We start from the raw sequence: 144,179 nt of genomic DNA on the forward strand, positions 1-144,179 counted from the left end.
TGGATTTGATTCCAGTTTTGCATACATCCGTGATATTTAATTTCTGTGATATCTACATTTTCACTTTTGTAAGAAAGCATGCTAGTCGCTTACTTTCCTTATAAAGGGTATGGATGCATAACTTTTGGTAATATTCATAACTTGTGGGGTTTTTGGTGTAATTAATTAAAGTAATTATTTTTTATCTTAGGGACCATTTTGTAATTTATTTTGGAAGATATTTTAAAAAAAAGGATCTTTTTGCAATATCCGAAAAATGTGACAAGTGTCACACTCTCATGGTACCATTTGTTGATCTTGTGGTGGAACCACTTGGAGGCTTAATCTCTTGACACATGGAGGGTGGGGATTCACCCATTTGTTGGCCTCAGATTGGACCACTTGTTGCCTTAGATGAATGACAAATGTAGGTTTAAGATTAAGCCTAGGAAGGAGCCTTAGATGAATGACAAGTGTAGGACTCACAATTAGTCTTGCAAGTGTGTATGTGAGAGGTAGTGCAAGAGCACCTAGTAAGTGGAGAATCCCAACACATTTAGTTTAGGGTTTGTGTCTTTAATTCATTTTAACACTTTTCGTTCAAGCCCTAACCTAGCCACCCTAACCTAGCCACCATTGAAGCAAAGCTTAGTTTAGAACTTTAAGCTTCATTTTCGCCTTCTTCCACACACCCTAGACCTTTGAGCTTGGAATACTTTTGATTCCTCTCACTCTCCTCTACAAAACCCTTGTTTGGTTTTCCATTTTTAAGCTTGGTTACTTTGGATTATAGAGATTCAATTCTCTATTGAGGTAGGGATGGTTGTATGTTTATTCTCTTTGGGTTTTATATATATTGGAGCTCGATATATATTAATTACATGCCTTTTAAATTCTTGTACTTGCATGTAAATAGAGATTTTATATGATTGACTTAGGATTTGTGGATTAAAGTATATATATAACTATTAAATTGTATAGGTAGGTTATTATTTGATGATTTGCCTAATACTTGTGATTTCATTGAGGGTTTACTATGAATATCTTGAAATTGCACTAATATTATTAAGGAATGGAGATTTCATTAAAAATTTAGTATGAAAATCTTGTATGTAGCACTTGTAATTACTTGTATGTAAATTACTATATTGCATGGTTAGTAATTGTGGCCTACATTAATATTAAATTCATATAGCATAATGTGTAGTATCATTAACTTGCCACTTTAGACATGTAACCTTAGAGCATGGTTTGTGTGGTTTCACCCTACTTGTGCTTGGTAGGTAGTTTCATGCATTGAGATTATGTAAATGTCATGGACTTGTTGATTTTCGGAAGCTTGTAAGGATATGAAATGTTTGATGGCTAGAGTTTGGCTCTAGTACGGAGGATAAGAATTCTCCTAAGTCGTAGTGCACACTAGGTAGTACCTTGTGGGTCGTAATTACTCGAAATAACTTGTATGGTCTCGTGGCCACATATCCTAGTCTTTCCATTACTTGATTTCGCATTATATTCCAAGTTGTAAATCATGGATTTCTTGTACCTAGTGATTTGGTGATTTAGTTTCAATGTGGTTAGTATACTTATTCATGTATACTTGGATGCTATGTGGTTATCAGTTCAAATATTTGTATAGCTTGAGATGATCCCTTAGAGTGCCTTGAGAATATAGACGTTAAATGGAATGTACCCTTGTGATGGTCTATGTTTGGTTCATATTATACTTGAAACTATAGGGTATGCGCATGCACCACATCCTACGAGTAACTTGATTACTCACCCTAGTTGTTTTGGTTATTTTACAGGTAAAGAAACTTTGTTTTGGGATGCATCACATCCCCAAGTTGCTTTGATGCCATGAAGTATTTTGTTGTATTTTGGAAAACATACAAGTGTTAGCATGTAGTATCATTTTGGTGTAAAATGCTATTTTTTGCCTTGAATCATATAATGTGTACCTAAGTACACCTTTTGTTGCTTAATTTATATGTATGACATGTGACCAAGGGCCAATCTACATTTGGATTCACCTTTATGCATTATTCATGGAAAATTGCTTTTAAAGGGGGAAAATTGTAAAACCTAAGGCTTTTAAGTATCATTTTTACATCAGGAGGTATTTTGAGGTTATGAGTTTTCTTTTGAGGTCTATTTACTTTATTCGAGGTGTGGTCAAGGGCCAAAACACCTTTCCAAATTTTGCATATGCTCTTAGTCTCCATATTTTATGTTTTTAGACAAATTCTTATGAAATGGAGCTTAGGTGGGTCACTTTTTGCATTGAGTGTTTTTGGAGGTCGTGAACCATTTTCGCATGTCTAAATAGATATAATACGTTTGCGTGCATGCTCACTTGGGCACAATTCACACCATTTCATGGAATGAACTTCCTTTGGACACTTTTTGACATATTATTCACAAATCTAATGCAAGGGCATTTTGGGGATTGTAATTTGACAAATAAATTCCATTCTTGACAAGGTAACATAGAAAATGTGATTTTAGGGGGGGTCTCTTCACGGACTTTTTCAAGAAAACATCGTATTGGCCACGGATATCCCATTTCAAACTCATTTTCTGCACTTTTTACTGTTTATGCTATTTTCTGCAATCTGGGTGGGTTGAACCGGTTCAGGGTGGGCTGAACTGGTTCAAGATGAAGCTTTGGGTCTAGCATGGGCATACTATCCATGTTGAAGTGGTTCAAGAATGCTGAACCGGTTCAAGTCTTCCAGATTTTGTTTGCGGGTTCAACTTTGGTCTTCCAACTTTGAGCTTTCATAACTTCTTCGTTACAACTCCGAATTGGTCCATTATTGAGTCTAAATTGACCGCGTCAAAATAAGCTTTCTAATGGTACCAATTAGAGCTTTAGGTACCATTTGTAACTCAAGTTATTTAATTTTTAGTGAGGTAGTGTTAAGATTTGGTTTGAACCGGAAGGGGGTTTTCTTTCCTTGACTTCAAGACTTGATATCTTCTTCGTCCAGACTCCGAATCAAGTCATTCTTGAGTCCATCTTTATTGATTTTTCATTTTCTTTGCAATGGTGTGCACGGTGGCATCCATTTCAGTCTTAAATGACCATTTTGCCCCTAGGTTCATTCTTATCCGTTTTTGAGGCGTTGTTTCCACAATTATTTTCTTTGGGTTTTGTGACTTCATTGAGGATCACATTGGTGTCTAATAGATGTGTAGTATCTCTAGAGACCATTGTTTTACCTTTTGCTTTCACATTCTGGATTCATTATTGAATCTATGTTCGGTCTATTATAGGACGCAATGGCCTAAAAACCAAGGTCGTCACAGTGTGTGTGTGTGTGTGTGTGTGTGTGTGTGTGTGTGTGTATTGACTATATAGATGTTGCATGAGTTGGCTAGGGATGTATCGCTTATCAATTCTCTAAATGGGTCATTGTGGAAAGAACTTGTTCGTAGGTTTTGACCCACTTTCGTTATATTTTTCTGGTGCTTTTCAGTTCCGGTCTTAGAGGTTATACAAGCTGATTAGAGAGCATAATCTTCACTCTTCTGGAGTTGTTCACGTAGGATATCATCTTTGTTTAGTGGTTTTAGTTTGCTTATTTATTATTCAGTAGACTTGGATGTTATTTCAGTTATGGGTTTTATTAGGGGTCCATGATATTCGGATTCCCGAATTGTACTTTAAAAATAATTGGTATCAGAGATTTATTATTTATCATTTAGTTTTCTTTTCAGTGTTATTATTAATTTTATTTATCTATTATTTTCAAAATCCTCGAGTTTTCAGATGTGGGCCTGGCCAACCTACACGTGGAAATTAGAAGGTATCACTACTAACATGCAATCTCATCATATCATATATGATATGCAACTCAGGAAAAAACCCTAATCACAAAACCCTAATTACAATCCTAAGTAATTGTAACAGTTCATGTATACCAGAGCGGGACCCAAAATTGCCACGAATTTTGTCTTTTCCACCATGTTGTATACATTCGCAATTCAATCACTAAGGTTACAAAAGTAATTAATCGCATTAAATATAACGTGTAACTTAGGAAAATGCATCTGAGCCCAAAAAATGTAACATGCAAGTTAGGTTAGAGATTAATGATAGGTTACATAGTAGACACAACCCTAAACCACCAAAATGATGAAAACCACAATTGATGAAAACCCCAAATTATGAAAACCCTTTAAGATACAACATGAATGGTTACTTATAGATTGATGACAATCGGTAAACAAACACAACGCAAACATAACAGTCCTCTAAAACCATGAGATCTAATCATATTAAACTGTTCCCTTAGTTTGAGTTTCTTCATTAAAACTTGAGATTCAGGATGAGATACAGCATGAATCATGTAAATCGATTAAGAAAACACTTACAAAAGTTAAGGAGATGAAAGGTTAGAAAAGCTAAGGTTTGATATGAGCAAGGTTACGGAAGTTAAAGCGATCAACGCTCTCCATTTGCAAAGATTATGGTTTTATATATATTACAGATCCTTTAGAGGGAGAGATGAAAGGGTTAGAGAGAGGTAGAAAGTCTTGTGTTGCAAACTCAGTGAGAGAGATGAAAGGCCTTAGAGAATTCTACAGAGAACGAAGTGATAAGTTGGGTGGGTAGGTGGGACGGATGTCTTAATCTAGCGCAAAATGAAATATGTGGTTAATAATGCACCAAAGGGTAGTTTCATCATTTAAATGAGTCTATATTTGTGATACCTCTCGATTCCAGAACACAGGTTGATCAAGTCCGCGCACAAAATCGAGGAAAATATCAAACAATTAATATTTAAATTGAACACATAATACAAAATGAATAAATAATAAATAAGTAATATCGCTGAATAGAAAACTAATAAATAATCTCCATTAAATAAAATCCATTAATCCTCAAAGATGGATAAAAATCTCCATAGAATAAATCTCAATAAGAAATACAACTCGGGAATCCTCAAACATGGACCCTTAAACAAATCCCATAACTGAAAATAATAAATGTCTAAAAACTAAAATAACTAATCAGAAGATAAAACCCTACGTTGATGACACCAGAAGAGTGATGATGCCAAGTCTCTGATCTGCACGAACAATTGTTAATCCTGCTACTAGCGAGGATCTGAAAAATATAACAATGGTGGGTCAAAATTCAAAATAAGTCATTTTTATAACAATCCGAATAAAGACCGGAGAAAACTACACATCTATAGCTAACTCATGTAATAGCTACATAATCGATAAGTATATAAGTATATACACTAAAGACTCTCACTAAATTAAGGCAGACTCAACCGTGTAGTGGGTATCTTATGAAAATTGCACACAAAGATGGTCACGAGTCCTCCTTCTACCAGGGCACGCACATCCCTAATTCAGCTACCCATCTCACTCGGCAATATACGCCTCATTCCTAACCACTGATCCCAAGACCTCAAGCTTGTATCATGATACACATAATATCATTATAGATATAATTAATCATATCCTGACAATGGTTAACAAATAATAACCACGCCCATATCCTGACAACAGGCTGGAAGTTATAAAACAATAATAGCCATATCCCAACAATGGCATGTTATCCATATCCTGACAATGGCCTAACATAAAATGAGTCTAAACTTATTAGCCAACTCATCCACATAATGCCCCCATATCCTGACAATGGTGCATACATAGAACCAAATCCCAACATTGGTCTTCAAACAAATCCAAACACATATATATCAAGTTTCAAAATTATAAACTACAGATATACAATTGAATATAATTATATCAAATCATAACAGCATATAACATAATATCATGTTATCAAATTATAGGAATAACTTATAATTTATGTAAGCTTCCTACATCATGTATCTCACATAAACTGAATCTTAAACATGTTGATATTTTATTTTACAGCCAAGTAAGCATTCTCCAAATATATCTCATGCTAAACATTTAATCTCAATTGTTAAAACAAATTAAAATATTAAATCCATCTTTTCTTTAAGTAATTCAAAATGGCATACATTGTTGTGTTCAAACCTATTTAAAATTCACTTAAAATCACCCATAGTCCCTATTTAGTGTTTGGGACCTTAATTAATCAATTTGGGGCAATTTAACCATTTTTATTAAAACTCTCCGGAGGGCGCTCGTGCACTATTTTCTCCCGAGGGTGCTCGAGCACTGTTTCATGAAACAACCCGAGAAACTTAGTTTAAAGCCCTGATCTTCATTGGTAAGAGTCCTAATGCATGTTACCAAGTCCCATCAACATATAAGCACGAAAATACATCGTTATAGTACGTAGAAAATCCATCAAAAATCATATTTAAGCCATGAATTTATTTATTCATACAATAAAAACAACCATGAACATAAACTCATACAACTTATGTTTTAGATCAATTTAAATATGGATTCCAATTTTAATAATCATTTAAACATCCCTAAAGTTATACTAGAGACATATAGATCACAGATCTAAGGGAGAAGTGTAGAACAAAGAACTTGCCTTAAATTTTCGGATCGAAAGCTAAACTCCTTCTTTCTTGTTCTTCTTCTCTAATGGTACTTCTTCTTCTTCTTTCTCTCTCTAGCTTTTTTTTTTTTCTCTTTCTAAATCTATTCTCCATGTTTATTTATAAATAAAATATACTACCTATATACTAAACCGAACATACGTCTGACAATTCACAAACTAGGTAACTAATTTAATAAAATATTATTTTTTAATAAGAGTAATATAGATATATATATATATACACCTTATTATATGTATAAATATAATTATTAATCCCCATGGGTCACAATCTAACCCATTTAGGATCCCACTCAAATAATCCAAGACCCATCCAGTTGATCCATAAGTTATACCCCAAATCCTTAAAATAAAGATAAAATAAAATAAAAATCATTTAACTAACATAATTAAACATTTAAAATAATTCAATCACACAAACACATCACATGAAAGTAATTAAGGGCCCGTTTGATACATGTTGTGTTCCCGAGCTTTTTGTTTTAGCCTCAAACAGAACAAGTGTTTTGTTATGGGGTATTCTGAGTTGAAAACAAAAACATGTTTGGCGACGAAAATTTGCAGGGAGAATTTTGCAACACAAAAAAAGGTAGAACATATTTGGCAAGGTATTTTGTTTCAAGAAATATGAAGACAAAACATATTTGGCAGAGTGAAACTGTAGCCAAAATTACTAAAACAAAAACATGAAATATGTTTGGTAAAATTTTATTATTTAGTAATTTTATTATACAATTGATATAACTTTTAATATTTTTATTTTTATAGTTTATTTTAGTTTACAATATTTTTTAACTAATCTATAAAAACCAATAAAATATATTATAAATTGTAAAACCTATGAATGCTGGATATTGTTTTGACAATTCTAGAAGACATTGTTTCAATATCGAACTGAAATAAACTTTTAAGATATTACACATTACATGAGTTTTAAGATATTATAAACATGAGTTTCATAAATATTACATCATTTGTCAATAGCCACAATAAAAGTATCTAAGTAAAATTGAACTAATATGTTACATCATTTGTCAACAGCCACAATAACCAACAACAACAACATGAGCAATGACATAAATAATATAATTATAGTAAGACAACAACAACCACCATAGATAATGTAGTTTTGCCTATTTTGTTCAGCTTGCATAACAGCAACTATATCCTCCAACTCTTGATCCACATGACCACCCACTTGCAGACGTTGGTGCATGTCATCCAACCATATAAATGAACGAGTATGTGACTAAAACATCAAACACTTCTACATTATTATAATGTCGCTGTGACAATAACATGTAATGTATAAAAAATTATTAATGCAAAGGATTGTATACCCCCCAAGCTGGACATCTATAGAATGAACGTCCATAATTCTTTGAAGTTCCAGCCGTATAAAGATTCATTCCCTTCCACATGCACAAGCTGACCCGTTACCCTGTAATACATGACTGCATATACAAGTAGTAAAATGTGTAATGTATACTTGGCACAAGTTATTACAGTTATCTAAATCCTAAAAGATAGTTAAAATAAAGTTATTATTACAATTATCCAAATCCTAAAAAAGAGTTAAAATGAAGTAGTTATTACAGTTATCTAAGCATATTAAACATCTAAATGCAATATCAAGGGTGCGGAATTGTATTCCATATAGTATTAGTAATATGATCAAGTAAATTATCCTTTGGTCACGACTGAGACTGCGGCATATTAACCTAAACATCATCATCCTCATTTTTAAATATTTCATCTATTAGCGCCTTCATAGTTTCATCATCAAATATTTCATCTATTTACGCCTCCATTCTTATAAAGTTGTAAAGTGAACAGCAGGCTAAAACAATAACAACCTGAGTTTCAAACTTATATGGGGGCATTTGTTTCAAGATAGAGAATTTCATCTTAAGCATCCCAAAACAACGTTCAATGACATTTTTCAAAGACAAGTGCCTATGATTGTATATTTCCTCTCTACCTCAGGGTGGCCTAAAAAACCTATGGTACTCTTGTAAGTGGTACTATTGACCCCTATAGGGAGCCAAGAAACCCGGTTGATTGGCATACCCGGAGTCCACCAAATAATATTTTCCTACCATTTTACAAACTATAAACAATTATATCATTATATTTAAAATAAATTAAAAAAATTGTAGCTAGTATGACATTTACCTTTTGAAGGGTATGGGAATTGTATATCCTCATTATTAATACACTCATTCAATATCTTAGAATCATTAGCAGACCCCTCCCATCCTACTAAAACTTATGTGAACATCATATCAAATGAACAAACATCCATTACATTTTTGTGTGATATCCCCTTTCCTACCATAAAATGGTATTTGTTGCTCCACAGGCACGTTTACATGGATATGAGTTCCATCAATTGCCCCAACGTAATTCTTAAAAAAATGGTAAAACTTTTTTAACTTTCTTATATGGTTAGGAATTCTGGTTAAATCTGGGGGGACAATAATATTTTCCCTAAATCGCACACTTTTTGTAAAACCGAATGGAAGTGTTTGGAAATTGTTTAGGTAGAGTGTTGAAATCTTTCTGCTACCACACGATATCTTTCATTGTGAGCTAAAGTAAGTAAGAATATGCTAACTTGTTCAAAAACACTTACATCTTTAGAGTCTTTCAACCCTAATGACCTAAGTTCACCACACAATTTCAAAAAAACAGGGGTGGATATCCTAAAGTTTTCAGAACATCTACTTGCATGCCCATTCAAGATCTCCAATATATATGCTTCCCCTTTTAAAAATGAATCCTTACAAGGCTGTTTATGGTAATGTTTCATATAGTAATCCAACATACATGAAATCATGATGACAGATTCATTCTCGTCGTCGTCATCATCATACAATTCTATAATTGTCCTAATATCCATCTGTATAATACAAAATGTAAGAAACGACATAAATTACAATCATCCTAAGCCTAATACTAAATAAGAAATAAAAACAACACATCAAATAAAATATAATTAATAGTACTGATATTGTAATAACAATCTTCCCAAGCCAAATACTAGTATACTTAATATTACAATCATCCAAAGTCATAACAAAACCAAATAAGAAATAAAAGCAACACACCAAATAAAGTATAGTTAATAGTACAGTCATCCAAAGTCATAAAAAAACAGATAACACATTAAAACAACACATGAAAGCAACATGAAATCAAAGATTCATGATCCAACCAACCTTCTAATCATCAGGAAGGTCATTCAGAAAGAAATCCCTCCAAATTTCATCAATACGTAACATCTGGGTGACCTTAGCATATTTTTTCATATTAATGCCCTCCAACTTATTCAAAATATTACAATATAACCGTAATGACCGGGTCAATTTCCTCCTTTCTTTTTTCGACACTTTTCATTTTTTCATCTTTTTCTGGTTTCCATTTTCGTTGCATAACCTCACTTTTTGTGCTTGGATTTGGTTCCGGCTTTGCATACATCCATGATAATTAATTTTCATGATATGTATATTTTTACTTTTGTAGAAAAGCATGCTCAATGTTTACTTTTCTTGTGAAGGGGATAGATGCATAGTTTCTTCAAAAATATTCTTGACTTTTGGGGTTTTAGTGTAATTAAGTAAAGTAATTATTTTTCATCTTGAGGACCATTTTACAATTTAATTTGGAAGATATTTTGGAAATGGACCTTTTTACAATTTTTGAAAAATGTAATAAGTGTCACACTCCCATGGAACCACTTGTTGACATTGTGGTGGAACCACTTGAGGCTTAGTATGATGACACATAGAGGGTGGAGATTCACCCACTTGTTGGTCTAGGATAGGTGCACTTGTTGGCTTGGATAGTTGACAAGTGTAGGCTTAGGATTAAGCCTAAGAGGGAGCCATGGATTAGTGACAAATGTAGACTCCAAATTTGGTCTTACATTTAGTGTATGTGAAGACCATGGTGTAAGAACACATAGTGAGTGGAGGAATACTAAATCCTCAACTCACCTCATTTTATTTTATCTTCCTCACTTCCTTTACTCTCAAACCCTAACCTAGCCACCATTAAAGCAAAGCTTGGCTTAGAGCTTTAAGCTTCATTTTAGTTTCCTTCCACTCACCTTAGACCCTTAACCTTGGGAAGTAAAAGTTTCCTGTCACTCTCCTCTACAAAACCCTAGATTAGTTTTCCATTTTAAGCCTGGTTGTTTTGGATTATAGAGATTCAATTCTCTATTGAGGTAAGGGTGGTTGTATGTGTATCCTCTTTGGGTTTTATATATATTGGAGCTTGATACATATTGATTAGATGCCTTTCAGATTCTTGCATTTGCATATAAATAGAGATTTGATATGCTTAACTTAGGATTTGTGAAATAAAGCATGTATATGACTATTAAATTGAATAGGTATATTATTGATTAATGATTTTCCTAATACTTGTGATTTCATTTAGGGTTTATGATGAATATCTTGTAATTACACTCATGTTGTTAAGTAATAGAGGTTTCATTAAAAGTTTAGTATGAAAATCTTGCATTTGGCACTTGTATTTACTTGTAAGTAAATTACTATGTTGCATGATTAGTAATTGTGGCCTACATTGATAGTAAATTGATATAGCATAATGTGTAGTATCATTAACTTGCCACTTTAGACATGTAACCATAGGGGCATGGTTTGTGTGGTCTCACCTTACTTGTGCTTGGTAGATAGCTTCATGCATTGTGAATATATAAACGTCGTGGACTTGTTGATTTTTGGAAGCTTGTAAGGATATAAAAAGGGTGATGACTAGGGTTTGGCTCTAGTACGGAGACAAGAGTTTTCTAAGTCATAAGTGCACACTAGGTAGTACCTTGCGGGGTCGTAATTGCCCGGAATAACTTGTACAGTCTCGGGGCAACATATCCTAGTCATTCCATTATTTGATTTCACATTAAATTCCAAATTGTAAATCATTGATTTCTTGACATTGTGAATTTGTGCTTAAGTTTTTAAATGGTTAGTGTACTTGCGTATACACACTTGGATGCCATGCGTTTATCATTTTAAACATTCGTATAGCTTGAGATGATCCCTTAGATACCTTGAAAATATAGACGTTAGGTGGAATGTGCCCTTGTGATGATCTATGTTCAGTTTGCATTTTAATTGAACCTATAGGGTATGCGCATGCACTACATCCTACGAGTAACTTGATTACTCACCCTAATTGTTTGGGTTGTTTTTCAGGTAAAGACGTACTTTTCTTGGATGGTTGATACACTTACTTTATTTTGCATGATTTGTTATGGACACACTCTTTTTGGTTTTTCATGCAAAGTGTTTAGTATGTGTTTTGTAGCATTTTGTATCTAAGGGCTTATAAATTATGTTTTTGGACAATTGATATGTAATGAGGCTTCAAGCCATTATAACATGATTCAATATGATATTTATGTTTGTTGATGTGTTCACATGTTCATTCATCCTTAGAAATTAGATTTTGACTCATGTATGAGGGTAAAATGAATTATATAGGTTCCATAGTAAATTTTTCTTGTTTAACAGAGTTTCAGCAGGTTTTCGAGGCATTTCGGTCGAATGGTGCCTTTTTGAATTTTAATTGAACAATAAAGTCCAATTTCAGTAGCCAAATTCACTATTTGAGGCACAACCGATTGACTAGTTCTCCACTTCAGCTAACCGAAGCAACTTCTAATTTTCTTAAGTCAGGGTCCATTTCTGCCGACCGAAACACCACAGTCACAAATACCTGGTAGCTTGTTTAACAGCTTGTTTCTCTAACTTCAAATGTGTTTATCTCCTTCATCCCTAATCCAAATGGGGTAATTCTTGAGTCTAAACTCAAGGATTTTGTGTCAGCTTCACAATGGTACCAATGCCATTCTCAGATTTTAACCATAGTGAAAGTTATTCTTGTTTTAGTGAGACAGTGCTAGATTCTACTTGAATCGGGGATGGGGGTCTTGTGGGATTCTTGGCCAATCGTTTTAGAACCCCTTATAACATTGTCATTCAATTAGATTAGGTTGAGCAAACCTTATTTGAGTTACTTAGATTCAAATCTCTTTTTTTTTCAATTATGACTTGACCATATTACCCTTGATTTAAGGATTTGTCCATTTGATCCTTGTTTTCTTCCTTTGTTCTGCTTGAGTTCCGTGACTTCATAGGAGGTCACTTGGGTATCTTAAGGATGATGTACATCCCTAGAGACATTGGTTTTATCTTTTGCTTCTGCATTTTAGATCCGTTATCGGGTCAGCTTTTGGGTTATCACTAGCGCACTGGTTTGTAAAAACTAGTGTCGTCGCAATAACTTAAAATCACCTTTTATCTTGTCTTGTTTTGACGTAGTCGTTACTTCAACCTCACATTTGTCATGGGATGGTTTCATATTAGACGATGAAGGTGCTTTTATGGCCTTTTCAATTCGTTCATGTAATGACCCGGTCATTTTCCTTCCTTCCTTTTTTTCAGTAATTTCTTTTTTTGTCTTTTTCCCTATTTTGTCTTTTTCTTGTTCATTATTTTTCCTTGCATAACCTCACTTTTGTGCTTGGATTTGATTACAGCCTTTCATGCATCCATGATATTTAATTTCCATGATATCTACATTTTTATTTTTGTAGAAAAGCATGCTAGATGTTTACTTTTCTTGTAAAGGGCATGGATGCATAACTTCTTGAAAATATTCTTGACTTTTAGGGTTTTAGTATAATTATGTAAAGTAATTATTTTTTATCTTAGGGACCAATTTGTAATTTAATTTGGAAGATATTTTGGAAATGGACCTTTTTGTAATTTTCGAAAAAGTGTGACAAATGTCACACTCCTATGGTGCCACTTGTTGGCATTGGGGTGGAAAGACATGGAAGCATAATCTTGTAACACATGAAGGGTATAGATTCACCTATTTATTGGCCTAAGATAGGAGCACTTGTTGGCATGGATGGTTGACAAGTGTAGGCTTAATATCAAGCCTTGGATGATTACTTAGGATGGTGACAAGTGTAGGTACCATATTTTGTCTTGCACTTGTGTGCGTGTGAGAAGTAGTACAAAAGCACATAGTGAGTGGATAATCCCACCACATTTAGTTTAGGGTTTTTGTTTTTATTTCATTTTATCTCTTTCCTCTCAAACCATTGAAGCAAAGCTTAGTTTAGAGCTTTAAGCTTCATTTTGGCCTCCTTCCACTCACCCTAGAACCTAAAGCTTGGAGTACTTTAGCTTCCTCTCACTGTCCTCTACAAAACCCTAGATTGGTTTACCAATTCTCTATTGAGGTAGGGGTGGTTGTATGTTTATCCTCTTTGGGTTTTATATATATTGAAGCTTAATATATATTGATTACATGCCTTTTAAATTCTTGTACTTGCATGTAAATAGAGATTTTATATGCTTGACTTAGGATTTGTGGATTAAAGCATGTATATGACTATTAAATTGTATAAGTAGGTTATTGTTTATTAATTTGCCTAATACTTATGATTTCATTGAGGGTTTATTATGAATATCTTGAAATTGCACTTATGTGTTAAGTAATGGAAATTTCATTGAAAGTCTAGTATGAAAATCTTGTATGTAGCACTTGTAATTACTTGTAGGTAAATTACTATATTGCATGGTTAGTAATTGTAGCCTACATTAATATTAAATTCATATAGCATAATGTGTAATATCATTAGCTTGCCACTTTAGACATGCAACCTTAGGGCATGGTTTGTGTGGTTTCACCCTACTTGTGCTTGGTAGGTAGTTTCATGTATTGAGATTATATAAATGTCATGGACTTGTTGATTTTTGGAAGCTTGTAAGGATATGAAATATTTGATGGCTATGTTTTGGCTCAAATACGGAGGGTAAGAATTCTCCTGAGTCATAGTGCACACTAGGTTGTACCTTGTAGGTCATAATTACCCGAAATAACTTGTATGGTCTCGTGGCCACATATCCTAGTCTTTCCATTATTTGATTTCGCATTACTTTCTAAGTTGTAAATCATGGATTTCTTGTAGCTTGTGATTTAGTAATCTTAGTTTAAATATGGTTAGTGTACTTGTTTATGTATACTTGGATGCTATGTGTTTATCATTTCAAACATTTGTATAGCTTGAGATGATCTTTTAGAGTACCATGGAAACATAGACGTTAGGTGGAATACACCCTTGTAATGGTCTATGTTTGGTTTACATTATACTTGAAACTATAAGGTATGCGCATGCACCACATCCTACGAGTAACTTGATTACTCACCCTATTTGTTTGGGTTATTTTGCAGGTAAAGAAACTTTGTTTTGGGATGCATCACATCCCTAAGTTACCTTGATACCTTGAAGTATTTTGATGTATTTTGGAAAACATGCAAATGTTAGCATGTAGCATCTTTTAGTTGTAAAATGTTATTTTTGCCTAGAAATATGTAATGTGTACCTAAGTACACTTTTTGGATGCTTATTTGGTATGTATGACATGAGGCCAAGGGCCATTAATTCTAAAGTTTATAAATATGTTTTAAAACTTGAGATTTTAGTACTTAGTACTATTTATAGGATTTCAGTGTTGGATTTGAGGACCTATGGAGAGGTAGTACAGAAAGCTATGTTGGTTGAGGTAGAGGACCGAGATCAGCTCAGGATCAAGGATTCATATAAGCAGCCTCATGGAGAGGCTTCATCAGTATCTGTTGGGGACTAGTGGAAGAAGGCTAAGGCCGGGGTTTACGTACTCAAGGACAGTCACAGCAGGCTCAATCTATACATATAGTTCCAGTTTCATTGGGGTCAGCCCGGGGTATGATTTGTCACCACTGTCAGTAGCCGGGGCATATCAAGCCTTGCTGTCCACAGCTTCAGCCACAGGCCAATCAGTCTCAGGCTAGCAAGCCTACAACTTTGACGAAGGGGGTTCATGGAGCATGTCATTATTGCAAGTAACCAGGTCACTTCAGGAGAAAGCGTCCGAAATTACAAGGCGGGACATAGAGTGGCATAGGTTCACAGGCCACACTTGCACAGTCAGTAGTTGTGCAGTCAGGTTTCAGGGTGCCTTAGGCACCGCAGTCAGCGGCGCCGCCAATTGGTTTATATCCGGTCAAAGTCTCTACGCCTGCTGCTTCCGAACATCAGTCAGGTCACCAAGGCAGTTCTCAGTAGTCGGGGGCTCAGGGATCAACCTACGCATTGCCACAGGATGATACCTCTGCAGGGACTTCTACGGTTCAAGGTATTTTTCTAGTTTTTAGTTCTTGGGCTAAAGTTCTTGTTGACGCAGGTGTGTCGCATTTATTCATTTCTGCATCATTTGCACATTCCTTGGGGCTGGAAGTCACACAACGGGATGGTTCCTCTATATTGACACACCAATAGGGGTCCAGTGTCTTTGGACCGTGTTTGTTGGGGTTGTGCTATTGAGATAGCTGGGTGGACCTTAGAGTTTGATTTTGTTGTTTTTAACATGATGGGCTTTGACGTCATTCTCAGGATTGATTGGTTATCCTTCTTTTGTGCTATGATCAATTGCTTCCATAGAGGGTGACTGTCTACACTCCTGAGGGAGATTGTTTTCACTTCGTGGGAGATCGGAGCGATTCCCACCCAGTGATTATTTTTAGTATTAGTGACTGGAGTTGCCACAGGTCTTACTTGGCTAGCCTACTGGCTGAGGAGGATAGCAGCTTGGGCTATATTTTTTCGACAGTTGTAGACGAGTTTCAGGATGTCTTTCCAGAGGAGTTGACGGAGCTTCCTCCTCTTCAGGAAGTTATCTTTGCTATTGATGTCATTCCTAGTACTGCACCTATCTCTATAGCACTGTACCTTATGGCACTGATAGAGCTTAATGAGCTGAAAGCTTAATTGGATGATTTGAAAGCTAAGGGCTTTATTCATCCTAGTGTTTTGCCCTAGGGAACACCAGTTCTTTTTGCGAAGAAGAAGGATGGGTCTTTAAGACTTTGCATCGATTATCGCAAGCTGAACCACGCTACAATCAAGAACAAGTATCTTTTGCCTAGGATTGACAACTTGTTTGATCAATTGAAGGGAGCCACTTATTTTTTAAAGATTGATTTGAGATCGGGTTACTATCAGTTGAGGGTTAAGGATGAGGATATATCCAAAACCGTTTTCCGTACACGGTATGGCCATTACGAGTTTCTAGTAATGCCATTTGGTTTAACCAATGCTCCAGCAGCTTTCATGGACTAGATGAACCACGTATTTAGTGACCATCTTGATCAGTTAGTTGTGGTTTTTGTTGATGACATTCTCGTATACTCAGCTTCGATGGAGGAATATGAGTTTCATTTAAGGACAATATTGCAAATCCTTAGGGATAATCAGTTGTACGCCAAGTTCAAGAAATGCGAATTTTGGCTACCAGAAGTAAAGTTCCTTGGACATGTTGTGTCAAGGGGCAATGTTGCAGTGAATCCATCAAAGATTGAGTCAGTGATTGATTGGGAGCGTGTGAAAAAAGTGTTTGAGATTCGGAGTTTCCTTGGCCTAGTCGGCTACTACCGGAGATTTGTTCGGGATTTCTCTCGTCTAGCGGCACCTATGACTCGACTTACCCACAAGTTCGTATGGAACGAGGCATGTGAGTTTTTTTTTCAGGAGTTAAAGGTCAAGTTGACATTGGCTCCAATTTTGATCATTCCTTAACGTGGTTTAGGTTATGTGATTTTTTGTGATGCTTCGCGGGAAAGTTTGGGTTGCGTCTTGATGAAGACAGAGTAGGTGGTTGCTTATGGGTCTTGACAGTTGAAGACTCACGAGTTGAACTATCCGACGCATTATTTAGAGTTAGCAGCAATTATCTTTGCCCTAAAGAGGTGGAGACACTATTTGTACGGGGAGAAGTTTAAGGTTTTCTCTGATCACAAGAGTCTCAAGTATCTCTTCTCTCAGAAGGATTTGGACTTGAGACAGCGCAGATGGGTCAAGTTCATAGAAGACTATGACTTTGAGTTATAGTACCATCTGGGTAAGGCCAACGTAGTGGCCGATGCATTGAGTAGGAAGTCACGGGGAACTCTTGCTAGCGTTTCCGTTCACAGATGGAAGATACTAGAATAGCTTGCAGATCTTTGTTTACAGTCTTATGAGGATGTTTCACCGGCTATTTTATTTAGCCTTGTGGCTCAACTGGCTCTTGTTAGCAGATTTATTGAGGCACAATTGCAGGATGGGGAGATGAAGGCCATCCATGTTTGAATTTCTGGCGGCGAGAATGTAGAAGGTTGGACCTTACACAAGTATAAGGGGATGACATTCGTTCCTTTATCTTGTCGTGAAGACGTTCTTTGGGATTTTCACCACTCTCGACTCGCAATTCATCCTAGTGGTACAAAGATGTATCACAATCGGCGGCGACAGTTTTAGTGGCAGGGCATGAAACGGGATGTTTCATAATTTGTGGCTCGGTGTCTTACTTGTTAGTAAGTGAAGGCAGAGCATTAGAGACCGGCAGGATTATTACAACCATTACCAGTAGCTGAGTGGAAATGGGAGCATATCACTATGGATTTCATAACGGGACTTCAGAGGTCTCAGGCAGGGAATGATGTCATTTGGGTCATAGTTAACAGGTTAACTAAGATGGCACACTTCTTGCCCATGGTAGTGACAGATAGTGCAGAGAGACTGAGTGGATTGTATGTGAGGCAGATTGTCAGGCTTCATAGAGTTCCTGTATCCATTGTTTCAGATAAGGATCCGCAGTTCACGTCTCACTTTTGGCAGAGTTTTCAGGAGGCTCTTGATGCGGGGCTTCATTTTAGCACGTCATTCTATCCTCAGAGTGATGGTTAATCAGAACGTACCATTCAGATATTGGAGGATATGTTACGGGCATGCATCTTGGATTTCAGGGGTAGTTGGGAGGACTACTTGCCTTTGGTTGAGTTTGCCTATAACAATAGTTACCAGACCAGTATTGGCATGGCACCATTTGAGGCGTTGTATGGCAGACCTTGTAGATCTCCAGTTTGTTGGACCGACGTCGGTGATACCATTGCCCTGGGTCCTGACATTGTCATTGAGACTACAGAGAAAATTAAGTTGATTCGGTAACGGGTTGCTACTGCACAGAGCTGACAGAAGAGTTACGCTGATAGGAGAAGACGATCATTATCTTTTAAGGTAGGGGACCATGTCTTTCTTAAGATTTCTCCGCATAAGGGGCTTCTGATATTTCGACAAACTGGCAAGTTGTATCCTAGGTTCATTGGACCATTTAAGATTTTGGAGCGCGTCGGTGAGGTTGCTTATCGTTTGGCGTTACCACCAGACTTGGATAGGGTTCACGACGTCTTTCATGTCTCTATGCTAAGGAAGTACGAGCCAGATCCATCACATGCTTTACGGTGGACTGATGTGATTGTTGATGAAAACATGACCTACGAGGAAGATCCGGTCCAGATTCTTGATTCATGGGAGCAGGTCTTGAGGACCAAGACCATCCCATTGCTCAAGGTCTTATAGAGACACCACGGCATTGAGGAGGCTACCTGGGAGCTTGAACAGGAGGTTCGCTCTCGGTATCCCCATTTGTTCTCTCTTTCAGATACGACTCGATTTCGGGGACGAAATCCTTTTAAAGAGGGTAGGTTGTAATGACCCAGTCATTTTCCTTCCTTCCATTTTTTCAGTAATTTCTTTTTTTGTCTTTTTCCCTATTTCATCTTTTTCTCATTTATTGTTTTTCCTTACATAACCTCACTTTTTTTGCTCAAATTTGATTACGGCGTTGCTTGCATCCATGATATTTAATTTACATGATATCTACATTTTTACTTTTGTAGAAAATCATACTATATGTTTACTTTTCTTGTAAAGGGCATGGATGCATAACTTCTTCAAAATATTCTTGACTTTTGTGGTTTTAGTGTAGTTATGTAAAGTAATTATTTTTCGTCTTAGGGACCAATTTTTAATTTAATTTGGAAGATATTTTGGAAAAGGACCTTTTTGTAATTTTTGGAAAGTGTGACAAGTGTCACACTCCTATGGTGCCACTTGTTGGCATTGGGGTGGAAAGATTTGGAAGCATAATCTTGTAACACATGGAGGGTGGAGATTCACCCATTTGTTGGCCTAGGATAGGAGCACTTGTTGGCATGGATGGTTAACAAGTGTAGGCTTAATATCAAGCCTTGGATGATTACTTAGGATGGTAACAAGTGTAGGCACCATATTTTGTCTTGCATTTGTGTGTGTGTGTGAGGTAGTACAAGAGCACATAGTGAGTAGAGGATCCCACCACATTTAGTTTAGGGTTTGTATTTTTATTTCATTTTATCTATTTCCTCTCAAACCCTAACCTAGCCACCATTGAAGCAAAGCTTAGTTTAGAGCTTTAAGCTTCATTTTGGCCTCTTTCCACTCACCTTAGAACCTAAAGCTTGGAGTACTTTAGCTTCCTCTCACTCTCCTCTACAAAACCCTAGATTGGTTTACCATTTTAGCTTGGTTGCTTTGGATTATTGAGATTCAATTCTCTATTGAGGTAAGGGTGGTTGTATGCCTATCCTCTTTGGGTATTATATATATTGGAGCTTAATATATATTGATTACATGCCTTTTAAATTCTTGTGCTTGCATGTAAATAGAGATTTTATATGCTTGACTAAGGATTTGTGGATTAAAGCATGTATATGACTATTAAATTATATAGGTAGGTTATTGTTTAATGATTTGCCTAATACTTGTGATTTCATTAAGGGTTTATTATGAATATCTTGAAATTGCACTTATATGTTAAGTAATGGAAATTTCATTGAAAGTCTAGGATGAAAATCTTGTATGTAGCACTTATAATTACTTGTAGGTAAATTATTATATTGCATGGTTAGTAATTGTGGCCTACATTAATATTAAATTCATATAGCATAATATATAGTATCATTAGCTTGCCACTTTAGACATGCAACCTTGAGGCATGGTTTGTGTGGTTTCACCCTACTTGTGCTTGGTAGGTAGTTTCATGTATTGAGATTATATAAATGCCATGGACTTGTTGATTTTTGGAAACTTGTAAGGATATGAAATGTTTTATGGCTAGGTTTTGGCTTTGGTACGAAGGGTAAGAATTCTCCTAAGTCATAGTGCGCACTAGGTTGTACCTTATGGGCCATAATTACCTGAAATAACTTGTATGGTCTCATGGCCACATATCCTAGTCTTTCCATTATTTGATTTCGCATTACTTTCCAAGTTGTAAATCATGGATTTCTTGTAGCTTGTGATTTGGTAATCTTAGTTTAAATGCGGTTAGTGTACTTGTTTATGTATACTTGGATGCTATGTGTTTATCATTTCAAACATTTGTATAGCTTGATATGATCTTTTAGAGTACCATGGAAACATAGACGTTAGGTGGAATGCACCCTTTGTGATGGTCTATGTTTGGTTCACATTATACTTAAAACTATAGGGTATGCGCATGCACCACATCCTATGAGTAACTTGATTACTCACCCTAGTTGTTTGGGTTATTTTGTAGGTAAAGAAACTTTGTTTTGGGATGCATCACATCCCTAAGTTACCTTGATACCTTGAAGTATTTTGATGTATTTTGGAAAACATACAAGTGTTAGCATATAGCATCTTTTAATTATAAAATGTTATTTTTGCCTAGAAATATGTAATGTGTACCTAAGTACACTTTTTGAACGCTTATTTGGTATGTATGACATGAGGCCAAGGGCCATTAATTCTAAAGTTTATAAATATGTTTTAAAACTTGAGTTTTAGTACTTAGTACTATTCATCGACTTTTAAAAAAAAAATGTGTCGACCGATCCAAAACTTTCGGGGGTCTTATGGATGTATTTTAGGATTATATTTTCAATTTAGACAATTTAAAAACCTCCCGAAGCCCTATTTCCTTTCCTTTGGCAGCAGCTCGGAAGGATTTTTATACTCTTGACCTGATTTTCTTGGGGGCATTCTGGGCATTTCACAATGCATTTTTTTTTTGTTTCTTTCTATGTTGCTGGGTAGAAAACTTGATTTTAGGGGGGGTTTCTTCTTTGAGTTTTTCCAAAAAAAAGTCCGTTTAGATGCCCGTTTTTACTCTCAGTTGCAGCAGCAGTGGGTCGGCAGCACTGTAGCTGTCATGACTCTCGTCGGGCTGCCACAACATTGTTTTTGTTTTTGACCTTTCTCCCACGTCCGGACTCCAAATAGAGTAAAAAAAATTTTGAACTTGACTAATTTTTTGTCGACTATTCAACGGTGTGCTCGGTTACACCCAGATATTTCTGAATAATTACTAGTTTACCATTTTTGCTTAATATGTCTGTTTTTCTTTGTTTTGTCGTTTCTCCTTCGTCCGGACTCCAAATCCTACGATTCTTGAGTCCATCATGAGTAGTTTTTCATTGTCTTTCCAGCGGTGTGCTCGGTAGCACCCGAATTTATATTTTTACAAAATAACTATTTTGCCCTTGGGGCTTATTTGTCATATTTTCGATCTTTGGCTTCCGTGTCAGTTCTCATTGAGTTCCACGACCTCATGGAAGGTTATCAAAGTGTCTTAGAGGCATGTTGTGCCTTGGGAAACCATTGTTTTATTTGTTGTTTCCGCATCTAGATCCGTTATCGGGTCAATCTTCGGTTCATCACAGGATGCATTAGCTTGAAAAACCAAGGCCGTCACAGCTCAGCTTTCATATTAGCATTGTTAGTCATAATTGCCATGACAACGTTCATTGTGGAGGCAAAACTCTCTTTCTTTGGTTTCTTACCACGAGGTTCAAGAGAAAGACTGATCTCATGACTATCTAACTCAGCTAAATCATTAATTTCAAATGAGCTATGTATGGCTACATGGTGTGAGGGGGCTTGGTTGATAATGGGTGGTCTAGTTGAAGGATAGACATGTGCACCTATAGCGTGTGTGCCTCCAAATATGGTGGTGAGCTTGTCAAAATGCTTGCATCCCTTCTTTCAAAACTTATTTGCACCTTTATTCATCTTCAAATTATTAAAGCACTATTAATATTAAATTAAGTCTACATTTGTAAAATCAACATACATTAATTTGAATAACTAACCTTTATCAACCTATCCCATCTTTCCTTTTCAACTATAACCATGCCTATCTCTATGCTAACAAACTCTTAAAGTCTTTGTAATGTGTCCTTAAGTGGTTAAATTTGCTTCTAAGTTGGTTCTTTATATACTTCTTCCCTGTATAGACCCTCATGCCTTCTACTAAATTATTCCAACCAATTGTGTTAAAAGTTCCAGAAGTTCGATTACCAAGCCTCACTTCTTCCTCCATACGGATGATGAAAATTTCGATATGAGAATCATCCCATACTAGTTTTGCATCATCGGTAATGTCTATAAGGTCCTCTATTTCTGCTCCCACCACATTGTCACAATTCATATCCGTCTAATTACATTATTTTAATATGAAGTTAGATTTCTCTATAACCTTCACTCATGATCCAGAATCTAGAAATTATATAACGATTCAGAATTTTAGATATCTTAAGCTTCACATATGTGCACAGGTAAACTAGTGTTTTCAACTTTTCATTGAAAAACTAATAGTTAAGCTCTTCCTTGCGCATAAAAAAATGTGCGCAGTCTTAAGCAAACTGGAAGAGAATGAGAAAAACAAAAAACATTTAATTTAACATACAAATACTTATAAGTCTTAATTTATAAAGATATGCCTTTATACAGAGCTATGATACTTGTAGGCTCTTTGACTTTTTTTATATGTTCTCCAGTAGATGTACCACACACACAAATACATCTATCTTTATATGTTTGCTAGCAGAAATAGCAATAATTTCTTAAATGAATATTTCAAAAAAATCCAGAAAGTGCTACATCTACATCATTAACAAGTAATAGATCATAGGATAACCAAGTTACATCATCACCATAAAGCTTTGATCCCATAACTTAGCATCACGAAGAAAATATATTTTGCAATGAATTAAATATTCAGACCGGTTAAATCTTATTGACAAAGCAATTTTGATGTTTGTGTATGTATTCTGTATTAAGTTATAATCAAATTTCAGTTTTGTTGTCTCATTTTTTCAACAAATTTAAGAAAAAAAATTGGATTTCAACAATAATTTGATTCAGTTTCCAAAATAACCTTAAATCGAACACATCAGAACACTATTCAGGTCGTTGTTTTAAAAAAAAAAAAATCAAATAAATTAGGATTTGCTTTTCAAACTCGTTTAACTTTCAAAATGAAGCTCAAATCGAATAATATAACCGTTCATCAGAGAACTTTTATGATAGTTCTTCTAATATAATCAAACTAGAAATTAGGGTTTAGAGGAAAAAGTCATTTAAGTTTAAAAATACTATTAAATCGAACAAAAGAAGCCTTTGTATGGATTTTGAACCACAAAACTGAAAGTAATAAGTTAAAAACAGAGATAGGGTTCAAAATTTTCGCATAAATGAAAAGCAAATGGCTCAAACCTCGGTTGTTCTTTAAAGAGAAGAGGAAATCATCTTAGATCGATGTCATTTATGGTCGTAGAATGACTGTATCGCACAATATTGCCCTTTGAAATTGAATCGCCCTGAAATCGCCAGACGAGGAACCGCTGCCTTCAACCTTAAAATGTTACAAGTTTTCCTTGTATACATGGAGTGAAAAGTTACAATAAGTGTGGTGTGTGCCGTACCGATGCCCTAAAAGTTTGCAAAATGATATGAACTAAGAGTGTGAGTGTGCATGTGACGGCCCCGGTTTTTCAAACCAGTGCGTCCTGTGATGAACCGTAGTTTGACCCGATAACAGATCCGAAATGCGGAAGCAAAAACGGAAAACAAAACTCTAAGAAGTCAAAGTGACCTTCCATGAGATCGTGGAACTCAATGAGAACTGATGCGGAAGCAAAAGATCAAAAATATGACAAATAAGCCCTCAGGGGCAAAATAGTCATTTCTGAAAATTGTAGACTCGGGTGCCACCGAGCACACCACTGGAAGGACAACGAAAAACTAATCAAGATGGACTCAAGAATCGCATGATTCGGAGTCCGGACGAAGGAGAAACGACATGATGAAGAAAAACGAGCAATAAAGGCTAAAAGGGTAAACTGGTAATTATTCAGGAAGATCCGGGTGTAACCGAGCACACCGTTAGAAAGACAGTGAAAAATTAATCAAGTTCAAAAAAAAGTTCACTCGATTTGGAGTCTGGACAAGGGAGAAACGAGTGTTTGAAGTTTTGACATCGCGGCCGCCCGACGAAGGCCATGACATACCCAATGCCCGCCCGGCGCCCATGCCAGCGCTCATGTCGGCGTCCAATGGCACGCACATGTTGACAGAAAAAAAAAAAAAAAAAAAAAAAAAAAAAAAAAAAAAAAAAAAAAAAATGAGTGTCCAGAACTGAGGGTTGAAACAGAAGTCAAGCCGAGATTTTCTGGAAAAACACGAAGAAGAAACCCCCCCTAAAATTGAGTTTTCTGCGTGACTCACTAGAGAATTCAAAAAAAACTCACTGTAAAATGCCCAAAATGCCCCTAGATCAGAACTAGTCAAGAGAGGCAAAAAGCTGCTAAAATGCAAACTGGAAGCTGAAACTTCACGAGGGATTTCTGGTACCAAGACGACATTTTCTAGAAAAACACGAAGAAGAAACCCCCCTAAAATCACATTTTATATTCGACTATGTTGAAAGAAGAAATTAAAACTAATGTGAAAGGTCTAGAATGCTCCTAGATTAGATTATGCAACAAAATTTCAAAATGAGTCCATAAGAGGCTCATTTCACCAAAGAAGAAGGTTTGCCCGGAAACGACCATGCACACAAACGTAACTTACCTATTTGGACGGGCTACAATGGTCCACGGCTTAAAAATACCACCGCTACAAAATCCGACCCCCCCAACGGGCAAAAAGGCAAAAATAAACAAGAAAAGGGAAATTTCAAAACCAAAATTATCAAATGATTTCAATTTACCATTTGGCCCTTGGCCACACTTCAAACATGATTTATAAGACCCTATGAAAGAATAAAAATGGAATTCCCACACCCGATGCAAAAGTTATGAAGCAATGACGTAGCATTTTTTCAATATTTTCATAATATTTCATGAAGTTAAAGTTGTATAGAATACAAGATACATGTCATTGGCCTATAGCCTCATCTCATACATGTTAAATACATTATAAAGAGTGTACTTATGTACACATTACAAAAATAGAATCAAATTTACACATTTTGACATATAAAGCTATAAATGGCATTTCAAGCCAACATTTACATGAAATGAGAACTTCAAGTCTACAAATCATCCAAGCATGATGTGAATCCCAAATCTTGATCCCGGTACCTGAAAATTGTCCCCACTACGTGGGTGAGTAACATAAAGCTACTCGTAGGAGATGAGCATCCACCGACCTAGCATTTTACAATTCTATTACCTTAAGGTGAAACATGTCAAAGGGGCTCATGCCACCTAACGTCTATGTCAAGTGAGACTCAGGGATCATCCTAAGCTACTCATGCAATTTAAAGTGAACAACGGCACACAAGGATACATGCTCAAGTATACTAAACATTGTTAAAATATGCTACACAACATACAAGCATACATTTCCAAGTATACTAAACCATATTAAGACAAGTCATGCAATGTCTAAGCATGTGTACACAAGTATACATTTTATATGGAAATCTCGTAAATCAAGTATACGAACACAAGTATACTAAGCTAAAAGAGAGACGCCTAAAACAAGTATACACGGTACAAGTATACTAAATGAAATTTAAACTCACGGAGCAAGTATACAAGTTCAAGTATACTATGTGAGATCTAAATGCAGAAAACAAGTATACATTTTCAAGTATACTAAATAAGATTCAAATATCCAAAACAAGTATTAATTCTCAAGACTAGGATCCCTGGCTGCAGACCAATCGAGTTATTCCGGGTTACTAGCCCGCAAGGTACTACGTAGTGCACACGTGTATAATTTATTCCGGGTAATTACGACCCACAAGGTACTACCTATTGCGCACTTCATATGACTTAGGAGACTCACGAATCCGTACTAGGGCCAAACCCTAGCCATCACATGAGTATGATCCTTACAAGCCTTCAAAAACAATAAGTTCAAAACTTATGCAAAATCAATAACTTAAACCAAAATTGAAGAAAAACGACCAGAAGGAAATTCCAAGAATTTACGAGTCGACGAAAAGTGAAAATGAATCCTGTACGAGGATCCAGGCTCCAGACGAAGTATTTTACAATAACTTTCATTAATTACAAAATGGCCCCTCCAAAAAGGGTTAATTGCACTAATGCCCCAGAATGAAAATATCTTCCAAAAATATTTTCTTAAAAACCCCTGAAATAAAATATCTTCAAAAGATATTTATGAAAAATACCCCAAGAAAAGAAAAAGATTCTGAAAAACTATGCATCCATGCCCCTATGGACACCGAGAGCAACCAAAGTACTTTTCTACAAAAGTAAAGATACGTATTTCATGGAAACCACTTAGAATGTAAATACGTGAAGTCAAAAACCAACTCCAAACACAAGGAGTGAGGTTTTGCCAACAAAGTGACAAACTGGGAAAAGACAAAATAGGAAAAGGACGAAAAGTGAATAATGTAAAAAAAAAAATGAAAAATGTGGAAATGACTCGGTCTTCAAAGGAAGTTGTCAATCCAAAGGAAAGAGTCTCAGAAACTATTTCTGAGCACTGGAGATGACACTAAATGACGAGAAACTGAACTCAGAAAAGAAATTTCAACGAAAAAATTCATCCGTAAAATTCTGAGGAAAAAGGAAATGAAGGAAATGAACGGGTCATTACAACCTACCCTCCTTAAAGAGATTTCTTCCCCGAAATTAGGAACATTCCCAGAAGAACCGAAGAAGGACCGTACACAAGGTCACACCAAGGAATAGATCATAAAATACCCAAGGACAACTCCAAAGGACTCGAGATCAACGAAGAGATACGAAACCGTGTATAATAAGACACCTCTCCAACGAATTGACATACTAACCCAATGTCAACCACCCAAAGGAGAGCAAGGAAACTACACATCGAAACAAGGAACACAATCGGAAGCAACATGGCAGCACGAATACTGACTAAAACCTGCCCACAACGTACCCAAGGTGTGGTAGCATCCACAGTGTCAAGTGCCCGCCCACACTCACATTACTAGCTAAGTAATGCAAGGTAGCATCGACGGCAACTAGTACTTCCCCACACACAACTTAAACGGTAGTATGACAGTATAAAGCCCTAATTCGTCACCTGCCCCCAACAAGCTCACCAGTAAAACCTATCGATACAAATGGCATCAATGTCAAACAATCATTACCAAAAGCACCACGGAAACCAGGTATTCTGTGAGAGTTGCGATATGGTCCAAAATGTCAGGCCGGACCATTCTGGCCAATCCAAAACTCTAACAACAATGTTATAGGCACCGCTACGCTTAAGGCCTTAAATCCTCAATACTGAAAAAACTGACAACCCCAAGTCTCAAAACACTGTTGTCAACAACATTAGTCACGAATTCAAAGCATGACAAGTCTATGTCTTCAAGCCAATGGATTGGACTTTACAAATCAAACAACATCATCATCGCCCTAGTCACAACGACTCCCAACAAAACAATGCACCCAAAATCTTCCATGTCATCCTAAAGCTGACCTACTATAAGGCTACGCCTAGGAATCAAGACATCAGATCAAGCTCACACACACAATCCCGACAACCAAGGTTATACAACCCCAAGTACGATACTGGAATAATAAAATAAATGAACTAATTAGGCAATTAGTCTTGAAACATATATATATCTATACAAGTATACATTCACAAGTATACTAAGAAATATCAAAATAGAAATACAATATATGTATATGCACAAGTATACACTCTACAAGTATACTAAGAAGTACTAAATCCATGGTAGACACGTACACGGGCTCAAGTATACTAAACTAAAACGAAATGAAATAAGCAATGTACAAGCATACTAGGTACAAGTATACTAAACGTAATGAAAATCCATGCACCAAACAACTAAACATATAGTGTACAAGGGCAATTAAGTATGCTACCTATCACATAGGGGTCAAGCTTCAGAGACACACTACACATCACCTATGACGCTAGCATGACAAGCGGATATAGTAAATGAAAACACATCACCTATATCATCACATAACTACCAAATAGTCACATCCCCTAACATATTTCTAAGGCATGCACAAAACAACAAGGCATATAAATATGTAGGAATGACTATGCAAATAACAATCCCGCAAAATCACAAGCAATGAGGGATGAAATGCCTCTCTGAAGAACAAACTCACTAAAGTGAATCCCAAAACCCGGATGAGTCCAATCCCTCACAGCAAGGAAGTTAATCATCTCCTAGAATGAACACTAAGGTTCCCGAAATAAAGTGTCTACAAGTCTTTCCCAAGACTGGCTCAAATACAAGGTGGAATCCTAAAGCCACACAAGATATAACCACCACTCTAAGAAGAAAGGGCACGGGAACCTCGCCGTTAAGGCCTACGAAGACAAAACTTCCAATCCCCAAGGAAGGACTCGAGTCAATCCGACTCGTCGTCCCATGACGTTAGAAGCATGACCCCAATGACGTCACCACATCAAGGTTACCACGAAACCCCAAGAGATGATGCCCTAGCATCAATCTCAACCAACCAAGCTGGAACAACTCACAATGCCTAAACAAGACATAAAAGTAAGCAGTTGACACGTAACATAGCAATAGACTACATACTCACAGAAGTAGTAAGGTCATATAAGGCATGTCAATGTATGCATCTTACTATCATACTAAGAATAACAAGTACATGCAATACGCTAAAGTAGACAAGCATAACCAACATGCTAAGCAGACAAGCGTATGTCAATATGCTAAAACAAACAAGCATATACAATGTACTGAAGCCGACAAACATATACCGTATGCTAAGGCAGACAAGCACATACAACATGCTGAGATCTACAAGTATATACAATGTACTAAGGTAAACAAGCATATGTATCATGCTGTGACAGTTAAGGTAAACTTCTAAACATACATCCACATAAGCACGTAAATAAGTTATCAAGAAGCAACTAAACACATAGAGCATAGCAACACAAGCATAGAGCATGGCAACACAAGCATCATATGCACCCAAAACTCGTCGTCCTAAGGTTTTCGAACCTAGGAGCTCTGATACCACCTGTGACAACCCTGGTTTTTCAAGCCAATGCGTCCTGTGATGAACCGTAGTTTGACCCTATAACAGATCCAAAATGTGGAAGCAAAAATGGAAAACAAGACTCTAAGAAGTCAAAGTGACCTTCCATGAGATCGTGGAACTCAATAAGAACTGATGCGGAAGCAAAAGATCAAAAATATGACAAATAAGCCCTCAGGGGCAAAATAGTCATTTCTAAAAATTGTGGACTCGAGTGCCACCAAGTACATTGCTGGAAGGACAATGAAAAACTAATCAAGATGGACTCAAGAATCGCATGATTCGGAGTCCGGACGAAGGAGAAACGGCATAACGAATAAAAACGAGCACTTAAGGCTAAAAGGGTAAACTGGTAATTATCCAGGAAGATCCGGGTGTAACCGAGCACACCGTTGGAAATACAGTGAAAATTTAATCAAGTTCAAAAAAAATTTCACTCGATTTGGAGTCCGGACGAGGGAGAAACGAGTGTTTGAAGTTTTGACGTCGCGGCGGCCCGACGAAGGCCATTACATGCCCCATGCGCACCCGGCGCCCATGCCGGCGCCCATGTCGGCGTCCAATGGCATGCACATGTCGACAGAAAGAAAAAAAAAAAAAAAAAAAAAAAAAAAAAAAAAAAAAAAATTGAGTGTCCAGAACTGAGGCTTGAAACAGAAGTCAAGACGAATTTTTCTGGAAAAACACGAAGAAGAAACCCCCCCTAAAATCGAGTTTTCTACATGACTCGTAAGACAATTCAAAAAAAACTCACTGTAAAATGCCCAAAATGCCCCTAGATCAGAACTGGTCAAGAGAGGCAAAAAGCGGCTAAAATGCAAACTGGGAGCTGAAACTTCACGAGGGATTTCTGATACCAAGACGACATTTTCTGGAAAAACATGAAGAAAAAACCCCCCCAAAAATCACATTTTCTATTCGACCATGTCAAAAGAAGAAATTAAAACTAATGTGAAAGGTCTAGAATGCCCCTAGATTAGATTATGCAACAAAATTTCAAAATGAGTCCATAGGAGGCTCATTTCACCAAAGAAGAAGGTTTGCCCAGAAATGACAATGCATGCAAACGTAACTTACCTATTTGGACGTGCTACAATGGTCCACGGCTTAAAAATACCACCGCTACAAAATCCGACCCCCCCAACGGGCAAAAAGGCAAAAATAAACAAGAAGAGGGAAATTTCAAAACCAAAATTATCAAATGATTTCAATTTACCGTTTGGCCCTTGGCCACACTTCAAACATGATTTATAAGACCCTATGAAAGAATAAAAATGGAATTCCCACACCCGATGCAAAAGTTATGAAGCAATGACGTAGCTTTTTTTCAATATTTTCATAATATTTCATGAAGTTAAAGTTGCATAGAATACAAGATACATGTCATTGGCCTATGGCCTCATCTCATACATGTCAAATACATTGTAAAGAGTGTACTTATGTACACATTACAAAAATATAATCAAATTTACACATTTTGACATATAAAGTTATAAATGGCATTTCAAGCCAACATTTACATGAAATGAGAACTTCAAGTCTACAAATCATCCAAGCATGATGTGAATCCCAAATCTTGATCCCGGTACCTGAAAAATGTCCCCACTATGTGGATGAGTAACATAAAGCTACTCGTAGGAGATGAGCATGCATCGACCTAGCCTTTTACAATTCTATCACCTTAAGGTAAAACATGTCAAAGGGGCTCATGCCACCTAACGTCTATGTCAAGTGAGACTCAGGGATCATCCTAAGCTACTCATGCAATTTAAAGTGAACAACGGCACATAAGGATACATGCTTAAGTATACTAAACATTGTTAAAACATGTTACACAACATACAAGCAAACATTTCCAAGTATACTAAACCATATTAAGACAAGTCATGCAATGTCTAAACATGTGTACACAAGTATACATTTTATATGGAAATCTCGTAAATCAAATATACGAACACAAGTATACTAAGCTAAAAGAGATACGCCTAAAATAAGTATACACGGCACAAGCATACTAAATGAAATTTAAACTCACGGAGCAAGTATACAAGTTCAAGTATACTATATGAGATCTAAATGCACAAAACAAGTATACAGTTTCAAATATACTAAATAAGATTCTAATATCCAAAGCAAGAATTAATTCTCAAGTTACAAGTAATCCATGATTAACAACTTCAAATTAAATGCGAAATCAAATAGTGGAAAGACTAGGATCCTTGGCTGCAGACCAATCGAGTTATTCCGGGTTACTAGCCCGCAAGGTACTACCTAGTGCGCACGTGTATAATTTATTCCGAGTAATTACGACCCACAAGGTACTACCTATTGCGCACTTCATATGACTTAGGAGACTCACGAATCTGTACTAGGGCCAAACCCTAGCCATCACATGGGTATGATCCTTACAAGCCTCCAAAAATAATAAGTTCAAAACTTATGCGAAATCAATAACTTAAACCAAACTTATACATCTCAAATAATGTCTAGGAATCAATTTACATGCACAAGTAAGGTTGAATTCACACAAACCATGTCCTAGAGTTCAAGTCTAAATAGCATATGACATGTCATGTTCTCAATATGCAATTTACATACGAAGCAAGAATATTTTACCACAATTGAGTCACATTACTATCCTAAGCCACAAGTACTAAATAAGTTTCAATTTAGTAACAAGCTTTCAAGGTAAACAATTGTAGTATTCTAACAAGCTATATACCTACACAAGGTATATTTAAACAAGCTTTACAAGTCAATGATATTCTATATCATGCTAAGTCCAATTACCATTTTTAGAGGCCCCAAGTATTAATTCTACATCCAATTAGTAATATGCTCACAAGGTAATTAATTTCACTACATTAAAAGGGATTTTCAACCTAACATGAAAAGTCTTTAGATTTCATATTAATCCGAAATAAACTCAAATTAATATATGTTAAGGGACATAGCATAGTCTTCATATATATTATACCCAAAATTAATTTAAGTGACTACAACACTTAAAATAAAATTAATTAAGCTAATTAATTAATTTTCTCTAGATTTTCAAACATATCTAAATATCCTCAATTTAATATATGTTAAAGAACTCACCACGGCCTACTTTAATATCACATTACAAGTTGATTCCATGCTTCATACAACTAGGTGAATTAAACTTTCACAAAAGATAAATATTAAATAAAATTTGCAATTCTTATTCAAATAACCCCAATTTAATATATATCAACCACCATACCAAGGCCTAAATTTCTAACATGCCACAATTTAATTCTGAGTTGCCTAGCATCATGAGAATTAAATCTTAAACAAAGAAAATAATTAAATTAAATTCTATAACTTGATCAAGGCATGCTCAGAAGTTGTATATGCTCATATAACAATCAATACAACATTAATATAACCCTAAAACATCCCCTACCTCGTTTTGAGATGAAAATCTCAAAAGCCCACCGAAAAAAAAGTGCTCCGAATTCAACGATACCGCGAGGTTTTGTCGCGGACAACACGATCTACATAAACCTCTAAGAAGCCCCATCAAAATCACAACTTCACTTCAAACCCAAACTCAAAATTTGTCCAAAAACAGGTTCTAATAAGGGGGAAAGATGCGCGTGGTCAAGACAAACACAAAACGCGAAGGCACTTTGACTTTTTAACAAAGGGAAGAAGGTTCAAATGAAAGAAGAAGGGTGGCAGCCCCCTTGGGCTGCCATAGTAGGTTCTGGTAGTGCATGGAGAGGGGAGAAGATGACTTTTAATTTTTAAGTCCCCCTATTTATAGAAAATCTCAAAAAGTGCCCCGAACGGATCCTGCCGGGTCCGAAAAAGTAAAATTTGAGCAGACGAGCTCAAACGGCAAAACTCCGTGAATAAAAAAGATTCAAAATGAGAAAATATGAATAACGGAAAAAACAGTGTCAAAAACCGAGTTCCGAGCAGAGAGATATACCCCGAACAAGTTCGGCGGCAATTGGGGCCAGAAACCCTAAAACTGAAGAAAAACGACCAGAAGGAAATTCCAAGAATTTACAAGTTGATGAAAAGTGAAAATAAATCCCGTATGAGGATCTAGGTTCCAGATGAAGTATTTTATAATAACTTTCATTAATTGCAAAATGGTCCTTTCAAAAAGGGTTAATTCCACTAATACCCAAGAATGAAAATATCTTCCAAAAATATTTTCTTAAAAAATCCTGAAACAAAATATCTTCAAAAGATATTTAAGAAAAACACCCCAAGAAAAGAAAAAGATTCTGAAAAACTATGCATCCAGGCACTATGGACACCGGGAGCAACCAAAGTACTTTTCTGCAAAAGTAAAGATACGTATTTCGTGGAAACAACTTAGAATGAAAATACGTGAAGTCAAAAACCAACTCTGAACACAAGGAGTGAGGTTTTGCCAACAAAGCGACAAACTGGGAAAAGACAAAACAGGAAAAAGGACTAAACAGGGAAAAAGACGAAAAGTGAATAGTGTAAAAAAAATGTGGAAATGACTCGGTCCTCAAAGGAAGTTGTCAATCCAAAGGAAAGAGTCTCAAAAACCATTTCTGAGCACTCGAGATGACACTAAACGACAAGAAACTGAACTCAGAAAAGAAATTTCAACGAAAAAATACATCCGTAAAATTCTGAGGAAAAATGAAAGGAAGGAAATGACCAGGTCATTACAGTGCAATGTGGCCAAGTTTTAAATTTGTAAAAGCTACCACTACCTCTAACTAAAAATATAGCTAGCGTGAGTAGGGATCGTCCCAAGGGATTTGTGGGTGCCTTTGTGATGGAAACAATAAATAGGGTTAATAGGTCGAGTGATCAAAGATTGGTTGGTTAAGATATTATGTAAATGAAATTAAAGTCAAAAATTCAACGATTAATAAAGTAGAGAAAGATATAGAGGGAGGACTTGGGGTACTAGAGCTCACCACTAAGCTTGACTTCACTAGACACTAGCAATTGTATATTAATGGGGAAGTTGACTTGTAACTTGTGTGTATGTGTGTAACATTAATTGAAACTCGGCATGGATGGCAAATAAGCATAGATTGTCAAGCCAAATCAAATGGAAAGCACAATCTATCAAATGAGACCAAAATCCATTTAATGAAACCACAATTTATGCACACATAATGTGATACCCCTCGGATCCGAGACACGGGTTGATCAGGCCCAGGCCCAAACCCGAGGGAATATCAAACAATTAAAGTATTTTAAAACGAATACAGATGACAAAACCAATAAAGATAGAATAAAACTGAAAGAAATAATAATAATAAAATCCTCCATGTGTAACTGAAAATTTAAAACTCCAATCCTCCAAAACTTCAAAATTACAACTTGGGAATCCACTGATGGACCCCTAACTAAAGATTCAACTGAGACTGAAACTGAAAATAGAAAATACTAGAAACGTCGGGGAAAGTCCTACATAATCTAATGAAAGTGAGACTGTCCTCGACAAGCACGATCAAGCTCTAAGGCTGGAACCGTCCTGTACCTGAAAAGAATAATAAAGGAGTGGGTCAGACCCACGAGCAAGTTCTAATCTAACTGCAATCCACACAGTGACCCGATACGCAGATACACCGTAGACACCTTACAATATCTATCTAGTCCATACGTATAAATATATCCACACTAAGGGACATTCACTAGTCTATAATAGGGGTCTCAACCTGAATAGAAGGCAACATGCGAATACGCACCCAAAGGTGGGCATGAGTACCTAGACCTAACAAGGTACACCTCAACCTATTATAACCAGTTACGCATCCACTGCATATACGCACCCTAACCAACGAGTCTGAGACTCAAGCTCAACTCGTGGTACCATAAACATATATATAAAGTCCGTCCAAATCCAGGGTAAGCAGTTCAACTATTTATTAAACTGACCTACAATAAACCAACTAGTTAGTCACTCAACTTATTCAGTGGATATGACTTAACTACCATCCGTTAATCCAGGAAGTCATCCAACTTGGTTACAGCTGGTCTGACTTAGTCACAATTAGGATTCGATATCTTTCAATCCATTCCATTAATCCATTAGGTTAGGTTTATGCGTTTTGAGCTAAACCGTCCCTAGTATGTCACCGTCCCATACCGGTACATCCAATCCTCCATATCCATGTAAATTACAACATATATAACAGTTCAATAATTTACAGACCAAAAACCACCATCCAATAATTGCAGAAGGAATCTTAACAATCTAGCAAATAAAACCCAGTAGTAATCCATGTAATTGCATCGAAGAATAAACTATTCTAACAATTAACATCCAACACATACATAGTTCAAATTTAATATGTCAGGGACTCCATCATGCATGTGAATAGGTTAAATAATCCTATTATTATCCAATAAATTGCTAAAACAATTTCAGAAGATTTTTTAATAATTCGGTAATTTAAATCCAAGCATTAACCATATAGTTGCAGGAAACGATTTAATAACTCAGCAACTAGCCTCCTAAGCATGCATAGATCAAAATTAATAATTAAATGACCTTATCATGCACTTGAATGCATTCTAAAACAAGTTTTATAAACACATTATATTCCATCAAATTGCTGAAATTTAATTCAACAATTAATTCAACTTCCATTTGTCAACAACATAGGAAGTGCCTTAATTTTACCCTATTTGTCCCGACAATTTAGAAGTAAACTTTAATTAATTTAGAGTCTTCATAACACTCAAACTTCATTCCTTAATCCCTCTATAAAGTTCCAAATTCATTTCAATAGTCTCCATGCTCCAACAGTGCACATAATACGTAGAAAATTAAAAAAAACCTAAAATAAATCAAAAATAGAAAGGGAGCCTGCTCCAAAATTTGGAGCAGGCTCTATTTCTAGCCTAGAGCCGGCTCTAGGACTCCCTAGAGCCGGCTCTACTTTGTTGTGAGAGCCGGCTCCCACTTCTATGGAGCCGGCTCTCACCTCCTTTGAGAGCCTTCGTCCCCTGTGCGTTGTTCCAGCTCTTGTGCTCCTTCTCCGGCTTATTCCTAACACTCTGTTAGTTTTTAAAACCAAACTTAGGTCTCATATTGATACCCAGTAGCATCCCAATGGCTTGATAACAACAATTAAAATCAATTACAGAGATTAAATTTGCTACCGAACTAACCCGCGTTAGGAACAAAACTGAAATTATAATTCTATTCCAACCTCTCTGTTTCTCTTCACAAGCTGATCTTAGGAGTCTTATAACATCCCATTAACATCCCTGGGGTTTGTTTACACAAGATAGAAGCAAGAATCATAACTAAGATCCCAACAGATTATAATATGCTTTAATGAACAGAACTGGGAGCAACAATACACGAACTGTAAACAGATTTGAATTCAATGCAAACGAATCATCAACAAGCATACATTAAACACATAAGTTTCATTTACTAATTAGTTAATCCCTAGAGACTATCTAGGTGCACAGAACACGAGCCAAAGGGAAGGAGAAAGAGAAGAACTTGCATGTGATTTCAATCTTGAAATCCCTGTGTCGTCTCTAAGTTTTCCGGCAATTCTGAATGCCGCCAAGCTTCCTATAACTCCGTCTCTAATCCTTACTCAACCTCCTTGGTCCTCTCTGTACAATTCCTCTTAAGCCTCACTCTGTTTTCCCACAACTGCTCTCTGTTTCTCTCTCTGTATCTTTGGTACGTGAATAGGGTTTTTTTTCCAACCCTTGATACAGAGTATAACCGTATATATATATAGGCGTAAAAACATAAACCCTAATCCTTGTTTAATCAGAGACAGAGCCCTAATTCTAAAACTAGTCGGCCCATGAAACTACCTCTATTACGGCTTACCTATACGTGAAATTCCAACCCCAAAATTAACTGCAACTTAAAACAGAATTAAATGAAAAAAAAAACAATTAAATAATTAAATCCACTTAACTAATTAATTCCAATTAAAAAAAAACCCAATTAAATAATTAAAAACAGTTAATCAATAAAATGCCAATTAAATAATAAACGATAACTTAATTCAATTTAAAACACATGACACATGGGTAAACAATAATTAAACCAAATAATCACATAAAACTAATTTAATTCAAATTTTAAATAACCAATTAAATAAAAATGCGATAAAGACAATAAAATAAATTAAAAGGCAATACAATAAATATAAAAAAAAATGCCGAGACTATCCTTTTTAAAATTAGGGGTATTACACATAACTATCTAGAAACATACACCAAATGCATTCATAAGTATGGAACACCAAGGAACAAGAGTAGATTGTCCACCTATCTATGAATTTAAAGCAACTACACTACATCTACACTAAAGACATGAAATTTAACTAAGTAAGCTAAAGTTGTGGTACAATCCATTAAGAAACAAGTGTGAACCATCAAATAAATTGCAAGAGTGTTCAATTAAGCTCTATGTTTTGACCATCTCTAGATTAACTTCATCTATACACATAGACATGCATAAATTCCACTAAATCTAAAGAAAAGCATATGAATCATCCATTTTAGCGTACATAAACATATAGTTAGAAGTAGATAATCAATTAAAAGCTTTAATCCATACACATCAAGTAGAAACCACAAGATATATATAAATCCAATATCAAAACATTGTTACAAATAAATCCCCAAAAATATACAAAGAACTAAGTCTATGAAGCAAACTTAGGGGCTACTCTAGCCCCAAGTAGATGTCTAGCCACTCATTGAAGTAGTCATCCAACCCTCAAGGGCTATCTTCATGGTAGGAATGACCTCTTTCTTGATGGAAACCTTAGAAGGATGGAAGAACTCCTAAAATGTGTAAAAGCTCTCCAATCTCTAGCCTCCTCTCCAAGATAAAAATTACAAGTTATGAATAACAACTATGCTCTAAAAGTGGTTCTCAATCCTTATATAGGTAGGTCAAAATGTCACCCAATGGCCTGGGCTCGTACACCAAGGTCCCTCCAATGATTGCACCATGAGCCAACTTTTAATGAGCTGGAATCTTTTTTTTTTCAAACTTGAGGAAGTTCGATCGATCGAACTGTGTTGAGATGGATCGAATATGGCTAAGATCCATCGAATACTACAGAGATCGGTCATTCTTGCCTACGCCTTTTTGAATAAAGATAAATCTCTGAGATATTTTTGGGAAGAAGACAAAAGTGGTAGGTGGGTGGTAGGTGTGGATAAGATCAAATCATTTCGATCGATCTGGGAAATGTTGGATCGATCGAACTTGTTGGATTCTTTTGGATAAGGACAAAGGCTTTGATCCATCTTGAATTATTTAGATCGATGAACTTTCGATCAATCTGAGAATTGCTGAGATCGATCAAACATGATGAATTTCCACACTTTGCTTTAATCTGCTTCCACTTTGCTCATTTTTTCCATTCAGCTTGAGTTAACTTCTTTAATGTTCTTATTTGGCTGAATTGACTTATTTTTGGGATAAGCACCTAAAAAGGGCAATAACACAAAATTAGTATAAAATGAGAAAATAAGATAGATAAAGGTCCTAGAATACTTAAGCTTAAGGGGTTTAAATGCATACTTTTCAGCACTTATCACACCCCCAAACTTAAATATTGCTAGTCCCTAGCAATAAACTACAAAGTAAAGGAATGAAATGAACAAATATACAACTATGAATCTAAAAACTAATAAATGGATAACGCCACTTTCATAGGGAACACGATTGCATTTAACATATGCAACAAGCCTTTTAAACCCCTAGGTTATCCCTAGTGGACAAGTGAAGTCTCGTGAGGGTTTCCAAAAATGATACCCACAAACATTAAGCTCATTATCACTAAAGAGGTACCAATATTGCAAACAAGCATTGGGAGAAAATTACCTCAGGTATGCAATTTTTCAACTATTTCCAAGCAATCTCCCAAAATCTCAACATCAAGCAAGCAAGTATGGTCCTCCACACATCAAGAAAATGATCATGTAAATCAAAACAACTCTAGAATCCTTTTTGAGTGGACCGGCATCAATTATGTTGCTATCTAAGCCAACTAAAGAAATGATCACATCCTTACCCTCAAACTAGCACATAAATCTAGCACCGATTATCAAGACAAATAGTGGACCTTTTATTAAAGCTTTATTCATCTAGGTGCGCTTATTCTTTTCACTCGATATTTTTTTTCTGTTTTTTTTTTCTAATCCTAAGGATCAAAGATGGAAACATGGTACAATGTGTAGATCTATTAAGCTTTCTAATGATCCATGAGGTCGAGCGTTAGGTCAATGACTCCCAAACCAGACGGCTTTAGGGCATTAGGCATTCAAACACCCCTAAAGACTTACAAGCTCAAATCAACTAGGCTACAAATTAAAACAACCTCCATCTAATCATTTCCCACTTCTCACCTTTTGGAAGAAGTCCTCACTTTTTATTACTTTTGTAACTTTTCTTTTCTTCTTTTTTTTTTTTTTTTTTTCAAGTTCAATTATTAACCTAGAGTTTGGGCCCTCCACCTTTCAACGCGAGAAATTTAGTGCTTGATGAGGCTAGAATCCCGGCTACTCAATGAAAAGGGTTTGTTATCCATTTTTATCAAGATGAAAGCTTTCAATGCACTACTAACCCAATTGGGATATAACCAATTCAATAATCAACAAAGCATGTACCCCACAAATGAATGCTAGTGTGTGCCTGTGTTAGTGTAGAATCCTAGAGTGAATCTCAAAACAATCACAAAATTAGGATGATGTGGACAACAAATATAAGCATGATATCAATCTTTCAAAAAATTTACTCCTAAATAGCATCCATAAGGCATACAAGGAGTATTGGACTCTCAAGTCAATCAATTTTTAAATTTTAAGCAATATAGTCCTCAAAAGATCAAAATCATAGCTAGTCATGGACCAATCATAGAAATCCCTCAAATACACAAGTCATGCTCAAAATTTTGAATTGAAAGCAAATACTGAAAACAACACCCATTACCCCTAAACTTAAATGGCACAGTGTCCTCAATGTGCAAAGAGAACAAAGGAAAGAGTATACCAGTGCGGCTATGGCAAAGAATGGCCAGGACAGAAGTATCCAAAATGGGTGGTATAACCCTCCTAAACTTGAGATTAATTGTGGTCCTGGAAAGATGGCACTAGAAGAAAAGCTGATCAGATAACAAAGGGGATAATAATAGTGCACAGTGGACATGTAAGTGTAAATAGGATAATAAATGAATTAATGAGAGGGGAAATGGGTGGTCTTAAAAATTTCGGGCAGCACTCTCTCACTGAAGTCACTAGGATGCACCTGATACTGGAGTCAGTCACAGACAGATATATCAATAGTAGAATATGAAATCCAAAAGATCATGCATAAAATAGGAAAATAAGAACAGTATATGGTACATCACATAATAGGGCCGACAGACTGGCCGCAAAAATAATATAACTGTATCAAAAGAGCAAGAATGTATTACAGATATATAACATAATAAAAGAGAGGAATAAGATCAGGCAAATGAGGTAGGGCAAGTAGGGCGTGATCCCCTGATATCTTTAGATATGCCCTGCAGTGCAGTTAAGACATCGGAGTGGAGAGATGCCATATCTGACCGAAGAGAGACAACTGCGTCCTCCAAGGCCTGGATACGCTCTCCAAAGCCAGGTGCCGGTGCTAGAGCCTCAGGTACCACTGGATCAGGAAAATGATGTGCATCCTAAGCCTGCTCTGAGAAATGTAATGGTGACCCCGCTGGAGAGTGATGTGGGATCTCCTCTGCTGGAGGCTCCTGCTCTAAATCTATATCCATATGTACGGCAGCTGCCGGTGCGACTGCTGGATCGTCTGCTGCTGCTGCTGCCATCTCCTCCTCCTCAAGCTCCTCAGCTGCTAGAATAGCGTCCTCTACCAAACTCTTGATAAGAGCATTGTAGCTCTTATTCCACTCTTTCTTGCCATAATGGCAAGTTCCTGTCGCTGGATGCTCATCTGGGTGGAACAGATAGCGCTGATCTCGGAGAATCTGAGTGATAAGATGGCCAAATAGAATAAAAGTGGCCCGCCTGGGCTTGGCCTTGCTAATGTAGGTCGAGTACAATCTCATTATAACACTCCAGTAGAGTGCTGGCATAGATACCCAGTGGCTCGTATAGAATGAATATAAAGCAACCAGAAAGTCTGAATGCCTTTGGATCTTATGGCTCACCATAAATATGTTTCGGAAGAGTACTGAATCGTAGAACCAAAGGTCATCGGGCAGATAAGTCCGGGTGGCGAAAGTCTCGCCATCTACATAGTGGCCAGTCAGTGCCACGGCTATGTCTGCGTAAGAAGGCCTCCACTCCAAGATAGGATAATGAACATCAAGAGGGCAAACATGCGGGCATCGAGAAGATCTAGCAAGAATATCAACTGTAATCCAGATGGGGTGGCCATCAATGGTAGTGTGCAGCTCTGACAGGTTACTCGAGGCCGACCTGAGGTTCTGGTTGAACAACCGAACAAGATTTAGGTAAACTGGATATCTGACTAGGGCCAAAATAACTGAAATGCCCCTCCGGTCAATATCATCATAGGCAGGCCGGGTTAGGAGATACCGGGAGAAGAAGACAATGTCAAATACTGACTCATGCGCCACCTCAAGGCGTGAGTATCTCCTGGTAGGTCTGTCACGGACCTGGCCTGGCTGTGCCGGTGGTGGTAAGGGAGAAGGTATATGCGCAGTCTCAGCTGTAAAAGATGATGCAGAGGCTGAAGACTGTAGTCTAGAGTCGGTTGATAGGGACTAAGCTAGAGCTAACTGCTCAGCCTCATCAACCTGTTCTGGAACTGGCTCTGGAATGGGGACCTGAACATGAGATGATCCTGCCTGCTCCTCTACTCGCTGCCTCACTCGGCATGGATAATACCTACGGGTAACAGTCTTTACCCTAGCCATGGCATGCAAAACAGAACGAAAAACACTTACAATATAAGTTAGTACTGGCATAAAAAAGTGAAGCACAGTATATAGAAACATGTATGTCAAATAAGATAAATAACTCAGAATAATAATCATAAATCTATGCAAGTGATGATGCAGCCGAATAAACAGTGACCAAGTGAAACAAGCTAAACAAGATAAGTATAGAATGCATCCAACATGGAAAACACAGGCATTGGGCATAAATAAGATAGCATGGAACAAAAAAAAATGGTGTGTGAAGTGTATAGGTAAATCTGTGAGGTTCAATCAATCTGGAAAAAAATGAGATCAATTCAAGTTGGATCGATCTGGACTTAAGTGAGATCGAACTTTACCAGATCGATTTGAGAAAAATAGAGATCGATCGAACTCTGCAACGAATGCAAACAGTCACAGATCTATAACGTGGATGGCATGGGGGCACCCAAGCAAGCTTATGGGGCCCTCTCACTCAACAACAACACAATATGGGTCACTTGTCAACTCAAAATCACATTCGGAATCAAATATATACACAAATCTATATACATATATATACACATATATATACATGCTTCATCAAGTCAAAAATGGCAAGAATCAAACATGGGAAGCTCAGATCTAACCTGGCAACATCAAAAATATATGATTGAAACTCAAAAATGGAAATGAAACACAACTTACCCAAACTAGCGAGAGAAGTGGATCAAAGGAGAGAGAGATGAGATCTAAGATGAGGAAGAGAGATTCGAGGCCTTGGGAAGCTTGCCAGAGAGTTTGTCGGAGCTGAGAGGGATAAGTGTTGTAGTGGCGAGGGTTGAAAGTCTGAGATCGATTTACAAATCGATCAAAATGACCCTAGGGTTTTATTTTAAAAACTAGTCCCGACAAGTTCAATTGATCTGGAAAAATCTTAGATCGATCAAACATAAATCGATCTTGAAAGAACACAGATCGATCTATGCTTCAAATGACAAAGTATTTTTGAAATTTTTTCTTTTTTTTTTTTTTTTTTGGATTTTTGAAGACTGAAAATATTTTTTGGATTTTTTTTTTTTAAATTAAAATTCAAAAGTCAAATCAAAGTCAACAAAGGGGGTACAGATCGATCTGAAAGATACTTCGATCAATCGAACAGGTGAAAACCTGCAGACAAGTTCGAATGATGCACAGAGAGGCCTTTTTCATAAATCTCAAAAAATTTCTAAGTGTGGAGTGAAGATCGATCCAAGAAAAAGTTGGATCGATCTAGGAACTTTCAGATCGATCCAAGAAAATTTTTTATCAATACACAGCGAGCTGATTTATGCAGAAAAATTTCGATCAATGGAACAAAGAAATGATTAGATGCAGGAAGGGATGTTCGATCGATTGAACCTCTTTTGAGATCGATCAAACTAGAATAAAAAGCCTATTTTCATAATGAAAGTGCATGCATTCTCAATCATAGTTCCTATCAATGTGTATAAACCCCAAAACATTATCTAAACGACGCAAGAAATGAAATGCAAAATAGGAATGAGGGAGGAATAGGGTTGTAAACCCTACGAAACATGTACTAGTCTTTAACGTCTCTAGCAAGACGTTGGGCTCTTTTAGCCCGGATCAAATATCTTGTTATGCAACCCCTCCTTGATGGGGTGAATGGATTTTTGAATCCCACCCAACAAATTGCTCCCTAAGGAACTCATTGGATTTGATTCAAACGACATTGACGTTCCTTGGTTAAAATAACTCTTGGGCTTCCATGCCCTTGGAACACTTGACTTCAATACAACTTTCTGTGCTTTCAAGTTGGTAAACAAATCATGGAAATATTCAACATCAAGTAAAGACTTAACTTCATCAAATTCATGGTTTACACACTCCTCTACAACACACACTTCTTCATGTTGGTCCATTGAATTCGGGGTTGGGTTAAAAATGTTCTACTTCACTTTCATATGCCCAAATGAGATTTTCATTATCCCCATCCTACAATTGATGTTGGCATTTGAAGTTGCCAAGAAAGGACGGCCAAAAATAACAGGAATTTGGCTTTCAAGATTTGGAACCAGTTCCGTGTCAATGACAACAAAATTGACCGGGAAGAAGAACTTATCAATTTCAATCAAAACATCCTCAATGATACCCTTAGGCTTTTTGATTGATCGGTCGGCGAGTTGTAAAACTACTGACGTCGGTTTCAAGTCTCCTAAGCCTAATTTGATATATACCGAGTATGGAAGAAGGTTAACACTTGCTCCTAAGTCTAAGAGAGCCCGATTGATGACGTGATCACCAATAATGCAAGAAGTATGAGGTGAACTGGGGTCTTTGAACTTTGGGAGGGTGTTATGTTACAAAATAGAGCTCACTTGTTCGGTCAAGACCACTTTTCTTGGTGTTTGGCTTTTGTTCTTCCTCTTTTGGGTGTAAAGATCTTTCAAGAACTTGGCATAAGCCTGAATTTACTTAATTGCATCCAAAAGCGAGAGATTAATCTTCACTTGCCTAAACATTTTAATGATTTCATTGGTCTTGGTCTTTTGTTTATCAAGATAAATGGATCCTTTTAAAGCATCCGGAAATAGAGCTCTTGGCTCAAAAACTTTTTCAAAATTTTTCTTTGAAACATCATCAACACAAGAATTTTTCAAGTCCTTTTTCAAATCATGCTTTGATTCATCTTTCAAATCATTTTTCAATGCTTTCTCAATATAATGATCATGCACATACAATGAAGGAAGAATAAAATGTGAAACGGGACGGGTGTCAACTTTTGATTGCACCGGTTCACTCTCTTCATTGAACATACCTACTTTGTTGTCCACAATCTTCCCACTCCTCAAGGTTGTCACCGCATTGACATGCTCAATTGCGGGACCTTCCGATGAGGAATGAGTCTCCACAACACATTATTGCTTTGGTGGTGCATTCAAAGGCATTTTCCCTTTATCTCTAACATTTAAAGTACTAGTTATTTGCCCTACTTGGGTTTCTAGCTTAGCAATGGATTGAGAGTGAGAATAAAGCAATTGAGTGTTCGCCTCTAGAGTGCCTAAAGCGGTCAAAACTTTTTTCTTCAAAAGCAGGACTCCTAGAGTTTCCTTGAGAATAAGATGGTTGATTAGGAAAATGAGAATTAGAGAATTGGTTTCCATGTGATTGAAATGATGATGATCTAAAACCTTGGGAACCTTGGCTTTGCATTGGAGGTGGGACATACTTCCCTTGAAAACCACCTTGGGGAGGGTTTGAGCCTTCCCCTTGGCTTTTCCAAGAAAAGTTCGGATGGTTCCTCCAACTTGGATTATAATGATTGCCATAGGGATTATGCCCTTGGTTAGCAAAAAAGTCATTTGTTTGATACCCCTAGGATCTGAGACACAGGTTGATCAAGCCCAGGTCCAAACCCGAGGGAATATCAAACAATTAATATTTTAAAGTGAACACGGAATACAAAGTGATTAAAGAAATAATATAATGAGCTGAAAGAAACTAAAATAAAAATCCTTTAATATTAAATATACTTAAATCCCAATAATCCAAAACAACCTCCATAAGTTAAACAACTCAGGAATCCATCTCTAGTGGACCCCTAATAAAAATCCCAAACTGAATAAAAGTAAAACTGAAGATAAAATCCAAATCCAATATCTGGAAAGAAGTCCTACATCATCGGTAGAATGGAAGATCGTCTCTGCTCAGCACGAATAAGCTCAAGCCTATAACTGACATACACCTGAAAAATAGGAGTGAGTCAGGCCCACGAATAAGTTTTATCCTACTACAATCCAAGCAAAGACTCGATACGCCTATACACTCTAACCAACTCAACAATAACAATATAATCCGTGTCTATATATATATATATATATATATATATCCACACTATGGACTCTTATTGGACTATGATACGGGTCTCAACCTTAGTAAAAGGTAACATGCAAAACGCACCTGAGTGGGCATGACTACCTAAGCCTAACAGGGTATACCTCAACCAGCATAGCCAGCTACGCGTCCTAATGCATATATGCTCCCTAACCGTTGACTCTAAGACTCAAGCTCACGTCACGGTACCATAATAATATATTTAAAATCCATTCACATTCATCCATAAGAAATCCAGTAAGTCGTTCAGCTTATTCAACCGTACAAACTTAAGTCGTTCAGCTTATTCAACCGCACAGACTTATACATAAGGAGGATTCTATTTTTATAATCCGTTCCCTTATTCCAAAGTAGGTAGGACTTAGCAATTTGAACTAATCCAAACCTAGTATGTCACCGTCCCATACCAGTACATACAATCCAATCCATCCAACAATTGATTGAATACATAACCAATGCACATAGCAACTGAACCATAATAAGCATAAATAGAAATATAGACTAACATACTTACTTCAGTAACTGATAGATCAAAATAATAAGACATATCAATTAATTCCATGATGAACATAAATTAAATAGATAAGCATCATGTTTATCCCATATCTCCGTTACAAATTATCTTATTCTGAGCATACAGAAAATTTATTCTCCTTGTCCATAAATCCATGCCAAGTATAATAATAACCATATTAATTATCATGCTTGTCATTGTTAATAATATCATATTAATCAATTTTCCATTTACAGAGAATAAATAAATCAAGGTTCAATAATTTAACATTCCTCTGCACTGAAATAAAACAATTTCCGTCAAGACTTACCAGTGTTCAAGCTATAAACTCCTACTGGTTTATTAAGCATTAATCCATTCTCTTAAGTGTTAACTAGACTTAGAACATCTCAAAACACCCAAGGATAGCTTCCTCTAGAATCAGAAAATCCCAAAATCCGAGTTCCGCAGCCCATACAGTCGCAGAAAAAAGAAAAACTGACGAGACCTTAAAAGAGCCGCCTCCAACCAAGTTTGAGCCGCCTCTAACCAAGTTGGAGCTGCCTCCAAACAAGATGGAGCCGACTCCAACCCACTTGGAGCCACCTCCAAGTCCATTTAGAGCCGGCTCCATGATTCCATGGAGCCGCCTCTTCCCCTTCTCCTCCTCTCTGCTTGTTTTCGTCCCCTGTGTCTATTCCGGCGACGTCCAGTTTGTCTGTCCTTCTAACCTAAGGTTAAAAAGTTCTAAACTAAACTCTAAGGTGTTCCAGAGACCATTAACCTCTTTGTCTAGTGACCAACAATGATTTAAACCCGAATTATACATTAAGGATTCAATACAGACAATCTACAGTTTGCAAACGCTTATTGTTTAAACAATTCAAACACTGTAATCCAGATTACTTCTAGCAGTCTCCAACAGGTTTCAAACTATTTAAACTCTTAAAACACCAATTGACATGAATTTAAAACAGAAGTTATGCAAAGAGGAAATTTAAACCAACAATACACATCTTGCAACCACGTCCAGTTTAAAAACTCAGACATGCATACTAGTTGAATTTTAAACTTTATATGATCCTAGAATTGTATTAGAGATGCAAAGAACATGAGTCTAAGGAATAAAGATATGATTAGAACTTGCCTTTGAGACTTTTGTTCAAAATCTCTACGTTGTCTTCAAAAGTTCCTGCGATTCCTACTGAAATCCCTCATCTGTTCTTTCTCTACTTCCACAGACGTGAATAGGGTTCTAAAACCCTAGGCCTAACTTCATGACGTATATTTATATGTTTACACCAAACCCTAATTTAATTCAAACCCTACACTAAATCCTTAGTTGGCCCATAGAAAACTCAATTAATGAATTATGTCAGCTATATACGTGATCATAAAAGATCCCTAATCTAAATCATTAAATGAAAACAAATAATTAAATTAAAATAGTGTTTCAAAGAAATAAAAATTATGTCATTTAAACAACTTACTAATTTAAAATTAAGTGAAATAACTCAACTAATTCACATAAGTCAAATAATTCAAATAATTCAAGCGATTCAAGTAATTCAAATAATTCAAATAAATAATTAAATAATTAAAAATTAAATTAAAACAATAAATTAAATATTAGGACTATCCTTTTGAAATTAGAGGTATCACACAATTGGAAGTAGAATTTAACACACTAGAACAAGTCATACATGATTCATTAGATGCACGATGATGAAATGATTAGGGGAGGAAGACATTTGATTCGCTGAAGTGTGGTTAATCAAAAATTGATCAAACCTTTGAGATAAGGATTTCAGCTCGACGGCTATATCATTGGAGTTGTCAACTTGATACAATCCAACATTCTTCCTTCCACCTAGATTTCTACCATTTTTAAAAGATAAGGACCTATGCATGGAATTTTCACTCATACTTTCATACAATTTCCATACATCATTTTTATGCTTATCAAGATAAGAACCGCCCATAGATGCATTAACTATACTCTTGTGATTATCCGGTAAACTTTCAAAGAAGTATTGAACTAATTACCACTTAGGTATGTCATGATGTGGGCACTTCCTAAGTAAGTCATTAAATCTTTCCCATACCTCATGAAACATTTCCCCATCCCCTTGATAAAATTCACGAATTGAAGTTCTCATGGCATTGGTCTTTGATACCGGGTAGTACTTCTTCAAGAACTCTTGTTGCATTTCTGCCCAAGAAGTTATCGAAAAAGGCCTAAAATTGTTAAACCAATATTTTGCCTTGTTTTTGAGGGTAAAAGGAAAAAGTTTGAGTCTTAACACTTCTTCTGGCATGTCCGTGTATTTCACTGTGGAACACACTTCAAGAAACTTATCCAAATGCTTATAGGGTTCTTCACTTGGAAGTCCATGATAGTTATGAAGCATTTGAATGGTTTGTGGTTTGATTTCACAGTGATGTGCTATAAATGGAGGCAATTGAATGCAAGTGGGTGCATTATATTCATTAGGCACATAATGGTCTCTTAAAGCAAGAGGGGGATTTACAACCGGTGGTGCTACTCGAACACCGTGGTTAGCTTGAACCATAAGAGGTTGTGGAGCAAAGATTGGTTGAGGCATTCCTAATGGAATTTGGCCTTGTTGTTGTGGTGGAATAAATGTTCTAGGCATGCCTAATGGTACTTGAATGTTTTCATGATGCACATTAGGGTGGAGGATGCCTTGTTGGTCTATGTAACCAAGGTCTTCCACATGATCATTATTTTGCTCCTCCATTGATAAAATGGAGTGATGAGAACTACCTCTTCCCCTAGGATTACGAATAACCGATTTAAGATGAAAATTAAGAGGGACAAGAGTAGGATTCAATGACCTACGACCATGCATGCACTAGCAAAATAAATAACAAGAAATAAGCAAGTAACAAAAACTTTGCCCCACAACAAATCAATCAACAAAACCTCCACATACACTGATCTCATACTCCCATGCTTGAACAACATGCAAGGAAAAGTAAATTGCCTCCACGCGGACTCACGATTTATCTAAGAAATGAAAAACAAGCCTCCACGCGGGCCGACGATTTAACTAGAGCTTGAGTTAGAAAGATCTCACAAAGGGTCCTTAAGCAACTTTAATTTAATTTTCAACTTTCTAGCCTTGCTTTGCAGATTTTTTTTTTTTAGTCCTTTTTGTGCTTAACTTAGCTCCTTGTTTTAAATTCTCCTTTGCTCAACTTCCTTCACTCAATGCACCTAGTCAATCAAGAACAAATACAATAAGTAACGAAGAAAAAAATAAAGAAAAGACACGATCAAAAGAGTACTAATTCCTATTTGTTTCCAAAACACGGCGTAGCCAATTGAATCCCTGGCAACGGCGCTAAAAACTTGGTGTGTGCCATACCGATACACCAAAAGTTTGCAAAATGATATGAACTAAGAGTGTGAGTGTGCAATGTGGCCAAGTTTTAAATTTGTAAAAGCCACCACTACCTCTAACTAAAAATATAGCTAGCGTGAGTAGGGATCGTCCCAAGGGATTTATGGGTGCCTTTGTGATGGAAACAATAAATAGGGTTAGTAGGTCAAGTGATCAAAGATTGGTTGGTTAAGCTATTATGAAAATGAAATTAAAGTCAACAAAATTTAATGATTAATAAAGTAGAGAAAGATATAGAGGGGAGGACTTGGGGTACTAGAGCTCACCACTAAGTTTGACTTCATTAGACACTAGCAATTGTATATTAATGGGGAAATTGACTTGTAACTTGTGTCTGTGTGTGTAACATTAATTGAAACTAGGCATGGATGGCAAATAAGCATAGATTGTCAAGCCAAATCAAATGGAAAGCACAATCTATCAAATGAGACCAAAATCCATTCAATGAAACCACAATTTATGCACACACAACTATCTAAAAACATACACCAAATGCATTCATAAATATGGAACACCAATAAACAAGAGTAGATTGTCCACCTATCTATGAATTTAAAGCAACTACACTACATCTACACTAAAGACATGAAATTTAACTAAATAAACTAAAGTTGTGGTACAATCCATCAAGAAACAAGTGTGAACCATCAAATAAATTGCAAAAGTGTTCAATTAAGCTCTATGTTTTGACCATCTCTAGATTAACTTCATCCATACACATAGACATGCATAAATTCCACTAAATCTAGAGAAAAACATATAAATCATCTATTCTAGCATACATAGACATATGGTTAGAAGTAGATAATCAATTGAAAGCATTAATCCATACACATCAAGTAGAAACCACAAGATATATATAAATCCAAGATCAAAACATTGTTACAAATAAATCCCCAAAAATATACAAAGAACTAAGTCTAGGAAGCAAACTTAGGAGCTACTCTAGCCCCAAGTAGATGTCTAGCCACTCATTGAAGTAGTCATCCAACCCTCAAGGGCTATCTTCATAGTATAAATGACCTCCTTCTTGATGGAAACCCTAGAAGGATGGAAGAACTCCCAAAATGTGTAAAAACTCTCTAATCTCTAGCCTCTTCTCCAAGATAAAAATTACAAGTTATGAATAACAACTATGCTCTAAAAGTGGCTCTCAATCCTTATATAGGTAGGTCAAAATGTCACCCAATGGTCTGGGCTCGTACACCAAGGTCCCTCCAATGATTGCACCATGACCCAACTTTTAATGAGCTGGAATCTATTTTTTTTCTGACTTGAGGAAGTTCGATCGGTCGAACTGTGTTGAGATCGATCGAACATGGCTAAGATCCATCGAATGCTACAGAGATCAATCATCCTTGGCGGCACCTTTTTGAATAAAGACAAATCTCTGAGATACTTTTAGGAAGAAGACAAAAGTGGTAGGTGGGTGGTAGGTGTGGATAAGATCAAATCATTTCGATCGATCTGGGAAATGTTGGATCGATCGAACTTGTTGGATTCTTTCAGATAAAGACAAAGGCTTGGATCCATCTTAAATTGTTTAGATCAATGAACTTTCGATCGATCTGAGAATTGCTGAGATTAATCGAACATACTGAATTTCCACACTATACGTCAATCTGCTTCCACTTTGCTCCTTTCTTCCATTCAGCTTGAGTTAACTTCTTTAATGCTCTTATTTGGCAGAATTGACTTATTTTTGGGATAAGCACCTAAAAAAGGCAATAACACGAAATTAGTATAAAACGGGGAAATAAGATAGATAAAGGTCCTAGAATACTCACGCTTAAGGGGTTTAAATGCGCACTTTTCAGCGTTCTTCAAAGTGGATTTTTGCTTCCTCCACTACAGTTATGTTATAGCCCAAACAGTGTTTGAAACATCGTAAAACACCATTTTCCTGTTTCAAGTTTTGGCCCAAATTTTGAAAGTTGTTCTGACACTGTTGAAAGCAACACAGGCCTCCCCAAACATGTTTTGGGCCTCAATAATGGTACTGTAGCGGGCCTGGAGTAAGAACACTTAGACCGAAACAGATACCAAACAGGCCTAAAATACATATACAATTAGCTAACATAAATTAATTTAATCAATTCAAATAAAATAATTAAAGAAAATAATTAATCAATTAAACACACAATTAAATATAAAAGCAATTAAGCAAATAGTCACAAAATTAAATAAAAATACAATTAAAATAATTAAATAAATTTCAAAAAATTAGGGGTATTATAATATTTTACATGAAAAATTAATATTTTATTGGGGGCAAACTAGACATTTCAATTATTTTAGGTTGTGTTTGGATCCTAAATCTGACAAGGGTTGTCATTGCTCAAAAAGTTGTTAAGTTGTATTTACCTGTAATAAATCCAAACCACAGGGTCTCAGTGTAAATTACTCAAAAATAATCATAGGGACAAAAACTTCTCATTTTCCTGTTTTCACTTTCTTTTTACTCACTTTTAAATGAAATATGAGAATATGATAGGGCATTTATAAAATGACTAGCAAAATTCACGTTCAATGCATGTGATGAATTAATCATTAAAGGCAAAAGTGTGAAATACCCCCCTGTTTTTTCAGCAAATGAGCAAACTTGAATTTGCAAAATTCCCTAAATACCCCCGAAGAGGAGAAATAGTTGCAAAATCCCCCAACAAGTTTTTGTTTTATTATTAATTGCTTAAAGCCTTCTAACCCAGCAAACGAGTGGTTGTTATATATATATATATATATATATCTCCTATTCATCCCCATTGTGGAACGTAGAACCAAATCTAACACACACACACACACATATATATATATATGCCTATAAAGGATCAAGAAGTTTTTATATCTATCTATTTTTTATTCTTGTTATATTTATAATATATATTTATTCCTGTTATATTTAAAGGTAGTATCTTAGTATCATACATCTATCTATTTTTTATATTTATATATCTCTTACATATTTATTTAAATTTTCTTGCTTATTATTATTCCTTCAGTGCTTGTATCACTTCGATCAGTTGTCCAGCTAACATATATTTAAATTTTATTATTTATTATAATTCATTCAACAATTATGTCACTTGAGTTGCCAACATTGAATACTACTTACATAGTCGAAGTGTAAGCATTTTATTTATGGAAAAAAAAAAAAAAAAAAAGTATAAGCATTTTTTTAAATTATTTAGATACTTTTCATTGATTTAAATTATTTAATATGAATTAAAACAAAAATTAATACTTTTTAAAGCTAAATTATATTTATTAAAATTTTTCCTAAATCACAAGTCTTTTCCTTTTCTCAATACACATCATTTGGTACACTTATGATTATTTCGATCTATATACATTTTCATTGATTTTAAATTATTTTCTATGAATTAAAATCAAGAATTAATACCTTTCAATGCTAAATTACATTTATTAAATTTTTTTTTTCCAAATACACACACACACACACACACACGTATATTACACGTATACTTTTCTATACAATAATTTGAATGAGTTATAAAATACTATACATTAAATATTTTCTTAACAACAATTATTATAATTTTTAATTCCTATTCAGTTTGGAATTCTAAAAAACATTAAATCGTGTCTCTACTTTGTATCTGTTGTAATTATTTTTATTTAACTACTTGATATCTGTACTATTATTAAATGTGTTTCAGTGTTTTAGTATTTCAGTATTTATTTATTAATTGATATAAATTCTATAAAACTCAAAATTACCTAATAAAATTAAAATTAACAAAATACAAAAAGAGTTTAATTCAAATTACAAAGTCCCACATTGGTTTTAAGTAAAAATGATTACATGAAAGCTTTTTATAAAACTATAGAGCTAAAGAAATAATAATCACACCTTCTCGGTCTTTTGGCTAAAACCAAGTGTAGTACTAAATTTTTTTGGGTCGGCCTTTTGGCTAACCTTTCTTGGTCTTTTGGCTAAGATCAAGTGTAGTAGTACTTTCTCGGCCTGTACAAAGAGTTTCAGTATTTATTTATTAATTGATATAAATTCTATAAAACTCAAATTACCTAATAAAATTCAAATTAATTCAAATTAACAAAGTATAAAAGAGTTTAATTCAAATTACAAAGTTCCACATTGGTTTTAAGTAAAAATGATTACATGAAAGCTTCTTATAAAACTATAGAGCTAAAGAAATAATAATCACACCTTCTCGACCTTTTGGCTAAGATCAAGTGTAGTACTAAATTTTTTTGGGTCAGCCTTTTGGCTAACTTTTCTTGGTGTTTTGGCTAAAATCAAGTGTAGTACAACTTTCTCAGCCTTTGTACAAAGAATTTCAGCATTTATTTATTAATTGATATAAATTCTATAAAACTCAAAATTACCTAATAAAATTCAAATTAATTCAAATTAACAAAATATAAAAGAGTTTAATTCACAATAAAGAGCTCTTATTAATTATTATATCCCACGATATAAATTCTATATTTATATCTATACTATTATTAAATGTGCAAAGTGTTTCAGTATTTATTTATTAATTGATATAAATTCTATAAAACTCAAAATTACCTAATAAAATTAAAATTAATTCAAATTAACAAAATATAAAAAGAGTTTAATTCAAATTATAAAGTCCCACATTGGTTTTTAGTAAAAAAGATTATATGAAAGTCTCTTATAAAACTATAGAACTAAAGAAATAATAATCACACCTTCTCGGCCTTTTGGCTAACCTTTCTTGGTCTTTTGGTTAAAATCAAATGTAATACTACTTTCTCGACCTTTGTGCAAAGAGTTTCAGTATTTATTTATTAATTGATATAAATTCTATAAAACTTAAAATTACCTAATAAAATTCAAATTAACAAAATATAAAAGAGTTTAATTCACAATAAAGAACTCTCATTAATTATTATATCCCATGATATAAATTCTATAAAACTCAAAATTACCTAATAAAATTAAAATTAATTCAAATTAACAAAGTAAGTATTTATTTATTAATTAATATAAATTCTATAAAACTCAAAATTGCCTAATAAAATTAAAATTAATTCAAATTAACAAAATATAAAAAGAGTTTAATTCAAATTACAAAGTCTCACATTGGTTTTAAGTAAAAAGGATTACATGAAAGCCTCTTATAAAAGTTTCAATGTTTCAGTATTTCAGTATTTATTTATTAAAAAAATATAAATTCTATAAAACTCAAAATTACCTAATAAAATTAAAATTAATTCAAATTAACAAAATATAAAAAGAGTTTAATTCAAATTACAAAGTCCCGCATTGATTTTAAGTAAAAATGATTACATGAAAGCCTCTTATAAAACTATAAAGTTAAAGAAATAATAATCACACCTTCTCGGCCTTTTGGCTAAGATCAAGTATAGTACTAAATTTTTTTGGATCGGCCTTTTGGCTAACTTTTCTTGGTCTTTTGGCTAAGATCAAGTGTAGTACTACTTTCTCGGCCTTCGTGCAAAGAGTTTCAGTATTTATTTATTAATTGATATAAATTTTATAAAACTCAAAATTACCTAATAAAATTCAAATTAATTCAAATTAACAAAATATAAACTTTCAAATTAACAAAATATAAAAGAGTTTAATTCACCAAAAAGAGCTCTCATTAATTATTATATCTCACGATATAAATTCTATAAAACTCAAAATTACCTAATAAAATTAAAATTAATTCAAATTAACAAAATAAGTATTTATTTATTAATTGATATAAATTCTATAAAACTCAAAATTACCTAATAAAATTAAAATTAATTACAATTAAAATTATCATTTTGTAATCCACATGGATCAAGTACAAAAGGAATAACCCTTCAACATTTTGTATTATAAGAAAGAAGACACTTCTTTTTTCTATAACATTATAACATTTTTGTTAAGGCATTCCTTTCATGAGCTCAAATTTCTCGAGATGAACGAACTTTCAAAAAATAAATACAATGAAGAAAGAAAAAAGAAAAAATAGCAATCCAAAACTCACAGAAACAAGTTGACGTAATACTATCTAATTAAGCAATAATGTTTTAAAAATTGAATTAAGAAATGCAAATCAAATGAAAACCAAAACAATTGAAGGCTCTCGATAACATGAACAACCAAACTCAAGTCCTCATTAGGAAAAAAAAAAAAAAAAAAAAAAGTACATGTAATCCTAAGGAATAATACAACAAAATACTCATATTCAAATAAGTATTTCAATATGAGTACAAGAAAACTCAATAATTATTAATTTATTGAACGAAATCTAATAATCCTTTGATCATCACTAAAATATAATTGTTTATATATATATATATATATATATATATATATATATATAATTATCATTTTGTAATCCACATGGATCAAGCACAAAAGGAATAACCTTACAACATTTTGCATTGTAAGAAAGAAGACACTTCTTCTTTCTATAGCATTATAACATTTTTGTTAAGACTTTCCTTTCATGGACTCAAGTTTCTCGAGATGAATGAACTTTCAAAAAATAAATACAATGGAGAAAGAAAAAAGAAAAAATAGTAATCCAAAACTCATAGAAACAAGTTGACATACAAATACTATCTAAATTTTTTCAAGAAACAGGACTAAGAAAGATTAAGCAAAAATGTTTAAAAAATTGAATTAACAAATGCAAATCAAATGAAAACCAAAACAATTGAAGGCTTTGGATAACATGAACAACCAAACTCAAGTCCTCATTAGGAAAAAAGAAAAAAAAAAAAATGGGGTACATGTAATCTAAAGGAAGAATACAACAAAATACTCATATTCAAATACGTACTTAAATATGAGTACAAAAAAACTCAATAATTGTTAATTTGTTGAACGAAACCTAACAATCATTTTATCATCACTACGCCTAATGTTAAAACAATTTAATATGAATTCATCACTATGAGTTAAACTGAGTAGATGATTCAAAACAAGCAAATAACTTAATCAAGCTAATTGATGCTCCTAATTTGTCGCACATGAATTCTCATCCTCACTACCAAAGCTAATTGATGAAATATGCTCCTTGATACTTCTCCTTCTTGTGATCCCTACTTGTAATGCTCTTGTTGACATCTAATCTTACTGCTCCCTCAATATTAGAGCTTGATCTTGTAATTGTTACCTCTATTTATATAATAGACTTTTATATTATTGTTCAAAATTTTAAGAGACATCAAATACTATTAAAGTTTGGAAATTTCAAGAATTACAAAAGTTTTGCATTAAACATAAAAATAATAAACTTTTAATGAAATTTAAGGATAAAAATTCCAAGAGGTTGTACATGTTTTGTAGTCCACTTTTAATGACATTTTTTTAGGTTGAAAATCCGAAAGGTTATCGACCATTAAAAACATGAAATGAAATTCAAGTAATTAATGTCCACTAATACTTTTTAATGAAATTGGATTTAATTTAAAGTGAAAAAAAAAAAAAAGAGTTAAGAAATACTTGGTTGGAGAATTTAAGTATCAAAATAAAAATAATATAGTTTTAATAAAATATAATTTAAGGTTGAAAATTCCAAGGGTACCATTTCACTTTTAATCGGATTAAAAACATGTTTTTTTTGGCTCTCCTCAACTTTTTTCATAAAATATTACGTCATATATAATATATACATTTATAATCTATATTATTAATGAGGCATGATTCATTATGCTTTAATCAACTTTTTTTGTTTTAACCTTTCTGGAGGCATTTTAAACCATTATATATAGTTGATATATACATTAATAAAATTTCTAAATTTAAAATAACAAAAAATATTTAGAAATAGAGAAAATGTCTGAAGTTGGGTAGACGTGTGTTTTAAAAACAAAAAATGGTACATTTTTTCCTTTCCTTTTTATGTTTTCTTTTTTTGTTTGTTGTTTGTTTATTTGTTTTTTAAACGAAGTTTTTTTGGGAGGAAATTTTTGGGAAGGAACAGGTTTGCTTTTAAATATGATTGATCTTTGAATTCCAATAGTCACATATGATTAATGAGTGTATATATATTTTTATTATTTCTTATCATTTTTAACAATTTTGAATTAGAATATTTATTTAATGGTTAAAATAAAGAGTTAATAAAAATACTTTTTATAACTAACTACACACATACCGGAATCAATATTTAGAAAAAAGGGGAAAAAAGAAAAGAAAAACAATTTTCATCCCACTTTTTAAAAGGCAACCCATTTTTCTTCTCCAAAAATTACATGGCCTAATCCACAATATTAAAAAAAAAAAAAAAAAAAAAAAAAATACTAAAAGTGTAAAGAATTTTTTAACATTTTTTTAATTTCAAATTTTAATGTGTAAAGCACTTTCTCTATTTCTTAATATTTTTAATTTGTTTTTCATAAAAATGTCTCATTAAATTATGTAATTATTCATACCATAATGATACAATTTTTTGGTTGTTGCAATTCTTGAACTTCTAACACAATAGTATGGTGATATTCAGGTTCTCATTAAATCATGTAATAATTCATACCATAATAAGACTTTTTTTTTTGTTGTTGAAATGTATTTTTTGGTTACATATATTTATACCTAAAATAATTTATTTTTTATTCTAAAAATGTAAAGAATTTTTTGAATTTCTAAACATTTTTCATATTTGTTAAATAAAATAATTTTGTTAAATGTATCTTTTTGGTTATATATCTATACCTAAAATAATATATTTTTTATTCTAAAAGTGTAAAGAATTTTTTGAATTTCTAAACTTTTTTCATATCTCCTAATCCACAATATTTCTTTAAAAAATACTAAAAGTGTAAAGAATTTCTTAACATTTTTTAATTTCAAATTTTAATGTGTAAAGCACTTTCTCTATTTCTTAATTTTTTTAATTTTTTTTTCATAAAAACGTCTCATTAAATTATGTAATTATTCATACCATAATGATACATTTTTTTGGTTGTTGCAATTCTTAAACTTCTAACACAATAGTATGAAGATATTCAGGTTCTCATTAAATCATGTAATAATTCATACCATAAAAAACATCCAAAGTGTTAAGAAATTTCTTACACTTTTAGAATAGTATAGATATATATATATAGATAGATATAGATATATGTGGGATGTGCTATTTTTTTTTGAATTAATGTCCATGTGCAGTTTGAATTAATACTTTAATAAACTTTTTATATGTGAAAAAAAAAAAAAAATCAAAAGTGTTAAGAAATTTCTCACACTTTTAGAATAGTATAGATAGATATAGATAAATATAGATAGATATGTAAACTTTAACAATTCGTGTTAAGCCATTAATCACAAATTTACATGAATCCCATATCTTAGAACTTCATGATTTTCACATATCTATAATGCATAAATAAATGGTTAGATATAAATACCTCGATTCATGATATCAAACCTTATTGAGATTAAATCCAACGTCTAGATCATTTAACTACAAACTAATCTGCAACTCTGATCAACAGGCAAAGGTGAAAACTAATTCTCTCTCTTGGCCTTTTGCACACATAAACATTATAGTGTTGTATCATTAATCGTACATAAATTGATGGAGTATATGCACTTTTATAAAGGCAGAGAGAGGACCAATTTTCCTTTTAGTAACATAATTCTACTTTCCATCAAAGTAAGGAATAAGAAAGGAAAACACTTCTCCAATAAATAATTACCAAAAAGGTAATTATAAGTTGACCAAAAATAAATAATATTAATTGATATATATTTACTTAGCCACCAAGTAATATGTCACATGTCCAAATCATGTGGGCCACAATTAAATAAAGAATCTTACATTCTCCCACTTGGCACATATGATAATTTCTGTAGTAGTTTAGTAAAATAGTCATTAGTGTGCATCATAAATCAGATTAAAGTATTAAGTTGGTCATCATAAATACCATGGTAAACAAACTACCAATATGAGTCATGGCGGTTGTATGTCCCTAAATGACACAGTCTCTTCCATGTACCACAACACTAGTAACTTATTCAACGTAGTCTATAAATAAGAAGTATCAATAATGATCTAACAATAATGTCTTTTTCAAAACTATTCCTGTTACCATTTATTAAAGCAATACGTACATGTACATTAATTAATAGGAAATTTTATAAACACATTTAATGAGCGTAAAATGTTAAATATATATAAGCACTGTTAAGCAATCTACAATTAAAAAATAATCATCATTGACTACATTCAAGACCCATTCTTTTAACATGTTCCATAAATGTCTTGGGTGGTAGTCTATTCGTTAACGGATTGCAATCATAAGATGTGTGCTTATATATTCAATAGACATTCGTTGTTTCTAAACATTTTCTTTAATGATAAAGTATTTCAACTTTAGAATACCTATCATTTTTCATACAAGAAGATCAACAATTGCAGTATAAATTTTCAGCAATCTGAAAATGGTACCCATAACTCCAAATCCTGAAATAAATTCAGCAATAATAAATTGTAACCTCAAAACATGCTACAAATTAAAAATTCATAATAGACAAAATAATAAAAAAGTACTTTATACTTTTTCATAATATTGTTCTTCCAGCCAAAAGAAACAAATAACTAATTAAAAAATATCTTCCTAAGTGTGAGCATATAATCTTTTATCATATACCAACTTGTATATACATCAAACTCCACAATATATGATATGGAATATTTTTCGCTTGTTTACCTTCTAGCTAACTCATTCTTTGGGATTGCATTAGGCTGAATTTATCCTCTTTTTATGTATGGAGCAATACTGGTTGGATAATGTTCCATACCAAATCTTTCTAGAACTCTTTCAATATTGCTTTCTGAGATAACCCTAAAAATTCGCGTGATCTATTATAAAATATTTCTATTACTATCACGTAGGATGCCTCATCCAAAGTCCAAAGTTCAAAGTTCAAAGTTCTTAGAGATAACTTTTAGTTTCATAAAATAAACTAAGATCACTACTAGCAAATAAAATATCATCAATACATAGAATCAGAAATATAAACTTACTCCCACTAACCTTCTAGTATATACACTGATTAACAGTGTTTTCCTTAAAACTAAAAGAAATAATGGTATTATTAAACTTAATATACCATTGTTAGAAAGCTTGTTTAAATCCATATATTGATATCTTAAGTTTACAGACCATGAATTCTTTACCCACTAATGTGAAGCCTTCAGGTTGTTCCATATGGACTTTCACTTATAAACTCCCATTCATAAAAGTTGTATTCACATCCATTTGATGTAACTCTAAATCATAATAAGTTACTAATGCCATGATATTTTAAAAGATTCCTTCTTAGATACTGGAGAGAAGGTTTCTTTATAATCTCTTTATTCATGGCACTAATCCATTTAGTAAAATCATTACTGCTAATGGCTTGTGAATATGTAATCGGATCTGTATATATCTCACCATATATCAAAATCAGATTCTTGCAGATATATCATATAGTCATCCGGAATAGCAGATATCCTTTCCCTATGAGATCGTCTTAATGTTATTCCTTATGATTCATCTACAATCTATTCATTGGTAACAATCTCATTATGGAGTTGTTGATCATTCAATTATTTTTTACGGTTCAACAATTGAAAGAATAATTATTTCCTTAAAAGTTATGGATAAATAAATTTATACCATAATTTCTTGAATGATCACATTCTTATTTTTATCACTCCCACTGACTTCACCATTCTCAATGAATCTGACATTATCGGTTTCAATAATTATCGTACTATGTTTAGTATAGTAAAACTTGTACCCTTTAGATTACTTAACATCCACAACATTATGGGTAATGAGGAATTACTTAACATACTCCTAACCAATTCCATAAGAATACGATTACACCTTATAGCTACACGTTTTTGCTGTGGCATGTATAACAAAGTGTATTGAACACAAATGTCATACATTTTAAGGAGTTTAACAAACGGTTAGAGTATTAACCCGTTTCATCATACTTTCCATAATATTCACCACCTCTATATGACTTTATGATTTTCACTTTTCTATTTAGTTATTTTTTAACCTCATTTATGTATACTTCGAGAGTACCCACTGTTTGAGATTTTTCATACAACAAATAAATATATCCATAACGTGAAAAATCAACTAAAAAGACGATAAAATACTTTTTTCCTCCAAAAGATGGAACATCGGAAGGTCTACAAATGTCTGTATGAAAAAATTTCAAGAAGTTATGTACTTATTGTGGCTCATTTTTTTGTGTGTTTGGTTTGTTTACCCTTAATACAATCTATACATACCAAAATCAGTAAAGTTTAGATTCAGAAAAATCACATCATTCACTAAATTTTCTAACCTTTCACTAGATATTGACCTAGTCTTTTATGTCACAAGAAAGATAAATTTTCTATTAATTAAGCTATGCTTAATTCTAACATTATGATGCAAGATCAAAAGGTTTTTTAATAAATAAACTATTAAGTTTGAATTTATAAAAACCATCAACAATAATACCATACCTCACAAATTAGAATTTTTTTAATAAACATCATTATCAAATTTAAATGAAAAACCATTAACATAAAATTTTAAAATAAAATCAAATTATGGGAAATTGAATAAATATAAAATAATTTAAAATAATTTAAATTTAAAGCAATTTAAATAAAATCCACTGTCTAACATTAAACATAATGTCACAATAGTTTCAACAAAACTTTTTCCCAATTATCATAAATAAGAAATTCTTATTTGAATTTGTGATTTATGCCACAAGAAATTCTTGCATTTATTAGAAACATAAACATTAGTACTTAAGTCAACCTATCATGTATTAGAAAGACTTTCAATAAGTAATTCGAAATATACAAAAGCCAAAAGCTTACCCTTTTTTTTTCGAATCATTCTTTATATTTCATATATTCTTTCTAAAAGTGTTCAATACATTAATGACACTTTTTCATTATTACATTCATTTCTTTTAGTAAATTGACCTAAATCTTTAAATTTTGGGTGTTGCTCACTTAATGCATTTTCAAGCTTATTCCCAAAATTTATTTGTAACTTCTTGAGTTATCAGATGAACATAATGATTACCTTGCTACTTAAATCTTGTCTCCTCCTAAATTAACATAATGGTCAATTAAATCACTTTCCAGTTGTCTTAATAATGTTAATTCTCTATGACCCATACTGAATTGACAAGAAATTGAGAATAAATTGAATAAGAAAATTCTCATTCACAATCATCTATAAGGTTCTCAATTTTGCAACAACATTAGTCATCTAAAAAAAATATACTCATACATGGTAAGAGTACCAACAAAATTGCATAGTAGTGATATAAATTAATAATTTTCATTTTAGATATTTATCTACAATATGAAAACATTCTTCTAGTCAAAATATTCTTTAGCACTATCACTATGGGAAACAATTATTCGCATAACTATAACACTTAATCTATTCGATCTCTCCCATGTTTTATGGAAAATCTTTTCTTCCTCACTGTTTTTATCAGTAATAACAGTAAGTTCTTAATTTAAAATGCTAAATCTTGATTTAGCACACCTAAATTTTGAACTTAATTTACTCATTCCATTATGAGAAGTTAGTCCTATTGACAATTAGAACAGATGTAACATGCGAATTAAGGGATGTAATAAAACAAACATAATAAAATAAAATGCTCACAACAATAATGCTTTGAGTTAACAACACGTATATATAACTTAAAAATATAAATACAATGTATAACTATAGTACCCATTTGGGTGGCAACTATAAAATACTAATAATGATGCTTATTTGTATTTATATGTATACCTTCATTGGTGATGTATTATTTAATTAAACAAATAAGTTATCTTTGGATATCCTATATCTACCTAATTAAAAAATACATGCAATCCCTTAATTTTTATTTAATCACTTGAAAATCAATTCCCTTTGGAAAATTATTTCTCATAACTAAATAAACTCAATATTCATGAATATCACAAAAAATAATAAGAATCATAATTAATGAAATATTGAAATTATGTATACTACTAAAATTAATATTCATTAACTATTATAGTTAGGCCACTTTGGTAACTACCAACCTTTACATAATATGAATATTAAATTAGATAGTAACTAATTTATGATTAATTATATCTACTACAAAAATTAATATTCATCAATCATTATGATTGGGCCACTTTGGTAGCAACCAATCTTCACATAATATGAATATTAGATTAGACAGAGATTAATTCATCATTAAGTTATATTTACTACTAAAATTAATATTCATCGACCATTATAGTTAGGCAACTTTGGTAGCTACTAACCCTCACATAATATGAATATTAAATTAGTTAGTAACTAATTAATCATTAATCTACCCATTTAATATTACATACACATACTCATACTGATCGATCCAAATTTAGGTAGGTTCGATCCCAAAAACTTAATAGTTCAAAAATTCAATAAAAAATATCCTTTTACTTTATATACATAATAAAATACGTTATTTTTATTTTCGGACTTGAAGATCATAATTGAATCAATTTAAAACTGATTCACCAATATGTATGTATGTTTGGATACAAAACAATAATTTATTTATATGTCTAACAAAATTAAATCAAATTTCCAAACTCACACATTATTTCAGAAATTTAATTTTTTATAATAAAATAAATCACTCTCCATTAATTTATCATATATGTAATTAATGAGATACGATAACAAGTATATATATAAGTTTGTACAAAAATCAGTAGTTAGCATTAAAATTCATTACTTCGATTTACGCAAAAAATAAAACCAACTATTTCAATTCTAATTGCTATTCTAGTCATTCATGGAATAAAAAAAAACAAACTCATACATATACTTCAACTATTAGACAATTCAGTAAGGATAAGAAATCAATTTATATAAATCAATTTACAGGTTCAAAAATTGATCATGCAAACTAAAATAAATTGATCAACTGATCCATTATACTAATCCATTATGCATTCACGATTCCAAAACAAATTTAATTATTTAATTTTAATTTATATATATATATATATATATATATATATATATATATATTATGCAAATTTTAGTGGAAAATAACGAGTTCCTAAATTATAAGCTCTGATACCACACGTAAACTTTAATAATTCGTGTTAAGCCATTAATCACAAATTTACATGAATCCCATAACTTAGAACTTCATGATTTTTACATATTTATAATGTATAAATAAATAGTTAGATATAAATACCTCGATTCATGATATCAAACCTTATTGAGATTAAATCTAACGTTTAGATCCTTTAACCACGAACTAATCTGTAACTCTGATCAACAGGTAAAGATGGAAACTGATTCTCTCTCTTAGCCTCCTGCACACATAAACATTATAGTATTGTATCATTAATCGTACATAATTGATGGAGTATATGCACTTTTATAAAGACAGAGAGAGAACCAGTTTTGTTTTTAGTAACATAATTCTACTTTCCATCAAAGTAAGGAATAAGAAAGAAAAATAATTCTCCAATAAATAATTACCAAAAAGGTAATTATAAATTGACTAAAAATAAATAATATTAATTGATATATATTTACTTAGTCATCAAATAATATGTCACATGTCCAAATTATGTGGATCACAATTAAATAAATAATCTTATAAGATATAGATTATTAAACCAAATTTTTTGTATGGAAGGAAGTGTTAAAATCAAAATGTTAAGGTAGATTAGTACACTGACAAGAAGAGACAGGGACACTAATAAATGTGTAAGAGAAAAAAAAGGTATAATACCGATTGGTGAGAATATTGGAGGGATTAAAACTTAAATGGTTTATAGAGATTCAGTGACGCGATGAAATGAAGTAGAGACTAATCTCTATTTTTTTCATTAAACGTTTTGGAAAAAAATTATAGATGCGTCAATAATGTACAAGTGAGTAAGTTGGGACATACCCTCACTGACATCAAAAGAGAAGAGATCCTAAAACCTATACATTGATGGAAGGGGATAAAGGCACAAAAATTAATGATAATCTAAAAAAAATCAAGAGAGCATGAAATGTAAGACCAAATAGAAGTACTCTCCGGAAATTGTTGAATTTCTTTAGTCTAGTTATAATAGAATGTGATAGGAGAGGAGAGCAACCAAAAATAATTTGAAATAATATTATTAAAAATAATTTGAAATAATATTATTAAAAATAATTTTAAAATATTAAATATATAAAATGAATTGACATATAGATTCATTTGTTTGGTCAAAAAATATTTTGTTATTTTTTGATATTCAGTTGTCGTAAAATATTTACTAAAAAAAAAATTAAAATTTAATAAAAATAATTTATTTATAAATTTTTTGCAGATTATCTTACATGTCCGTGTGATAAACTCTACCCCAATCTCATCGAGCTTTATCAAATACGAAGAAAGTAAAAATAAAAAAATATATTACCAAAAGGATGACCCCCTCCTCAAATCTTGATTCTTATTAAAGTAGTACAAAATAAATAAATAAAATAAAATATCAGAAAAGGTCACTCTTCTTTCATTTCCTTCCCTTTTCTTTCTTTCCTTTCCGCTCGATCCAAACGCACTCCAAACGGAACTCGAGTGCATATCAGAGTTGCAATGATAAAATTCTGGTCTTGTCCAATACTTCTCTGAATCGGAAGAATAATCTGACAGTAAGAGCGTTGAGAGCAGAGGTACAAATTCTGGGGATGGGAGGGAACACCGCCGACGAAGATTTGCTCCTCAAGAACTTCTTCGCCGAGGTGAGCGAGGTTGAGCGCGGCAACGAAGTCGTCAGGTCCTCTCTCTCTATATATATACTTGGACTTGATATTTTCATAGATGTTTCTGGTTCTCTTTTTCAGCAAATGCTTTTAAATTGTAACAGTTAGGGTTTTTGAGCATCAAAAGCAAGGCATCAAAAGGAACACCTGAATTGGGCAGAATGCAAATACACATTTATATGATATATATGTATTATGTATACATATGTGTTTATGTTTTATTTTGTGGATTGGAATTTGATGGACATGAATAGGGTAGTGGTTAAATTTTGGTAATATGTAGTGAGTTTGACAAAATCAATATGTAACGGGATTCTATTGAAATAGAAGTACTAATTTATGTAAGATGTTCTGATAGTGTGTAATTGAAGAAGTGGAATGCGAATTAACAGAGTTTTTGTTACTTAGAGTGGTTTTTCATATTTGTTTTTTTTGTTTATTAAAGATGAAAATTCTTTCACAGAGGTAAAAAAATCTATACAGTCCAGATAGGGGGTATTAACATAGTAATGATTATGGCAATTTGTTTGTAGTCAAATTTGACAAACAACTTGTAACGACTTGCTATAAAAAAAACTTGGATTAATGGAGTCATTACTTTGTGTACAAGTAAAACGCTTGGGTTCTCAAGTGTGAGAACAAAGGTTTAAACTTTAATTCTGAGAGTAGTTGCTTTGTGCAAATAATTCTTATATATTGATTGCATATTGTAGTTTTGTAGAAATGCTCATGTTTCAAAACGACATGCTTATTTTTAAAATGCGTGCTTATTTGATTATGTTATTTTCTATTGCTCTGCTAATCTATCTTGACATTAATGGAAAAAAATTCTAAAATTTTGTAGGATCCTTTCGTGCTTCAAGTTAAATGCATTCGAGTATCTTAACCTACCATTTGATTCATCCCCGGAAGATGTGAAAAAGCAATACCGCAAGGTAATTCCTTTATAGAAACAAGAGCAGTTGACGGATTTGTTGTGGTAATGTCTTTTGATTGGGCCATTCATTGACTTGTTTATTAATTATGTAGTTATCTTTACTGGTTCATCCTGACAAATGCAACCATCCGCAAGCGAAGGAGGCGTTTGCTGGTAAATATTTCTACGCTTCATACCTTGTTGGTAATCAATATTTTTAGTATGTTTTAATCTTTCTTATGATACCATTTTTAAGGGATTGGGTTAATCTTGTGTATGTGGATTTTTAGGCATCTAGAGATTTCAGGTGGATGGTTTTAAGAACATATTAGATGTCCCGATTAATAAAGTCTTAAAGAATTTGCATGTTAATTGATGTTAAACATTAGTTTATTCGATAACTTCGATTATCCTCTGGTTTTCTTGTTTTGAGAAATTCACTAATTAAAGGAACAAAAACTGTTCGGTGGTGATTTAGGAAGAGATATCATTTTTAAATTATTTAAATGTAGTGCACATTTACCATGTTCTTTTTATCTCTTGTATATATGGATTTTGATCCTTATTCTTTGGGTTGGAGACTTCTGGTGTGTAGGCACAGTTGATGCACATGGACCTATATCCTTATAATATGCAGTGCGCATGTTTCCACTTGGGGTTGTAATGGAAGCAGCTCCTTTTAATAGTTTTTTTTCCCCTAAATTATTGTTTAGTTTGTTAAGAGTTTTTTTTTCTCCCCCCTGAATGTATTTGTAAAGAGCTTTAGTAGACAAATATTGAACAATTGTGCCATGCATTACTATCCCAGCGATTCAACTAAGGGAAAAAACTTGTAAGTTATTGCATTGTTGAATTTAGCCGGATGCATGGTTTTAGAAAAGGCGAATTGCATAAAATCCTCCTTGACTTGTAGCGATTGGCAATAAACCCCCTTTCTGTTTATTTATTTATTTTTGGCGTAAAACCTCCCTCAACTAACTGACGGGATTACGGAAGTAAATGGCCTAGTTAATGGAATCTGAAAATTACTGACATACCCCTTGTCTTTAGGATACCGTTTTGGTATATGTATTTATCTTGTCTCTGTAATGTGGTCTGTTTGTACTTATCAAAAAAAAAATGTGGCCTGTTTGCCTAAGATTTTAATTTGTTCAAAACAACACCGGTTTTGACCATCATTCTCAGATTACACCCAATCCCTATCTGATTCACTCAATAGTGTTCTTACCCAGCCGAAGACTTTGAAGGTATGACATTCCCTTGGATTTTACCTTGAGCATCTGTAATTTTAATGGTGGATTCCCAATTTCAGTTTAAGTTTGCTAGTAATCAGTTGTTCCCATCAACCTTAAGCGGCTGATTACAGATAGCACGCCTATTGATTTTCCATTAGCATGTTCCTCACTTCTCGACTTCTTTCTTCACCTACCCCAGTTTCACCAAGTAAATCATTTATATATATGTATACACATATGCAAATACATTAATGTTTCGTTTTTCTTGTTTCTTCCTAGCATTTTGCAAGTAAAAGATTTTCTGCTCCACACCGGTTTAAAACCCCTTTTCGATACATTAAATTATCCAACAAGACCAAAATTGTGTCTCAAGCATCAGTTTATGAGACGATGTCGCGTTGGATTAATTTCTCTGAGTCTCAATAAGTTTGGGAAGGTCTCTTTCCCTATCATCTGCAAAACAGTGTTTGTGAAGCCCCAAACTGAGGTTGAAGGCCTTAACATAGATGAAGATGTTACTCAAAAGACGAAGTGGGTCATTTTCGTTTTGAAATTGAGCAAAGGTTTCAAAGTTTGTTCTGCTATGAACGGTCTCGATAGTGATGATTTGTTGCTCAGGTGAAGAAACTGAATGTTCTGTTCTTTTTTTCAGAATAATTAATTCAGGTTATGAAGTTGGTCGTTTTTGGAAATTTGAGTGCAAGTATGATCAATTTTATGAGGCCAACTCTTATGGTGAAAGTTGGTGTTGGGGCGATTGATTGTTGACGCTTTGGATCTGTCTTTGCTTTGCCCTTCTTAACAGAGTCTTTTTCTTTCTCATCATTTTGGTGTATATATAACATATACGCACACACATACACACCAAAACTTCCTTGAATAAAAACGCAAAAGGGCATTTTCGTCACAAAAAATGGCATATCGAAGTCACGTGCCATTTCCAGTGACTTTTTAAACGGTCATTTACTTCGTAACTCCCTCTGTTAGTTTAGTGAGGTTTTCTGCGAAAAAAATAAAAATAAAAATGGGGATTTATTGCCAATCACTAAAAGTCAAAAGGGGTTTTATTCAATTCTCCCTTTTAAAAATCTCAGGCATTACAGTTACATAAACCCGTTATGTAATGCTATCCCCATGGAGCAACACTGTTAAAGGCCAATTATTGGTACTTCCAAAAATGATAGCTGCAGAATCTGATAGGCTGTGTAATGGTCGTTATGAGCCATTGCGTGCCTTTAAAGGCTGTGATAGGTTGTTTCAGTCTATTACCTGCCATAACTTTATGATAACAATAGTTTTGATAAGTGTATAAATATCATTTCTGTCACTTTTTCTCAATTATATTTTATTTTATTTATTGATTTTTATGTGATTTCAACTTCTAAACCCACCAAAAAGACGCCCTTTTACCAGGTAAATAATTTAAAAGTATTAAATACTAATTTATAACTTAAAATATATATAGTTATAAGCTTTATATATATAAACTACTGGACTACTAGTACTATTCTATCGGACATTTTGGTTACTAATAAGTAAGTGATAGTTACCAATTTTATGATCTCTTGTGGATATGAGCATCTTTTCGTCTGCCCTTTCTAAGTATTCTTTTGGAATATGTTCATTTATGATGTTGCTTTTAAATGTTTGAATTATTTGCAATCAAGCATGAAAAGCTTTTTAAAAAAACAATGAAATGATCTATGAATAATCATTGTTTAATTGGCTTGAGAATTTTCATGAATTTGGATTCCATAAGAGAAGAATCAAATTGTTTTGTCACTCGCCCATGCCTTTCAAGCTTATTATAACTTATAGCGACTTCAATAAGAAGTGGAAAGAAATGGAGTATCAAGACATTAAGGAAAATAGATAGAATTATTTTCTCATATTTAAAGTATGCAAATTGATGGAACATTGTTCAACAACTTGTGTATGTTATCTAGATAATGAATTATCTGTGCATGCTGTCAATTTTCATCCTCGACATGCTTTTATGCATTTTATTACTAAATAATACTGAATATTTTTTACTTTATGAGAAAATCACTCATTTCATCCCAGATTTTTTCTGGCCACAAGACCTTTCTCCCATGCCATTCACTTCATTGGGAGTCATATTTTTGTTATTGGCTAGTTTAAGATCATTCATTTATTCCTTCCATTCACCATGCCCTTGTTTCATATTGGCTTTAAACCAAAGGCTTCTAGAACAGCCCACCACCTACCTGTTACACGTGCAAATTGCTCCAATTATGGAGGGATATCATTCAAGTAGATGGTTTTAAAAATCACAAAGACGACAAACAAGAAAGCATAACTGCATAAGATCTCTCTAGGTGTTGTAGTTTACAGTGATGTTTCACACTTACCCTAATTATACCTACAATGGTTCTAACACGATTCAAGATGCAGGAGTTCTATTACTGAGTTTGACTTTGCTGCTGCTACTGTTTGAAGTGTCAGGTTTATTTTTACTATTTCTAAATGCGTGATGAGTCACTTCTGACATCCATAATGTCTTGTTAATTTAAGACCAGCTTTTGATTATGTGACTGGTATAGTTGTGGTTTTTTTGTGATTCACTTTTAAAGGTGTATGTATTGAAATTTAATTAAGTTGGTAAGCTTCCTATAGTTAAAGTTTATCAAGCCATCAAATGTCTTTTGGTGAACTTTATATATACTTTTTATGACAAATAGTCTCGGTGTAATTGATTGAGGCAAATGATCAGAACTTCCTGGCATAGCATTATGTATTTAAAATCTTTTGAGGATAAAATCAGTAATTCAATGGCCAAAGCAGCAAGTCTGAGAACAGAAGTAGAAGTGGATGATCTTTTAGTTCCATTTAGCAACCTACATGAGATGAAGCAACAAGAGCTTCTGTTATTGCAACAGTGAGCATTTGGTGAAGAATATTGCAGAAGAAACACCCTGCAGGCATATGGGTATTTATTGGGGTCATTACTTGGTGAAGTGGTAAAGATTGGATTGCCATGCAGGTTCAAGTTTTTGGACAACCATTTTGTGCAAATTATGCCAAAGATTAAGTCTATATCCTGCCCAACCCTTCCAATATCCTATTAACAGGGACCACACTTTGGTTGTGACCTTTTATATAGGGGGACTTTAATGTAATCACCAAGACCATATGGGAAGGGTAAAGTTAGAATGTTAGAATGCACAAGCTTCCATTTTATGGGTATTTATTGGGGTCATTACTTGGTGAAGTGGTAAAGATTGGATTGCCATGCAGGTTCAAGTTCTTGGACAACCATTTTTCGCAAATAATGCCAAAGATTTAATTCTATACCCTGCCCAACCCTCCCAATGCCCTTTTATTAATGGGGATCACACTTTGGTTGTGACCTTTTATATAGGGGGACTTTAATGTAATCACCAAGACCATATTGGAAGGGTAAAAGTAGAATGATAGAATGCACAAGCTTCCATTTTTATGGTAGGTAATGGATATATGGAGTACAAAGAAATATTTTGAATCTTTGTCTTTCTCGTTTTTTTACTTTTTTTTATTAGTTTATGACTCGGTTCATTAACAATATATTCTTTTGTGCAGCATTGGCAAAAGCACAACAACTATTACTTGATCCTCAAGAAAGAGAATATCTTCTTAGCCAAATTAATGCAGGAAAAGGTTTGTGCTGAAAAATTAATATCTTGTTCAATGGATCTATCTTCACTAAGTGGCTATTTGTTTATCTTCATTTTTTGCAGCAAATAGAAATAAAGAATTCCACTTGCAGCAATAAGAAACCCTAGAATTATTCCAATAACCATCGGAGCCTAGATTTCTAAAGGAAAATCTGGAAAAGCCTGAAAATTTGTTTATAAACAGATAATATCTCAAACTGTCTTGCCCAGATTTACTTTAGAATCCCCATTTAGCATTAATAATACTTTTTTACTTCTCTAAGTAACCACTGAGTAATTCCAAATCTTATTTCTACTTTTTACTTAAAAAGAAGAATGACTTTTTGACTTCTTCAGTACACTTTCTATGACATCGTTAATTATTTGCATTAATCCCTCCGCTTTGAAGAAACTCACCTTTGAGTTTGGAACAAATTTAACTCAATCCAACCTGACCTTCCATCCTTTCTTTCTCCTTTTCTCAGTACTCAAACAAAACGCAATTGTCTTTTTTCACCAACAAAGAACACCTTTGTATGAACTTCTTGAGCTCTCCCTTGAACTTATTAGATTACAAAAACTCACTTGAACACATATCTTAAGCAAAGACCTGAATTAACTTGATTTTTGCATTGATACAACTCCTAGTTGTATCTTGCTCTAAGCATCCATCTCAAATCAGATCACAAATATGGAATTCATAATTTGTCAACTCCGTGAATGAACAAAGTCCATTGCCAACCAACTTCTTTAACCTAAAAAAATTAATGTATTGCCAAGTGCATTGCTAACCCTAGAAATTCAGTGATCTTATATCAATTTTCCACCTACTTGTTTGTTAGCTAATATTTGCTTTGATGGTTCCACAACTTGGAAACCAGATATTGCATCTACCAGATTTTGAGTGACGTTTACAAGACTCCATTTAATTAGACTTATCATTTTTACTCTCAAATCCACTATACTCAGATTGAACAGAGACAAAATTTTCAAACTTTAGACAAGTTGATGCTGACTACTTCCATAGATTTCTCCTTTTTAGCCTTCCTTGCTCCTTTGTCCTCTCCAATCTCTCATTTACTATAGCCTGATTGTACTTTAATTGTTTCATCTTTTGATTCAATTCCATCATTTGAATTTATTCTATCCTAGTGTAAATCAGGAACAAAATTTTAATATAGAAATTTCTCCTTCAGGCTCCTCTTCATTGTTGTCAAATTTTGGAACTCAGGAGGTTGAATGCACCCCAGATTTGTCATCTTCTTCATCTGCCCATCCAAAGAATACATCAAAATTTGATCTTGCATCTACAAAATGAATATAATTTCCAACATCTTCCTTAATCAAGAGTTATTTTGCATTGATAATGCGGCCATCTAAAATGGACTCCCAACTCCCCGTGTGCTGTGTGTAGGAACAAAATCCAGTCTCTATGGTATGGTTCACCATTGCGTATGCTGCTGAAATCTTCTTTCTCTAGGAGACTGCTTCATCCATTTTTCACATTGATATGCAGTTATTTGCTGGCCTCGTTTTTTTTCTAGTGGCCAGATTAAGAGGAGAAATTATTCCAGATTGTTCTAATATAGTTTTCAGTTGAGAAATTTGATGTTACAGATTCTCAAAGTCTTCTCTTGTAGCTATCTTGCTTCCCTACATTCCAATAGATCCGCAATAATCATAGATATGAGAGGCTCTGATACCACTTGCAGCTAACAGAGAGTGAAATAACACTTCGCAACAAATTGAAATAAAGAGGTCCACTTAAAGCAGTAAGAAATATTAGAATTAATCTAATATTAATGGAAAATCTGGGATAGCCTTAAGAATTGTTTATGAATTAAAAATATCTCAAAATTATGTTGATTAAGACTTTTTGACTGCAGAGAAAAGGGTTTATTGGAGTATTATTTTTAATACAGCCAATAATGACTTCTAATCTTCCCTAGACAGATTTTGAATCTCAATTCAGCATCAACTTTTTTCACCTTCCTAAGTAATCACTTAGTATTTCTAAAGCTTAATTACTACTTTGCACTCATAAGCAACAATGACTTTGACTTCTTCAAGACACTTTCTATGACATCATTTATTATTTGCATAATTTTTTACCTGTAATTGTTGTTGGATTTCTTTTGTTGGTTACAACTTACATGTCATTATTTGAAATTTTTTGTTGATACGTTTGACTTGCATTTGTGTTTCTTCTTTTCTTTATCGACTCTTTTCTTTCCTTTTTGGTGTAGATATATCATAATTGAGTTATAGACTAGAAATCTGTTACTGTTAAAGTGTGAGAGTAGTTACTGCCTTTGCCAAATTTGTGTCAATAATTAGAAGTGTTGAAATGGTTTTCCTTGTTGAAAACATCAACTAAAAGTCCTGGTCACTTAAACTTCAATTGACAGGATAGATTGGTAGTTTTTGTATCTTCTGTTGTAAATGTGCACTGTATCTAATTTCTCAGCAGTTCTTTTGCTATTTTTATTTCTCTCTGTTGGATGATGCCAATGGCAAAAAAGGCTCATAATTGTTAAATATGAACTGCAGAAGAACTTCGAGCAAAGAGGAAAAAGCAGCTGAAGAAAGACACTGCTTCTAAGATAAAGTCATTAGTTGATGAGGTACTGTGAAGTTCCGCTGTCATATGTGTTCTTGATCCGTTTTTCATATGTTCATTAATATAGCTTGATCTTTGCTTAGTAATGATATTTTGATGATTAATTGGATTTATAAGTATTTTTGTGAATCATCTGAGTGTTCTTTGAAGGTGAAAAAAAACTTTTGATAAGAAAAAATAGTTGGAATGTTGCTTCCCATTGAAGGAAATCTGTATTGTTGCTTCATGAATGAAACAGGGTTTCTCTAAATTATACGAGTTCTTCTGTTGGGAATTGACCAGGAGCTGTTACGGCTTTCAAACACTTGCATACGTGCTCCCCTTAGTTGCTTGAAAAATGTTCTGAAAACGCACTGTGCCTTTTCATCATGACACATATATAAAAAATTAGCACTTTTTTTTACACTGATAGCTCTTCCGATATACGGTATGCAGAAACTCAAGTACATAACAATTAAGAAGTGTTCTTATCAAAAAAAAAAAACAATTAAGAAGTGTATAAATTTGATGTAGCGCCCACATATTTATGTGTATTTGTGGCTAAATTTGAGCGGTTTCTCTATCTCACATACCGTGGTTATCTTGGCAAGTGATACTTATTCTTATACGTCGTATTTTCCTTTAATTAGAACCAGAAAAGACTTTGTTTTCAAATAACAGTTGTTTTTAGTTATCTGAAAACTGTTCTCGTCTCAGCGTTTTGAAAGTTGTTTTCAAAGAGTTGGACCAAGCAGCCATTGATCTTTTGTTTTCTACAGTCTGATTGTTGCTTGTAATATCGGAAGATTCAAGGCGTTGGAGAACTGAAATTTTTTGCTGCAGCTTTCTTTAAAATTGAAAAAATATTGAACTTACTGGAGTGGTCTCTTGAATGACATCAACCATTTTGCTCAATTAGATCTTTTCTTGTGCCATATAAAATCAAGTGAGAAATAAGAATCACCTTATGGGCCACTTGTCATGATTGATCTCAAATTTGCATCTTTTATTGTATCTTGTATCGATGTTAATATTCCTTAAAGCAACACTTTTGAGGGTGAGTCAAACAACTTGTTAACTTATATTCCCTCTGAACTTTTATTCAGGGAAAATATGAACAAGAATTTGAACGATCAGATGAGTTTCAGCAGCAGCTAAAATTGAAGGTTCGAGAACTATTAACAGAACACGAATGGCGGAGGAGAAAAATGCAGATGAGGGTACACTGGAAGCTTACCCTTTTCATTTTCTTCTGCTGTTTCCCTTTTAGTGTTTCAACTTCATGAAGCATCTATTTTTTTTTTTATTAATTTTTTTTTTTAATTATTAATTTTTTTTTTGTAGATATCAGAAGAGGAAGGTAGATTGAAGAAGGATGAGGAAGAAGCAAAGGAAGTATTGAAAAGAAAGCGTGAACATGAGGAGCAGTGGGAAGGGACAAGAGAACAAAGGGTTTGTTTTCATATGCTGTTGCCTTCTGATATCATTTCTTATGATTTAATACTTGCGCATACATGTTCAATAACCTTTGCTCCAAGATTTGGGCCGCATGTTAGGTGTGGGCTGTATCATCTTTAGAGCTTTTGATTCTTTTTTAGAATTTTTTAGTCCTTTGGCGTCTCGTGTATTCCTTTGGGAGCGCTTCCCTCTTGACGTTTTTTTAATGAAACTTACTTATAAAAAAAAATTAAATAAAAAAAGGTCGGTTCCCATTCCAGAGCCAACTTATTATTTGATGGTTTGGTTGCTCTTCTTGTTTCATACGAAAGTACTGCCTGAAATTGAAATTTAACATTGAAGAGGTTAACAGCACTTGCCAAGGTGAATCTCCAAAAAATAACTTTTTCTTACAGTTACAAGAAATCACTTTTTGTTAATTTTTTCAAACTGACTTTTAGGCCAGACCAAAGGAAGGGCATTTTAAGTTAACTATTATTGCTGGTTAGTTTAACCTCTCAATAAAGACAGAAATTTTTTTTATAGAGAACATGAACTCTCAATCGCAAATTTAATGAGTTGTATTAACATGAAATGTTGATGAGAAATTAAAAGAGTTCTATTTTCCTTCATTCTTTTAGAAATGATGAAATTCTTATTCCATGCATTCAGATGAAAATTTATTTTCTTAACATTTTTGTATGTATAGATGAAAATTTTATTTTCTTCATCAGTTTATATAATAAGCAGTTTGAGGTAGATGTGGATGGTTGAGCCAAGTGGAACAAGGGGTTGATTTACAATTTCGCCCATTTACCCAAAAGAATAAAGAACACAGAATTGTGTAGTTGAGAGACCAAATAGTTGTCTCCTCTCCATCAAAGGATCTCTTATTTCTCTCACACCACCACAACCCCCATCAAATACAAAGGGGAGCGGCCCTCCAAGCATCTCTGGCTCGAGTCTCCACTGTACACCCTCTCCAAGTGTCAATCATGTCTACTGTGGAACCATAAGACACCCAATATATTATGCCAAACACCACCAAAGCAAATGTTGGGTATATATCAGCACTTATAGGCAATTGGGTACAAAGAAAAGGCTTATGGAGTTGAAAACGTAAGGTTTTAGAAGTAGCCTTAAAGGCTAAAATATCAGAGTAAAGAAGAGTTTGTGACCTGATTAACACAAATGAAGACTTATGCTGAACTTTTCACTCTAGTCCCCAAACTGTTGTTCGGTCAACATATCCGCTCTTCACTTGATTCACTTTTTCACAAGTACTTTGATCTTTACGGCTAGTCGTCCGAGCTTTACGTTCGTTGTGTAGAAACAGTTTGGTGTTGAATTATCCATTAACACATCACAATTTATGATCAACACCTCGAGTTCATACTCTTTTTTTGTTATTTATTTATTTATTTTTTATAAGATGCATACTCACCATATTATATGCAGTGATGAATATGAAATAAAGAAAGCTCTAGCAAGGAATTGCTGGAATGCACTCAAACTCTGCTCTATATGCTGTATGTATGCTCAGGGTAATTGAATATAGCTTGTAGGGCTGTAAGCGAGCCGAGCCGAGCCGAGCTTTGGAGTGTTCGGGCTCGGCTTGGCAAACACAAGGGAGTGTCCGAGCTCGGCTCGTGTTTGACCGAGCTCTTCCAAGAAATGATCGAGCTCGGTTTGATAATGTTTGAACGTAATCGAGCCTGGCTTGATTGCTCGTTTACAACAATATGTATATACATATATGAGAGCCGTAAAGGTGAGAAAGAGATGAGAGAAATTTGCCAAAACAGAGAAAAATGAAGATCGAACCATACAACATGTGTATACATATATAAGAGCAGAAAGGGGAGAAAGATGTGTGAAATTTGCAAAAACAAATAAAAATTGAAGAGAGATACAGTAACCTACATGGAAATCAATTGCTTGATTGTAGCTTTGACTTCCAAATATGCCCTTGGACAAAGAGGTAACCAACTCTAGCTTACTTTTGAAAAATCTAATCGAAAGCTAAATAAAAAATACAGATTCATAAATAAGTCCTATTGACCTAACAGGGGTCAATGTTTGGTTCAATATTATATGGACTTAAATACATGTTGGTTCCAAATGCGTCTAGGTTTTGGATTTGTCTTGCCCCAAAATGTTAGGAAATAAAGAAATGGCCAAAATATAGCCATGTCTCCCATTTTTATAGTTATGTTGTCTAGTGTCTTCATTGGTTATACCTCACATATTGAAGGAGTACATGTAGCATAAGTTTTTTGGCTCCCATATTTAAAAGAGGCATTTTTGTGCGCGCAGATAGAGAGAGACGCATTCAGATAAGGTTGTTTAAGTAGTATTACACACATAAAGAGCCTTGAGACAGATTGAACCATCTGACGTTGCATTGCTGGGGTCGCAATAGAAATGCGGAGCCTCCCCTTTCTTGGTACCTTACAGTAGATTTTTTTAATTTTAAAAAGTGCATATATATATATATATATATATATATAGAGAGAGAGAGAGAGAGAGAGAGAACACTCCTTAAATTTTAGATGTCTTTGCATTATCTGTATAGAAAGAAAAGCCTTCCTACTTTAAAGGGTAGAGTGCGAAAAGACCCTGAATGCTACACCTCATATCATAATCATCATCATCTTTGCCTTTATCCCATAACCTAATTGCTACACCTTTTGAAACATAATTAAGAAAGGACAAGTTGATTGTTTGGTATTACATGTTCCTGAACATTGGTATTACTTGCTAACACATGCAATTTGTCTACCCTCAGAATTTAAAACGCATGTACAGTTAAACAACAAGGAAAACTATATACACCTGGCCATCTGTCTGTTGCTCTCTCTCTCTAGGTGATCCTTATTGTTCGTATTTCCCCATACCACTTTTTATTGTTGATTGGCCTATACCATGTTTTGGAGGAATAATGGTGCCTATCTTAGCATGTGAGAACCTGATGACCATTATTCTTGGAACATTAGATGGTGCCGCAATTAGTTTTACATCTTTATACATTATCGGAAAATTAAATTATGTTCTTGTAGTGACTACTGTCCCTTTATTTCATTTTCAGGTTTCAAGCTGGAGAGATTTTATGAAGGGTGGAAAGAAGGTGAGATCATTTCTAAACTAGTTGTTATCTTATATAGAATAATAAAAGAACAGCAAGGTTGTTATGAGGTGCACCTCGTGACAGCTGTCATAAGCTCTCCCTTATATTAAAACATTTTGAGTATGGAAAATCGTGCACACATCATACCATCACATTGCTCAATTTTAAACGATCCTGTCATTAAAAAATCATATTGAATTACCCTAAAAAAAATTTCTTCTAGCTAGTCAGATTTGACAGTTCAGTTTGAAAAAAGTAGTCAAAAGAAAGAATATTAAAGTTTGAAGTAAGTGTGAATTTTTATGTAATTCAGGTCGAAAATCATAGAGAGCTCGTGTGTTATAATGAGGTGCACCTCATTATAGCTTTTCTCATAAGAGAGAAGAAAAAGAATGCCAGTAGGCTGAATGTTTCAAACACTAAATCTTTATATCTGTGCAGGTCAAGAAAGGAGAGATTCGACCACCAAAACTGAAGACAGAAGACCCAAATAAATCTTATGTTCAACGGCCTGTGAAGCGAGGTTAGACGGCACATAAGAGCTTTGATGGCATTTGCTCAGATTGACAATTGAATTGGTGGAAGTTTATGAAGGTATCTAGGGCAGGATGATAGGAAGTTTACGACCGTCTGTGCAAAGTCTTGTTGTTCCATCGGAGGTGCTTGAAACACTGTATCTTCAACCTCGTTCAGTTAATCTATATCCCTGCAATCTTGATAGGACAATTAATGTAGATCATATGTTCGATATAAGTAGTGTCTCCCAAGTAAGTTGCACTTAAAATCCAATATTCTAGAGGTCACACAGATACTTTATGTTAAGAGCTTATCTGTTTGTATAATATTCCTATGGTAAATTAGAAAATCATTGAATAGACTAATGTTTTGTTTGGTAAAAAGGAAGAAAAAAAACGAGTAATGAGTTGGTAAGAAGGATGAATGAGCCGTCCCTAAGGAAGGGAATGTGTTTTTCTTCCGCTGTTTGGTTGAATGGGAGGCAATAGGAGGTGGCAGCATCTATTGTTTGACAAGGAAAGGTGTTTTATATTCTTTTACCTTTTAATAATTTTACGAATTTTGATTAGGGGTAATAACTCAGTTTACATAATTTACAAACTCTCCCTTGCTCCGTCCCTTCTTTTCCGTCCCACCAAACAGCACAAAGAAAAGGACTGAAACCATGTAAGAAGACCAGATGTTTGCTGTCTGTCCTTTGGAATAACTACTGTAAAGTGTAGCAGCAGTTACATCAAAGTTTGGCTCATATTCAATAATTACCCATGCTCAAGTGAAAAAAATCTTACTGCTTTAGTTGAAAAATAATAATTCTTATTACTTTAGTTTAAAAATTGTATGGTTATGGCTGTAACTGTGAGTTTGCACGTAGCATTTCATCAAAACCTATCACATGTTGAGACACAAAATGGGGATTTTTATGCTTGTCCTCATCTAGTAGAAGACGGCAACTTCTTGATCTGAGTAATTAACGATGTAGTAGTGCGATCCGGGAGGTTGTATTCTCACGTTCTTATTATTTGTACGCGCCAACTAGTTATGAAATTACATTGATAGACTTTACTCATGTCCTAGTTCGTCTCAGAGCTAGATTTGCCTCGATTGTTAGTTTTTGCTTTTTCAAGAGTTTGCTAAGCTTCTTGGGGGTATTGTCACTAGGGGATGGCAATTTCCTCCGACCCGGCGGGTTTTTGTCCCGCTCTGTCCCTAATGGGGTGGATTTGGTAGCCCCTTAAATGGGTTTGAGACTGATATGGTAAAATAATTAAAAACCCGAAGTGAGTTTGGAACCGAGACGGATTTAGTGATAAACCCGTCTCGCCCCCTCCCCGATTATATATGTACCTTTAAAAATTATATATATATATAATATTTAATATTTTTAATACACTTTACTTTGCTAGTTGGTTAATATATTAATATTCACTACTTAATAATTTAAAAGTCGGGCCAACTTATTTATCAACCCAATTTGAGTACATTGGGCTAGTTTTTTTTTTACTAAATAATAAAAATAACATAACCCGCCTTCCCAATTAAACGGAATAGCGGAGTCGGTACCTTGTTTGCTAGAGTAGAGACAGGAATGGTATACCAAAGTAGGGACGGAGTTGGTTTGACAGATTTTCTAATAGGATGGAGTAAAATTTATTTAACTCCACCACGTTACCATCCCAGTGTCACTAACATCTCCTGATCATTTACTAAAATCATTTTTTTACCATGTTTTTTTATTTATTAAAAAAAGAAAAAAAGAAAAATGGCAACAAAAACAACCCCTACAGGGGTTGAGCCCTCTAGAGGTGAAGAAGTGGCATTAGTCTACAAGAACCATGGTCATAGTATCACATTGAATCCTCGGAATACAAATTGCATGCTACTGAGTTTTAGTTGCACAAAAAATGTGACTAGGCTTTAGGGCTTCTTTGTAATTTCTTGCCTCTCTAGAAACCTCCACCGACCCACCCTTTCGGCCACCTCCCATTTCGTCTTCCCCATCTGGTTTTCTCCCTGCTCCCTTCCATGGGAGTGAGGAGGTGATGTTTCTTGCCTCCCACAGGCTAAATAAAATCGACGTGTAATAATAACTACGCTTGTGGATGGTTTTCACGCCCTTTTTGCTTTTGTTTTGCAAGATCTGATTTTGTTTGGCTTGTTTCCGCCTAGACTGGGTGGATCTGTTGTTCTTTCCCCAGCTAGATCTAAGATCTATGTAGGTTTTTGTTGTCCCCAGCTAAATCTCAAATCTATGTCGGTTTTTGTGGTCCCCAACTTGTGTAGGGTTTGGGTTGTTTTTCCACTCGTTGAAGGCGCCTTGTGAATGCTGCTTTGGAATTGTTACCTTGATGATGACCTAACATTTTGTGTCACTCCTGCTGCTCATCTCACTTGGTGATTTCCGTTATTTGTCTTTATTTTTCTTTTTTTGGCTTCAGGATTTGTTTACCCTTTTATGGCTTGCCTTTGTTGCATCTGTATTTATGGTTGTTTTGTGTAGATATCGTATGACTGTTCTCTTATAGCCAAGGTAAATAAAAAAAAAAAAAGTTCTAGTTGCACACAAACATAAAAATTATATATAGAACCATGGTTTAATAATAATAATTTTTTTTTTTGAGAAGTACATGGTTTAATAATAATAATAATAATAATAATAAAGTTTTTTACTAGTTTAGCTAAAACAAATATTTAAAAAGAAACATATCCTCCCATATTTTTGGTTGAGAGGCCAAAAAGTTCATCTTCACACAAAAACGTTACATTATACAAAGCAGAAACACCAAGTACACAAAGCAATGCCTTTTTATGATACATGAACCAAGAAGATTTTAACATATTACATATCTCACCGATCAAATAAATATAAGGACCTCAAGCCCTCGATTTAAGTGAAAAAAAACTAAAGGGGAAAAATTTAAAACTTAACAAGGAATAAAAAATGTGTAAGAACTAGTGAGAAAATACCCGGCACCACTCATCAAAAGACAAAAACAAGCAAGGGAAGTTCTAACTGCATGTGGCTCAATGTACAAAGTGCAATATTTGGAGAACCCGAACTGCGTTTGGCACAGCGGATACAGTAAACCTACCCACCGCCTGCAACTTGGCCTTGAACTCGAATCTTCATCGTCTGAAGGCCTACCAATCATTTGACGAATGCTCTCAAATGCCTCCAAAACTCCAACATGAAGTTCAGGAAATCCTTCACACGGCATCATGCTATGTACAGAAATACCAGAAATCCCAGGTGGTAGTAGCATGAGCCTGGTAAGAGTATATATGAAAGAATCTGAGAGCTACTAAATCCAAGCAAGAGAACCTCGATCGTTAGCAACTTGAGGACGACCTCTAGTTGGCGTTGGTGGTCTGTTTGCATTAAGCTCCTAATACCATAGAAAACAGTACAAGATCAATAGCAGAACAATGTGCATAGAAGGAACAAGAAGAAACCCAACCCAAAGTAAGACAAAAATGATTAAGGCAGCACCTGCATCCATGTATCTTCTATATGGCGTTCGGGTGATGCTTCTGGCGATGAACTTGCCGGTGGCAATGGATGAATGAGTTTTGGAACAACTACAAGATCTCTACCCAAAACTAATATTGCACCTGCATTATTTGCAGTACCTACAGAAAGGAAAAAACCATGCTTGAAATGCTAAGCCACCAGTGAAGCTACGAAACTATATAAATAAGTAGAGGCTAGAAACATACCACAATAGTTGGTGGCTGAGAAAAGAGTAATTAAATGTCCCTGCGCAAAACGCTCAAAACCGTCCATCACACATTCATGAGCACGTACAATCAATTGAAGATCATTGTTGTTGCAGAATTCCATCACGCGATCAGGCTGCACAAGAATATAATGTTACATAAGCTTCAACTTACAACTGATAAAGAAACTACCTGCGTAAATAGAATTTGCTTCTAGAAACATAACAACACTCCAGACAAAATGAAAGCAAGATAAATTTGATCAACAGTAACAAGCTGTACAAGTGTTGGCCTCATGGGAGGGTTGGACTAGGTTACATATGATAGAACAAACATTGACCTATCACCAAGCCAGCCTTGTAAGATGAAACTTTAATCATTCTCAAGGTTGGTGAACATAACGAAGCAAAACAACTTCCCATTAGTTTACAAATTCCTTGTGATGATCCACACAGGTAGTAAATCAACTGCTGGTCCAATTAATAATAGATAGAGGTTTACAAAATTCTTTGATTCTTATTTTTTCACCAAGGCAGGCAAACCCTTCAATATCAATGCCACACAAGTATTGGTGCCACATGAGCTGATGATGCACACAACATACTACAAAAGGTAGTAGCTAAGAATGTTGTGGCCGACATATTTATAGCAACTTAATTTTCCTTGGAATTCGTGCAAAAACCAATTACGTGCAATGCCAAGGTTAATTGTATTGGGAGTGATGCTGTAGAGATCTGCAGAGGAACCAAATAAATTACCATCATTTATAGATGTTTGTGGTTGATTTATGTAGTTCATATTATAGTTGGCACAAGAAAGGCTACATTGAAGCTAGAAAGAAGTGAGATACAATTTAAATCAACAAACCTCTAGGAGTTGGGTTGACTTATGTGACTCATGTTTTGCCAAAAAATTAAAATTAAAAAGAAAAAAATTACATAGAAGAGCCAGAGAATAGGAAGATAACAAAGAGATCAGAAAGACTGAGGCATACATTTATATGTGTTCAAAATTGGGTAAAAGATGACTAGAAGAGAGACGCAACTTGCTTGTGTAATGGGCTTTAGGTGATGCTAATTCATTTAAGGCTTGAAAGCATATTATTGATGAAATGTAACTAATTAATTAGTTTTGAGGATAGAAAAAGAAACTGCATGCTCAAGTTCATAAAAGTGAGATTTAAAAAACACAAGCCCATTAGTTTCTCCTCTCATTGCCAACATAGTTGGCTTGAAAGGAAAATTTCAAAGCAGGCATCCCATTATTAGCATAAAGTATTCATGGTGAACAACTAATAGCTAGGCAGTCAAGCAGACTCTGACAAAAGCAATAAAGCAAGGCATAAAGAAAAAGAAAAAAGAGCAGAAAAACATAAGAAAAGAACAATTTAGTTGTCCAACTATCTGAACATATTTAATTTTAAAATGTGCATCAACTAGGAGAGGATGGTAGCAGCAGCTGAATGAGTATGATATCAATTGGAAATTTAATACACCAGTTAAGGGGTAAAAACAGAAGGTTGCTCAGAGAACAATTGGGGTGGTACCACAGAGTTGAAAGAGCACTTGGCACAAAGGAAGCAACATAGAACCATTAGGGCGAGCAGTGTCATAAAAAGCCCAAGGCGCTAGAGGTCCTTTGGAGCCTAGGCGCACGCCTAAGTGAAGTGAGGCGCACAATTGAAAAATTAAATTACTATTAAAGCATATTCATATTTCATATTAAAGGCGCAACTGTTGTCAAAGGCGCGCCTGGGCACACAACAGGCACCGGTGTTGCACCTGTATGAACCTGGAGCCTAGGCGTGCCTTTGACAACACTAAGGACAAGTGGAGAAGAATCTAGGAAAAAGATGATGAAACATCTTGGAGAGGGTAAGGAGAAATGAGGAAACACAATACCAGACAACTACAGGCCTGTTTATAAGATAATCTTTTTTTCCTTTTCTTTTTCTTTTTAGGAAATAAGGGATAGAGAAATTGATATAAACCCTAGAGAGAGTTAAAGTTGGACGGATGAAGAAGAGAACAACTTCTGGACAACTGCTTCTTTGTAAATGCATGCACTGATGGAGATTGTATGGGATTCCCTAATGCAGATCGACACTTGGATGCCAATTATGGATGCTACAAGCATGCTCCCATGGAGTGAAGCTTTAGAACTATAAGATTTTAGGATAAGTAGGAATAAAATTGAATATATCACGTGTAACAATAGTAAATCTAGGAACAACAGTAAAATTGAATGAGGATGCAGTGAAGATTGAGGATTAAGATTTAAGAGTTACAAATAAAGGATGGTTTTTATTTAGGCTCAATTATCCATAATGAAGGAGAAATTGGCGATGATGTTAATCATATGATCAAGACAGAACATGTTAAATGGAGGATTGTGTCTGGTATATTAAGTGACCAGTTTAACCCGTTATGATCGAAAGGGAATTTCTATAGACAACTATTAGACGAACCGTGCTTTATGGGACATAATGTTTGAACAGTTTGAAAACAACATATGCATAAAGTGAGTGCTGGAAGAAATGTAAAAGTTGAGATAGATGTGCATTAACACAAGAAATGATGGAATTTGAAATGAACACATTCGTTAGATGGATGAAATAGCACTAATTAGAGATAAAATAAAAGAAAATCGGTTAAGATGGTTTACAAATGTGCAAAGAAGACCTTATAAGTACGCAAATTAGGAAGAGTGACATGGTCCACAGTGAGGGTAACGCTAGGGGAAGGGTAAGATAAAACCTAATGTGGATTGAGTTAGGAAGGAAAGATATGAAAACATATGGTTTGGCTGAGACTATGACCTTAGAGCGGAATCATGTAACCAACTCCAAGTAGTTACAAGCATGCCCCTATGTTGTCTGATTGTCTCGAGGCAGCTCACTTGGTGCCATGTCATAGCATTTCATCACCAAATTTCTTTGTATTTAAGTGTTAAGCCTTTATGAATTGGCAGGAAGAACCAACCTTGACAAGAATATTACAATTACACCATGCTTCGATTAACATACCACCAGTTTCTAAGATCTCCAGGTAACCTCCATTAAATTCGAAAAATAGAAGAGTAACCAGTCCTCCAGTGTAAATTTTTAAGCCATGAAAATGCTGCACTGTACAAATCATCAAAATGCCACACCCAACAGCGAAACCATTGTCAACTTAGTGACCAAAGGCACATCAATGCTGTCTACCGGTTAACTATTAAACCCACCCACCCCCCTCTTCCACCTCACCACCAAAAAAAAAAGAGAGAGATACATAGACAAAATTCAAGATGGTCCTATGTGCTTTGATGATGAGAGCTGACTCATCACATTGGAAAGTAGGAGAACTACCCTTGCAACTGTTCATTGACACTTTCAACCTTGCCAAAGCCAATTGCAACCTGCTGTCCCATCAGTCACCAGTCAACATATCTGTTGATCTCTGTCTCTCTTTTGGTGCCTCTCATATTCCAATAGTTTAGTCCATTAAATAAAAATAAATTCATAATATAAGAGAGAGAAGCTAGAGATATGAAAGGAGGCAATAATCCAAATTCAAAGGCTAATTCTTTTTATTTTCTTTCGAATTTTGTAAGAAACTAGCCACCATTTTCTGTTCTATCCTCGAGTATTTGTTTCAATGAATATCACAACCATTTTTCCAAGAGAAGACAACAGTCCTTTACTCAAATTGAAACCAATCTATCAAAGTCTTCCTCAGAAGTATATAAATAGTAAAAAAAAATAGAAGAAGCAAACTCTAACTACTCACGAAGCATCTGTTTGGCAACCACTTCCATTTTGCCTTTCTATTTTCACCCAAAACAGAAACAATGTTTTTTTGTTGTGGAGTGTGTTCCATAGCTATTGGAAGCATGTTTGGAAACGTAAAATTTGTTGCAAGATTTTTAGAAGCAAAAAACATGAAAACATGTTAGGTAAGAAAGTGTAGCAAGATTGAGAAACAAAATGGCTAGTAAAAAAAGGTGATAGTAGTTTTTTTTTTTTTTTTTGGGTACTGTTACCCGCTACAGTGTGAAAACAAATTTTGTTTATGAGTACAATTGTATTAGAAAGCATTAGGAAACACCAATTTTTTGTTTCCGATTTGGGCCTCTTTTCGGCAACAAATGTGATGCTATTCAAAAGGCAACAAAAGTTACCAAACGCGTTGTGATGCTTTACTTCGCTACAATACAGCACCCATATGAAACATAAATTGTTGCCAAACAGGCCCGAAAGGGTATATCTCCATTGTACTCTCGTTAAAGCTTAAGCTAAGCAGCATAGAATCAGATCAACCCAAACAAAATTTCGAAGCATATAACTCAGCTAAAAATTTGGGCCAAGAAAATAGGAGGCTTAAGGCCAACTCAACCAAATTTATAACCCAATAAGGTAGGTATATGATATCTGCTTTTCAAACCTCAACAGTTGATCACTATGACCTTGCATTTCATTTCTTATTCAAAATGTTTTATCCAAGACCACAAAAATTATGACACATGTCCTTATGTTAAGAAAAATTTATTGGGCGCCATACAAAGAACATTGTGCTTAAACCGGAGAAAAACTGGAACAATGTCAAAGAAGAAAAAACACTCACCCCAAAAGTAACCAACCCGGGACCCCTAGCATTTGGGCGTAATCCTTCCACACTGTCATTTTCCGTTGGGTCAGACCTATAAACAGATTCACAGAAAAAAATTTACCTAACAAATCCAACACAAAAACTTAATGGTAAACATAAAAACTGAACAGTATGGGCATGCACTGACCATAATAAATCCATGAGAACAATTGAGCCTGCTTCCATCGTAATTGGACGCTGTAGATTCTCAATTTGTTCCACATGATTTATTGACCTTCCAATACCACCATGCATGCAAATGATTTTTTTCTCAATTAGAGCTGCCAGAGGAAGCCAGTTGAACAATCTGTTTATCCGATGCCATACCCAGATTCCATCTCTCTCACCCTGTTTAGAATGCCATAAAGTCAATAGCTATCACTGGTGAAAGAAAAAAACATAAAACATTTTAACATACCAATGATATCATACCATGCGCTCAATGCACTCTATTCGAAAACCAAAAAGGGCATTGATATCTGCAGCTTCATGATTCCCACGAATTAAATGTACATTGTGGGTGTATTCAACCTATAACACAAATTAATTATACAGAAAGAAAGCCCATCATATTTCAGAACAAATTTTGAGTGAGCTTTAAAATGATTAACCTTCTGGAAGAAATAAGAATAGATCAGTCGAGTAATAATACCTTCAGAGCTAGAAGAAGACTAATAGTTTCCAAGCTGTGCTGTCCTCGATCAACATAATCTCCTAAGAAGAGATAATCGATATATCTGATAGTCATTTATATATAATTAGCATTACAAGAAAGGTGGGAATATTTTGTTCATAATTGTAATAATCTGAATAATAACCTTTTTCTAATATACTTTACTTATCAAAATAATAATAACAGTACCATGAAATTTATGCAACAAAATATTGCATGAAATAACAAAAGCAAAATGTTATTCTATGGCAATGCCATGGAAAATAGAACTGTTAACAGATAACACAAACTATCTCAAAAACCTATAACTACAAGTGAAAGGGGAAGCCCTGGGACAAATTTATCAGAACCATACCAAGCAAAAAGAAGATTTGGGATGGATTCCAAATTGAGACTTGATGTGTTTTCGCACAAATGTCTGGACTGAAGTCAGGTTATTCTAGTGGTGTAATCAAACTTCGAAATGTCTGGCATGGATTGAGAAATTATTGATCTTGGTTATATGCCTCATGATCAAATTTCCCCATTTTGACTTCGGTGGATGAGAGGCTGGAAATAAACTAAAGGGACATTTCAGAGAGACGTTTGAGTTGAAATATCATGTGAATTAAAAGATGGTGTTTCCTGTTGCACTCTGGTATAAAGGGAGATATGCTGTGGAGACAGGTATCTTTTGGAGGACGGTGCTGGATTGGAAGTCTGGGGCTGGTAATAGAGGGCGAGCCTCTAGAGAGGTGTCGACTTTATATGAGTTTGGCATTTGGAAAGTTATCAGGAAATGCTTGATGGAGTTCACCAAGTGGCTGTGGGTGCAATTTCTGCTTGTTTTAGGATGTTCCCTGAAGAAAGCATTCTAGGTTTTGTTGAGGATTACATCCATAGTAAAAATGTTCCTAGTGGCAAACTATGTCGCATTCAAGGAGAAGAGGGTTTGTGCAGGAGCACTGTTCATTTTAGAGCCCCCCACTCCACGTAAGCCTTCTTGAGGAAGACTACTCAATAAACATTTCAGATTTGTTTTTAGATTGTTTAATAGTGTTCTGTGGATATGCAAGGCTTCTCTTCTTGTAGAGGCATTTGAAGGATCATAGTGCACTCTAAAGTCCCTTTGTTGGTCTTGGAAGTGATTTTGGTCGTGGATATTTGAGCAATAAAAATCAAAATATTACCTGATCGGTGTTGTATGTATAAAAAAGGATGGGGAAACCATTAGCTACCTTCTTCTCCATTGTGAGGTGACGTGTGAGCTATGGGAGTGTTTTTTTCTCTTTGGTGTGACAAGTTTATGCCCCGGTTTGTGGGGGACCTTATTGATTATGGGGCTGATGGTTGTGCAAACAAAAGAAACTGGCAAGCTTTGCAGGCCATGCCTTTATGTCATAACCAGTGTGTGACATGAGCATTCACAAGGCCGAAAATTTTAAACAATGATGTGCCTAACTTATGCAGGCAGAATGGATACAAGTAGAGAAGTGTATCTAGTATCTAGAGTGTCATGCAATTGACCTATACTTGAGAAGGTGAAAGGAACGCTTTATGAAACAAATCCAGCTAGCTAAGCTTTATAAAAACATAATAATGGGTAAACTTCATTTAGACCGCCTTTGGTTTGTCTATACATCAGTTGGACACTTGGACCCCCAGGTTTGCATATCTTCAGTCAGACCCCCTGCTTTTTCCGACACAAATTAGTTTTCCCCCCTCATGTAACGGTCAGAGATGGTCAGAGACTTTTTGCTGACATCATCAAAAAAGTTATTCATAATGCCCAGATTGCCCCCCTCATTTCCTCCAATTTCAGTTAGTTGTTTCCCTCCTCATTTCCTCCAATTAATTTAACAGTTTCCCCCTCATCCCTTCCAATTTCCAAAGGTCATATCTGCACTTTATATAAGATTCTATTTTATCACATTCCCCCCTTATTATCACCCACACTCATTTTTGGTTCTATACATAGCCACTCTGACTTCATTTTTTAAAAAGAAATTTCTTTGAAATCAGTTTAAAAGATGTTCCATGCATCTGATTCATTTAAATAAGTGTGTTTAATAATACAATTTGCAAACCAATATTTCACTTAAATTGGATTAAAATTTTAAGTGAGATAGATTTTACTCATCATGGACATCGAACACAAATATTAAAGTATGTAACAAGGAATCTCTCAATTAGTTTTTAACTTCAAAGCACTTGGAATAAAATTTCTTTAAATTTCTGATACTTTAATTTACAAGTTTGTGAAAAACTTGATAAAATAGATACCAGCCAAAGGTTGGTGGTTTTGTGGGTGTTCAGTGCCACTCTCTCATGTATCCCACTGACTCAATATTTCTATAACAAAGTGCGCAAAACTTTTTATTGAATTCTGACCAGAACAGTCCTTCAAGGCAAGTTTCAATTAAAAGTACTCTCTCCCCCTATATATATATATATATATATATATATATATAAGGGTTTCGTTTTCTCCAAGCCAGATATTCCATGACCAGAAACAATATAAGCTTCTCATCCCATCCACCCATCGAAAGCTTGTCTCATAGTCCCCAAATTCATCCTGCACACTCCATATCGTGCCTCTTATACTCCGATTGAAACTCTGAAAGTTGTATCACCCTGAATTCAGAAATTTTAAAGCAAAATCGGAAGAAATTTCAGTAAGGTGTTTTCTGAAAGCACCGAGGAAGTTGTCGTAACTGTTCAAATTTCGATTTTTGAAAGCTTGAATTGGAGCTTGAACTATTGTGCATTGATGGTAGCAAGAGAAAACGAGCGATATGTGGTGTTCACGTTTCTGGTTTTGGTGTAAATTGATTGGTGATGAGTTGGTTGTCAAGGGTTTTGAAGGAGGTTTTTAGTGTATGAGACAGACGGTCATACATATGATGGATGTAGAAGTTTTAGAGGATGTGGTGTCTCTATTTCAACAAAATATTTAAAAATTATTTTTTAAAAAAGTTCACTGTTTCAATAATGAGTGAGGTTAAATTAGTCATTCATTCCCTCTCTTGACACCGTCAGCCGACAATGTCTGACGGGTCTGACTGAAGAATTGCAAACTTGGAGGGGTCTAACTGACGTATAGACAAAGTACAGGGGTTCTAAATAAAGTTTACCCGAAAAATATTTAAATAAATTGCACACAGAATCAAGTATGTTGAAATCAATTGTCGGCTAGGTGAAAAATGGAAGCATTAGAGACGAAAACATACATTACAGTTTGGAAGAACCATCGATGGGAGATAAAAATAAATAATAAATAATAAATAAATAAGAAAACTGAATGAGATCATTTTACCATGTTCACCAAATTGACCAGAGTTGAGATACATAGGTAAGTCTGGATGATTTACAATTGAATTGCAATTATGGCTGACTGAAACATGTTCACATGGCCGAGCCCAAGGTGTTTGGGACAACATTATTGGGTTATTTGAATTAGGGGTCATTGCATAGTACAATGGTAGAAACTCAAGCTGATAAGCGTGATAAGGGGAGTTCAAGTATGAAAGCAACCACTCCATGCAAAACCAATGTGTTGCCTCCTGTATTTCCTTTGAGCATCCTAAATAGGCGGGGCTAGCACTAGGTACAGACCCTTTAATATATCATTTTCTTAAGTTTGAGAATAATAAACAATACTAAATATTTAATATCCAGACCAGACGGAGCATTGTTAATAGCCAATATTATAGCACATGTAATGAACATTACTCATATAATATGTTAATAAGTATACCTCCCGACAATTTCACAGTTTCACTGAATGATTTATATAAATTATATCCACTAAACTTTTTTTTTTTGTGTTATCTGGATTGTTTTTATTAGTGCTCATTAGCCAAAACCAAATTTTACACAAGCATATCAAGTTTAAGACTATAGTTTAAACAATGTATAAGAGCATTAAGTATGATCAAGGACCAAATTTCTGAAAATATATAATAATAAAATAGGACATAAAAAATTCACACACATACAAAAGATAAATTAGGGAATGATGTAGGCCTTGACAGTCAACATCTAATTAAATGGACTCGAATGTGAAATGTGAAAAGGCAATGTATCAGTGAAAACACTTACGCTATGTCCCCAGCAGTTGAAGGGGACCCATACTCATCAAAAAGTCGCATAAGATCACCAAATTGCCCATGCAAATCACCAAATATCTTGATAGGAGCCCTGAGCTGTAGGACACTAGGCTCGCTTGAAAATATCCTTTCAGCACTATCACAAAGATCTGCTATTTCATTGCAATCCAAGAAAAATTGTCGTCTAACAGGAGGTTTCCAACCACGCGGTTTCAGAAGATGAGCTATTACCTGAATAATGAAAAAGGAAATAAAAAAACAAGGAAAGATCAGCTACATTATAAAAGATAGGCTAGAGAAATTTAATCAGAAAAGAGAAAATACAGCTGACAGAATCTAATAGCCAAAGCATAACCCACAAGGCAAAACAAGAAAACCCCAAAACATTATATAGCATATTGCACAAGTACAAAACCTTGCGAGTAAACAAATCACAAAAAAGTTGAATGGTAGATGTAGTGAAATTTAGAAATGCACTTGTTGATTATTGCCATATGCCAAAAGGAAGCATATTATTCCTCTCATATACTCCTGGTAAAAATTATATTTAAAAGGTATAAGAAAAAAAGAGACAAAATAAGGGCACCGGAAGGAATCATCTAAATTCTAATCTAGAGCACATGCTTGTGCTATAAGTATCTGCAACCATTCAATAAGATTTTGTAGTGGTACACAGGTATCCAATACAGCAAATCAAATAGAAAAGCAACTCAACCAATCTAAACTTTATTTTTTGCATGTCATGTGTCAATAATCTTCCATTATGAATTATTCAGAAATGCAACCGCTTAGATTTCCAAACCAAAATAATTTGCTATTCCAACATGCATGAAATATAACCCTTGATACCTTTTTGGGTACACTATTGATAGACATTTGTCGATCTAAAAGCTTCCTTGCAGCTGTTGCATTCTCTGGGGTTCCATAGCTGACTCGCCTTCCTTCATTTTCAAATTGATCGATTGAAAGCTGTCGGACCATGCCGCCTAATGCTCCACCAGTCTCTGCAGCTACAACCACCTGTGAATGCATAAAAGAATGCACCTTCAGAAACACAATCAATTAAAGATAAGCATCTTGATGCAAAATTGACTTGATATATAACATTCAAGATGGAAATGAAATTATGATACTGACAGCCCTATGATGCAGCCGAACTCCAGCAGGAGCAGAGTTATTTGAGACGGCAGAATCAGGCTTAATCAAAGTAGATATCTGTTTCCCACTAGGGGTAGCCTCTGCACCACGATCCCTGTCTGGCAGTTCAACTTCTCCATTAACTTGTCGTGCTTTGGCAGCAGCCAATGTTGCACTAATAGCCTCAGCTTCTGCTGCCGATGCCTCGACCAAGTACTCCACACCTTTGCTCAGTCTTCTGTAGAACAAACCATATTTCATACCTCTATTAAAGAACTAGGAAGCGAAAGAAGTATGACCACAAAATCTATGCATAATGCAAATTAATTAATCAGTAACTAGTTTACCGGGAACCCTGGAGCATGGCATTCTCGGTGCTTATATCAGTATACATGTCACCATTTATTGGGGGTGCAACGGGACTTCCCAACACAACTGCGCCATCAGGGGCTGTTTCGGGAATTGTTTGCCTTGTTCTTTCATCAACAAACCCACCATACCTTCCAGGTAATCTCCCTGCCTGTAAATTGGATGAAGCAGCTGCAGCTGCAGCATGCGAAGCTGCACTTGTCGTTTCAGCAGCAGCCAGATCTTCAGCAACTAGTAGGTCATCAAGCAACACCCCTACAGCACAAAAACGCCATATTCAAACTCTGGCTTATAAGCATACCAACATGATCCAAGAGTGGCCCATTAGTTTTTTAATATCATATTAGTTCTCCATTCAAGCAAAATAATAATAATAATAATAATTTTTGCTAACTTGTTCAAAAGGATCATAAAATAATAATAATAATAATTTTTGCTAACTTGTTCAAAAGGATCATAAAATAATAACAATTGTTATTATTATTATTATTTTATGATCCTTTTGAACAAGTTAGCAAAAACAGGACATAGACATACATCCAAGCCTTATTTGGAAATTCACTGCATCAAAATCCTACCGAGTACCATATTTTCTCAGAGTTTCCGCGATTACATACTGATAAATTAAAATGAAATCATAAGAATTTTTGGACACTCCCAAAACTTAAACCAAAGCATGTGTTCCCTAGTTGGTTTTTCCTTAAAAGGAGATCTTTAACACCTGCTTCCTTGCAAGTGCATGGCAGTACTTCAATATAAATTACCAACTTTAACTAAAAAGCTTCCAAAATAAAAAATATTAGAAGGGAACTACTCACTTTTCGATCACACTCACAGCATTGAGTCCACTACTTTAAAAGATCCACAGACAAAATTGCTTTTACAAAAAGTCAACATAGGCAAATAATCTGGTAGATGTGCCCTCAAATATTTGTTATGCATCGATGTCTTCTGTTCAGGTCTAGATTGTTGTCTTATAAAGGGGAACAGAACACCGGCATCTAATAAACTAATAAAAATCAATTTCCAAGTCAGTCACTTCTAAACAAATAATGACTGGGGATTCCAAATGCTTCCTTACGGTCAACAATCTTCTGCAAAATAATTTAGCTTGTTGCTGTGCTTCCAAGTCTCCAATTCCAGTTTAATGAAACTCAATTACAAACGAAAATCTGAAGTATGCTGTTATGTGTGTGTGTGTGTGTATACATATATAAGAACTACACTATTACCAGATCCTACAATCTTGGTCCTCAATCATTAGTTGCTACAAATCCTAAGTGTCTTAACGTGGGTATAGCGATATCTCATTCCTTCCAAACTAGACTGTTCAAAGTAATGTCCTCTTTCAAGGTGAGAACTCAAATCCCTTTCTACCAATTCTCCACATATCAAATGAAGCCCGCCTCTGTCAATTTCATCACCTGATTCGCATTATTTGAATATTCATTACAATGTCAAATCATTTCTTTTAGAACTCCTTTACAAAATTAGCAAATAGGGGAACCTTAAATTTTCCAAAGGAATTTGATGCTTTCTAGTTTCCACGGTATTCCATTCTGTGAAATTTTTAATGCAAAGATAATTAAGTGTACCTATGAAATAGTTATTACATTTTATGCTCTTCTCATGAATTTTTGTTAATTGAATAAATGATCGAATAATGCAAAAACGAATAAGAAAATTTAATATATCGTAATCAGGAAAACTAAGAACAATCAATTGTGCATTGTCAATAATCCCCTTTCAATATGAAATTAGCTAATCTGCCAATACTTTAGTAATTATGCATGCAATTAGAAACGTTCAGTTCACCACATGAGAATCAGGATAAGAGGAATCGAATGCTCATCATCGGAAACAAAATTAATGCAAGAGGCTACCGGGTAGTTGCCAGCTTACAATTTAATACTAGATACAAAATGCACAGATAAATTTATTTTTATTTTTATTTTTTATCTTTTATCTTAGCAAGAGAAACTCACACACCCACATTGCCCAATGGGGACTAGAACCCTCAACCTTCTACTTTGAAAGGAGAGGAAATATCACTAAGCTACAGCCTTAGGTAGAAACAATGGAATTGTTACAGTATGGATGTCTTACCTCCACGTAGACCGCCATAGATAAAGATCAAGTCACCAACAGCAGCAGCTGCATGCCTACAGCGCCTAGTCAGTTCAACTGCAGCATCTCCACCAGCAGCGTCAGCACTGTATCTACCTGTCCTGGGACTTGTAACAACAGATTTTGTATCACACCAAACTCCTGCTGCAGTATCAAGAACTGTACAGACAGAAAAATTAGATATTTGTGAGAAATTGGTGCAATGGAGCATTCACTGGAAAAATTATATATGGAACTGCTTCTAGCATGTAATTAGGGGAAAGAAAATTCTCTAGCGGCAGGACTCGGACCGTCCCTGCAACAAATCAAAAAAAATTTGAGTGTCTGTTTTTTGATAACAAAGTTATTTTCTTACACCTATCCCAACAAAAAAACAAAAAAAGGGGGTAAATTTTATACTTTTTTTCTAAGAATTAGAGAAGAAGTGAGAGGGTCAATTGGTGCACTGACAATGGAGGGGAGCCTGGTGACGAGAGGGATTCTGTCAAGCGAAGGGGGAAGACCCAGATCGTACTTGGTAGTGGAAAGGTTACATCGCCTCCCTTTTAAAAGAGATACCACAGTGATACCGGCAATGAGAGGCCCGTGATTTATAGTAGATGATCGAGGAATAGTGAATCGCAAGGAGTTTTTGCAAAGCCGCTTGGTGGGAAAATTTTACAAGGAGTTAGGGAGCCCAAACCAGATAGCACAGTGGGCAGAGAAGGCTTGGAAGATGACCGGTGGAGTTGGGGTCTCACCACTGCCAGATTCTCTGCTTCTGTTCGGATTCCCATCATGGCAAGAAGCTTTCCTACAACTGGTTGTGTAGGCTTTTCAAGCAAGATGCTCTGGCCTTTTGAAAAAGCAGAAGGAACACGGGATTCTTCTTTACGGGTTGCCATTACACTTATGGTGCCAATCTCTATTTCGGACCATCAGTGAGGAGAATGTTGATGCCGATTTCCGTGTTGATACTGAGAAAGTGGTGCTTACAGTGAGAGGTGGGGTGAGAGGTGGTCAAGTACTAGAGAATGTATGGTTGGAGGATGGCAACAGCTTATGGTATGAACTTGGTGGATGAGAAAGAAATTGTAACAACCCTCGCCCTACCCAAACAAAATATTGTCCGCTTTTGGCTCCCCCCGACTAGAGACTTCCCAGAAGGTCACTCATCCTGGTACTACTCTAGTTTAAGTACGCTTAACTTTGGAGTTCCAGTGGGTTCACGGTCGCCATGGCTTTAAAACGCGTTGTGTCATAGAAGGATGTTGAACCTACGTATAACACTTCACTCTTCCACACTCGGGCGATGTGGGACTAGTGAGCACACGTAACTCGCACCAGAGCATTGCCACTCACAAGCCTGCTCTCGCCCACCAAGCCTCACAATTCCACTAAACTAGAGACTTCCCAGGAGTTCACCCATCCTCGTACTACTCTAGGTTAAGCACGCATAACTTTGGAGTGCTGGTAGATTCGGCCATCACGGCTTTAAAACGCATTGTGTAAAGGGTGTTAAACCTATATATAGCACTTCACTCTTCCACACCCAGGCGATGTGGGACTTGTGAGCAAATGTAGCTCGCACCAGAGCCTGGCCTTTCCCAGGCCTGCTCCCGCCCACCGAGCCTCATAGAAACCACTGAAGATGGTGCCAACTAAGGCTTTGTTTGCCGGAAGAGATTAAAGTTCATTGATTTCGGAAGAAGAATGATGGAGAAGGAAAGATAAGGAGAATGCTGAGAATGGCAATTGGGAAATCACAGAAGAGGGAGGCAATTTGAGTTGCAAAAGAGGGGCCTGGAGCAACGTAGAAAACGAAGTGCTACACACAAGCCTGGGGCGTGTGAGGGGGAAAGGGGTTGAAGGGGGACACATGTCCAAAAAAAACCCTAACAGTAATTAGTGGGGAGTAGCTGGACGACTGCATGGCAAAGAGGATTAGAAGTCGTGGGAGGTCAAGCAAGTGATGGGGACAAAATATGTTTGCAATGTGGTGGGTTGGGCCGCAAGCTAATGAAGCAAGGTGGGCTTGGGCTTGTGGATTTGAAACAGGCAAATGGTGACTTGTTAAAGCAAGGGACTTTCAAGTCAAAATCAGGCGGCCAAGCTTAAAAATAATGGTCAAATTCAAAAGAAGGGAATTGAGCTGGAGAACCATGGCCCAATAAAAGGAGATCCACAGCTTAACAATCAGAATGTGGTGAAGGCTATCAAGGTCCGTCAAAACCAAACCTCTCAACCAGACAAAAGAAGGTGGACGTGGATGGAAACGAAAAATGGATTGCTGGATCTATAGGTCAGCCCAGCCCAAAAGCAAGTAATTATAGATCACAGCCCACTAAGTTTTTTTTTTTCTTTCCATCTATTTCTGGGGTTTCGCTGGGAATGGGACAAGAGTCTGTGACAAAGGGGACTCACTATGAGAGTCCAAAGGTGAGGTTGCCAAACAAACTATCTGATCGGTGCGAAGATGGACTCGTCAGTCTCGAGGATGGGGACCGACCAGGAGACAACCAGCATGAGGAAAGGGAATGATTGGTGTGCTGCCGAATGGTGGGGTTTGATAGTGGGCTTACCCTGTGTGGGGGAAACAGTCTATAGATTATTCTGGGGAAGGATTCTGCCAATACATTTCTGGCAAAGCTGAATTATCACAGTGGGGTGGGAAATTTGAGCAGAACAAGTGACGGACTCAGCCCAGACAATGGGAGGGAACTCAGTGTCGGATGGGGTTGTGCAGTGTTTTGGGGGCCATTTATCGAGTGGGAGGCACTTGATGCGGTTGGAGCTTTGGGGAGAGTAGTGGTGCTTTGGATTGGAGGTTGGTTTTGAAAATTGACGCATGGGAGGGGAGAAGTTTCAGGAATACAAGGTTTTTTCATCGTTTGACAAATTCTCACCAGATGGGGTACCATATAGGTAGAATTTGCATTGATGGTACTCTATTGAACAAAGAGGAGGACATTAAGAGAGGGATTGTCACGTTTTACCAGCAAGTGTACTTAGAATCTTCTAGTTGGAGACTTTTGCTCAATGGGCTTGAGTTCGATAGTATTTATACGGAGGACGGGGAATGGTTGAAAAGACCATTTGAGGAGGAGGTGGAGATAGCTTTGAAGAGTTGCGATAGAGACATGGCCAAGGCTCCAATGCCAGATGGGTTCACCATGGCTTTCTTTCAGCCAAACTGGGAGGTGGTCAAGGAAGGGAGAGGTAATGGAAATTTGACGAGCCTTTGATTCGCAAGAGCAATTTGAGAAGAGTCATTCCCAAGAAGGGTGAGGTGATTGAAGCCAAGGATTTTAGGCCAATCAGTTTGATGGGTAACATGTATAAGATCGTAGCTAAAGTTCTAGCCCTTGGATCGAGGAGAGTCATTGATTGTATTATTTCAGACTTCCAAAATGCCTTTGTCAATGGGCGCCATATTTTGGATTCAGCTTTGATAGTTAGTGAATGTGTGGAATCCAATATCAGTGGAGGGGACCCGGGAATTTTGTGCAAGCTGGACATTGAAAAAGTATACGACCGCGTGAATTGGGATTTCTTAGTGTATATGTTGGAGAGGATGGAAGGTTTTAGCAATATATGTAGAAGGTGGATCTTTTTTGCAATTTGACGGTGAGGTGCTCTCTCTCCCTTTCTCTTTATTATAGTAATGGAGCCTTTAAGCAGGTTGATGAGGAGGGTGGAGGGCAGGGGTAAATTCAACTGTTCAGGGTGGTTAGAGAATACTCATCCCCTTTTTGCAGACAACATTGTATTTTGTGATGCAACAATGGATCAGCTAAGGTTTCTAAGGCGTGTTTTGGTTTGCTTCCAGGTGGTTTCTGTGTTGAACATTAACATTGATAAGAATGAGATTGTGCCAGTGGGGGACCTTGGTGAGATCAAGGCCTTAGCAGGTATACCCTTAGTTGTGGCATTACCTCTTTTCCGATCACATATTTGGGTTTGCTGTTGGGGGCACAGTCAAGGAGGTCAGCTATCCGGGACCCGGTGGTAGAGAGTTTAGACAGGAGGCTTGCCGGGTGGAAGAAACTGTATCTATTGAAGAGGGGGGCGGGTTACCCTTTTGAAAAGTAATCTCCTTACCCTTCCAACCTATTTCTGGTCTCTTTTCCATATGCCCTCCGGTGTTACTAGGAAGATCAAGATGTTGCAGAGGGACATCTTATGGGAAGGTTTGGGCGAGGAGTTCTAGTACCATTTATTTAACTGGGGGACGATCTGCACTCCTTTGCATCAAGGGGCTGGGGTACTAGGCGGTTGGAAGTATTCATCTGGGCTTTGTTAGCCAAATGGCTTCGGAGGTATGGGATGGAGAGAACTAAGTTGTGGAGTTGTCATCTCGCGCAAAATTGGGGAGGAGAGGTGGTTGGGTCACTAAGGAGGTATGGTCTTCAGCTCGGGTGGGGGTATTGAAGCTCATTCGGAAGGGGTGGGATGAGTTCTCCAAGCATATTCATTTCAAGGTGAGTGGGAGATGAGTGCAGTTGTGGGATCATTGCTGTGGAGAGAGACTGCTTGCTTATCAAATTCCTTGTCTTTTCAGGATTGCCTCGGATAAGCAGGTTCTAGTTGCTGACTGTTATCGGCTCAATAGTAGGAGTACTGCTTGGGATGTGAAGTTTGAGAGGAATTTTCATGATTTGGAGTTGGTGGAGATCGCAGACTTACTGCTTTGTTGTATGGTTAAGATGTGGAGGGCAATGGGATTGGTGAGATGATTTGGACAGTCTCATGGAAGGGGGTTTTCGAGATGCACTCTTTTTATCAGTTCCTGTTGAATGGTCAAAGGCCTTCATTTCCTTGGAAAGACATTTAGAGATCAAAAGCCCCCTTAAAGGTGGCTTTCTTTCCTTGGACATCTGGGCTTAGAAGGAACATGGCAATCAACAATCTTAGGAGGAAGTGACAGATCATTGTGAATTGGTGTTGAATGCACAAGGAGGGTGAGGGCTAGCGGACCAACTTCTTTTGCACTGATCTGTGGTGTGTGATATTTGGGTCATGTTCTTTGTTATTTATGGAGTTTGTTCGGTTCTTTTTGGATCCAAGATGGACTTGATCCAGGCTCAAAGAGGTTGTATAGTGGGTAGCCAAGCCCGAGATGCTTGGAGGGCCATGCCTCTTTGTTTATGATGAAAGTTGTGGCGTGAGAGAAATAGGAGGTCTTTTGACGGGGAGGAAACTCCTATTTGGTCTCTCAACTATCCTATCTTGAATTCGTTATTCTTTTGGGTCAATGGGCAAAATTGTAGATAGCTTGAGAGCTTAGCTATACTTTTGCTTGCTTTGTTCTTTGGGTGCGCTCCCCTCTGAGCACTTCTAATTAATATTACTTGTCAATTTGTGTGTGTGTGTGTGTGTGTGTGTACTTTTTCTGTTAAGTAATAAATTTCATACTTGACAGAAAGAGAAAGAGAAACCAGAATTTCAAATAAAAAAAGCATGATGATAAACCATTTAAACATCATAACTGTCCACAAGTGGAAGCTGAGGTTGAAGCAGAAGAATTAAGTTGTTGGGCCAAACTATAATTATGTAAGTAAAATTTAAATAATATATAAAATAATCATAATGAATTTTCCTTGACAATATAAGTCTTAATATATTTTCTTCAAAGCATATCTATAATGTAAACACTTTCATTGAGCTTCATCCTTGTTATTGTTGGATGCAAAGACTGACCTCACAGCCTTGCGATCCATGGTTATAAAGGGGCTAGGTTAGTGAAAACGCCCTTGTCGTCACTTTTTCCTATTCTTAATATTAACCTAAAACATGAGGAACATACAATCATACAACCTTAAAAAATTAATAGAAAATGAGAAAGGAGAGAGTCAGGAGGACTGATACAAGGGGGAAAAAAAGAAAGAGAGAAAACACGCTATCGACCAATAGATGAGACTGTCAAGTGCCTAGCCTCTATTTATCCTTTTTCTAGAATTAATATAGAAGATAGATATTATATATTTATAATATATATATATATATATATATATATATATATATATGAATGAAGTATTAAGATGTTGTGCAAGCATAATTGCGAAATGAATTTATTCTATTTATATTTTCTAAAGCAAGACCAAAGAGGTCACTTCGCAATGGATCTAAATGGGACTTCTGGATAATGTGTGGCAAGCCTGAGTCTCCATAAATGGCTTTACAAATACAGCAGAGCAATCAACAAGCAGACATGCGTAATCATCTCTCTCAATGGAAGGGGATCACGCAGTCACCCATTTCAAAAAAGATTACTGGATTAGGAGATGATACATTTTTTTTTTTTTGATAAGTAAAAATATACTAGAAAGACGTTCAAAAGGGGAACGCGTCCCTAATACACAAAAACGAAAGAGCAAAAGCCAAACCTATGGACCAACAGAGTCCAATAGAACAAAAAAGTCATCGATCGAGGAGCAAGTGCTGCCTCTGACATAGCAGAAAAGAGAGCGTAGGATAAAAGACTTAAGGTTTAGGAGATGATACATTAAAGGGTATGCTGCAAACTTATCAAAAAAAAAGGGTATGCTGCAAAGCTCAAAGCATTAGCATAGATCCAACAAATGTAAATGCTAGAAGGTGAGTTTCAATAAGTGCAGTAGTGTCTGTTTGGAACAAATTAAAACAAGGGAAAAGGGAAGGAATGTACTAACAAATGCTATTTTTTTATAAAAAAAAATATAGCATTCTTAAACTATTTCCTTTCCTTTCCCTTGCTATTTTCAAGAACTGAATGGGCCCTGAGTGCATTATTAGTTAGATCCTTCAGTCTTTGGTGAATATTAATGGACTTTATCCATCAAGTTTCATTTATAAGATTTAAGCACAGCACCTTCCAAGGTGGATTTTCCATTGAACATCCTTTTGGGGAGATCCAGACAGTTAATTCTGTAATTTTCAAATTAGTAAATGACCCCAGCCACAAGCAAGATGAAAATCTCGTTACAAGGAAGTAGACAGATCCAAATAGATACTTGCCAAGTCTCATGCATTCACTCACTCCTTCCCCTTTCTCATCCAATGCTTGGCATTGTGACTTGATGAGCTTCAAGTTTATGCACTTATCCGTATAGTAAATTTTGGATTGGAAGGATTAGAGGGTATGGCATCACAAAGGCTGTGTAACCAAGAGAGCCTCATATTTCGCAATAATTTGGTTTCTTGGGAGAGAGGAACTGGGAAGTTCTAAGGGTGCTGATGAGGCAACAGACACAGTTGAAACGAGGGTTTTCAATTTAGTTTTTTGGTGATGCTGCTCAGCACAAATCAGTCAAAACACCATGCCTAATTTTTAAGACTGTGGCCTAGTCTATATACAAAACTGGAGCCCTATAAGACTAAGAAGTTTGTCGTATAATCTAATCATAACTTCTTTTATCCATGTGCAAGGAGTATGCAGAAGTCAACCCTGTTGTAACTTCTGTAAATCAACAGATTCAAAATATTAGGGTAAAAATAATCAAAAAAAGCACCTGCAACACTTGATGAGTCCTCCACCATGCGTCCACCACCAAGTGCCCCTCCCGATACATGAAGTCGTGCATTAACAAAAACCTATAGCAGTGTAATATATGTAAATAACTTATTTCCTATATATTTTAAGAGAGCAGCTAAATTGAAAAATCAAAAATGAAACTCACTGCTGCATGTTGATATCTAGGAGATGGTGAGACACCAGGAGCAATTGCCCATTCCCAACGACCATCTCTATGTTTAGCAAGTCCATATGCACTTGGCAGTGGCTGCAAAAATCATTTACAGAGAATGAAACAGGTCAAAACATGTGACATTGAAACTGGTGATGCTGCTCTCACTGGAATAAAAACATCATATAAGAAATTATAAGATACTTACAGGACTCCGTCCATAACCGACATACTGCTACAAACTTCTATTTTTGTTTTTATCCTCTCTTTTTTTTTTTCCAGGAAACAGAACAAACATATTCTTATAAAATTACATCATGATGTACAAAGGTGGAGAAACCGTACAACTGTAAGAGAGAACCACACCACAAACCCCCCCCCCCCCCCCCCCCAAAAAATAATAATAATAATAATAATAATAATTAATAATTAATTTTTAATTAAGAGGACAAAAACAACCTACCCAAGAAGCCATATTCTAGGGGAGGTTGTGATGACAACTCAAGGGATGTATACTTCCCCCCTCCTCTTTCTTCTTTAGCTAAGAAGTCTGCCTCACTGTTGCCTGACCTATAGAATCAAAGAAAAGGAAACATGCTTTGGCTGCAAAGCATGCCTAATTATGTTATCATAGCACGAAGAAGTCATCCAAACCTAAAATAACTACCAAATCCCTGTAACGAATATATGGCTCACTCTTGAAGAGAGAATTTCTTAAAAAGACCTTCAAACCCACTTAAAGATCCCTATCTGAGCAGCATCTAATTTACCAGCCAACTTAAATAACATAGAAGAACCTCTCTGCCATGATCACTAAAAATACCACACATTCCAATTTACCAAGGTTCCAAACGGAGCAACCATAAGTGTTAAGTCAAAGCACCCTAACAGGAGGAGGTATCCATAGAAACCAAGGACTTAGCCTAAACAGACATAACACAAAGGAACCACCTGATTTCTTTAAATCAATATAAGAATCTTCAAACTCCTTCACAACTAAAGACCACAAGGATGACAGAGAGTCAATATCTCCCACAAACTTCAGAATCAACACTTCACAAATCAAACAGTCAAAACTACTATTCCAGTATGTTGTATGCATATAAACCTCATTATTTATTCTCCTTTATTAGGAGTGATGGAAAATTGAAAGGAAGGAAATATTTGAAAAATGAAAGAGGTAGCCCTAAGGAAATGAAAGAGCTTCTCCGTTCTTCTGCTTGAGAGGAAATGAAGAAGGAAATAAGTATTGAAAGATTTAATCATTAAACGATAAAACAGTAAAAAAATGCTGTTTGTGCTACAAGTGAAAAGAGGCGTGAAGATGCTTCTCCCCTCTGGCAAAAGCACAATGGTGGACCTGGAGGGAAACATCCTCCTTCCTTTCCTTTCCTTTCCCTTGGCCTTTCCCCTCTATCGTACAAGGGGAATCTCATCCCTCCTCCTTCCTTTCCCTCTCTCACTCCCCACCATTCTTCCCTCTACCAAATATAGAAGTATAGTCCATGTACCCTTAATTTCATAACCCAGCTGTCAAAAGAGGCGGGTGTTGGGTAGGGGGGAAGAGAGAGATATCGATCAAATCTTCAAACCATAAGCAATATGGTCTTATAATATGAAGGGCAAATGTTCTTAAATTCTAAAATCCACTTTTGAGATAACTAATTTAGCTCATAAATATAAGAAGAAATGAACGAGAAAATAACAATTTTAATTTAAATATTGTTGCTGGCATTGAGTTTTTTTTTTTTTTTTTTTTAATTTTTTTTTTATATGGTAGGTAAACCAAACTCACACACATGCCTCCAAGGAAGCTTGAACCACTGACGTCCCTTTGGGGGGGCCAAGTTTGTACCAGCTGCGCGATTGCCCATTTGGTGGCATTGAGTTGATAGGCTACAACCATATCAGTGCAGTTTCAACACGTGCGCATCATATGCTTTAAAGCTTATATTGACCAAATTTTGGGAACCCAATAGATTTTGACCATGAAAAATTAATGTGAAGTTCAGAAACAATGTATTTACAATTGTGACTCAGAGAAAAGTTTCTACGCAAAGCCAGCTAAGGATTTACTGTCTCACATGCATTCAGCTTCAAGATGCATCCCAATTAGTTGGGCAGACGTATTAAATTAACCACAAAAACAAAAAAATGCATTCTCTTTACATGAGAAAGATATTTAAGAGGCACAAAAATTTCCCACCAAAGATGGAAACTCAGAAAAATCAGACACTGAGAGACCATCAAAGTGTGTTGAAGAACGAATCCATATTGATCATTTATAACAACCCCCACCCCCCCACCCCCCCACCCCCCCCCCCCCCCCCCCCCCCCAAACACCATTGGAAAAAAAAAAAAAAGGGGGGGGGGGGGGGGGGCATCAGAGTCCTCCAAGTTCCTCTAATCCAAGAAGACCATAAATACAAGGAGGAACATATTTCAACAAGTACATCCACTGGCTCCCATCAAAGAAAACCAACAACAAATATTGAAGGAGAAAGTATACGAAAGCGAAAGCAAAAGATATATCGATTGTTCTGACAAAGAAAAACTATTCGTCTGAGAAGACCATAAATTCAAGGAGGAACATATTTCAACAAGTACATCCACTGGCTCCCAACAAAGAAAACCAACAACATATATTAAAGGAGAAAATATACGAAAGCAAAAGATATATCGATTGTTCTGACAAAGAAAAACTATATTTTGATAAAGACAAGCTAGCCAAAGCACCTCGCTTAAACACTCTCACACATTTGGCACCAGAAATCATACACAATAGAATATATTATAACTCACCACACTATTAGCATCCCTCCCTCCACAAAGCAGAAGAAGACCATCAGAGCGTGCGCTTGCAGTTGCATACCTATTCAAAGTGACAGGACCAAACAAGATATCAACTGAAAATAATCTTCAAGAAGTATAAGGCCAACTAGAACTAGAGAAAGCCCATTAAACAGAACTAAGCTAGAGACCTATCAACAATACAAAAATGTGAAGGATATAACATGTGATGTGCTGTTTGTACATGAATTTAGAGCAACAAAACTCCATTACCCCAATCAAGCAGAATGGGACAGAACTAATTCTATGACGACTGGCATGAGTCCTGGTGCTTGTATATGTGCATACTAACAGGTAGACAGACCACTCAAATTCACAAAAGAATCTTGATTAGCTATGATTTAGAGCCATTAAAGATCATGTGCGTCTCACTCAAATGAAGAATAAGGGTCTGGAATCAGGACTGGTTAATCATCTAAACTATTAGGATCAATGCAAGTGCATGGACACATAATTATATACAAATAAACATGTAGAAAATTGTTAAACAAGTTATGACAGCAATTTACTCTCAATATATGCCGCATAATAGTTATATACAAACATACATGTTGTCTTTGGACAAAAAATATATAACAGGGAATCTTTTGCACTTAACCCTAAATATAAATTCCTAAAAATGGATATATATATATATATATATATATATATATCCAAAGAATTGATTGGACTGAGTGTGAAGAATGCTCTCCTAGAAGATCTAACACCCCAAAATACGGGGGACATGCTGAGACAGCTTCAAAGCTGGATATTATTAGTTTTGTAGCTAAAGGTTGACAAAAATATGGAGTATTAGAAATTGTAAAGGATTAATAAAAGGTGCGTGGATTTGGGGTTACAAACTTACAACTAGGCGAGGAAAAATAAGATTTACGAGCTGTTAAACTGCTGTGAACTCTGGACAGTACAGTTCACAGGCTGATTTGTGTTACTTTGGCTGCTAGAGTCATATAGTTGAAGGAATGGAGTTGGCTTGTAAAATTGGATTTAAAGGATTTAAAAAGATCAGGTTATGGGTATCTGTAGCCAATAATGAGCAAAAAAATAATAAGAAAAAAGAAAAGTAGAAAATAATGCTAAGATTACTCCTAGGTCCGAGACAGGCCTTGGCGCTAGCGCAAAACGGAAAAAAGCCTCTATGCATGTAGAGATAAGATCGTTTCCATGTTTCCCTTCTCGAACCCTGCAACAGCGGGAGCTTCGTGCACTAGACTAGCCCTAATTATTCGTAAGTCCCTTCAAGCAATCATGCCCATGGTAATAATTGCTCACACATTCTTTAAAGAGCATAAAATTTATTTTATTTTTATTTTTTGGGTTGGTGTTAAAAGAACATAATTGACAGAAACATTCCCTAGAACTTGTTCTCCACTGAATTGAAAAACTTATACAATTTTATATAGCTTCTAAGTAATCATAACTCCACTAAGACTTGGATTCCGTGTTTAGAAACTTCAAGACTTTGACCAAAAAAAGTTAAATAAAGATACTAAATTTCACAACTAAATACTCAACACCACAACTTGGCCCAAAATACAATCCAATTGGCCCTACTAAAAACAAAAAGAAAATACACTTGATTCTTATAACATAAGTAAAATTACAGAGTGTATTTTTTTTCACAGTTTATAATGTTGTCACCTATATGAACACTTTTTTTAGTCAAATAATCACTTATGTTGTTTTTCCTGGTAAACTCAGTTAATCATTTGTGTAACCAACACTCATTTCTCCATTTTGCTTGTACGAAGAGGTGTTTGTTGGATTGGGTAGCTTGGAGATAAATAGTCATAAAGAGTTGGTTACATAACTGGCTTTATGCATGAATATTTCCAAAAAAAAAATAGTATTTTGAACCAACAAAGAAAGCAAATAAAATACTCCCTCCGTCCCAAAATAAGTGTCCCTTTTTGGGAATCTAACTTTTTAAGAGAATGGTTTTTACTATTTTTTATTGTATTAGTAGTGAATGAATTACCAAATTTACCCTTAGTAGGTCCACAATGATGTGATGGTTTACTTTCTATAGGTTCAATTGAAGAAGGTTAAATTGGTAATATTACAAAAAAATATTACATGACTTTTCAAATGGAACACTTATTTTGGGACGGAGAGAGTAGTACTCAAGTTGGCATGTCAAACATTAACAAACAATCTGTATCATGTCTCATATCTTTGTACAGCTACTGACAAGCCCAAGCATTTCTAGCCTGCTAGTTAAAATGAAACCTCCAATCAGCCTACACACCCAAGTTGGCGACTCACAATAAATAGTGTGAACACAATGATCAGAACCTTGCTGGGAAGATGTCCGTTTTTCAAATGCCTTAAGGCTAAAGCTTGTTAATGTAAAACACAGACTTGTGCACATAAGTGAGATAATAAGTATGAAACTCAACTAGGAATAGAAAAGCACTCACTAAAAACAGAAGATCATGTGATGAGAAAGGGAACTCGAGTACACGTATAAATTGAGGTGAAGAAATTTACATGCATGGAGGTGGACCTTCTCCTTCTGGTTCCAGTTTTCGCCATTCATAAGGCTTGGCAGCTGTATCCAGCGCCCATACATCAGCCAAAGGTCGCTTTCCTGGTAATCATGCACCAAAATATTGCTCATCTAAACTGACAAACTCCCTAAAATAGAATACAATTTAGTCACGGAAGAGCTGCGTAAGAGACTCACCATCATTTCCACCAATTGCCATGAGATATCTTTGCCCTACCAGAGCCATGACATGCCCATAACGTGGCCCTGGTCCAGGGCCTTGGACCACAACCCTACAGAAAAATTAACCCTATTTCACTGGATATAAGATGCAATAAAAAATATATATGCATACAAGTGTTTATGCATATGTACATGTATTGTGTGTCTGTGTACACCTAAATGGCCAAAAACATCCTTAAATAGTCTAACCTATGCCATCGTGGTCGTTGCTGTGTAAGATCAAGAACGTGGAGATCCTCAGCAGACAGACCAGCTGGACCAATTCCACCCTGTGTTGGATTGAGGGAGACCAACGAGTAGTTAATGATTAGATACAAAAGGAACAAAGAACTGCAACTTAATAAGATAAACTACTTAAATATCCATGGATCTGCCAACCTGAATAACCACCATAGTACCCACAGCAGTAGCCACATGTGCTGCCCTCGGTGTGGGTGGTTCTCCAAAGGGAGTAATTCTGCAGTAAGTTTATAGAACTACATAACCACCATTATTGAATCAAATGAACTAACCACTAGATAAAGAAAGAGAACTTAGTAAGGCGCTTAGCTGATAAATGATCATTAGTTGCTTACCTAGACCATTTATTTGTCATCACATCATAGCAGTGCACGTCAGCTGTTGCTCCAGCTAATCCTGGAATCAAAAAATACAACCTTAAAAGTCATTAAAACGTGGATGAGATTAGAAGGCATACCAATCAATATGTGCATGTTGCATTTTGACATATATATACATATATAAATATATATATATATATATATATATATTTGGATAGCATGCCTTATTAAATTCATATAGAATCAATTATATTACTAGTGATGAATGCTGGATTAGTTTACTTTCAAGTTAATAAAGGTTCTTTACGTCATAAACAAAACGTAATCTTGGCTCAAAACCATGACAAGGAAAGGTTTTTGCACCATACAAACAAAACCACCAGTGTGCAATTTCACTTGCTAGGGCATAATTGACAAAGGTTAAAGGTTAGAATACTTCAGTTGAGCATGATAAAATGAAAAGGGAATAAAACAACGAAAACATATCGTGCAGCACCTGGATTTAAAATTTGTTTGACTAACATAAATAAACTTATCTGCACCATGTGGCACTTGGGCTTCAAACAAATCTAGGGTTCTAGAACGAAAATTCAAAGAACCCAATATCCAAATATGAAGAATCTAAAAAGTGGAATTAGGATTAAATCAGAGACATACGTATGCCGGCACTTCCAGCTGAGGTTGGAGTTCCTGAAGCTGCGGAATTGCCCTCCAGAGCAGTGGCGCCACCAAAGAGAATCAACCGCGGCCCAATGTAACCGGGCGTCCCGTCCTCCCCGACCGCAGCTATAGCCGTCAGCGTGTGACCACACCTTGGACCTGGACCGTCCTCCTTCTTCTCTATCACTTCGTTCACCACCGAGTAAGTTGGCGCCGGCCTGGGCCCCGCTACGGGGCTCTGCTGCACCGGAGGAGGCGTCTGCTGCGGCGGAGTTGGTAGCTGCTGTGGAGATCCAGAAGCTGCAGGAGACTGCTCGGGCCCTCCGAGCTCCTCGGACGCAGCACCGTTTTGGTTCTCGGCAGTCGTGTCGTGATCGGACTCCGACCCCATTGAAGAATCAACATCCATCTCTTGAAGCCTTCAATTGCAACTTTAATATCGAGATCGGAGATGAAATTCTCACAGATTCGCATTTCTGATCAACATACTATCCAATCACTTCGAATTGCAAACTCTCGCCTTCAGAAAATTCGAAAAAGACACGGGTTATAATACTGACAATCGAAACCCTAGCTCAGGCCCTCTAATTGGATTCGAAAAGGCCGAAATTTTCCGAGAAATTTATATCACAGAATGATGAAAAGTTAGTTTTTATTTCTCTCTCTCTCAACCTTCGAAGCGTTCGAGAGGGCAAAAACGGGACGGGAAAGAGGCTCGAAGGCAAACGACAGCAAGTGTACCAATCTCTTTCCTCCCTCTACAAATCCCTCACTTTCTCTCTCTAAACCTATATCAGTCTCTCTCTATCTCGCTCTCTCTACCAAATCTCTATTTTTTCTTTCACTTTCTCCCTCTAAGCCCCCAATTTCTCCCTCTAAGCCCCCAATTTCTCCCGCTCTCTCTCTTCCAATTTCTCTCGCTCTCTCTCTCTACCGATATAATAATATACCTACATGATACATGTATTTTCTCTCTCTAAAATGATGTTTATATTTGAATTTCCGCTTTCTTACTCTTATGATAACTTTCTCTCTCTACGATGGTGGTATATGTATGTAGGGTCCACAACTCCGACGGAGTTCGTGAGACGGCGTGAGATGAGGGAACAAAACGGAGGTTATTAAACGGAACAAGTTCCAAAATTAACGGTGATCAACGGTTCCTAGTTCTACGGAGCTTTGGCGTTGGCCCTAAACACTAATTGGTCGATACGGCGTTTAGAAATGGAAAGAGAAGTGCGTGATATTTACGCGCCAAAATAGCGGTGAAGGATTCAGAATAGTGTGTTGCTAACGAGGTACGCGCTTGTGGAGCGCGTGCGAACAACAATGATCCGGCCTGACAAATACATATGAGGTGAGAGCTGGATTTGGCTAGATATTATTTATTAGTACCATATAATATTAATTAAAATCAAATAAAATAATTATATGCATGTGTTTTTATGTTTTGTTGGATATGGAATATTTTTTTAGTTTTGACTTATTAGTAAACTTGCGCGTATAAACATTTTTTTCTTGTTGGACTAACAAAGATTGATAAATAACGCTATATGTGTTTATTTTTTTTATAGGAAATTATTGATTGATTATTGATACTCTTTAGAGCATGGTTCACCTGCCTATATGCGACATCTGTTGGTTCGTTGGTAACTGTTTTTTTCAAGAATCTAATACCATTATATACCCGTTTATACAAGGACAGTTGAATATAATTTGAAGCTTTAAATGAAAAATATAAAAGTGGTATTTTAATATCTAATATATAGTCAATTCAATTAATTTTTCTTGTTACATAATTGATCTTAGAGTTATACAATTTATGCTTAATGAAAAATGAAGGAAAAAGAACAAAAGTTAAAATAAAAATATGAAAAGTTTTACAAATTCCGGAGAAAAAAGAAACATTGAAAGAGGAGTTGAGAGAGAAAAAAAAAAAAAAAAAAAAAAAAAAAAAAAAAAAAGAAGGGTAAGATAAAAATTAGAAATCATTTGGTCCCTATTAAATCTCTATTGGTTAGAGTCAACAATAGATATAAATAAAAATTTTAAAAAGGTTATAATATAAGGAAATAAAATAAATTGGGGTCTTTCTATTTGGCAAAGTTTAATAATAGAAGGAAATAATAATTTTAGGAAGGTTATAATATAAACAAATAAAAAAAATTGAAAGTCATAATATAAAGAAATAAAAATTTTGGGGACCTTTATATTAGCTGGAGTAGAAAATAAAATTTTTAGGAATGATATAATATAAAGAAATAAAAAAGTTGAGGCCTTCCTATTGGCTGCGGTCTTAGGCGATCGCTTAGGTCGTCTAAAGGTCCAGCCGCTCCTATTCATATTAATATTTATTTAAATGTGTTATACCGCGATTGATACTGCAACTGCCAACCATGCTTAAAAGGGAATAAGCTTTTTATGTTTGGTCGTGTATCTGTGTATTTATGTATGTATGTATATAAATAATTCTTCAAGAAAATGAGCTTTTGGTGTTTGTTCTAATAATAAACATTGGAAGCTAGTTTGAGCAAGTGCAACCCATTACTTGTGGCTGTGTTGGAACCAGTTATCGGAGTGACACATGGGCATGCATGGCCAAATGGGCAACCTATTATATTACAAATTCCTTGAGCTGTCTGTGACACCCCCAACATTTTCCACGCATAAGTTGATCAGGCTTATACACGAAAAACGAGGGATATCAAAAATAATTGGCAATATACAAGCATGGAATACAAAATGATGATAATAAAAGAATTTAGACAGGAAAGGAACACTAAATGATACAATATCCATCCATCCTTTATTTAATACAGTACTCCCTTACAACTTGGAAATCCTATGTCAAGGATCCCTAAATATAAACCGGAGAGTTCAACGTCAAAAGTAAGTAAAAACTGAAACTGAAGTAATACATAAAACTTCTACCCTGAACTGGATCGTAAGAGTAGATGAGTTCGGATGGTGGTCCCTTACTGCTAACCTCAACCTTGGAACGGGTACTGACCGTATCCTGAAATAACAACAATGGTGGGTCAACCCCACGAGCAAGTTCTCTCTACTATGACCCAAATCAGAGAATCAAATAAATTAATCATTATGAATCGGCCGAGTACTATATCTGTATACATCCTAAGGGAACCACCCAATGTATAATATGACCTCAACCAGAATAGACGGTGATCACTTAGACTCACACTAGGTGGTTAAGTGTCGCATTTTCCTACCTGGAAAATCAGCTATTATACATGGTGCACGTTACTGACAACACGGACTATAACGAACTACACAGTGATAACACCTCTCAATGTACTGATGAATATACTGAGCATATCAATTAGGCAATACAGGCCAATAATAATACTAAATATACTGAGTATGTTAATTAGGCAACACATGCCAATAATATTAAACCACATACCCCGACAGCCACACATCTGTCTATAGCAACGAATGCATAAGGTATGAATGAGTCTAAACTTATTAGCCAGCTCACATGGTTCTATATGGCAACACATCCATATAATATAAATGCGACATAATAAACAGTCCATTTATTCCCTGAAATGCACACATCATAATAATCATGGTTGATATGTGATTAACAGTATAAATATCCCATAATATAATGGATAATTTATATGACGATAACCGTGACATTATTATACTTGAACAGTAATAATGAATACCATTTAATAACATAATAATACCATCTATAGTAATGTGGTCAAATGAGTCACATTCATATCCGTACGGTAAACGGGCCAATGAAGGTTTAGAAATATTAATCGGCCATAATAATACTTAACGGGTATTAAAATAATAATTTCGTGGCCCGTTAAACCCGTAAATACCAACACAATACCTAAAAATCCAAGTTTAAGGTTCTGGAATTTACAAAACAGGCCTTAGGGGTATTCTGGTAATTTCCAGCAGCTGTAGAGACCCCACACGCGCCCTCACGCGCCTCCCAGAGCCTCCCCACGCGCAGCCCAACCTTCCCCACTCTCCCACGCGCCTCCACGCGCGTCTGGCATCAGCCACGCACGCGCACGCGCTCCCACGCGGGCATTTAAGTCTCCTGCAGGCGTGGCACCTCCTGGTTGGTTGGCTGTATTGACTTGCCGTGGGTGCGCTACACAGGATCATTCATCTCATCTCACCTAATCCAAGGGTCAATGATCCGGGTGTACCGCGGTAACATGGACCGCGATGCACCGGATCAATCAGATTCATCTAAGGCCCAGGATGCGCGCGCACGCTACCCTAAAGTACGCCGCATCACACCAGATCACTCCGGTCATCTCCCTCACATCCGGTGGCTGGAAAACTCGCCGGAGTCTCGCCGGAAATTGCAGAAAAGCCCCGGAAAAATCTAGAAAATTCTAGAAAAATCCCTAAAGCTTTATTTAATTATTTTCGGCCATTATTAATTTCATAGGATATTAAATAAATATATACCATCCTATATAATTAAAATTTGATTAATTTAATAAACTAAAATTAATAATTTATTAACCTCCTAACCTGGTCTCTATGCATAAAAATAAACTAAACAATTAATTTATTAATTCAAAGGGGAAAAGTAGATAATAACTTGCCTTTTTGGATTTAAAATAAATCCGCCGGTTGCACGTAGTCGGGTAAATTTCTCCTACACCGGTCCAAACTCCTTTCTTTCTCTCTCTTCCTTTCCACACTTTTACAATGGCTCACTAAAAATTATAACTTTTTCTAACTCCCTTCCATTCCTTCTAAGGTAGGCTAGCTAATTTATATACAATTTATATAATATAAATATTACAAATATTTAATTTACATTAAACTCACCACATTCCCAACCATATGGCTTCAAGTCCTACCTATAAATATTAATGAAATCCTATCCTAATCTCTAATTTCATCATGACTTATGATTTACTACTATTATTATTATTATAACTATTATTATTATTATAACTATTAATAAACTATTATAATTAATATTATTATATTATTATTATTATTAATAACTATTATAATTATTATTATTATTACATAAGAATACATTATATCATCATAATACTTTATAACATAAATATAATATTTTAATTAACTAATAATGCTTAATTAAACATAATCAACAAATAAAATTATTAATAATAATACATACACAATTAAATGAATAAATTTACTATTTTAACATATACAATTAATTTACATGCACCATTAAATGAACTTAATATAACAATGTAGCATGCACAATAATAGGTAAAGAAATCCACACATAAATGAATTTAAATAAACTAAACTCTTTAATAAAATACGGGGTATTACATTCTCCCCCCCTAATAAAGGAATTTCGTCCCCGAAATTCACTACATACCTGTAGTAAAAAGCTCTGGATACTTGGCACGGATAATATCTTCCCGTTCCCAAGTAGACTCCGTAGCACTATAATGACTCCACTGTACACGTACTAATGGAATAGTCTTCGTGCGCAGTATCTGATTCCTACGATCGAGAATACAGTAAGGTTGTTCCAAATAGGTTGCATCGGGTTGCAACTCAATTTCACCCACATCAATGTGTTGATATCGATCTTCTTCCAGTAGAAATTTTCGCAGCATAGATACATGAAAAACATTATGTACCCTATGAAGATTATCTGGTAGAGCCAGACGATAAGCTACTGCCCCAATCCGATCTGTAATCATAAAAGGACCCACAAAACGAGGCGATAACTTACCCTTTGACCCAAACCGCATTACTCCCTTCATAGGAGAAACCTTAAGCAAAACCTGATCACCAACCTTAAACTCCAAAGCACGAGTTCGACGGTCAGCATAACTTTTCTGTCTGCTTTGAGCTGTACGCATCCGATCCCTAATGATAGCGATCTTTTCTGACGTGTCCTTAATAAATTCAGGACCCAAAAAGCCGTTCTCACCAACTCCAAGCCAACAGACGGGAGACCGACACGGTCTACCATACAAAGCCTCAAATGGTGCCATACCAATAGTTTTCTGATAACTATTGTTATAAGCAAACTCTGAAAGCGGCAAATATTCCTCCCAATTGCCCTTAAAATCAAGAACACATGCCCGCAACATGTCTTCTAAAATCTGATTAACTCGCTCAGTCTGTCCATCTGTTTGAGGATGATAAGCAGTGCTAAGATAAAGTTCTGTACCCAAAGCCTGCTGAAAGCTCCTCCAAAATCCTGATACAAACTTCGGATCTCTATCTGATACGATGGACAATGGTACGCCATGAAGTTTCACCATTTCTGCAATATACAGCTTAGCATACTGTTCTGACGTAAAGTTTGAACGAACAGGCAGAAAATGAGCGGACTTGGTCAATTTATCAACAATGACCCAAATAGAATTATGATTATGATGCGAAGTAGGTAATCCCTCTATAAAGTCCATAGAAATACTCTCCCATTTCCACTCTGGTATGGGAAGTGGCTATAACGATCCTGGCGGTCTATGATGATCAATCTTAATCATCTGACAAGTGCTACATTTAGAGACAAAGATAGCTATATCTCTTTTCATGCCGGCCCACCAAAACTGGCGTTTCATGTCCTGATACATCTTGTCTCCCCCTAGATGTATAGAGAACTGAGAAGTGTGTGTCTCTCTCATCACAACATTTCTCAAATTATCAGCTGAAGGCACAATTAAACGTCTCTTGTACCTCAATCCTCCATCAGTCCCTACAGAATAAAAAGGAACATCTCCGGAGGCTAACTCCGAAACCCGATCAATACACTGTTGATCTGAGAGTTGCGCTTGAATGACCTGATGAATGATAGAAGGAGTTACTACCACACATGCCATAAAAGCGTCTGCTAACTCATCAACAGTCTTCAAAGCATCCCACTCTGTTGCAAACAAAGCTGAAAGGCTGACATAGGGTCGGCGGCTGAGTGCGTCTGCTACAACATTTGCTTTCCCTGGATGATACTGAATAGAGAAGTGATAGTCTTTCACGAACTCCAACCATCTGCGCTGTCTCATATTAAGTTCCCTCTGTGTGAACAAATACTGTAGACTCTTATGATCGCTAAACAATCGAAAAATCTCCCCCAAAAAGATAATGCCTCCAAATACGCAAGGCAAAAACCACTGCTGCGAGCTCTAGATCGTGAGTCGGGTAATTAAGCTCATGAGGCTTAAGCTTCCTGGACCCATAAGAAACTGGTCGCTCTTCTTGCATCAACACACAACCCAAACCCTTCAGAGAAGCGTCGGTAAATACTAAATACTCGATTCCACTCTGAGGTGTGGCTAAGATAGGTGCAGAAGTTAACTTACTCTTCAATTCAGCAAAAGCAGTCTGACAAGAATCATCCCATACAAATGGTACATTCTTCTTAGTCAGATGAGTAAGTGGACCCGCAATTTTGGAAAATCCCTGGATGAACCTGCGATAATACCCCGCCAATCCCAGAAAACTGCGAATCTCTGTCGGTGAGGTAGGCTGTCCCCACTCCATAACGGCCGCAACCTTGGCTGGATCTACTGCTAACCCTTCTTCTGACACTACATGTCCCAGAAATTTGACCTCTTTCTGCCAAAATTCACACTTCTCAAACTTCGCAAACAACTGATGTTCTCGAAGTGTCTGCAATACTATGCGTAAATGTCTGGCATGGTCCTTCTCCGACTTAGAGTAAACCAGAATATCATCAATGAAAACAATGACAAACTGATCTAAGTATTCTCTGAATACTCTATTCATCAAGTCCATAAAGACAGCTGGAGCGTTCGTCAAACCGAAGGGCATAACACGAAACTCATAAGATCCGTACCTTGTGAGAAATGCTGTCTTTGGAACATCTTGTTCTCTGACTCGTAGCTGATGATAACCAGACCTCAAATCGATCTTTGAGAAGTAAGTAGCTCCCTTCAACTGATCAAACAGGTCATCGATTCTGGGCAACGGGTACTTGTTGCAAATAGTGACCTTGTTCAGTTCTCTGTAATCAATACAAAGACGAAGAGATCCATCCTTCTTCTTAACAAACAGTACTGGTGCGCCCCATGGTGAAGTACTCCTGCGAATAAATCCCTGGCTGAGCAGCTGCTGAATTTGATCTTTCAACTCTCGCATCTCCACTGGTGCCATTCTGTACGGCGCCTTAGCAATAGGCGTAGTGCCTGGAGCTAAATCAATGACGAAGTCTATCTCTCGACTCGGTGGCAAGCCTGGAATTTCTTGGAATACATCCTGGAATTCCTGTACTACCGAGATACTGTCCCAAGATACCGCAGCCGCTTCCTGTGAGTCCTCCTCAAGAACGAATAAATAAGTGCTAGGCCCTCTATCAGGTTGGGGTACAACAAGAAGATACATTTCCTGTCCTGGTATAGCAAATACAATAGACTTTTCGTAACAGTTAACCTGAGCATGATACTGAGATAACCAGTCCATCCCGAGTATAACATCATACGAATGCATATCTAACACTAACAAATTTGCAAGAAATCGAAGCCGGCCCATATCTATAAGGATATCACCGCTACGCTCTCGTAAAATTGCGCCAACTCCCAATGGTGTATAAATATTAAGAGGTTGGTCACATAACTGAGTCGTCATACCAGATAAGATAACAAAAGATCTAGACACAAAAGAATGTGTTGCACCAGTGTCAAACAGTATACGAGCAGTTCTACCATGTATAGAAAACATACCCTCAATAGCCTGAGGAGCCTGCGCATTATGTGGCATGAAGTTATAAACTCTGCCATGATGCAACTGCTGTGGAGGTTGTTCCGGAGGAAATGGTGGTGCTGGAAGTGCCGGAAAATTCTGAACTTGCCCACGTGGCATCGGTGGGGCCGGTAGAGGTAACGGCTGATTAGGTCTCGGCTGCCCATACTGTCCCTGCTTAGCTTTGGGACACATCTTGGCCGGATGCCTAATTTCTCTACAGTGATAACAACGTCCCGTAAAAGGACCTGCGTGCCTCCTCTGTTGACTTCCCGACCACTGTTCCTGTCCGGTCTGAGGTATCCCACCTTGTCTACCCTGATTAGGGACTCCATCCCTCTGCACATCTGGGTTTCCTTTGTTTTTCTTCCAAGGTTGATGTCCTTGAAATCTGCCCCGATCATTGGACTTGGTACCACTGCTGCTTCCTTTCTCCACTGTCTGGTAGTCTCGGTTAGCCCGCTTATCTCCCTTGGACTTCCGGTAATCACTCCTCATCTGGCAGTGCTGTAAGGCGGCATTAACCACCTGGATATAAGTAGTATATGCAGGACTACCTATGATCACCACTTTAATCGGCCATATCAACCCTTTCACAAAGCGGTCTCTCTTCTTTTCTTCCGTATTGACCTCCTCTGGTGCAAATAATGACAAATTAATGAACTTCTATTCATACTCAGCCACAGTCATATCCTCCTGTTGCAGATCCAGAAATTCAGTCTTCATCGCTTATCTTACTGACATAGGAAAATACTTGTCGTCAAAGCGAGTCTGAAATTCAGCATAAGTCAATCTGGTCCTCTCTTCGACAGTAGTAATAGACTCCCACCACTGCAATGCATTGCCTATCAGCATAAACGTAGCTAGCATCTGTTTCTGCACTTCGATACAGATTACCATCCGAAGATGACGCTCGCTCTCCTGTTTCCACTGATATGCTAACAAGACATCTGTGGACCCCGCAAACGATGGTGGATTCCCTCTGATAAACGAGTGACGAGTTTTGTCCCATGACATTGGCTGTGCCACTGGTTCAGGAACATATACTATCGGAGGAGGTTGCTGGTTTCGTAGAGCAGATGCTACTCCTGCTGCTACAGCTCGTGCAATAATATCAGCAACTTGAGGGGAAAATTCCTGATTCTCATTTTGAGTTGGGGAAATACTGCGATGACGGTTCGCATTCCTTGTCCCACGCCGAGACATCCTTCTTTTGAATTCAGAAAAATCTAACGTCAGTACATTATAATGGACCGACTAAAAGAATACAAAGAACCCTAATACTTAGGCTCTAATTATCAGAATACACAACGCGGAAGTATAGTAATCACAGATCCCTAAGACACTCGAACCTGGAATGCTCTGATACCAACTGTGACACCCCCAACATTTTCCACGCATAAGTTGATCAGGCTTATACACGAAAAACGAGGGATATCAAAAATAATTGGCAATATACAAGCATGGAATACAAAATGATGATAATAAAAGAATTTAGACAGGAAAGGAACACTAAATGATACAATATCCATCCATCCTTTATTTAATACAGTACTCCCTTACAACTTGGAAATCCTATGTCAAGGATCCCTAAATATAAACCGGAGAGTTCAACGTCAAAAGTAAGTAAAAACTGAAACTGAAGTAATACATAAAACTTCTACCCTGAACTGGATTGTAAGAGTAGATGAGTTCGGATGGTGGTCCCTCACTGCTAACCTCAACCTTGGAACGGGTACTGACCGTATCCTGAAATAACAACAATGGTGGGTCAACCCCACGAGCAAGTTCTCTCTACTATGACCCAAATCAGAGAATCAAATAAATTAATCATTATGAATCGGACGAGTACTATATCTGTATACATCCTAAGGGAACCACCCAATGTATAATATGACCTCAACCAGAATAGACGGTGATCACTTAGACTCACACTAGGTGGTTAAGTGTCGCCTTTCCCTACCTGGAAAATCAGCTATTATACATGGTGCACGTTACTGACAACACGGACTATAACGAACTACACAGTGATAACACCTCTCAATGTACTGATGAATATACTGAGCATATCAATTAGGCAATACAGGCCAATAATAATACTAAATATACTGAGTATGTTAATTAGGCAACACATGCCAATAATATTAAACCACATACCCCGACAGCCACACATCTGTCTATAGCAACGAATGCATAAGGTATGAATGAGTCTAAACTTATTAGCCAGCTCACATGGTTCTATATGGCAACACATCCATATAATATAAATGCGACATAATAAACAGTCCATTTATTCCCTGAAATGCACACATCATAATAATCATGGTTGATATGTGATTAACAGTATAAATATCCCATAATATAATGGATAATTTATATGACGATAACCGTGACATTATTATATTTGAACAGTAATAATGAATACCATTTAATAACATAATAATACCATCTATAGTAATGTGGTCAAATGAGTCACAGTCATATCCGTACGGTAAACGGGCCAATTAAGGTTTAGAAATATTAATCGGCCATAATAATACTTAACGGGTATTAAAATAATAATTTCGTGGCCCGTTAAACCCGTAAATACCAACACAGTACCTAAAAATCCAAGTTTAAGGTTCTGGAATTTACAAAACAGGCCTTAGGGGTATTCTGGTAATTTCTAGCAACTGTAGAGACCCCACACGCGCCCTCACGCGCCTCCCAGAGCCTCCCCACGCGCAGCCCAACCTTCCCCACTCTCCCACGCTCCTCCACGCGCTTCTGGCATCAGCCACGCGCGCGCACGCGCTCCCATGCGAGCGTTTAAGTCTCCTGCAGGCGTGGCACCTCCTGGTTGGTTGGCTGTATTGACTTGCCGTGGGTGCGCTACACAGGATCATTCATCTCATCTCACCTAATCCAAGGGTCAATGATCCGGGTGTACCGCGGTAACATGGACCGCGATGCACCGGATCAATCAGATTCATCTAAGGCCCAGGATGCGCGCGCACGCTACCCTAAAGTACGCCGCATCACACCGGATCACTCCGGTCATCTCCCCCACATCCGGTGGCTGGAAAACTCGCCGGAGTCTCGCCGAAAATTGCAGAAAAGCCCCGGAAAAATCTAGAAAATTCTAGAAAAATCCCTAAAGCTTTATTTAATTATTTTCGGCCATTATTAATTTCATAGAATATTAAATAAATATATACCATCCTATATAATTAAAATTTCATTAATTTAATAAACTAAAATTAATAATTTATTAACCTCCTAACCTGGTCTCTATGCATAAAAATAAACTAAACAATTAATTTATTAATTCAAAGGGGAAAAGTAGATAATAACTTGCCTTTTTGGATTTAAAATAAATCCGCCGGTTGCACGTAGTCGGGTAAATTTCTCCTACACCGGTCCAAACTCCTTTCTTTCTCTCTCTTCCTTTCCACACTTTTACAATGGCTCACTAAAAATTATAACTTTTTCTAACTCCCTTCCATTCCTTCTAAGGTAGGCTAGCTAATTTATATACAATTTATATAATATAAATATTACAAATATCTAATTTACATTAAACTCACCACATTCCCAACCATATGGCTTCAAGTTCTACCTATAAATATTAATGAAATCCTATCATAATCTCTAATTTCATCATGACTTATGATTTACTACTATTATTATTATTATAACTATTATTATTATTATAACTATTAATAAACTATTATAATTAATATTATTATATTATTATTATTATTAATAACTATTATAATTATTATTATTATTACATAAGAGTACATTATATCATCATAATACTTTATAACATAAATATAATACTTTAATTAACTAATAATGCTTAATTAAACATAATCAACAAATAAAATTATTAATAATAATATATGCACAATTAAATGAATAAATTTACTATTTTAACATATACAATTAATTTACATGCACCATTAAATGAACTTAATATAACAATGTAGCATGCACAATAATAGGTAAAGAAATCCACACATAAATGAATTTAAATAAACTAAACTCTTTAATAAAATACGGGGTATTACACTGTCTTTCATCTTAAAATATAAATAAATAATTATTTACACACCATTGATATAAAGCCTTTTTTTGAGTTGTGTGAGAGATGTTATGGAAATTTTGATTTTAATTGGATACTCATTAAGAACAAATGATTAAGTAATGGTAAATGAAATTCACCAAAAATGATAAATATATTGATATTGAAAATTATTTTTGCACCTTGCAATTGCACTTAATTACTAGACATATTATTTTTAATTAATTATTTATGTAATAAATAAGAAAATAGAGTCCTCAACTTATTTGCATTTAGCATAAATAACGAATAAAAAATCATTCGATTATTTTTTACATTTGATTAAGCAATTCACTAAAATACTCCGCACACAATTGATATTATAAATTACCACGTTCTGATTGGTATTCCTTCTAATATTAAAGAATTTTGTTTCTTATAAATTTATAAAGAAAAAATTACTATTTCATGTGACAGGTGTAATTTGAGCATTTATGAACCTTACCTGTTTTTATTTTTTATTTTATTTTCCACATAGTTCTGCTAAAACTTTAAGTTGTAACTATAAATATGTGAAAGCATTTCTGACAAATAAAGTGGACCTACTTTGATAAAGACCTAATTAAATCCAGTATTAAGATTTTAAGAAAATAAGAGTAAAAAAATATGTCCAATAATAGATGAATTTTATGATTTCAACAATCGATTGTGATTTTACATTGATCATACAAATGATGCAATACAAATAATAGTTTGAGAAAGTTTTTCTCTCATAAAAAATAACATGTATATATGCATTTATAAATTTATTTACAACATATGATATAATCCGCTCTAAAAAATAATTATATAATTATATATATCACTCCACTCTCTCTGTTTATGTACATATATGATGAGAAATGTAATATAGGCAGAAATGTATTATAGTCTATGTGGAGGTTGTTGTAGAGATAAAATTTTCTCTTCTTTTATTCCAACTAAATGAGCTTAAATCTATATGCAACTGTGTGACAAGAAAGTTAGTATACTGTTTGCACTTAAAATGTTTTGATTTTTCGGTCTCAAATTGGGACTCACAAGAAAAGGCTAAGGCCGAGGAAGAGTTTTTGCCCAGAACAAAGGCCAGCGCTCGTCTTCAAGTTTCAGGTCATGGCCCACTCTCATAACCCACTCCCAGAGATTAAAAATTTGTTTGCTGGTTCCTTGACCTACGAGGTTTCTCAAGCCGAGGAACTACCTTTTATCCATTCAAAATCACCCACGTGATTGGTTAAAAAACTAATCAATAAAAGTTAGAATTAATGTATGTTTCTTTTCTTTTTTTTTTTCTTTTTTTTTTTTTAACTTTAAGAATTAAATTTTTACGACCAAATTACCCCTTTATATTTTTCTTTCTTTTCTATCCTACTTGTACATGTACACATATATAACATTCATTCTTTCCTTTCTTACTTGCCTTATTTTTTCCCCTCTTTTTTTTTTTTTTTTCAATTGTTTATATATATATATATTTGTCACCGTGGATGGTTTCTCATTGTTTCTCCCCTCTTCTCTAGATCTATATTAAAGAGAGAGAGAGAAAAAAAAAAAAAAAAAAAAAAACTTATACGAATTGAATGAATAAAAAAAACTTCTTTCCTTCTTCTTCTTTTTTTTTTTTTTTTTTTTTTCAATTCTTTCATTTTCTTTGTTCACACACACACACACACACGTATATATATGTTTTTTTTTTTTTTTTTTTTTCTTGGCAAAGACAAACAACACAAAAACACACACCCCAACACAAGTAAAATAGACTAAGGAACAAAGCCAATGGCATCCACCCGAGCACCCAACACATCCAGCTGAGCAATATCAACAACCTAAGGCAGACAATGGCCCAACACACAATCCACTGCCACATCAGTCCGAGATAACACAGCCAGAGCATGCGTCACCCTATTTCCTGAACGGCAAACAAAACGCAAAGACGCCACAGAGAAGGTCTTAAGCTCCATCTGGATATCAATACAAAGGGATGCGATCTTCGTGGGCAAACAGAAGCATCCTCCACAACCTCAACAACAACCTTAGCATCCAATTCAAAACTTAAGCACTGAAAACCAAAGAAAGAGGCCCAAAACAAAGCACGATGGCAAGCAATCGCCTCAGCCATCAGTGCCAACAAAGCAAAAGAACGGCCTAAACACCATAGCTTTGAGAATATTACCCTGAAAATCGCGAAACACAGCACCCCCACTCCCACGAAACAGCTTCTTAGAGAAATATGCATCAAAATTGCATTTAATCATCCCCCGAGCAGGCGGAAACCAACAAGCCACAGAAGATGATGGTCTAGCAAAATTCAACTTTTGACATTAGGACTTCGCCTCCTAAAACTCCCAAAAGCAAGCAATAGCATTTTCCACCACCTTCCCTAGCCTCCACAAAACACCCCCCAACACCAAATGATTCATGGCTTTCCAAATACACCAAGCACAAAAGGAAATCAAGCCAAGAGCAACCGGAGGATCCAGCGCCAAACCTGCCCGATGCAGTAAAAAATGCCAACCATCTACAAAAGAGTGGAAAGAACAGGAGCAAAAATCAAAACGAGGCGAAGACAACTTCTAAACCTGCATAGAATGAGAACAAAAAAATAGAAGGTGCACAAGCGATTCCTCCTCCAACCCACATCGGGTGGAAAAAAGAAGAAGCAACACAACCCCACATTAACAACACTGGACCAGTAGGCAAAGCATTATGACAACACGCCAAAGAAAATGTTGCACCTTAGAAAGAGAGAGGCAACGCCAAACTGAATACCAACTAAAAGCCCCCGTACAACGGGAGAAGAATCGTGCAGAGAATATGCCGACCTAACAAAAAAAATACCCGTTCACTTAGGCGCCCAAATTTGAGAATCCGGCTTGTCCCAACGACTAATATGCAACAGCAAAAAAAAAAAATCACACACACACACACACACATATATATAGTAATTATCTATATTGTGAATAGATAGCGAAACCATACTTCTCTTTTTTCACATATTAACTAAAACTCAAATTTTATAATATTACTTCAATTAAAACTCAATCTCATAATATTATTTCAATTAAATTACATTAAAACCCAATAAAAAAATCCATCAAGGTGAACATATATATATATAAGACAATTGAACAAAAAAGAAAAAGTAAAAATGAAGTGTAGCTATATATATATTCAATCAGGAAAGAAAAAAACAACAATGGTTAAAAATAAAATTGAATGTATGTAACAAAGGAAAGAAGGAAGGTTATTAGGTATACTAGGATAGAAAATAAAGAGGAAATAATTTATAGGGGTAATTTGGTCCTAAAAGTTGAAGTTTTATAGTTCCAAAAATTAAAAAGACACATTAATTATAACTTCTATAATTAGTTTTTCAACCAATTAAAGGCACAACTGTGAATAACACTCTTCTTTGTTCATTGGCCATATGATAAGGTCATAAGAAATTGATAGAAGTGGCAAGTTCAAGTTTTGAAGCATTTGACTGTCCATGATAAGGGGAATTCTTCTTTGTTCATTGGCCATATGATAAGGTCATGAGAAATTGATGGAAGTGGCAAGTTCAGGTTTTGAAGCATTTGAATGTCCATGATAAGGGAATAGCAAATCGTGCTCCATGCTGAACATTAAATGCGGTCAATCAGTATATCTCATTCTAGTCAACTTTTGACTTCCAAACTTGTCCATGACAGTTAATTTTTGGAGATCATCTCAATCGTACATTTAGATATGGCTGAGCTTCCTCAACTAACACTATAAATTGGACTCATTTAGGTACGAGTAAACGGTCTTCCACCAAAACACATTTACACATTGAAATGTCTCTTACTTATGATACTTCATGCTCAATTTATGTAGTTTTGCTCCTGCAGCATAGCTAAAGGTTTAACATTAATTTGTGCTTCAATCATTTGTCTTTAAAGTTTCAAATTTCAAGTTTTAATTAAACTTATGTTCTATTGGCCTTAAAGATGAATCTTTGTTGTTAACGCATTTGTTAGCTTAGATGTTATAGTGTCAGAGTTTGTATTCTGACTATGGACAGATTATAGCTAAGACTAGACTTCTTAAGTAATCAGAGTGCATTAATAATCATTATTCCACATTGTTCAAGTGTCTTATTTTAATCTACTTTGTTTAGTCAATATTAATGAAATTACCATGTGCTATTTTTTATACTTTGACTCTTGTTCCCTTGATCTTTCTCTACATAAACTTCAAAAATATCAAAAACACCTACTTCTTGAACGTGCCCTTGTTGATAAGGGCCAAAGAACCATTGAAAGGCTCATTTATGCTCTAGCCGCAAGTCATATTGGGATAAGTTTATAGCCCTAATGGCATAGTAGCACCAAGAATATTTGCAGGGCTCTCAGTCCTAGGATTAACTTAGCCGCAAATCGGACTGAACGTACATGGTTCTGGTACGCCCGCATGTGAGGTAACTCACGCGCACCCATTAGCGCCGGACACACTTTAGGCCAAACATTTCATTGGAAAACAAATGTAAATGCTAAAGAGTATTTGAATAAATTTTTTCCAAAACGAACTAGAGTTGGATATAGATAATCTAATGTTTTTCGTTTGTTATTTTGATTAATGAGAACTTCAAAAAGAATTATTTGGAATTTTTATTTTTTCAAACAACTATTTTTTTTTTTAAAGGTTTGAAATTAGGATGACAAGGGAGATTTGGTCTTGAATTATACTTTTTTTTTTAAAAAAGGAAGTAAGATGAAATTTTTGGTATTTAAATCATTAGAGGTAATTTAAAATGACATTTTTGTGAATCACCGTCAACTCTAGTCCATTTTGGTATATTGCCTATTAGGGTTGCTGGAATAGTAAAGTTTTAAGGTTATTATTTTCTTAGTTGGTACTCACACACACGTGCCTTCATAGAGACTTAAACCCCTGACCTCCCTTTGGGAAGTAAGGGCTTGATACCACTAGGTCACTTACCCGTTAGACACAAATTTCTTAATCTATAATAAAAGAATAGAAATAGTGGAACAAATAATATTTTTATTAATATTTAAAAAGTGAGTATAACACTCTGAAATATTCTTTAAAAAGAAAGAACGTTACCTGATTAAAGCTCCTAAATCTTCGGTGTAAAGGCTTGAATACTTGATGTTAAACAATTTGCAATGGACTTTTTAAAAATCTTCGAGAAATGAAAGAAACTTGGATTGATTTCCGATTGAGAGTCGTGGGAGCTTAATCTTAAGCGGTTGAATGAAGGTCTTTGAATAGGGCCGACACTAGTACAACGTGCTTATGGTAGTTCGTATTTAAAGTTTCAAAGGGTTAAATGTCTTCAAAGTTTTAAGTAACGAATTAGTGTAGAATCCGACAGAGCTTCAATGTTCTGTTGGAATCTCTTTTTGTAATACCCCTAATTTTCAGAGGATTTTAAAAGGATTTATTTAATTATTTAATTTGCATTTTAATTAGTTATGTAGTTATGTGTTTAGGTGATTAAATGATTTAATTGTTTGATGTGAATTATGTGATTTATTTGTGTGTATTTGTTTGATGTGATTTGATTGTATACTTGTTTGTAATTATGTGTTAACTTAAATGTTTAATTGTTTAATTTAGTTTATTAAATTTTATTTTAAAGGATGGATTTGAATAGTATTAATGAACCAACCAAATGGGTCTCATGTACTGTTTGGATAGGAAGCTTAGATGTGTAAGAATTATGACCCATGGGTATTAGATATATTTATATTAATGTGTGTGTGTATATATATATGGATATTATTATTGGTATTATTATTATTATTATTACTAATAATAATGGATGAATCAGTTATATATATATATATATTATATATTACTAATAATAATATATATATATATATATTACTATGTATGCACACACACACACACACACACACACGTATATAAGCAAATTATAGTTCTTAATATAATTATTATAACTATATTTATTTTTCTTTTCTTAGTATGTAAAACAGACTTATACTACAATTAGAATAAGGGTAGATGTTGTAACCTATATATATAATTTATATATCTGCTATAGGAGGCTGTTTACATGAGAATTAGAAAGCAGACAGAGATAGGAAAAGAGAAATCACAGAGAGAGAAAGAGAGAAGCTGAGAAAGAAAAATGAGCCAGCCAAGGAAGAGGTGAAGGCTGAACCAGGAAGGAGGGTTGTTCGTGGGGTAGGACCAGACCAGTAAAGAGAGACGACGGCAACCAAAGGCTGTCGGCGTTTAAGAACAAATCGGAGAAGGAAGAATTTGGGTTTTCAATCCGAAACTCTTGAGGCAAGTTCTATTTTCTACTCCTCTTCTTTGATCTAGGGTTCAATACATGTCCAGGATAGCTTTAGGATGTTTGAGTAAGATTAATGAACCTGTATGCATGCTAAATCAGAATAAAATCAGAAAGTTATGTGTTTATACATATGTTTTCATGTTTTGTTTTGATCTTGAATTTTGATGCATGAATTGTGGTTTAAATTGAATCTATACATACTTAATCATCTTACGTACATTATTAAGGATGTATGGGACTTAGAATGGATGTTTAGAACCCTTAATGGAAGAGAACGGAGCAATTTACAGTGGCCGGAGTTGGAGAAGATGAAGTGCAGCAGGTCAAGAGCCGGTTCCTTTTTGAAAATTTTGGGTTCTCAGGTGGAGAGCCGACACCTTTTCAAGGGAACCAACTCCCTTATGAAAGAGAGCCGACTCCCTTAAAAAGGAGCCGGCTCCCTTAAGAAAAAGAGCCAGCTCCTTTTTTGAAAAATTGGCAGCATGTTTATTTTTGTGCTTATTTTATTTTCGGGAGGTTTCAAAGTTACTTAGCTCGTATTAGTTGTTTTAAATGACTTGAATAGAATTAATAAATTTCAAGAATATATAATATACATTAATATGCTAATGATTAAGACATAATGGATTAAAATGGCTTATAAGTTGTTTATATGATGTTATATATTACTTCAATTGTTATTACAATTGCAACAGATGTTTTAAGGATTTTAATCACGATTATAGCAGTATGATGTGATCTTATATATATTTGATCTTTATCTGTTGTTTATTAGATTGTATGAGAAACCATTGCCCATGATTTCAGGATTTATACACCATTATCATTATATAGTTGTATTTTAAGGATGAGCTGGTTAATAAATTTAGTCTCATTCCTTATCATGCCATTGTCAAGATATGGATGACGGATTTGGGTATTTTAAGGATGAGCTGGCTAATAAGTTTAGTCTTATACCTCGTGTTAGGTCACGAATTTATATGTAGATGATATATCATTGAAAGACTATAGCGGATAAGATGTTTAATGTTTTGGATATGATATGGATTTATATATATGGATATGTGTCACGATATGAGCTTGAGATCTTAGGATCAATGGTTAGGGAACGTATATTGCCTTGGGGATGTATAGCTGAATATAGTGGATTGTTGTATGCCCTGGTAGATGATGGTACTCATGCCTACCTTGTATGCGTTTTGCATGTTGCCTACTATACGGTTGAGTCCGCCCTATAGTCGAGTGAGAGTCTCTTAGTGTGTATCTATATTTATATATAGACTATGTAGCTGTTGCATAAGTTGACTAGGATGTATTCGTTCATTAGGTCTCTGTGGGATGTAGTAGAAAGAACTTGTTTGTGGACCTGACCCACTATTTATTTTTCAGGTCCATATCAATATTAGGTTCGTGTAGAGCAGAAGATAGTTATCATCACTCTGCTTGTCGTAGGATTCTATTTTATGTTTTCATTATTCAGGTGTAAACAGTTATCACTGTTATTTATTTCATTTGGAATTTTTATCAGGGGTCCACCTGGTATAGATTCCCGAGTTGTATTTTGGAGGATTATTGTAGCAGATATTATTTAATAAAATTTATTTTGAGGATTTAATTATTATTTTAGTTTTCCTTTCAATACTTTATTTATTATTTTGTATTATGTGTTTGTTTCTTGCCATAATGTTTCTGATATCCCTGAGTCTTCGGGCGTGGGCCTGGCTAACCCGCATTCGAATTCGGGGGTATCACACCTTTCCTTCTCCCTCTTCACTTCTATTTATAGACTTCATGAAGGGACAAGATGGTAATTTGATCGACTTTGGATAATTATCACAATTATAATTTGGATAATTATATGATTATTATCCTCAAATATATATACATATATGTATATGTATATGTATACATATATATTAAGAATAATTATTATTTATTTTACTAACTTAATTTTCAAGTGAGCCTGACTGGTTAGCAGTTTGAAATTGGCCAAATAAAGTGGGTTGGGTTAATTGAGTAATTTAGGTTGATCTATGACCCATATTTTGTAATGGGCTTAGGTTGTTTAGCTAACCGGCCGATGTTTCAAAGTGGGCTAGATTGATAGTAAGTCCAAATTATGACATAAACCTATTATTGTAATTTTTTAGTGTCTACAAATTGCCCCCACTTTAAGTCTCGGCTTCGTACCCGCTTGCTAGGTGTAGAAGGCTGGGCTTGAAGTTGATTCCCTTGTTACATGATTTTGTCATGCATATCAGTTGGTAACAATATGAACAGAACGACTTTTTTTTTTTTTAAGGCCAAACAAGGCTGGGATCAAATTAATCATGTTGTACATAATTTTGTCATGTCCGGACCTTAATCACACAATTCATCCAAAGTGGCCCCGCTTTCAAGCTCCGTACGCGGATTTGCAATTTGGATTCAATTTTTGCAATTCGTGAATTTGTTTCCCTAATTCGCGATTTCCATATGAATTCACTTTATACAGCTAAATTTGTTACAATCCCACTGATATGGAATACCTATATACCATATATGCATTTATTACTTACATTATTACTCAATATATAGATTAATTACTTAAACTGCACGTCGGCCTAGCTATATAGCATTCCTATACTACCACACACACACACACACACACACACATATATATAATACATGTTTGAAAATATACCACTAAAAAACTTCCCAATTGGAGAATATTACAAATAAACCACATATCTATTAGTAAGAAAAATTAGCTTATTTATTACATATATCATTAATGGAATAAAAAGTAATGAATATATTTGCATATGGATTTAAATAAATAAAAAATTAAAAATATGTATGCCATGATCTTATATAATTTTATTTAAACCTAATATACAAACGCTCTCAAGACGCTCCCACTTTTAAAAAATTTAGACTTTGACACTTTCGCACTTTCGCTTTCGCTCCCGCTCTCGCATTCGCTCCAGCTCTATGTGACTTAGGCCCAGACAGTTGGCAAGGACACACACACACACACACACACACACACACACACACACACACGTATAGGCTTAAATCATCTCATTTCCAAACAAGACTTGTATAAAATCCATGCGCAAAATAAGTTACATTGCTATCTGTTGGGCATAGTGGAAGCTTCTAATACTAATTTGTTGGGCAGCAACAGAAACCCAAACAAATATACACACAATGATGGTAAATCCTATAACAACAAAATATGAATAAAGATGAAAAAAAACACACCACAAGGCAATTTATACGTGGTTCACCCTCACAAATAGGGTTACGTCCACAGATAATGATGATACGTATCATTATATAGAAGAAGATTTCAAATTGAAGGATGTTTTGGTTCTTCCAAACAATAATTACTCTTCTCACAACAAAATGTCACTCACCAAACGAAGAAAAGCTCACCAAAAACTCTAAAAAAAAAATCCCTAATAATTATATAATTTACATAAAGAAGAAAACCCACCCAAAGACAAACTTTAAATATCTCTCTTGAAGATTGTATACATAAAATGATTTTTTCATACAAAAAACCAATATAACTTATTCCGACTCTAACTTCTTGATCAGAATATCTCTCTGAGATCTCTGAAGGATCTCACCGGGATCTATCTGGGATCACCGTATGATCTCCCCATAGGATCACATTAGGATATCTTCTTTTGCTGCGTGATATGCCTAATTTATAGGCCAAAGTTGCTGCCTTTGAATACTTGACTTGTCACTAACACAAAACAATTCATTTCTTATCAATTCCTTATTTAAGGTTTATTTATTACCTTATCAAACCCTTAGCTTGCGCATTAAGCCATTCACACAACCATATAATTGTTCACCATAATTGTATCATTCAACCAATGAAATTCTGTCAAAATCCTAACAATATCATCAAGACGTGATGGAAAGGATGGTGTAGGCATCAATTAGTTAAGGGAATTCTGATGATGTATATCCCATAACTTATCTGTTTAAGGAAATTTTGGTTTTGGTTTTGATTTTGATTTTGATTTTTTGGCATCCAAGCTCTTGCATTCTATGATTGGTTAAAAGACATCCCGATAAATGTAAATTACTACTTCATTTTTGTTAGCTATATCTTTTATTTTCGTTAATTATGAGATAATGTATGGCCTTTTAATAGTCATCAACTTGGATGGATATGTTTGTGTGTGTGTGTGTGTGTATATATATATATACATATTGAATTTGGATCACCAATCTAAGCTTAAGTAGGACTGCTCTTTTAAATTGATTTAATGCTATCCTTCTAAGACGCATAACTGAAGAGCTAGTGTAGAAAGTGTAAGACTCCAAAAGATTAAATTTATCACCTTGAGTATGAATGTTAAGATTAAATTTATTTATTTAAAAATCATTGTTGGATTGGATTAATTAAAAGTATAAAATATTATATTGGATTTTTGGATTATTAGATTTTAATTAATAAATATAGGTGTTGTATATATGTTTTAAAATCAATCTATAGGTGAATTTATGATCCAAGAGGGTTTATTAGGGTTTCTTTATTTTTTGGAATTTATCTGGAATATTCTGGAATTTTTCTAGATTTTTAGAAATTTTTTAGAATGTGTTTTGTATTTTTCCGGAATATTCTGGAATTTATTTTAATTTTTTATATATATATTTTTTATGCATTGTTACGTAACTGCTACAATTGGGGTGTTATCCGGTGTCTTCACGTACATAGAAAGTTAGAACAACCGCAGATCTAGGCCATACAATTAGTTTGATATAATTGAAATAATCCAGTGTGGTAGAGATACATGGAGATTCAATGCACCATTAATCTAAGCTCTTGGATCGATCTCATCAACAAAGAAGAGATCCGGTGCATCGCGGCGCATGGAGCTCTATGTGTGTGTGAATCTGGACCGTTGACTTAGTCCAGTCAACATACAAATAATCCAGTGTGACGCAGCTCATTAAAGCCCAGAGTTCTAGCCAACCAGAAGCAGCCACGTCATCCAGAATGAAGAACAGGCGCGTGTACCGCGCGTGGAAGCGCGTGAAGATACCTGCCAGCTTGTGGTGGCGCGTGGATGCGCGTGTAGTGTGTTTAGGCGCGTGTGGTGGTGCGTGGGGGCGCGTGGAGAGGCGTGTGGGGTCCTGGAAAGTTCCAATGGGGTCCAGTGATGCCCAAGAATTGACTTTAAACTCATTAGGGTTGAAAGCGAACACTATAAGAGAGATTACTAGGGCTTTGAGAGTTGGGGAGTGTTACTACTATATTTAGTAGCATATATTGGAGTAATATAATTAATTAATAATTTATTACGGAAGGAAGTATATATATATATATATATATATATATATATATATGTATGTATGTGATTTAAATAATCAAATATTGTTGTGGATGGTGTTACATATGTATATTATACAATATATATATGTATGTATATGTATCATGTAAGATTATTATTCTTATTTGGTATAATGTTACGGTTGATTAAATCATATTAGGTTGGTTATTAAATTAATATTATGCATATGATATGCGTGGGATGTTTATGTGTGATTTAGATCATCGTTAAGTTTAAAAATCGGTACATGATTAAATTGTAGGCATGGATAAGTTGCCATAGGCGTAAATATTTTGCCTAAGTATTTGTATGAATGAAATACATACACAGAAGGCATGGTTGAATTGTTAATTTAAAAGTATAAATATATATACTTAAAGGAGGCATGGTTGAGTTGCCAATGTATAAATAAATATATTTATAATGGCATGGTTGATTTGCCAAATGTGTAAATAAATATACTTATGGAGGCATGGTTGATTTGCCAATGTATAAATAAACATACTTAAGGAGGCATGGATGAATTGCTAATATATAAACAAATATATTTATAATGGCATGGTTGATTTGTCAAAGTTTAATTATATTGTTGTGTGTTAGATGATTAAAATATATCATCTATAATTACTGTTTGTGTAAGTTGGATTAGGATTAGATATTCTTAAAGTAGAATAATCTAATACTTACAGGTTAGCGTATTATTTTATACAAATTAATAAAATAATACTGGTAGTGACATGGATGATTTGTCAAAGTCTAGATATTGACCATGTGATTTAAATACTTATGATCATTATTGGTTTTGGAATTGGATATAATGTTCTTTTAATTATACTTTATGGTTTAAATTATTAAATTGCTGTCTAGGATGGAGTTAAGGTTAGAGGAGTTTCTTTAAAAGAAATTGTGGATGGGACCAGGTATGATTATTAATTAATCATTGATAATGGTTTTGGAATTAATGAACTTGGTAATAGTTGTGATAGTTATATTGTATATAATTATGTACATTAAAGATAAAGACTGTATTAGGTTTGTTTTTTATCAGAGATGATCTATTTATTGGTTTTCAGAGGTTTGGTAGAAAGAACTTGCTCGTAGGGTTTAACCCGCGATTTATTTTTCAGGTTATTAGAAGTTCAAGTCTCAAGGTTGAGTATCCGCAGCTGGAGGACTTATCTATTCTTCCTATTTTATTTCAAAGTAGGATAGTATTACTTTAGTAATTATTAATGAATTTATGGATAGTGGATTTTGGTTCAGGGGTGCTTGAGTTACGGATTCCCGAGTTGTAACCATTGACAAGTTATTAATGGAAGTTTTATTTATTAGTTTTCTTCAGCGTATTATTTATTCTTTTTATTTCTTTTTGTACTCTGTGCTTGTTTAAATACTTTAATTGTTTTGATATCCCCTGATTTTGTGCGCGGACTTGATCAACCCGTGTTCCGAAATTAGGGGGTATCACAGATAGAGAGTGCCGTTCTATCCCTGCACTAAGTCAGTTAACAAGGCATAAACATGGGCACCCAAAGAATATTGACACAAGTAAACTATTTGTCAAACTTAGCACAATAATGCATATGGATACACATGTATATGTTTTGATCATCACTAATCTCTTCCTTTCTCTTTTTTTTTCTTTTTTTTTTTTTTTCCAACTCTAATGCTATAGAGAAAACCAAAGAAATTTTTCTGTTGAAAGGTGCACTTGGAGATCCAATCAGAACTGTTGAAAAATTATCTGTTAAGGAATTCAAGCACCACTGTTTGAAACAAGTAAAAATATCATGCACGATATGTAACTTTTTTTTAGCACTTGTGCATGTGTTGTAAATTATTTTGTTCTCTTTATTATCTATCACTTTGTGTTAAGAAAGTCTATGTTGAAGTAGCATTGACCCAGGTATAGAACTTTTTTTTTTTTGGTTAACCAATGTAGTGTCTCTGTATTTTCAGTTATCGGCTTCTTAACTCCAGTGCATCAACTATGGAGCTTTTTAAATGCTTAAAGAATGGAACCCTAAACATTATTGAAAAAGAAGGTGATCCTCAAGAAAAAGGAACAACATTAGATGTGGGTACAACATGTATTGGTAATTCTACTTTGCATTTTCTAAGGTCATCATCAATTGCTTAATATTTCCTACCCCAGTGGTCTAGGTTATCTTCATGTAAACTCACCAACCTTAGATTTACCGAGAATAGTGAAAATGTATCAATCTCAGAGGCATTGATATTGAGTTCAGTACTTCATAAAAAGATAGAAAACCAGAGCAGTTTACACTCTTGGGACATAGAGTACACACTAATGAGGTAGAGTAGAGTAATTCTTTGAAAGTTTTAGTGGAGTTGTCATATACTGAAGGATATTGGGAGTGGACGGAGGACATTTTGGGTCACTACAACAATTTCCTTAAAAGGGAGATAACATTGTTTGATGCCATATTTGCTTCCTTGTTCTCAAATGATCATCATGGACCCGTGCTCAAAGCTTTCCTTGAGTCTTAGTGCTCTTCGACTAATATACTTCATTGTTCAATCGGAGAATTTTTCATTTTCCTTCGAGATTTACGTGTGTTGGGTGCTATCCCTTTCGGTTGAAAGTTTTATGATGAGGTTGTCCCTGATGCAGTTGAATTATTAAGTTCATTCTAATTATAGTCCTTACATATAAATAAATAGTAATGTAATGACCCAAATCCCGTGATCCGGTGCATTAACCAAGAGAACCTAACCCAACCTGATAACGAGTTTAACATGTGAAAGCGAAAACAAAACAAAAGGGTCACTAGAGACGACACCAACTCTAGGATAACGAAAGAATTCCAAATGGAGTCAACAAGACTCAACTAGAATACAAATGCGGAAGCTAAAGTCAAAACATACATAATCCGTTTACCAGGAGTAAAAAGGTAATTTCACACATTGAGGAGAAATTTTGACTCTAAACAATTTAGATGAGGTCTATTCAATCTATTCTAATCATTTCATAATATCCCAATAGGTTTTAAGGACTTTGGTCATGATTCCCAAAATTACCCCTCCTCGGCTTAAGTGATTTTCGACATTGTCTCACTAAAATATGAATATCTCCCATTAGGATTATAATCTGAGAATTACATTGGTACCATTAGAATGACTTAAAATCCTATAATTTGGTCTCAAGAATGACCCCATTTGGATTAGAAATAAAGGAGAAATGACTATTTGAAGTCGGCACGACAAAGTTGTCCCTAAAAATTGAAAAGGGAAGGCTTCAGGGAGGATCAACCGGCTGACGGTGTGGGTTAGCCGGTTGTAATTGCACCATTAGTCGGCTGACAACATTCGTCAGCAGGCTGAAACGTACTCTCAGCTAGCAAACTCTTTGTCCGAGCCAAAAATGGCCTGTCAGCTGGCTGGCTTATATCACCAGCCGGCCGAAACTTCCTGGGAGTAGAAAAATGGGCCATTTACAATGTGTAATGGTCATGAACTCCACCTATATCGAATACATGAGTTCCAAGGAAGTTTAAATAGTAAAAAATGCAAGGTAAAGCCAACTCATAGCATTAAAAATATGGCAAGGAACATGATGAACCACATGAATGTGTGTGAATTATATGGAAAAAAAATATATTAAAACAAAATGGCTCCTTGGTCTCAAACACATTTTTGAAAAAAGAATAGTACAACATTGAGTTTGAAATCTAAAAATATACATGATAGACCAAACATATCAAGATTACGTCCAAAATAAGAAAAGTGGATCCAAATCCATAAATGAGCCAAAGGTGAGTCCTCGACTATGGAATCATCCGAAGCTACTTCGTTCTTAAAAAATGTTTGTATAATAGGGGTAAGAACAGTCGCTCAGTAGGATATGGTGGAATACACCGATAATATATGTCCTTCGGAATCCCCAAGGACATGTAATAATGCTCAGCATCCTAAGGATGGCAATGGGGCGGGTTGGGGTGGGTTTCTCATTCCCTATCCCCGTTCCCGTTTAAATTTGGCACTCCCAAAATTGCCCCATAACCGATTATTTTTTTACCCCTAATCCCCATAACCGCCCCCGCCCTATCCTCACCCTTGCCCATAACCGATTAAATTTGAAAATTTGAAAATTTTGATTCTACAGAAGTTCTATAATAGAACCACATAAATCTTAAAATCTGTAACAGAACCACATAAATCTAAACTTTCAAGCAACATCATCCAAAAACATCATTCATCAACCAAAAACAACATTCTTCCAAGTTCTAATATAAACTAATCAAATTAAAGCAACATCCTTTCACCAAATTCCAAAACAGTAGCCAGAAAACAAACATAAGAGTTTCCAACAGTAGCCTTAATTAAGAGGAATAAAACTATTCAAAATAGTAGCCAGAATCTAAGCCTAAACAGCAGCCTGAATCTAAAACCATTCTCTATGGTCTCTTCAAAGCCACCAATTGTCACCAACCTAATCTGAAATAATAAATTTTTTTTTTTTTTTTTAAAACAACGTTAAGTCAAGAAAAAACAATAAGGTATAATACTAAAAAAAAATAATTTAATACCTTAGTCCAAAACTTAATAACTTAGAGAATCATCATCATCACAATCACAAAATATATTACCATTGGATGGGTCTATGTCTGAATGAGCTCCTAAAAACAAAACAAAACATTTTAGATAACTATTACATTTAATAAAATTTATTTAACAAAAAAATCAGATTTAATTACCATTCGATGCATTTTCTTCACTCAACAACCAACTTTAAGCACACATCAAAGCCTCCAAAATAGTTGTATGAAGTCTACTATGATGAAGATTGACCAATCTGCCACTGGTGCTAAAAACAGACTCTGATGCAACTGTAGACACCGGGATAACTAAGATATCCCGTGGAATCCTTTTCAAAAGAGGATACTTAATTCCATGAGTTTTCTACTAACACAAGACATCAAAATCAATTTCTCTAGGCAACACTTTTTCTTCCAAGTAAAAGTCTAGCTTAGTCATTGTTTGCACTTTATGAACTCGAGTTTACAAATCGGTCAAACTTTAACAAATCATTCTCCTCCACAATTTCCATTTGTTCAGTAAGAGAAGTAATATTGGAAGATGAACCACATACCTTACTTTTATTTGAGCTTGACTTGTTTTGGTACTCAAAAAGTAAATCAATACAAATTTGTTGAACTCTTTAAACTTCAACCAATGCTTCTTGTCCATAAATTATATTAAAATAATATTCAACTAACTTCATCTTGTATCATGGATTTAAAACCACCACCACCACCATCACCTCACGATAAACATTCCAATATTTTTCATATTTAACCAACAATTTTTATGCCATCACTCTCATGATCTCAAGCGAGCTTTCAAGCCAAGTTGACAATGCAACTTTGATTTCACAAACCTTTTAGAAATAACCATTTGAAGTAGGATAAGAAGACCCCAAAAAACAACTCTGTAGCAGTGTGGAATAATTTAAACTTTGCACAAATTTCTTTCCCCCTTTCCCAATCTTCAATAGTTAGAACTTTAGTGTAAAGCCTATCGCGTTGCTTTGCCCGTGGAAACACATCTTTATATATTAAAGCAACTTGAAGCATAAGATATGTAGAGTTCCAACGGGTTTTACAATCCATAGCTAACTTTTTCTTAAACGGAATCTTTAATTGGCGAGCTGCCTCTTCAAACTTTTCAAGTCTACTTGGTGTTGCTGTCCAAAAATACATACTATCATGTATCCTTTCAATTCCATCCCCCATTACTTATAACCTATTTTTCATAATCAAGTTCAAGATGTGTGCACAACATCTCATGTGAAGAATCTTTCCATCAAGTATTAATGTACTTGAATCAACATTGTCTGAGATAGTACCAATGATGACATCATTTATGGTGCAATTAATTATCTAAGGTAATGGTGGACAAATTTCTATCAAAATTCCAATCTAACATGGTATCAATAAGCAACTAAGAAAGAACTTCCTTATTATGTGGAGCAGGCACATAGGTAAATCTAAAACATATTAAAATAAAAATATGCATAATTAATAAACATATATGAAATGAAACTTTGCATTATATAAAATAAACAATAAACATATTAAAAATAAAAATAAAATTACCTCAAAATTCTTCGTTGCAATCTCCATGAGTGAACGATAAAGTGAGATGTTATTGCCATGAAACCTTTCTTTGAGTGGTTACAAGTCCATATATTAGAAGTGATGGCAACCCTATAATTAAGACTTTCCATAAATATCAATGTTTAGGCTTCTCGGAATTGTAGATCTTTAAGATGTCACTTTTAATTATGTTTCGAGAAACCATGTTAAACCTAGGTTGAAGGGTATTAACAAAATTTCGAAAGCAACAATGGTTAACCATGGCAAGGGGATACTCATGTACTATGATCATGCAACCAAGCTCATGTCAGGAGATATTTTGATCAAACACAAATTACGATATGCCACTTGATTCACTTGACCTTCAATCTTTTTAAGATTGCCTTGCAAAACATATTGTCTCAAGTCACCATTTTTTTTTATGTCTCTTACACCTTGTTAAATGATCACGCAAGTTACTTGTTCCTTAACTAGTTGGTGCTTTCATCATTTTTTTTTTTTTTTTTTTAACAATGGTTGCAAACCCCATATTGTATACCATCAATTGTTACCTTAGAAAAGTCATTCCAAACAAGTGACGTCAATTTTCTCTTCCTAGATGTATCATCTGCTACATTTTCATCAGGGACATTAACATATAAGGAGACAACTGGACTTACATTAGCATTTGTTGAAGGCTTAATCTGTAACTATATTTTGAGGTTGAGAAGTCACAGATTCTCCCTCCAACTCTGGCTCCAACATCTTTCAACTTACTGTTTTTAGATATAAAAAAATGCAAATCAAAATATAAAATCAGTAGAAAGATATAAAAATCCCAAAGACATACACACAAATAAATAAACAATACAAAATTATAAATATATATACACACGCTGACACACACATATATGTCTCTATGTTAATTATATTATAGTATATTAATATATTATATTATATAACTGCATTGCCAAATGAAAACGTCAGACTATTTAGGGCCATTATCATCTTCAACAAGCTTCTACTACCATTTATTTGACCTTTATGCAAAAAAGACAACATCACAATCATACATTATATATATATATATATATATATATATATATATATATATATATATATTTGTGATTCCTAATAGTAATGAATTTTACCATTTCATAAATACGACACCATAATGACATCAAAATTTGCACTATGTTTAGAATCTGAAAAAATAAGATAAAAAACATGGATACGGGCACTCGGTTTGTGACTTTGTCGTCCCCAGAAAGTTGAGAACAAAATTACAATCTCGCCTCTAATAACTTCAAATTCGAATCCGAAAATTGCAAGAAAAATATTTTGGTTTAAAATAGTATCAATTGATGGATCTTATTGTTTGAATTAACCTATGATCGAGAAAAAATATCTGCAAAAACAGGGGGACGTTGGCTGAGGTGGAAGTCGGTTGAGGCAGTGGATCAAGATGGTAAAGGAGGCAGAAGGGAGTTGTAATACTCCTAATTTTCGAAAGGATAAAATTGAAATTTAAATTTGATTCTATGTGCTTAGGTGTTAAATTGTTTAATTAGTTGTTTTATTTAAATGAATTGTTTTCTTTAAATTGTGTTTGTTGTTTGATTATTTAATTTAATTGCATTCCTTGATTTAATTTACTTATGTGATTTAATTGGTAGTTATTTGTTTTAATTGCATTCCTTTATTTAATTGATTGGTGGTAATGGTTTAATTTATTGTTTGGTT

At 35.1% G+C, this 144,179-nt stretch overlaps 2 protein-coding genes and 1 pseudogene across 3 annotated transcripts; 2 read left to right on the top strand and 1 right to left on the bottom strand.

Moving 5' to 3' along the window:
* The first annotated feature begins 49,096 nt into the window (after positions 1–49,096).
* LOC132310826 (small nucleolar RNA R71) lies at positions 49,097–49,195 on the top strand (annotated as a pseudogene).
* Positions 49,196–66,969: 17,774 nt separating this feature from the next.
* On the top strand, positions 66,970–81,084 carry LOC132306336 (uncharacterized). The gene is made up of 9 exons (XM_059803690.1): positions 66,970–67,250; positions 68,081–68,171; positions 68,266–68,326; positions 72,967–73,044; positions 75,591–75,664; positions 76,746–76,859; positions 76,984–77,091; positions 80,165–80,203; positions 80,645–81,084. Exons 1-9 carry the CDS (start codon positions 67,162–67,164, stop codon positions 80,729–80,731), a joined length of 741 nt encoding a protein of 246 aa, XP_059659673.1. The 5' UTR covers positions 66,970–67,161; the 3' UTR covers positions 80,732–81,084.
* Positions 81,085–83,503: 2,419 nt separating this feature from the next.
* On the bottom strand, positions 83,504–112,784 carry LOC132306337 (serine/threonine-protein phosphatase BSL3-like). Of its 2 annotated transcripts, none has more exons than XM_059803692.1 (21): positions 111,897–112,784; positions 111,255–111,315; positions 111,058–111,136; positions 110,869–110,948; positions 110,635–110,729; positions 110,439–110,538; positions 107,901–107,970; positions 105,093–105,194; positions 104,925–105,006; positions 97,435–97,614; positions 95,307–95,583; positions 94,960–95,194; positions 94,672–94,842; positions 93,815–94,053; positions 89,714–89,798; positions 89,494–89,592; positions 89,210–89,409; positions 89,038–89,113; positions 84,434–84,569; positions 84,207–84,346; positions 83,504–84,102 (listed from the first exon to the last, which is right to left on the bottom strand). In XM_059803692.1, exons 1-21 carry the CDS (start codon positions 112,306–112,308, stop codon positions 84,019–84,021), a joined length of 3,003 nt encoding a protein of 1,000 aa, XP_059659675.1. In that variant the 5' UTR covers positions 112,309–112,784; the 3' UTR covers positions 83,504–84,018. The 2 variants fall into 2 exon arrangements, with proteins under 2 accessions (XP_059659675.1, XP_059659674.1); XM_059803691.1 differs by having other exon boundaries at positions 94,960–95,197; positions 111,897–112,780.
* Positions 112,785–144,179: the final 31,395 nt, after the last annotated feature.

The sequence above is a fragment of the Cornus florida genome, unplaced genomic scaffold (genome assembly GCF_030987335.1).
Source record: "Cornus florida cultivar Cherokee Brave unplaced genomic scaffold, ASM3098733v1 CherokeeBrave_3.0.0_Hap2_Chr05, whole genome shotgun sequence".
In the NCBI taxonomy this organism is placed as follows: Eukaryota; Viridiplantae; Streptophyta; class Magnoliopsida; order Cornales; family Cornaceae; genus Cornus; species Cornus florida.

Bases quoted from the DNA above. Each gene is read 5' to 3' on its own strand.
- LOC132306337 (XM_059803691.1), bottom strand. From the start codon at position 112,308: ATGGATGTTGATTCTTCAATGGGGTCGGAGTCCGATCACGACACGACT. The intron at 105,007-105,092 runs GTGAGTTTCATT...ACACTGCTATAG, and splicing joins CTAGATATCAACATGCAGCA to GTTTTTGTTAATGCACGACT. The intron at 89,799-93,814 runs GTAAGTGTTTTC...AATGACTATCAG, and splicing joins TCAACTGCTGGGGACATAGC to ATATATCGATTATCTCTTCT.
- LOC132306336 (XM_059803690.1), top strand. From the start codon at position 67,162: ATGGGAGGGAACACCGCCGACGAAGATTTGCTCCTCAAGAACTTCTTC. The intron at 76,860-76,983 runs GTACACTGGAAG...TTTTTTTTGTAG, and splicing joins GGAGAAAAATGCAGATGAGG to ATATCAGAAGAGGAAGGTAG. The intron at 80,204-80,644 runs GTGAGATCATTT...ATATCTGTGCAG, and splicing joins TTATGAAGGGTGGAAAGAAG to GTCAAGAAAGGAGAGATTCG.